Source organism: Citrus sinensis, chromosome 1, assembly GCF_022201045.2.
Source record: "Citrus sinensis cultivar Valencia sweet orange chromosome 1, DVS_A1.0, whole genome shotgun sequence".
Taxonomy (NCBI): Eukaryota; Viridiplantae; Streptophyta; class Magnoliopsida; order Sapindales; family Rutaceae; genus Citrus; species Citrus sinensis.
The window spans coordinates 20,504,213-20,626,297 of record NC_068556.1 but is presented as its reverse complement, the minus strand read 5'-3'; the positions used below and the strand labels follow the sequence as shown (position 1 = coordinate 20,626,297).

General features: G+C 33.9%; 11 protein-coding genes, 2 long non-coding RNA genes and 1 pseudogene across 19 annotated transcripts; 6 read left to right on the top strand and 8 right to left on the bottom strand.

Annotated features, from left to right (window-relative positions):
• Positions 1–2,580: 2,580 nt before the first annotated feature.
• LOC102629802 (uncharacterized) lies at positions 2,581–6,498 on the top strand. Of its 2 annotated transcripts, none has more exons than XM_025102546.2 (6): positions 2,581–2,952; positions 3,088–3,147; positions 3,230–3,440; positions 3,535–3,825; positions 3,954–4,163; positions 4,316–6,498. In XM_025102546.2, exons 2-6 carry the CDS (start codon positions 3,112–3,114, stop codon positions 6,214–6,216), a joined length of 2,649 nt encoding a protein of 882 aa, XP_024958314.2. In that variant the 5' UTR covers positions 2,581–2,952; positions 3,088–3,111; the 3' UTR covers positions 6,217–6,498. The 2 variants fall into 2 exon arrangements, with proteins under 2 accessions (XP_024958314.2, XP_006489477.2); XM_006489414.4 differs by having other exon boundaries at positions 2,582–2,952; positions 3,243–3,440.
• A 2,138-nt stretch (positions 6,499–8,636) lies between these two features.
• On the bottom strand, positions 8,637–10,111 carry LOC102630096 (calmodulin-like protein 8). The gene is made up of 4 exons (XM_006489415.4): positions 9,855–10,111; positions 9,623–9,780; positions 9,431–9,511; positions 8,637–8,934 (listed from the first exon to the last, which is right to left on the bottom strand). Exons 1-4 carry the CDS (start codon positions 9,928–9,930, stop codon positions 8,797–8,799), a joined length of 453 nt encoding a protein of 150 aa, XP_006489478.1. The 5' UTR covers positions 9,931–10,111; the 3' UTR covers positions 8,637–8,796.
• Positions 10,112–21,846: 11,735 nt separating this feature from the next.
• On the bottom strand, positions 21,847–24,595 carry LOC102630396 (2-methyl-6-phytyl-1,4-hydroquinone methyltransferase, chloroplastic-like). The gene is made up of 3 exons (XM_006489416.4): positions 23,704–24,595; positions 22,997–23,303; positions 21,847–22,262 (listed from the first exon to the last, which is right to left on the bottom strand). The coding sequence occupies exons 1-3, from the start codon at positions 24,261–24,263 to the stop codon at positions 22,107–22,109; spliced, it is 1,023 nt and encodes a 340-aa protein (XP_006489479.2). The 5' UTR covers positions 24,264–24,595; the 3' UTR covers positions 21,847–22,106.
• A 409-nt stretch (positions 24,596–25,004) lies between these two features.
• Positions 25,005–28,369, bottom strand: LOC102630703 (uncharacterized). 3 transcript variants are annotated; one of them, XM_015533663.3, is made up of 4 exons: positions 27,689–28,369; positions 26,616–27,280; positions 26,128–26,318; positions 25,005–25,677 (listed from the first exon to the last, which is right to left on the bottom strand). In XM_015533663.3, exons 1-4 carry the CDS (start codon positions 28,266–28,268, stop codon positions 25,254–25,256), a joined length of 1,860 nt encoding a protein of 619 aa, XP_015389149.2. In that variant the 5' UTR covers positions 28,269–28,369; the 3' UTR covers positions 25,005–25,253. The 3 variants fall into 3 exon arrangements, with proteins under 3 accessions (XP_015389149.2, XP_015389150.2, XP_006489480.2); XM_015533664.3 differs by having other exon boundaries at positions 26,616–27,244; XM_006489417.4 differs by having other exon boundaries at positions 26,616–27,289; positions 27,689–28,367.
• A 6,866-nt stretch (positions 28,370–35,235) lies between these two features.
• Positions 35,236–35,670, bottom strand: LOC107178418 (proline-rich receptor-like protein kinase PERK2). The gene has a single exon (XM_015533609.2). The coding sequence runs from the start codon at positions 35,668–35,670 to the stop codon at positions 35,236–35,238; it is 435 nt and encodes a 144-aa protein (XP_015389095.2).
• Positions 35,671–45,810: 10,140 nt separating this feature from the next.
• Positions 45,811–49,706, top strand: LOC102631001 (guanine nucleotide-binding protein subunit gamma 1). The gene is made up of 4 exons (XM_006489418.4): positions 45,811–46,365; positions 49,073–49,125; positions 49,204–49,248; positions 49,335–49,706. Exons 1-4 carry the CDS (start codon positions 46,228–46,230, stop codon positions 49,417–49,419), a joined length of 321 nt encoding a protein of 106 aa, XP_006489481.1. The 5' UTR covers positions 45,811–46,227; the 3' UTR covers positions 49,420–49,706.
• Positions 49,707–49,743: 37 nt separating this feature from the next.
• Positions 49,744–52,253, bottom strand: LOC102631305 (uncharacterized). 2 transcript variants are annotated; one of them, XM_015533645.3, is made up of 3 exons: positions 51,990–52,253; positions 51,658–51,877; positions 49,744–50,298 (listed from the first exon to the last, which is right to left on the bottom strand). In XM_015533645.3, the coding sequence occupies exons 2-3, from the start codon at positions 51,847–51,849 to the stop codon at positions 49,939–49,941; spliced, it is 552 nt and encodes a 183-aa protein (XP_015389131.1). In that variant the 5' UTR covers positions 51,850–51,877; positions 51,990–52,253; the 3' UTR covers positions 49,744–49,938. The 2 variants fall into 2 exon arrangements, with proteins under 2 accessions (XP_015389131.1, XP_006489482.1); XM_006489419.4 differs by having other exon boundaries at positions 51,658–51,869.
• A 1,949-nt stretch (positions 52,254–54,202) lies between these two features.
• Positions 54,203–59,545, top strand: LOC102606913 (pyruvate kinase isozyme A, chloroplastic). Its single transcript, XM_006489421.3, has 6 exons — positions 54,203–54,958; positions 55,588–55,678; positions 55,815–56,008; positions 57,556–57,677; positions 58,229–58,707; positions 58,859–59,545. Exons 1-6 carry the CDS (start codon positions 54,392–54,394, stop codon positions 59,158–59,160), a joined length of 1,755 nt encoding a protein of 584 aa, XP_006489484.2. The 5' UTR covers positions 54,203–54,391; the 3' UTR covers positions 59,161–59,545.
• A 19,067-nt stretch (positions 59,546–78,612) lies between these two features.
• On the top strand, positions 78,613–80,651 carry LOC102607201 (uncharacterized). The gene is made up of 3 exons (XM_006489422.4): positions 78,613–79,603; positions 79,723–79,915; positions 80,014–80,651. The coding sequence occupies exons 1-3, from the start codon at positions 79,187–79,189 to the stop codon at positions 80,544–80,546; spliced, it is 1,143 nt and encodes a 380-aa protein (XP_006489485.2). The 5' UTR covers positions 78,613–79,186; the 3' UTR covers positions 80,547–80,651.
• A 4,621-nt stretch (positions 80,652–85,272) lies between these two features.
• Positions 85,273–86,315, bottom strand: LOC112499526 (uncharacterized). The gene is made up of 2 exons (XR_003067081.2): positions 86,187–86,315; positions 85,273–85,692 (listed from the first exon to the last, which is right to left on the bottom strand). It is a non-coding gene; the product is annotated as an uncharacterized LOC112499526 (long non-coding RNA).
• An 88-nt stretch (positions 86,316–86,403) lies between these two features.
• Positions 86,404–88,998, bottom strand: LOC107178444 (uncharacterized). 2 transcript variants are annotated; one of them, XR_003067080.2, is made up of 3 exons: positions 88,809–88,959; positions 87,318–87,992; positions 86,404–86,533 (listed from the first exon to the last, which is right to left on the bottom strand). It is a non-coding gene; the product is annotated as an uncharacterized LOC107178444 (long non-coding RNA). The 2 variants fall into 2 exon arrangements; XR_003067079.2 differs by lacking the exon at positions 86,404–86,533 and having other exon boundaries at positions 87,194–87,992; positions 88,809–88,998.
• Positions 88,999–89,576: 578 nt separating this feature from the next.
• LOC102616149 (3-ketoacyl-CoA synthase 20-like) lies at positions 89,577–94,455 on the bottom strand (annotated as a pseudogene).
• Positions 94,456–97,199: 2,744 nt separating this feature from the next.
• Positions 97,200–100,254, top strand: LOC102608380 (armadillo repeat-containing protein LFR). The gene is made up of 8 exons (XM_006489424.4): positions 97,200–97,439; positions 97,533–97,702; positions 97,852–97,997; positions 98,092–98,348; positions 99,027–99,132; positions 99,226–99,364; positions 99,452–99,579; positions 99,684–100,254. Exons 1-8 carry the CDS (start codon positions 97,256–97,258, stop codon positions 99,940–99,942), a joined length of 1,389 nt encoding a protein of 462 aa, XP_006489487.1. The 5' UTR covers positions 97,200–97,255; the 3' UTR covers positions 99,943–100,254.
• A 6,697-nt stretch (positions 100,255–106,951) lies between these two features.
• LOC102608675 (3-ketoacyl-CoA synthase 20-like) lies at positions 106,952–109,549 on the top strand. 2 transcript variants are annotated; one of them, XM_025092392.2, is made up of 3 exons: positions 106,956–107,126; positions 107,459–108,036; positions 108,604–109,549. In XM_025092392.2, exons 2-3 carry the CDS (start codon positions 107,557–107,559, stop codon positions 109,384–109,386), a joined length of 1,263 nt encoding a protein of 420 aa, XP_024948160.2. In that variant the 5' UTR covers positions 106,956–107,126; positions 107,459–107,556; the 3' UTR covers positions 109,387–109,549. The 2 variants fall into 2 exon arrangements, with proteins under 2 accessions (XP_052293291.1, XP_024948160.2); XM_052437331.1 differs by having other exon boundaries at positions 106,952–108,036.
• Positions 109,550–122,085: the final 12,536 nt, after the last annotated feature.

The following is a 122,085-nucleotide window of genomic DNA, read 5'->3' as shown; positions in this document are numbered from 1 at the left end:
TAGTTTCACGAAGTGGAATGTGAATTTCCCCAGCAAAGTCAAAGTCAGTGAGCCGTTTGGAGTTGTTATATTGAATAAACAAAACTTAATTTCATTCTCCAAGTTCATAGATGGAATGTAAGATTAAGAAAATGTTGCCAAATACAATTAACCAAATATCTCTTTCGGACGTAATTACTTGCAATACATTTATTTATTGCGTTATGGTGAGCGGTTGTTAATCGACTTTTTCATGCAGTTCGGGGAAAATGGTTTTGGCATCGGATCCTGGATTAATATGTCCACACACACATATACTTTTTGAAAAGCATTTGAATCAGATTCTGTGCTTTTTAATTCGGAAGAATAAAGCGCTCAAAGATTTTTAGTTAGGGGGAAAAAAAATAAAATGTAAAATAATCCGGAAATGCATAAGCAAAATCCTATAGATTCTTTGCTACGATGAGAAATTTACTTAAGAATGCATGTTTCTGAGAAAGAAACTTTGGGAATATTTTAGCTTGTGATAATAAAAATTCCTTGACTTGCGTTGCCTTAACTGATATGGAATGAGGTTACTCAGGGCAAGGGGCAAATGACTTTTGATTCCAGATTCTAAATCATCTTTGACACGGTCTGCAGGAATATTTTTTTTTTTTTACCCCATCTTGTGACAATTTCATGTCCAATTCATCATCTCTATCCACTATGAAGACCTCACGCTTGTAAACGTCCTAATTTGTGGGAAGTTTCATTTAACAGTAATATGTATTATTATCCATATAGAGGGTTGTGATATCAATTTTATATTCATAATCTAACTGATGTGATATATGTTTAAGTAATTACTGACGTTACCATATAATTTTTCTGTCACTCAAACGATATGCAAGATGGTCACGTATACCTTTTTTTTTCAAAAAAAAAAAACCACGTGTGCGTTAGTTAAAAAATAGTCGGCTAATTGTTTGGACTACTGAGGTATGAGTCTGCCACGTCATTTTTACGAATATTTAATATTAAAAATGCTTTAACAGACATTCATTATTTTATTAGATGATCTTATCTGTCTTGAAAGTTGTCGACGTTTAAATTATATACACACGCAATGAGAAGAGCACACATTTCCTGAGGAGAGAGAAAAGCCAGCAAATGGGCGTGTGTGTGTATGGGAGATTGGGAGTTGGCTAAAGCTGGATCTGTGAGTTACAGAATCCGTTAATTTAGCCAGCTCCATTATTAACCACGCGTCCATTGAGTGTTTTCATGAACAAGTACTATTTAAAATGTCGGCCCAATGATTACAATTCCTTGGTTGAGGCCTAGTTATTTGAGTCAGGCGGGTTATTTCACAACAAATACAAAAGAGTGGAGCTATTAGCACCCCTACATTATTTTTATAAAACCTCACTTTAAATAAAATTATAATTAAAAATTAAACATGTATAAATTTTTTTCCAGTAAATTACTAAATTCATAATCAATTCTTTTAAAAAAAATTTTATATGTTACTTACTATCTAATTAAAATAAATTGTACAAAATTAGAATAATCTATTGTTCTTTTTTGATTTCTTATTGATTAAATATAATTTCAAAGTAATTTTAAATATAAAAATATTTAAAATTACTTTGAAATTATAATTTGAAATATATGTTATTTCAACTAATGATTAACACTAAAAAACTTATCACCCATATAACTTTTTAATTTGTGTGCAGGGTAATAATAAAATTGAAAATAATTAAAAAAATAGCACAATAATACTTTAAGTTTTAACAATAAAACAAATCAAATGAAAACTGAGAACTAAGAAAAGTGTATCTAAAAAATAAATATTTTCGAAAATAAAATGAATATAACTAAAAGGCAGATTTTATGAGGAGATCAAAAGGGTGCTAATAGTCTAACTCATTAAAAAAAAAGTGAAAGGGCCGAGGATTAGGAATTGAAACTCAAGCCCAATTAGTAAACTTTGGTCCCCCATTGTAAAGATAAGCTCAAGTGACCTGGAAGATCAGTGTCTGGATGGAAATGGAATCTTTGCCAGATCCAATGCTTGACAAAACACCCTTAATTTCAGTTCACAAACTTTATTAACTACTAATTAGATTGATTAGAAGAACAGCAAAGACACTTCTCCCATATGGCTGCAGTATGCTCTAATCATTTCATCAACTAATTCTCTCGTTTAAATAAAGTGATTAATGTGGATTTCCACCAACTCTCTTCTCTCTAATCTATCAACTTTTTATTAGAAAAAACAAGTGTGAGTGTAGGGGTCCAAACATATCACTTTTGAGCACGGCCAGAGCTACAGAGTTTCGAGGAAATGCACAGTTATCATGATCTTAGCCCTTAAAAAATTTTGCTGCCCTTAGCTGCCCCCACATTCAGCGCAAGCTTTAAGTCCAAGAAATGTAGAAGTACAGACCCACCTGCTAAAGAAGTTCTTATCACAACCATTATTCCATGCCCATTAGAGAAGAAAGCATCTGTAGACTTGTACGTGTCATGTACTGAACCATTGGATGTCATGTTGTATTAATCAAATAACTTAGTAACGGTTGTCACAAATATATATCTGCAGCACATACTGAAATGACTGGCTAGAGATTGGAATAATAATAGTACCCAAAATTTCAGCTGAACATAATCATATAGCCAGGCCACTGATAGGCTATGCAATTGTGACATTTGAATAGCCGACACTGAGCTTTAATTAGTTAACAATGTGCTATGGAATTTTTATAAAAACTATGATCATCATGGAATGTCGATGTCTCACGAAAAGGAGAAAAGAATGAGAAGGGAAAAATGTGGAATTCCACTATAAATCAGTTTGGCTGACAGATGAACCCCAGTAAGGCTTCTGCTTTAAGCGACAGCAGTGAAGTGATCGGTTGCAGATAACAAGCTGTCATCAGATGTTTACAGCTATTTTCATGTGAAAATATCATCATCATGATCATGGTATGTGCCTAGATTTTTTGCATAAGTTTCGAATGCGAACTTAACTTTTGATTCATATTTTGCTATTGGGAAGACCCCAGCCAACTAAAGTAAACTGCTACGTGTTTTGATCTTTACAAATCATTTATATTTCAGGATTTTGTTGATTGAACATGGGAAATGAGATGGGAAACAGTAACACATCGGGGCTACAAGGTATCAAAATAATATGCTTGTTAATATTTTGATGAGCTTTGTACTTGCTTAATGTGATGAATGTTTATGATTACAAAGTTAGCATTCTAACGCAGAAGAAGAGATTAGTACCACTCAAGTACAGGAAAGCTCGGTGAAAGAAGCTGGTCAAGCAGATGGCAAAGAAGTAGAAAATCATAATGCTTCTCTCGCTGAAGTTAAAGACCATAGTGAAAAAGAGAACGGAGCGGCTACAAATGTTCCAAATGGAGAAGCAGATCCTCATGTCGCAAATCAGACATCACATGAAAGAGGTCAGTTAGTGAATTTATTAAATTCAGAACGTTGCTTACAAATGGATTATATATCTGTGTGTAATGATATTTAACTCAACTTGAGACTTTGTAGAGGAAAAAGAGATTGAGGATCAACCTCCTGCCGAATCTCCAAAAGTTGAAGTGAAATCAAATGCTACTGAAGAAAGTCGTGAAAGCAGTGAAATGCAACCAAATTCTGTATCCAATGATTCAAAAGAGCATGAGAAACTACTTTGTAATACAGATGGCGAAGGAGGGAATAATATTGTTCCTGTATCTGAAGATAAAGACTACCAAGAAAAAGAGATAGATAGTTTCCCTTCTGGTGTTCCCAAGGAAGCAGAGGATCCTCATATTGTAAATCAGATATCAGATGAAAGAGGTTAGTGGATTCTTTTTCGTTTATCTGCATTTGGTGAATGAGGTTAGTGGATTTTTAACGTAGCATAGGTATAAGTTTAACTGTTGGCTGGTGTTTCTTCACTGAACATGAGCCTTTGTTTCTTGTAGAACAAGAAACTGAAGTTGTTCCTCCTGCTGAATCTCCAAAATTTGAAGTTAAAACAAATACTGAAGAGGGAAGTGAAGTATGTGACACGCAGCCAACTTCTCCCTCCAAACATTCAGAACATCAGGAGATACAACAAGAGTCAAATCTAAAAGAGAATCAGCTGCAAATTAGTGATCATCATCTTGAGAAGCAAACTTCCATCAAGAAAGGTTAGCATGTTCTTTTGATTTTTCTTAAAAGTTCTAAAATGTCTCTTTTCTTGTTCTATTTCCACTAGTAGAAATATCATTGCTTTTGTAAATATAATCGCGTATGAATACAACCAGTCCACCTTAATTTAATACCTTCATGTGGATAACAGAGGAAGAGGGAACAGAAACTTCAACTTCTGAAACAGTACAATTGTCACATGATCCAGATCTTCAAGAATTTGGAGATTCAAAGTTTGATCAACCTGAATTGGCAAGTATTCATGTTGATCCGCCTACGCAAGATAGCAACAATTCACTGCATATTCATGAGGATTTCCTAGGATCAAATTTGAATTGCACTAGTGAAAAGAATGGTGACGCCATTGGTACTAATATATCGAAAGATATGAATGAAACTGTTGTTTCTGGTTCCAATCTGGAGGTAGACATTGGAAAGGATGACTTTACTTTGAAGGAAAGGACAGCAGAAGAGGTGTCCTGTGAAGATAGATTGGAAATTGACGATAGGGATGAGACTGGAAATGCTAAAGGCGAAAAATCAGTGATAAAATCAGACTTCCTCAATGGTGTGGGAACCAAATGCAATGGAGAGATACCAACCAAGAAAAATCCAATCAGCACTATTTCCCCAAAAGAAGAATCAGAAGTCACTTGCATGGATGAGTCTCAAAATCCCCAAACAGGAGTTTCTGAACCTACAGATGACTGCATAGTCCTTGCTGCGGAAACAGCATTGGCAGAAAAGGAATCAGAACCAGTTGAGAATAAGCCCAGTGATTGCCTAACTCATTCTTGTGATGAGTCAGTTAAAGAATCGAAGATCGATAGTGAAAAACTGTCTCCGTCTGAATCGTTGATGATTGCGACTGAAGGAGAGAACAACCAAGAGGGAGTTGAAGATTTTATTTGTTGCGGGGGCAATAAGGACTGTACTGAGGAGGCGAAGGTTGCTAAGAATGGTGGCCTGGTTGATGAGCATAGTAATGACCAGAATGCGGCTTCCGTGGAGCACAGCGAAGACTCACAAAAAGAAGTTGAGATGGTTCCTGACTCAGGAACTGTTTCAACAGAATCTGCTCTTGTAGACTGCAAAAGCGAAGAGGCATCAGAGGAGGGGCAAGTCTTTGAAGAAGCAGAGGACAAAACAAAAACTTCATATGGGAATGAAAATAGTAAAGATGCAAGAGAAAATGGAGAACAATGTACGCCTCCAGTGGAACAAGAAGTATCTCTTACGAAGGCTCCACTTTCTCTTTTCCAGCCTCAAGATAATCAACAGAACAATGAAATGCAGTCGGAAAACATCCAGAACGGCAATGACTCCATCCCAGAGTTGAAGCCAGAAATCAATGGTGAATTCCTTGTTACTGACGGTTCCCCTTTTGATTCTAAAAAATCGATGGCAGAAACATTAACCCCTGTAGCTGAATCAGCGATTGAGAAACCTGACCAGGATATTTCACAACATACAGCAGAGACTATGATGGCGCCGGCAGAAGCTAACACTCAGGTAAACAATGTCAGTGAACAGAATGCTGATGCACAAGAAAGTCTGGGGAGGCTAAGTACTGAATCGAATTCTAACAACTCAAACACTCAAGCACAAATACAAAAGTCTCCAAGTTTTGATCTTGATCTCAGAATTGAAGCAAGGACTGAAGAATCAGACAGAACTCCATTACTGTATCACGACGAGACTGCCACCGAAGACTTTTCAGGCGAGCAAGATGTTAGTCTTGGAAGTCCAATAGCACGTGCTCAAGATAAGCTTCAGTGTCATGCAATGCCAGTGGAAGAAAAAGTTGTTAGGATGGAAAGAAGCAATTCTGACAAGTTGAAAACTCCATTCCTAGGCTTCTTGAAAGAAGAGGGAGAGGCCCCTATCATCGTCACACCACAGGTACATGGTAACAATGCTGCTGCAAAGAGGGAAGACAAGGAATCCTCGAACTTGCACGCTAAGGAAGTTACAGCAACTAGTAAAGAGAAGCGAAAGCCGAGATCTTCCCTCTTCACCACCTGCATGTGTTGCACAACTGTGCTCAATTAAGCACATTAAAAACTTTACCAGGTTCTTCTTTTTTATTATTCGATTTGTTTTTGTTGAGTTTTCTAATTCATACCAACAAAACAAATATATTGTAACTTTGACAAATTGTTTTCCTTTTTTTTTTTGGGCACTGGTTCCGGACTTTGCATTGCCTTGTGATGAATTTTATTATTTCGAGTTATTTTATTTGTTTGGTTTTTGCAAGAATTTCTAAGGGAATTGCAGAGGAATTTGTTACTGTGACAGGTTTGCTGCCTGTGATTGTAATATCTGTTCATTCTATTTATTATTTTATACAATGAATTAATCTTGGAGGTTTATGATCCTAAATCTAATCTTCTTTTGAGCAAATTTTATTAATGTGCTTATTGATTAAAAATTAAAAAAATGTAGTTTAATTCTAATCATACTATAGTACTAAAATACAGATGACATAAGATTTATAAAAAATGAGAAGTGCTCAGAACAGGAGAGAAACTTATTTCAAATGAATGCTCTATCAAGAGTTATTACAAAACAATCACCATTACAAGAAAATTTTATAGCAAATGCATGCCTTCAAACTTCACTCCGAGGACCAAATATTGTTCAGCCTTGTAATTTAGTAGCATCATCATGAAAATTCCAAAGTCAAACCTATTAATAAAGAATTTCATTCAGTAAGAAACAGAATTCACAAGGCAAATTCGTTCACTGAGCTTTGAAGACTTCAAAGTCAATACATTTATATGCCTATAATTGGGAATATAACCAACCTTATTAACTCATAGGCATGCACAAGTCCTTTTTCAGTGCTAGATAAAAATGCATTAAGAAGAAGATAACACCGATCTCAGACCCAATTGTTATTCCCACTTAAATAATGCGTATAGTTATTTTGACTCTTGAATCTTAGACTGGACTTCAATTTTAATACATAATATAAAGCATTGACGAGCACCATCAATTTAACACACCCTAATGTGAATGAGACAGTTTGAATCGTAAATCGAACTCAATCCGCTACAGTCTTTAATTTACACAGAAAAGAGAGTTTGTCGAACAAGAAGAAATCTCAAAAAGTGAATGAAATACACGGGATCGCGTACAAATTGATGGTGTTTTTGAAATTCAGGGAAAAGACAAATGGTGAGGAAAAAATGAAAATACCTCTTTTTCAACGTTTCTTTTCCGGGAATTAACATGGCAAATGAAATCTGAAAAAGCTAATGTGAATGTGACGCAATTTTCTTTGTGGACCAACCAAAAGAAGAGGAGACATGCATCAAGTAGTCAAATACAACAAAGTTATTTCTTGAATAAAAATTCTTGGAAATAATATCTTCAATACCGACCAATTTTGATTCTCAGTCAAAGTCATATGTTGGAACCAAAAGCTGGAGAAATTTCACATCAATACAACTTCTTTGTGTTGGACTATGGGGAAAAAGAATCAATAAATAAATGAATAAATTATAAATAGGAAATTCATTCATTATTTTCAAACCAACTTATTTTTACTAACCAATTGAAATGAGACATACAACGCGGTTTGAATTTTGGATCAACTCCCCCACTCTCTATTGAGAATTTTCAGTTTTTCTGTTGCTAATGCTCCAAAAATTAGGATCAAAATTTGGAAGACCAGCATGAAAAATTTTGAAGTGATTCAATGAAAATTTAACATGGGGGATTTAGATGAAGAGCATTTTAATACATCTGTGATTATGTTCCTTTCAAAAAGGAAGGAAGAATTAATACTATTCAGGTCAATACATCAAAATCACATGCATGCAATGCAAATGCCAAATTATATCACTCCTTATCTATAATTCAATTTGAAATAATCTTTCAACACTTTTTTCCCCTTGTTTGGAGAGGAAATCTTGATTCCTTATTCAATGGGATTCTTATAAACTTTCTCCTTGTTAAGAAAGAAATCTACAAACCCCATGTTGATTAAGATTTGAATAAAGTTTAATTAAAAATGTTAATTTGCTCATATGCATAAATAACCTCTCATTATTGTCTTACAATGTATGCTAAGAAAATTGAGTTTAGAACTAGCCTGACATTTTCTCTTTTTTCCTGTATAAATAATTGGATGACATTATTTTCTTTCATTTTATAGAATGTATAATTGAATTTTATACATATGATGAAACATTCATAGCATTGTACTGACTCCTTTTTTTTCCCCCTTAAGAGAATCATATTAATTTTAAATTGACTGAAAAATTACATTTGTTGGAAAGTGAAAAGTGAAAACTATGACATTACACAAAATGCATGGAATTAAAATTCTGGTAGGGCTATTTATAATTAAAAAAATTTTACTTAAAATTGACATACAGTTTGAGCCACTCATCTTACACAACATGTATAATAATTGATTATTTTGAAGTAGAAACGAAATAATACAATTTAAAATTAAACAATGGTAAAATAATTAATCAACATACATGTTATTCTAATTTTAGGTCATCAGTTGACATTTCGACACATCGATCTTCGGTTACAACAACAATCAATTGAATACAACAAATAATTAAATTAAGAACACTTATTAATCAAATCACACGGCCGTGAAAGTAAAATTAATTATCCGATGGTCATCATCATCTTGACAAACTCATCATAGTTAACTTGGCCATCACCGTCCAAATCAGCCTCATTGATCATCTGCTCTACTTCATCATCCGTTAATTTTTCACCAAGATTGATCATCACGTGTCTCAACTAAAAAACAAAGATAATAAAAATAAATAAATAAACTTGTAATAATTATAATTAAAAAGATAGATTCACATCTCATCGATCAAATAAAATTATGATAATATAGAAATAATGTGCTGTGAACATGGCTAATGTTCATGCATAATGAGTTAAGGTACAGCTACAAGCGTACTCATCATATACGGACACCCATTTATATTTTTTTACCTAAACTGCATGAACTATAGACTATAGTGAATATTTTTCTTTAAAATAAATTATTCTATTAACATTTAAAATATATCCCTTGTTGGGAATCATATGAGTAAATCGATGAGTTAATCTTTAGTTTAATCAAACTGCGTGCTGTAGAGCACCGTTATTATTATAACCATTTTTTTTTCTCTTACATATTTCTAAGATTCAGTAACATGGTTCTCTAAAAATGTAATTTAACCCAACAAAGAAAAAAGGAAAAAAAAAATTTATGCATGCAAAATGCTTGGAAAAATTTAATTACCTCAGTAGCTGAGATATATCCATTTTGATCCTTATCAAACACTTTGAAAGCTTCTTTAAGCTCTTCCTCAGCGTCAGTTTCCTGATACATTACAAACAAAAAATAAATAAAGACATATTTTGATCCCTATTATTGCCCTGCATAGATATTATATAATGACAATTTGAAATTCTTGAAAGTAATTTATGTTACCTTCATTTTCTTGGCCATTAAGTTCAAGAACTCCCCAAACTCGATGGTCCCATTTCTGTCAGAATCCACTTCGTTGATCATGTCCTGCAACTCTTCTTCTGTGGGATTTTGATCCAAAGATCGTATCACAGTTGCCAATTCCTCAACGGTAATGCAACCTGCATATTTGTACGAATTAATGTAAACTAATTAATCAAAAAGATCGTACAACATTTGGTTTGATGCAACTCACCGTCGCCGTCTTTGTCGAAAAGACAGAAGGCTTCTTTGAACTCAACAATTTGCTCATTTGTGAGAACTTCAGACATGGTGGCGATGGTGGATAATTTGACGATATTTGAAACAAAAAGCTATGGCTTGCTCGCAAAATATTGAGAGAAAAAGGGGAAAAAAAAAATTAAAGAAAGAGAGAGAGATGTTTTTGGAGTATGCACTAGTTGTTGTTTGTTGAGTATTGCTCAAGCTTAGCTGGGCTTTATGTAGAATTCCAATGCGAGTAATTTGTAGAGAAAATTCTTCCGTTTATAATATATAATAAATAATATCAGAGTCAAATCAAAGGTCGATTATTCATTATTATGACTTAGAGTTTGGGTGTTATAGTGTTGGCCCTATTAGAAGAAAAAGAATCAATGAGAGACCCCCAAACTCAATGAGGTGTAATTTTTTGGAAGAGAAATTAAATTAGTAGAATTATTTAAATTTTTTTTATTAATTAAAGGGTACATGTAGAAATTAAATAATGGGAATAGAAACCAAAAAATAAAAAAGGGACAGCTGTAAGGGTAAGAGGAAAAGGAGACGGAGCATTCAAAATGAAAGACCAAATGGGCATTGAAGTATTGGGAGGTGTGTAGCTTGTTTCTACATTTTCAACCCCATAGAGCACGCTGCGTTGCTTGCACGAGTCTCTTCACAAGAACTTCCACTGCCCACTTCTATGTTTTTTAATATTTATTTAGACAGTAGCTAAGTTAGATTAGTTTTGCAATGAAGTATTGATAACGACCGTCAAATTATAATGATAAATATAAATTTAATATTTATTTTTATGATCACGATTAACTTAGATTTATTATTCTTCTTCTTACAACTATACGTTATATTAGGGGCGGATTCCCCTTAGGACCAGTGGGGACTTAAGCCCCCACTGGAAAAAAAAAATTTTAATAATTAATTTAGTTTTCATAAAATTCTCAATAATTTTTTCTAAAGCCCCCACTAATTTATAGTCAAGCCTACAATACATAATTATACTTAAATTCTCACATTCTAATTTTTTAAATTCAAATAAAAAAAGATGGACTTTGCAAACTAAAATCAAACCCATAAATATTAATATTAATTTAATTTTTAAACGGCCCACAAACTCATTAATAATTTTTTTTATTAATCTTACTTTTCCAATTCCACTACTAATCCAACGCCCATAAAAAATTCCTAAACATTTACTTATTTTGGTTGTTTACATAGAAAAAATTTTATTTAATAACATTGATAATGAAGTTATAATACAATGTATCAATATATAGTACAATGTATCAATCTTTTAAATTTATATTTTTATTACTTTTAAAAAAAATTTATGTTACTGTTGAATAAGCCCTCAGTGAATCATTATGTTGTCTCCGCCCCTGCGTTATAATTATTACTTTGTTTGAATCAATTAATTAGGGTTAGGGTATAATGGATGGGATTGAAAGTGAGGCAACGTTACATCCTAAATATCATAAGTGATAAAGTGATAATCACCCATAGGAATAGGATCTTCCCGTAATTAGAACTGTTCAACAAGTAAATTTTTTTTTTTGTGAATCATTGTTTCACTTATGTTTTGAAAGGGTGTGAACATAATCAACGTTATGTTTCGGTGAAACCTAGAATCTCGGCGGATAGATAATAAATAAATGACATGGATTGTGTGAAATCTAGGGATATTAGAAATATTAATTTAACATTGCCATGTGTAAAGTAAACGATAAACAGTAAAGTTAATGCGGGATGAGCCAATAGGAGAGTCACGATCAGAAAAGCAAATCATGATCCAAGAAGAAATAAAGAGGAAAATCTTTTTTTTTTTTAAGTCCTAAAATGAAGAAAGGAAAAACGAAAAGCAAGCAACGGCAAAATTAATGTGCTCGGCTGTCCAACGCGGTTTTCAATCTTTATTGTATTGCCTCTCGCCTCTGCCCTGCTGCTGCCGCCAATGCCATGGCCCTATATGCGTGTGCTTATCCGGTCTTTAATTAATTACAATCCTCTCACCTCATTTTTGCATATTCATGACTCATTCATTTATTAATTGCTTTATTTATTTAATTAACTCATCACGAATCCATTGCATTAGAATAGTCCGATGCCTTCTGACCGACGAATTGGAAACGCAAAAGGCTAGAAAATTTTCTGAAAATATTTTGATTGGTTGAAAGATTGAATGACATATTAGGGGCTGAAAAATCCTAAAACAAGACTGCATCAACATTCAAAAGATCGTGGCAGATTCCAGAAGGTTGAGAGTAGAAGGAATTTAGAATTTGACTGAAAATTTTGATTTTTAAGGATTTAAAACTCTTCAAAAACGAGTTATGGGAGGTGGGCATTTCTCATTTCTCTACACTCCAGTCACGCGGCTTGGACTTGTTGACGTTCCCACCATTATTATTATTATTATTATTATTATTTTGTTTTTTCAATCTTCAAACAAAGCTTTAATATTAAAGAAACTACAGTGACGATGGTGAGTCGAGTAAGATTCGTCAGATTCTTAATTTTTAAGAGTTAAGAGAGACCAAGCTGAGAGAAAAAGTCATAATGATCTAACTTTGAATTGGGGTTTGGTCTGCCATAACTTGTTCCGAAGCTGAGGCCAAGCCCAAGATCTAAACATTGTTGTTACTAGGCTCAATCCAGTAACAGACAAATATATCTACGCCCACGATTCATCATCAGTAACGTTCTCTTGAAAAGTCCGTTGACCTTAACGGCCACCCACCCATTCCTTCCATTTGGCCGTTACTTCAAACTGCTACTGCCGTCACCTCTGTTTAGGAAACCCAGTTGCATTATTTTCTTTCTTGAGATTCTCTTTGGAAGGAATTTAGATCTATCACAAATAGATGTGGTAATTAAAAATAAAAAATTAATTACTTAATTAATTTTTTGGAAGTACTGTTTATTGTTACTGTTCATAGTCACTATTCACGATTATTGTTCATCCGCATAAAAAATATTAATTTTTCAAAAATACAATAAAATGCAGAAAATAAATGACGTGGAGATTTTTACGTGTTTCAGATTAATCAATCCTACGTCTACGAGGGCACGCCCAGATGAAAAGTAATTCACTAAGTTGAGATGTTACAACCTATGAATTTACCAAACTTAAGACTCTCACTTATAGTTTATCACCATACAGTTTCTCAACTTTACACTGAATCTGCTTATCTTGAATAATTGCTACCCCTCTTGATCCACGATCCTCAAGGCACTTCGCAAAGCAATCAATAGCAATTCTTTAATTCTCCAATGTCTAGTGATCCAAGATCCACATAAACTCTCCGCAAAGATGAAAAGAATATAAGAAAACAAATCAACACAACATTATGCACCAAATCCAAATTCTCTAGGAAGGAGACCGAATTTTGCTTCTCTGCTTTATGCTTTGTGTTGTGTGATCAACCTTCAACTGTGAAATACCTCTCTTTATATAGGCACTAGAGTTTCATCAAAATAGCAAGTCTTAAAAGACTTAAGTTCTTTCCAATTAAGAGTTTCTTTCCTCTTATAATTCTTATGAATTTGAATAAGAATAAATCTGATCTTTTTGTCTTGCTTGTCTCCCAAGAAATATCTAGAACATTTAATAACTTCCTGTTTGAACCAACTTCTTGCTCTAAATAGATCTCATGCTTCAATTATAGAATCACACCATTAATTGACTTGCTAAATTAGATATCTAATTAAATTAGGAAATAAATATTCCTAATAAATTGGAATCTCATTAAATTAGGCAATTAATAAATTAATTCATATTACAAGATATGCAATAAATAACCTTGTAATTTAACTAGACTTGCCATAAGATACTAACTCTATAAATAATGGACTTAACACTTTTTGGATTTTATTTCTGATCAGCCAAAAGGTATGTGCCAAAACTTCTTGATAATTAATCTTCCTCTTTAAAATGAAGTTGGCTTTTATTTATTACCTCCTGATTAAACTTTTAGTTGGCTTTAGTTTAGTTTTTTTGTCACTCAGTTAATTCTAGAAATCTTGCTCGTTACATTTCCTTCATTCTGTGATCAGATAGGGTTTAATTCTTATATCGTTTGAATGTAATGTCCTTGCTTGGTTCCTGAGAATAATTAAGAAAATGACAATCAAAATCTGGTGCTTCAGGTTTCTTGGTGATTTTTTTTCAAGAAGATTTAACCCTTTGGCCTAATCAAGAGAAAAAGTCCATGAGAGTAAATGATTTTCACAAAAAAGGGGAAAAAACTTTTTTTTCTTTTTATCTTCTTTTAGCTGCAATAGGAGCATTGTGGTTAAGGGTTTCGAGTGTTTAATGTCAATTTTATAGTACATTGTGTTGTATGGACTTGTTAAAAATCAGAAGATTAAGTTATGCAAGAACTTTCCTTCAACTTGAGTTAGAATATGTATTACGAAACTGTTTCTTCCAAGTATCTTATGATCATGTTCATGTCCATGTTGTATAAGGACTAATTACTGAACAAGCAATCCCTTAAAATTATTTCACTATTTTTTTCTACTAAAAAAGACTCAAAAGTATATTAGTTCTACATTTTCTGAGAAGGGCATCGGAGCTACTACATGGAAACCTTTGTACTACAAGGGGTCAACTTCTAATACTATCTATAAATGCTACTTTGCTCAAGTAATTTCTTTTATATCAAACAGCTGAAAACATATTATGTAATAACATGCAAAATAATTTTGTTTGATTTGTCCATTATTTCTCTTAAAGTAGTTGCAGTAAGCTTTTTTCGTAACTAATATTTTCCTTTTCCCATAAGGTGGTGATTTTTCGCTGGAAAATGCTATGCTCTGAGTATTATTTTTTGTCCCTTTTGTTTGTTTCCATTTTCAGTCTCTATCTGCTTTTCATTACTAGTCAAAAACCAAATGTAATACCTTTGAGGCTATGGTGGAAAGAGAGCATATATGGATAAACGTGAAGGTAGGTAACATGAACTTGCCTAATGCACCCTCATTTCTCATCTCTGTGTATGTATTTTCCTGCAAATAGTGATGAGTGTGCCTGTCATTCATGTGTGAACATTTTGATAGTTTTTTTTATTCATAATACCTTGTTGAACTCAACCTTGAGAAATACAGATGAAAATTTTGATATAAAGCATTATCGTGGAGGCCTTCTCTTAATGGTAAATGATGGTAAGAAAAGATGCAAATGGTTCACAGTTCTTTCTCACCTTCAAGGTGCTACCTCATAATTATGGGTACAAGTTGTTACTCCTATTGAACACGTGGCTGCCAGTGTGTCTTGTAAATATGTTTCCAGCATGTGGTCCAACATTTCATTAAGCAAAAGTTTGCCACATTCTGCCAGCTGACAACTGCTTTGATTACTTCCCACCTCTTCATCTTTGATGGAAAGATGAGATAAATAAAAATGGTGAGAGCGGTGTTTGGTTCCTGGGGCCTGTGATCTCAACCTTATGCTACACCATCGCTAGTGATTATAGAGGACTCAGAAGCATCAAGTATCCGCAAAATATATCAATGGCTAGAGGTTCGATTTTAAATTTTTCGGTTTTGATCTTACGTGCATGTTGTGCTATATTTATATAAGTAGATTGTTTTTAAAGTTTGCTTACATTTGGTATCAGAGCATGTTATGCCTCTGCCTTGATGTGTTCTGTACTTTGTTAATCATGCAAAAATACACAAAATTTTTTAAGAAACTTAAAGTCATATTTGCTTGTTATGGATTTAGAATAGTTCTGTGATTTGAAACATTAAGTTTGGTGCTGTGAAATGTTAAATATAGTCGAGTTTGTTAAACGGGTCATTTGGGTTGGAAAACAAATTAAATGGACGCGGCTGAAGGTTGAAGATGATGTTGAACGACATGTCATTTTTTAAACATTAAAAAAACGACATGTCATATAATTCTTAATTTCAAAACGATCAGTTGGTTACTTAAGAATGACATGTCATATCTATCTGTAATATAGACTACGTGTCGTTTTGTTTTATAATATATAGACGACTTGTCGTCTTATTGTTATAAGTGATGACATGTCATCCGTTTGTTTATATAAATGATTTGTCATTCCTTTTTTTTTTACGACATGTCGTCTATATGTATAAATGCTTAAACGACTTTGTTGTTTTATCACTGAATTTTTTGAATTTAAGTTATCAAATCTTAAATATATGGTGTTTTTATTATATTTGACTTTTGGCAATACTATCTGTCCACATTTAAATATCACTGTGATAATGTCATATTAAAATTTGTATTTGTTATTTTGATATAATTGTTGATGCATGCAATTTGTATGGTTAATTATGATGTGTTAAAAGAAAAAATGTCGAGTGAATTACTATGATTTTAATTAATTAAGGAGTAGCCACAACATCCTTAATTATGTAAAATTATATATTAAGTGTTTCCGGATCACGTATAATAAAATGACAATAATTGTGATTATATGTATTTATTATAATGTCTGTTGTCCCACAAAAATTTATATTATGCTTGTATATTTAATTAGGATAACATATCAGACTATTTTCTTAATGTACCCACAGAAATTAAGAAGTGAAATATAGTTTGATATTTTTATCATAAAAATATATGTGAATCTATTTGAATTAGAACTTTACCTACAAGCGAGTTTTATGTCACTTGATTTACATTGGTAAAACATGATATCTCTATATTAGCCTAAATTTATAATATAATGATGTGTTTTTAATTTTATACGGTTGTACAACCTGCGAGTTTTTCTAAAATCAAAATGTGATATTCTTGAGTTGAAAGCTGATAACATAAAGTATGGAGGAGAGAATTCTTCTTCACTTATGGTGGATGGACATTGAATATGCTATTTGGAAAGACGAACTATTTATTGGTGATAACAACACTGAAGTTGATATTGCTCTTTACGACAAGTGGGAGCGATCTAATCACTTCGATGTGATGTTCATAAAAGACCAAAATCTCTGCTGTTATTCGTGGTTCAATCGATCAGCATAATGATGTTCAAGCATTACTGAAGGTTATTGATAAGCAATTTATAACTTTAGATAAGACACTAGCCAGTACCCTAATAATGAATTTTTCATCTATGAAGCTTACTAGTGTAAGAGGTGTGCGTGAGCATATCATGTAGATGAGGGATATTGTGGCTCAATTGAAACTTCTTGAGGTTAATATATTTAAAACTTTCTTTGTACATTACATACTGAATACTCTTCCATTACAGTATGGACTCTTCAAAATCTCTTATAACATATATATAAGGATAAATGGTCAATTAATGAACTAATGACCATATGCGTTCAAGAGGAAGAGAAGCTGTTAATGGAAGTTAAAGAATGTGCATATGCCAAAAGAAAGAGAAAGGTAAAATACCTTGCCAAGAAGAAATAAAAAAGGAATACAAGTACTTTTTCTACAAGAAGAAAGAACATATGAGTAGGATTATGCTAAATTTTAGAAATAGCTTTAGAAGAAAGGTAATTCAATCTTTTTTATTTGTTATGAATATAATATTGTTGATGTTAATCATGATACATAGTGGATTGACTCTGTTTCTATAATCCATTTAACGAATAACTTACATGGTTTGCAAAACATAAGAAAGCCAATGAGAAATGAGTAATGCATCTTTTATGGAAACAAGATGTGTTCACATGTAGAAGCAATCAGAACATGCAGTCTTATTTTGAACAATGGTTTTGCTTTAGTTTTAGAAAAGACGTTTTATATTCCATGGTTTCAGTTTCCAAACTTATATCGTTTGGTCTTTCCTTTTTTATTTCTTCTCCGGGAGGTATTTTACCTTTTTCTTTCTTCTTGGCTGGAGGTTTGTTCTTTCTTTGTGCTACCGTCTATGTATCTTCACCAACTTCCATTAACAGCCTCCCTTTCTGTTGAACACACATGGTCATTAGTTTATTAATTAATTATTTATCCTTATGTGTGTTAAAAGAGATTTTGAAGGGTCTATACTGCTATGAAAGAGTATTCAGTATGTAGTGCACAAGGAAAGTTTCAGACATATCAATCTTAAGAAGTTTTAATTGATTTGTAATGTCTCTAATCTGCATAATGTGCTCACACACACCTCTGACACTTGTGAGGTTCATAGATGAAAACTTCATCATTAAGGTACTGGCTAGTGTCTTATTTGAAGTTACAAATTGCTTATAAATAGCCTTCAGTAATGTCTGAAAGTCATTATACTGATCGATTGAACCACGAAAAACAGCAGAGATTTTAGTCTTTATGAACATTACATCGAGGCGATTATATCGCTCCCACTTGTCATAAAAAGCAATATTAACTTCAGTATTGTTATCACCAATAGGTGGTTCATCTTTCGGAATAGCATAATCAATGTCCATAACTTTAACATTTCAGATAAGTTTTGTAATGTATATTGTAAATTTGATCTTTTGAGAATTGTACATTGTTTGATGGTTTTTTCGCCTTAATTACAAAACAATATCTCTTATCCTTCAATGTATGTCCATGTTGAATTAAACAAAGTATTGTGAATGAAAGTTCCTCTATTTTGTGGCATTGAAGACTTGGTCATATCTATATAAAAAGAATTAAAAGATTAGTAAATGATAGAGTACCCAGGATTTTGGATTTTACCAATTTTAATACTTGTGTGGACTACATAAAAGAAAAGTAGACTAACAAGATAAAGAAATGTGCCAAGAGGAGTTCAGAAATATTACAAATCATATATTCATATATTTATAATCCTGACATGGACTCACATGGTCAGAACTACTTCATCTCTTTTATATATGATTGTTCACAATACATGTATCTATATTTACTTAATAATAAAAATGAAGCATTAGATGCGTTTAAGGTATTTAAAGTAGAAGTAGAGAAACAATGTGGAAAGTAAATTAAGATCGTGAGAACATATTAAGGCGGGGAATATTATGGTAGATACAATAAGGATGGACAAGCATATGTCCCATTTACAAAGTTTTTTCAACAACATGGGATAGTTGCCTAATGTTATGCTTGGTTCTCCAGACCAGAATGGTTTAATAGAAAGAAGAAATCGATATTTGTTCGACATGGTGCATAGTATGCTTAACAACTGTAAGTTTCTTAAATCCTTGTGGACTAAACCTCTCAAGACAGCTATGTATATATTAAATCAAGTTCCAATCAAGACAGTTCCTAAAACACCATTTGAATTATGTAAGAGTTCGAAACTACGCTTGCGACATATATATGTTTTTGATATGTCCGTTTGAAGTAAGAGTCTATAATCCACAAGAAAAAAGCTCGACATAAGGACCATTAATCGGTATTTCGTTGGATACGCTGAAAGGTTTAAATGGTACATATTTTACTATTCATCTCATAACACTAGGATTGTGGAATTGAGAAATACAAAATTTCTTGAAAATGACTTTATCAGTAGAAGTGATCAATCTCAAAATATTATTTCTAAGGAAGATTATTTGTATACTCAACCTTCCACCTCAAGTAATAGATTAATTGTCATTCACACTCTTCAAGTTCAAACAGGTATTGCGCAACCAATTCTTAAAATTCCACAAGTTGTTGATAATAATCCAGTAAATTAAGTTGTTTAGGAATTACTGGAAACCCTTAAGCAACCAGTTGAATAATATTCTACTCAGGAGAATGTTAGTTCAACATCAAGAAGATCTAGTAGAGTAAAAAGTTAGTAATTTCTAGTGATTATATATTGTATTTGTAAGAATTTGACTATAATATTAGAGTTGAAAATCATCCTGAATTTGTTATGTAAACCATGAATTCCAAATAATCATATTTATGGCACAATACGATGAAGGAAGAGATGAATTATATGTCATCCAATAGAGTTTATAATCTTGTTGAGTTGTCTAATGGTGTAAAAGTCATATGATGTAAATGAGTCTTTAAGGCAAAGAAAGACTCATTGTGTAACATTGAAATATATAAAGCAAGACTCGTTGCTAAATGATTTACTCAAAAAGAAGGAATCAATTACAAAAAGACTTTTTCTCCTTTTCGAAGAAAGATTCTTTTTGTTTTATTATGGCATTAGTTACTAATTTTGATTTGAAATTGCATCAAATATATGTGAAAATAACTTTCCTTAATGGAAATCTAGAGGAGAAGGTTTATATGTAACAACTAAAAGAATTATCTTCTAGTGATGGTGAGCATTTGGTATCCAAGTTTAAGAAATCCATATATGGATTGAAACAATCTTCCCGACAGTAATACTTAAAATTCATGTTATCTCTTCATTTGAATTTGCGAAAAGCTTAATAGATTAATGTATATACCAAAAGGTCAGTGAGAGTAAGATTTGTTTTCTCATTCTATATATAGATGATATCCTGCTTGTAACCAATAATAAGGGGTTGCTTCATGAGGTGAAACAATTTCTCTCTTTAGAATTTTGACATGAAGGATATGGGTGATGCATCTTAGGTCATAGGCATTGAGATCCATAAAGAGAGATTTCAAGGAACTTTGGGTTTGTTTTAAGGAACTTATATCAATAAAGTCTTAAAGAGATTTCAAATGAAAAATTGTTCACCAAATATAGCTCTCATTGTGAAGTGGAAGTCAAAGTAAACATATTGACATTAAATACTTGGCTATTAGGGAATGTGTTAAAGCAAAGACAGTTGTCATTGAATATGTCAACACTGAATTGATGATTGCTGATCCTTTTAACCAAAGGAATGTCACCACAGAAGTTTAAGGATCATGTAGACCGAATGGGAGGCCATTCTTCATATGATTTATATTTCTTCTGATAATAGCTAGTTTGAATGTTTTTTGATTTATCAATCCTTCTTCTTCCATCATTAGATCCAGGCACACCCTTGCATTCAAGAAAGAGAAAAGAAAAAGGAGACAGCTGGCACCACAGAGCTGCATTGTGTGCTCTTTATATACTGATTTTGTTTCTATGTATTTGAACTGCCCACTTGAGTAACTTATCTGAGTAATCGGTGAACAGGAGTTCCCTCCCTCCCAGAAATTCAAAAAGTTTCTGTAAGAGCAATAGAACAAAGCACAAAGGAAGGAACCTTGGTATTTGGTTATTTCTGTGATTGAATTATAGAATGGCACGGGGTTGAGGTGATTCTGATTCTAATAGGCATCATTCTGATGATTGAATTTACTCCAAGAAATCACCTGGAAGTTGTTACAGAAGCAACTTAAGAGACAGAAATCTTCCAATCTCTTCTCTCTCTGATCGTGCTTGCATGTCAGAAATTTTTTTCATCCTCGTAAGATACACTGGCTCTCTTGAATTCTTGTTTTAATCTCTCTGTAGCAGGGGTACTAGTAGGAGCACTTCACGAAGCTCATTTTCTTTGTCTGTCTCTATAATGATGGCAAACAGAGGTCCAGATGTAAACCAAATGATTGATCTAACCTCAGTAAGGCATTGCAAAAACAACTTGGTCCTTGTTTAGATGATGATACATAGCGTGTTGAGGAAGAAGGACGATCTTAGACTTGTTTCTTCAAAAGCAACTGCCATTCTGAAGAAAAGAAAATAAAAAAGCAGCGCAATCTAATTGGTTAAACTGCTTTAGAATCATAAAATCAGGGCTATTGATGGAACAAGTAGTTTTCAGATGCTTATTGATTATAAAGGCCAGTCGTGTGATTAGAAACCAATGTGCTTACCATTGCTTATGCAGATTTTTGAGCAAAATAAAGCGAATCACTGTTTCCTCCATCCCGGCCATGAGCCTAGTTTGCAGGCTAGAGATAATGCACTTAAATCTGCTATATAATAAAGCTACTCTCTCTTAGTGTTCAACTAATCATTTATTGTCTTTGGGATTATTGTTTTATACAATCTGCAAGTCCTCAGGAAACTGTGATTTCTACCTTTACTTACGGTCCAAATAATGAGAAATGCATTTGCATATTCTTATCAAATGAATGTGGCACAAAAGCGGTAAATATTTCACCCACTGCACCAGAATAAAGAAATTTGGATCATTGTTTGCACAGAGCCAGTTAAATATAAGTTGTTAAAATTTACAGACGCAATGGTGTTGTACTTAAGAGTCACAGATCAAGGCACTTAAAATTAGAAATATTCCACCACAGAAGCCGTCCAGCTGAACGGGTGAGATGTGTCATCTGACTTGCTCCAAAAAGAAGGATGTTGAGCAACAAAAACGGAAAGGCACATGAATCAGCTTTATTATCTGCAGCAGCCACTCAAAATATTTCTATATTTCATATAGGCTGACCCTTTGGAACAATTTGATCTTTGAGCCACATGTAGATGGGAACCAGCACAAAGTAAGTTGCTGCAATGGCACCAAGTATAAACCGCAAGGCAAACACAAAAGGATTCACGGGCTTCTGTACATCCTCTGCCTTTGGACCAAGCTGCATCAAGAAACATCATAAATTTCATAAGAGAAATCAAACCATGCAAAGTAAACCACAACGATATTTGTTTTGTTCTTGCAGGAAAAACTGAACTAGTCCAAATAATACATAGTGGCAACAACTAAAGCTTGATAACTACAAGGTCCTAGCTTATACATACTTCAAGCAAAGAAGAGTTGTTCAACCAGCTCCACAAAGAAGCCAGCTGTCACATTGATCTCTAAGATGGACCTTAAAGATTGAATTTCTTGGGATACAAATTCCAGGAAATAGAGACGTCAACTTTATCAAAAAGAAAACCCATCCATTTTGATAGTCAACGCCAAAAAAAGTGACTCAACTTCTCTAAAATTCAGCAAGATTCTGAGACAAAGATGCAGCAATAAGAGCTAAAATGTCTCGCCACATCCTAAACTCTACTCTATAAAATTAACACAAGAGACACAGAAGATTGGCACTGCTAAAGCAAGGACAAGAAGCTCTGAAATAATCTTATATTGAGAACAGCAAAAGGAGGGTGGTGAAGAGATAGAGAATAATAAATTGTATCCCCCTTCCCAATTGTATAATATTCTTCCTTGTGCTATTCATAAAACTCAAAAAACTATCAAGTTCTTGATTGCCAGGATTCTATAAGTATTTATTAGTCATGCAAAAGATATCAACAGCTACAGCAACTACTCAAACAAAATCATGTTTTCTACATGTGAAGCTCAAAGGAAACTTGTTACCTGCAGGGGAGAGTCTCCGGATAAAGGCTTTACACCCGTCACAGAGCAACCCATGATCAAGCCATGCCGACGGACTCCTCGGTACCATTTTGGGCCAATCCTTTTCAGTTTAACATCTTTAAAACCAGCTTTCTGAAACCATTCAATATACTCTTCCTCCTTTGGAAAAAGCATCCACACATCCGCAAAAAATCGAGATAGCCAGAAGGTTGGGTACACAGGGCCTATAACACAAGCTTTCCCTCCAATTTTCAGCACCCTGTATGCTTCTTTGATGCCACGCTGTGGGTCCGGCCAGTACTCAATACTGAAGAACCGTATCAAAGTATCATGCAAGAGAGACAGAAAATACACCATAACCTCAAAATTGACAATAACCATTTTATGGAGAAAAAGGGTTCTACCATTTAAATTACATGGGAAAACAAAAAAAATACACCATGCTTTAGAGTTAAAAGCCTCTACAATTTGAGTCACCCCATATGGCCATACACTTCTTCATTCAAAATGACCTCTTTTTGAATTCTCTTAATCTAAAGTCATATTCCAACATCCAAGTTTATTCCAATCATTTGGCTAAAAAGCCATGTAATTTCCTCTAAACTGCAATTGCAATATCATCTTATTCATAAATGAATCAGAATCCTTAAAAAGTAAAAGTAGAAGTTAAAAAAAAAGAAGGAAAAAAAAAAGAAAAGAAGTGGTACCTCCCAGCAGACACATATCGATCTGCATAATCAGTAGGGAAGGGAAGATCCTCGGCGTCGCCTTCAATTATGGTGCATTCCTTCAAGGGCTCCTTCTGCTTAGCCTTGGCGAGCTGGTGAGGTGACTGATCAAGAATTGTAACATTCTTAGCATCCACATGCTTAACAATACCAAGAGTTGTAAACCCAGTCCCACCGCCAACATCAACCACTCTCATATTCCTATCAAAAAGATCAGCAGGCTCTAACGCCTCATCCCTCATATCCTCAGTCCAGTGACCAGGGTTTATAACATGATCATACACTATTGATAAAAACCTGTAGAACCAAAATGCTTCTTTTTTGTGCTGTATAAACCTAGGCTGTGAAGCAGGCCTTGAAGATGATAAACTACATCTGGGTGTGAAAAATTTAGCATTTTGGTCGCTGGTGAAAGACACTAAGCCTTTCTTTGTAAAAGACTTGAGATGGAGATTTGAACCCACAAAGCCTAACCCAGTTGGGGATATTCCACTCATTAGACGAAGGCTATCAACTCCACTCAGCATTGAAGAAGCCATGATTGGAGAAGAGAAAGATTAAGTGGTGACTTTTAAGTGAAATCTACCGGTTGTATATGAGCAGCGAATATATCTTCAATGCGACTTACATGTAGTTGTAGATGACAAAGATTGAATTTTTCCTCCACAAATTGCTAGATATGTTAGTGAATCATACGGGCATTTTTGACATTGGAGAATAGAGATGAAGAAATGGAAGAGATTACGCCATGAGAGGGACAGAAGCAATGTACGAAGTGAAGAATTTGCTGTTCTCGGAGCCTTGGGCGTTAGAAGATTTAGGCACCGCAATCCACACGTGGCGCCGATTGACGATTGCTTGATGACACCGACTACACCCAACTATGTTACTGTTTAGACCCCCCCAGCTTACTGGCTTGATCGGATAACATTTGTAGAATACCCCAGTAATATTTTTTATGTTATCAATCAAATATAGATGTTATAATCTAATATTTAAATTATTAGTTAAATAAAAAAATAACTAAATATCAAAATTATTAATTTAAATTAATAATAACAAAATTGTAATATGTTTTATAATTTTCCTAAAATTTATTTAAAATTGTTTTGGACTCAATATGTCTCCAAGATTCCCATGGCATAAAAGAGTGTGGTTAAGTTACATTAATTACATCTAACCCAAGAGTTGCACCTAACAACTTAAGGCATGTACTCAATCAAACAACACTTCACTTATTAGATGTAACTCATGGGTTGCTGTAAGTTAGATACATGAGATTCAAACTCATAACTTTGCACCAAACATAGATTTAAACTGTATTAACACATATAGGTACATCGTAGGAATAAAGAATTCTGAAATGCTATTGCATTTTATATATTGACAAAGACAATGTCGAGGAAAAGGAACAACTAGAACCGCATAATCTATCACTAGTTTCTTCGTATGGAACTATTACTATGCGCTATATCTTCCTTTTACCAGCAAAGGAACGTACAAAAGGCAGAACAACAGAAGTGTGAATATTACGGTTCTTGGAGCTCAGATCTTTTGTCCTGGATTTCAAATGGTTCTTCTTGGAACTCAGATGGCTTTCGAACTTCACGGAGCTGAACTGAGTTGTCAAAGCAGTGATAAAATCCAAAATGTGGGAATCTCTCATACCAAGTCTCTTGCTGCTCATGAGTATCCCAGAGCTCCCCACTGCTACTCTTCCCATACTTGTGAACCCATCCAGATCCGTTGTGACGCTCACCCCAAGTGCGATTCCAGCGCTCTCCATACTTGCCTGCCCACCAGGTCTCCCCCTGTTTTACTCCGTGACTATTTGGATCAAAATTTTCATCCCATTTATCACCCCACTTTGACCAACCATCACCTTCACAACGCTCAGCCCATTTGTCAGTGTACTTCATGCTGCCACCATGTCCATCGTATTTTTCACCCCACCTGTCATATGTATAATGAAGCATGAAGAAACATATTAGATATATAAAACAAAATAGCACCCTTTGACAAGGCCATTATATCCGGAAATTACAGTCAGTCAGAAATATCAGAATGAAGCAGTCAATTAAAGATTTAACAGTATTTTAAATTGGGCAAATTTATAACTCATTACTGGAAGAACCAGCCAGTAGTGAAGATAACATGAGAAATGACTAATGCCCATTGGAAATGTAAACTGCAGCAACAGCCACCTTTACATGTAATACTTGAAAAATCAAACTCTAAAAGACACTACCATAGCCAGACACTTTGAAAACTATCTAATGTAAACAGCTGACTCGTGTAATCTATCTAATGTAAGAAAAAGATAATGTACAAAAGATGCCAAAGCAGGATTGTTATTATAACCAATTAAGTATACAGAATTTGAGTAGAAATGAGCTTTGGTACCTTTCATGCCAAACATGGGCATGGCCAGCATCAAGCTGTGTGTTTGGATCAATGCTGCACCACTTGTGTGCCCACTTCTCTGCTTTTCCTGATGCATCATAATGTTCCCACCACTTCTCTTGCCATTCATCACCATTTCCGTTTTTCCCCCACTTGTCAGCAGTTTTCTCAAGATGCACAAGCCCTTGATTCTGCATCAACCAAAAGAAAACTTGCACTTTAGTTTCTTCAAATATATTTGCTAGATTCGTATAAGAATTTATGAGCATTTAATCATCTTGTACTTTTTCAGCACCCTTGTTTTTGCATTAGGTCATTAGGAAAAAAAAAAAAAATTCTGGGTCTAAAAATTTTCAAATATTTTAGAAATTCTCAAATTGCATGCAAAAAGAGCCATTTATGTTAAGTTCAGTGTTTCTTTATCCTCGGACTGTAAACTTCAGTTAAGCCAGATGTTTCTTGCAGTTTAACCTATAAAACCTTCTTACCTGCCACATTGATTCTGTCCAGAACTCACGCCAAACATTTCCAGTTGCATCGCGTCCTGATTTCTCTGAGCCAAGTTCCTTGTGACCAAGCTCATCAGCAGCCTCCCAAAACTTCTCTTGCCACTCAAGAGCTTCGTCCGCACTAACACCTCTGGTCATTGTCCACCTGCATACAACACCATCAGGTCTCTGCTCAATTCCTGTCTCCTTCCACCACCTTGAACCGTCAGGATTAATTCCCCGAGTTGCTAATTCATCAACTTTGTCAAGAGCATGAGCTGCTTCTGCTGCATGTGCCGAGAACAAAGCACCAAGGTCACGTTCCTCTTCCAAGGAAGGAGTCGCCAGATTGGTCTCAGAAGCTTCTTCTTTTTCAACCCCAAGCAGTGACTGAAAAGGGGGAAGAAGAGGGTCGGGTTTGGGTTCTGAAAGTTTACTCTCAAATGGAATTGGAAGAATGTCCACGGATCGTGCTTTCTCCACAACTGGGTTAACTGGAGTTGGATACACAGAAGATTTTTCAGCCATCTGCAAGTCTCTAACATCACGCATATCTCTGTCATCGTCTTCAGGAGGTGACCAGGACCAAAAATCCGGACCTGGTGCTGGTGTTCTATTTCCAGGAGTTCCTGAACGAGGCACAAAGATTCCTGCACTTAGTGCTCCTGATGAATCTGAAGATCATTAAAAAGAATTCTGTGAAGGAATAGGAAACATGCTGTAAACTACTTTACCTAGATCTTAACCAAAAGCAACAAATTGGTATCCAATATTCCAACCATAGGCAAGAGCCACTTTGATAAATCATTGATTATATGTATGTACCCCAGATCTTGCAGTAATATTAATCATTTTTTTCTTTAAAAAGAAAAAAAAATCTTTTCACCTTTTTTTTCTGCCAACCAAGAACTCAAACCTATAACATCGACAATATCAACAGTAAACACTTGTTTTTTGATGAAACAGAACATATCACTTGATAATCCAAAGAACATCAATATCTACACATCTAAATAATTCGTTTTAACAAATTTAAAATTCAAATTCACAAAGACAAAAGTTTTGAACTTTACCTCTTTCTGGAACCTCAGCTGTTCCATTACTCTCACTGTTCTTCACAAATGGTGAGATCTCAGCTGCTCCACTGCTCTCACTATTCTTCTTCACGAACCGTGAGACCTCGGCTGTTCCACTACTCTCACCATTCTTAACAACAGAACCATTCTTCTCTTCAAGAATTGCACGCGCCGCCGCTATCGCCGCTGCGGCACGGTCAATCACCTGCAATCGCTGAATGCGGTCACGCTCCTCCTTGGAAACATCTAGAATCTTGCTGAACTCCTCGCTCTTCTTCTCCAATTGTTCCGTAAGATCACGGCCGCCGCCACCCTCATTACCGTCAACGTCGCCGGATTGGGCCAAGCTGCCGGCGATCTTTTGGAACTCGATTTCCTTTCTATCGCGATCAACCGCCTTCTGCCACATGTCCAAGTACGACCCGCCTCCTTCGCTATTCGAAACCCCAACTTTAGCTCCGGTTCTTCTGCTCCAAAAATTGATTTGCTGGGGTGTCGTCCTTCTTGTGGTGAAAATGAGCGGTAGATTGGCTCGATGCCCGGTGGCGCGTGGGTAATGGCTAAGTTGAGAAGCCATTTTGAGAGGGACGAGAGTGGAATGAGTGAGTGAATAAGCAATAGAAGAATGGGCGGTGTATTTGTGGTTTTCAAAAACTTGTCTCGAAGTAAGCGCGTGAGGAGTGAAGTATACTCTTGATTTGACGAAATTTTCCTTTTATTTATTTATTTTTGTTTTTTGTTTCTTTTCTTTTCTTTTCTTTTCTTTTCTTTTTCGTTTCCGAAAATGGAATTTGATTTTGATATTTTGATTTGACCAGTGCCGTGAATGTAAAGGAAAGCCGATGATGCCCTGAAATCGCCCCACGTGTTGTTAACTGTTTTACCTGCTTTTTAAAGTTTGATTTTTTGTTGATTGGGATCTGCGTACATCATAGAGAGAAAAAGGTATGCAAATGGGTTTGTTGACACGTGGCGACTTCGAGGAGTAAAGTACGCTGAGCATCTGAAGGGTACGGTTTCTAAACGAATGAAGGGGAAAGGTATAACTTCAATGGTTAAAAAAGGAAATAAAGTCAATATTTATTTTCGCTTAATTGAAAAATAAACACTTAACAAAATTTAGTATGGTAAAAAAGAGAGCACATATGACATACTCTCTTTTTCCATTTTTTTTTTTTTTCCATCACAATTACACAGCAACCATGCTAATTTGAGTATTTGACCTTACACTGCGAAAAATAAAATTATATATAATTATTGAATAAAAATATCAATTTAAATAAATCTTAACCATATAAATATCGTTGCAAGAATCTGTGATTTTACTGCAGTGGAGTGTGGAGAGACACATACAACCCAAGTACTGAAATGTTGTCCAAGCTAAAATAAAGGTAACCACAATTAAATGTTCAATTTTTCTTTTTAAATTATATTACACTCTACTAATTATCATGAATAGATGTTAACTTCCACGATACACACCCACATAGATCTTCAAATAATCTTCTTACTTTTTCTTATTTTAATTTACGAACTAGAATCTTTCTTAATTTTTTCTTCTCACCAAATGTCTAAAATCTAGTAAAAAAATTGAGTTAATTACAAATAAAATGAAATAAATTGACTTACTTGTCAATATTAAAATTTAAGAGTTAAGACTTTATTCTGACCATTCATCTTAGTAAGAGAAACTAAGAGGGAAAAAAAAAATAAAAAAGTTATTTACTCCGAATTCTGGCCCGAAAGTCAAAACGCACTGTTTGGTTTGGTTTCATTTGCTTTCCATTTTCCCTTACCAAATTAAACGGTGCGTTTTGACTTCGTAACGTAAATTCGGGTCCAGAGTTCGGGGTAAATAGCAGCACACACACAAAAAAAAAAAAGCAAGAAAAAGAAAGAAAGAGAAGAACCAATTTTCAGCCGTACAACCAAAATTTTGGAGGTGTCCGCTAACGTCCTTGTCCTTATTTCTATTTATTTCTATTCCGTTCATTGTTCCATCAGGATCTATTATTGATGGTCTCTGTCTATCTGGTAAATAGAAATAGACCATTATTAATTCCAGATGTCCGCAGAATCAGAAGCATCTGGTAAGCCAAGGACCAATTAACCAAAGCCCCAGCTTCGGCAATAGTAAAATCACCTAAAACAAGTTTACAATATTACGCTACAATGATGTATTTCTATTGCTGACACTTAATTACCTTGTTGTTTTATTTCTAATTAATAGTTGTAGTTGTAGTTGTAATTGGAATTATTATTGTAATTATTATTAAAATTGGGTAATCCATGTATTGGATGGTAAATAAGTAGTTTTATAAATTGTAATGATTGTTATTCAATGCAACTGTTAAGAAATAAACAGTCGCTTATTCTGACTATAATAATTTGGAAGCTAACATGATGGACGACGAGTCATTTTACAATAAATTAGGATGACCTGACATCATCCACAAGGATAAGACATGAATGACAGATCGTTTCTATTCAAAATATAAATGACGATACATAAATAATATGCGTCGGTGTATTCTATTTACACATGTCGGTTGTAGTAATGCCTCAGATGACAGATCGTTCCTCCTCTATTTAGGTAGACTACACTTCGGTTTAATACAAAATGATAAATGACTAATCATCTAAAACCTTTGTGCCGATTTAAGTACTTTTAATATTTATTATTATTATTTTTTCTTTGTTACTACTATAATAGATAATAAAATAATAATATTAAGAAAAATAATTAACTAAGTACATTTTAACAATTTCTAGTAGTCAATTTCGATTTTTAGACAAAGTAAGCGTACCAACGAAAATACAGCATTATAGTCATCTAATAATTTAATTTTAACTAAGTTAGAGTTTAATAAATGAACCGCATAACTAATGTTTGGCCCAAAACGCCCATTATTGAAATGTAAAGTGAAAGATTGATCCATTTGGTGCAGTAGAGGCCCAACTCTGCCCAAAAAAAACAATTATATGAGCATGAAAATGCTTGCAAAAGCGTGGGAATTGGCGTGGAATAAAATTCTTCTCTTATATTTTATTATAAACTTTCAATAACCATAGAAATATATACAATATAAAATTTTATATAGCAGATATATGTTAACATTTTAATAGTAAGTTTTTTAGCTTCCCACTCCAGTGACAGCCACAATACTATTATTTATTAGAAACAGTTACATATTTTAAAAATTTATCTTCAAAAACCATCCAAAATGAATATTGTGATCGTGTTGCAAGTGATTTTTTTAGTGGTACACCGATTAGTTTAAGAGTACGTTTGGAATTGAGGTTAGGCAGCTGTAACTTAAAAGTTACAATACTAAAGTGTTTGGTAAATTCTACCGGTTGTAACTTATAAGGTATGTTGATATTATTTTTTACTTGTATAATGAAAAATTTATTATATTTTTAATAATTTTATCAAAATTATTATTTAAAATTTATATTTACTACATATTATTAACTTGTATTTAATAGTTATAGTTGTAGTTTAAAAGATACAACACCTCAATCCCAAACGGGATCTAAATCAATTTTTCATCCTGTAAGAATCTAACAAACACACTCCACTTCTATGGGATTTGAGATACTAAGGGTGGATTCGATATTGCTTTCAAATTCCATTTTCTATTTTCTGAATTCAAAAAATACTAAATATGTTTTCAGTAGATCGTTTTTTAAAATATTTTTGAAAATGTAAAATTCATTCTATACTTTTAATAAAAGAAATAAGAAAACAACATTTTCTTATTTTCCTTGTTTTCTAATACAATATTAAATTTCAAAATGAACAATTTTCTTCCATCACCTTACAAAATAATAATAATATCAAAAACATCATCATCATCATTATTATTTCCAAAAAATCAATTTCCCCCACAATAATCTTTTCTTTTTATATACATTATAATATTTATGTTTCTGTATATTAATTAAATCCAATATGTAGAGTTTATCATTTTTCTTTAAACAAAAAAATTAACGAGATCACCCAATTTATTCTTAAAATTAAAATAATCAAACTGATTAAATAATAAAAATAGTTATTCATTACTTAATTTTAAGTTTATGGAAATTATTCCAACAATAATTCTTTAAAATATTCCTACCGAATGTATTTTACTTTTTTTTTTCATTTTCAAGATTATTTTTGAAAATGATACCGAACACATTTTTAAATTTAAAAAATAAATTTGAAAACAACATTTTCATTCTCATTTTTGTTTCACGAAAACAGCATTTGGAAAACAACATCGAACATGTTATAAGAATCTCACTTCTAAAGGTGGCCAACAGCTGTGCCGTGCCCATTTAGTTTGATATAATTTGGCTCACGTGCTATTGATGGGTCACATGCCGTGTGGTAACCCACCATGTGCCTTGTTGAAATGCACTTGTGCCGTGCCACGTGCTACCCGGCCCGTTGGCCACCTTTACTCACTTCCAACCAGCCCAAAACCAAACCAAATTTTGCGGCATTATGATAAGAAGGGTTAGTATAAAGAGTTGTTAGCATGTAGCTTTGAGAATCAAACACTTTGATTTCTCAAGCTGCTCCAATAGCACTCTTTGTTAATGGAATGTGATTTGCTCTCTCGAATTACCTGAGAAAATCAACATTTTCAAGTGGAGAGCGGTAAAGAATTCGCTTTCAACAGTAAAATACTTATGGAAAAGAAAAGTTTCACAAAATCCAATATGCCCGAGGTGTAAAATGAAGGCTAAAAGCATTACCCCTGCTGTAATGGATTGTAATTCAACTAAACAAATGTGGATGTTGACTCCATTTATGGACGAAGTGCGGTTACTTGTTAATCAAGATTTGCTAAGTACGAATGTATGATACAAGAGATGGCAGGAAGAAGAAGTATAGAGGAGCTGAGATTGATGATTGGGTTATGATGGAGAGCATGGTATGCTAAGAAATATTTTTGTTTTTGCGAATAAAATACAAGATCCCAGAGCTCAGCAGCTAAAGTTGAAGCTTTGGTAGAGGCATGTGCTAGAGTTGAAATGTCCAAAGTAAAATCAACAGTAAGAGCAATACCAAAGAGAAGATCAAGCTAGTTTTCTTTTTTTTCAAGGCTCTTTCAAAATGGATGTAGATGCAGTAGTTAATATTGATAAACATCAAAACGGGCTCGAGGTGGCGATTAGAGATGGTGATGGAAGTGTAATAGTTACAGCAGTTCAGCAAATGGTTTTTTATGGAGTAGTACAATAGAAGCAACAGCAGTTAACTTGGCTTTTTAAGTTGCAAAAGAAGTAGAATTGGTTCCTCTAATTATAGAAACTAATTGTAACGACGTTGTTCATTTTGTTTTTTACAAGAAGAGCAGTAGAACTGAAATCTTTTGGGCCATTATTGATATTCAATATAAGGTGGAAAGAAAAGATAATATGTTCAAAATTCAACATATTTCAAGAGATTGTAATACAATTGACCATGCTCTAGCTAAAATAATTCTAGCTAATGAATGTTTGGAAGGGTTTATTTCCCCATCTAACAATGGCAATGAGTACTACTCACAATAGGTTTGTCGTTACTAAACTCACACTCGCAAAAAATTAATTACCAAACTCATTGACAACCAGCTGTGTGTTTTTAGCTTTTTCAAAAAAAAAAAAAAACACTCACTGTGAATTTTAACAATTACGAATCGAAACCACCTGTAATTCATAGTGGGTTTTGTCGATAATCTGCAATAGTTACAGTAGCAACGATTTATTTCAAATAATTGGATTTGCCTGTAACTCGCAATGGTGGTAGAGCAAGAAATTTATGTTAAATCATAACAACACATCCAGAATTATAATATCACATCCAAAAAACTATATCTATTCAAACATTTCTATAAAGGGTAAAAACTCATTTGGTTCTTATATTTTGAGGTTAGTGCCCATTTAATCCCTATATTTTTAAAAATACCTTAAAATATCATGTCATTAAATTATTGACACCACTACAATTACTTTTGTTATTTTTGGCTTACTTTTACAAAATTACCCTCTTACAACAATGTTTCTTTTTTTTTAACATTAATAAACAAATTAAATCCAATTTAACCCTAAAATAAAATAAAAACAAAAGGAATCTATACTATTTTTTATGGAAGCTCATAATGTCCAAAAAAATATTATTGTAAAAAAAGATAATTACCAATTTTTTTTTGGATATTAATAAAAAATTAATATATTAATTCCTGGCAAAGTGTTTCACAAAAATTAGTAAATATTCTTTTTATTTCTATTTTATTTTTTGGATTAAATTAGTAATTTAATTTTAGATAAAAATTTATTTAGTCCCTCTATTTTGATATCAATGTCTGTTTAGTACCTATATTTTTAAAAGTATCTCAAAATATCCTTGTCATTAAAAATACAAAGACTAAATAGACACTAACCTCAAAATATGGGAACTAAATGACCTTTTACCTATCTCGAAAAATATACTTTTAATATTGCATACAAATATGCAATTATCCCTGCACTAAAATTATGCTTATGCTTGAACTTTTAATTAGATTAATAGCCAAATTTAGGTAGATTTTAACCAAAACCAACAAATCCAAATCACCAATTTCAACTAATATACCTATCTTTTCATTAATAAATACACAAATGTCTTTAATAATATATGCCTATATAGTTTGAAGAGAATAACATAAATCAAACTAACGATATTAATTATGTAATTTTATAATTAAATATATTTATAATTAAGAAGATTAAATTAGGTCTTGGACAACAAATGACCTTCAATAACTTAATTTATATATTTTCATAATTAAATATTTTTAATGTAATTTTAATAATTATAAATTAAAATAAATTACGGATGAATAAATACCCGCATGTTAATACCAAACCCACTATAATTCGCAGCAGATTTAAATTTATAATATCAATCGCAAGCTCCAAGATTACTCGCAGTGGGTGGTTTTTAACACGGAGATGTAGGTAAATGTGTGGGTTTATTGATACCATTACCATCTATATCCCCATCATAATATTATATCTACGGACCACCGCAGGACCTCGTCGAAATGTTGCCAGACCACCGGCGAGGTCACCGATCACCGCCAAACCTCGCTAGAATGTCACCGGATCACCGCCGGACTTCGCTGGTAAATCGCCGGACCTCCGCCGGACTTCCATTGCCGGCTACCAGACCGCCATTATATATATATATATAACTAATATAAATAGGTTAATATTTAAGGTAAAAGATAAATTTGTCTAAAGAAAAAAATTATAATTAATTTCCTTATCAAATTTTATATCAAACCAAACAACAAAATTTAATTTCACTACTTTTCTCCATTTCTTTCTTCTCCGTTCCTCTCCATTCCACTCTTTTCCTCTCCTCCCTTTTCTTCAAACCAAACATGACCTTAGTTGATTTAATGAAAGTAACTCATTCTATTAAAAAAAAAAAGAGTACTACATATTCCGAGAAATTTCAAGATCCTAACGTTAATGTAATTAGAAACTGCAAAAGGAAAAAAAATGCGTTATTAGCTAATAGCCTACTACAATACTGCCGAGTCCAGTGAAACAACAGGACCAAAAGGAGGGCCACCAGGTCGCTGAATATCCGGTGGCACAATCGGTGACGGCTCAATATTTGGAGGGGTAGAAGGCGGCGGCAAGATATCCGGAGACGGGTCAGGTGGCTGTGTATCAGGCTGTGGCGGCGAAGGATTGTTAGGCGGAAGCGGGATATCGATTTGTGGATCAGGGATAACAGTGATTTCGGGAGGAATAGTGGGGTCTATTTCTATCTCAGGAATCTTTGGAATTTCTGTTGGAATAGGATCAGGTTCATAGTTTGGAGTCTCAGACGGAAATTCCTGTGGAGTTTCGCCTGGAAACTCTGCCGGGCCAGCCGTTTCTTCCTTGGCAAGAAACTTGTATCCTGAAAGATGTGTTTGTTTTTTCCCGTTTTCCAGGCTCATCAGGTTCATTTTTTTATGTGGGGATGTGGCAGCTGAGGAAAAGGAAAGAATGATTAATGGAGGTCTGGTTAGGGTTTTCTATATCGGACGCAATGGAATTGCTTTTCCGATCATGATATTTGATGAAATCGTGGACATTTTGGTCAGGAAATACTCCTTTAACGTATTTGGATTACATATATAATGGTGAAACTGACGCAGGGGTTTGAACTTGATCATGGGATTGTGACACGTGGGTACACTTGGCAGATGGGCGTGACACCTGCATGCCCCGAACAGTCATGATGTTTATATATTCCGCCATCAATTATCCAAAGTTTTACATTCATGGTACATTTTGAGGGGTATCTTTTTGTTTATAGAGACTGCGGGTTCGAGTAATTTGGAGCTCTATTAAACTGCTGTATTAATCAATACAATTCATTAAATAATTAGCGAGAGAACCCCTTTAGGAACCGCGCCAATGGTAGCAATTAGTAAGAATCGTTATTCAAATATTATGGACGATGTCTCTCTATGTATAAGTGATATTGAGATTTATATAATATGACAAAAAATGACATAATCGCCAATTCATTCATTCAAGTACGGATACAATCTTGTTCCAGCAAAAATAACATTAAACGAAGATTATGATTTAGTAAAGACAGCATCTTAATTGATCAATATATTTTTTTATTAAATTAAAAAAAACACGCACACTATAACTCAAACTAAACTCAAGACCTAAGTTATGATAATGCTGCTCACGAACCAGTAATAAAATTAGGCCTAGATCTTTAATTAAATAAAATATATATATAGTAGGTGTTAATAAAGAAAGTAATGCATTAAACTAGCAAAACTGCAAAAGCATTCTAACGACGCCAAAAGAGCCGGGTGTCAATGATCACTAGGTTTCTGACTAATTAAACATTTGGTGGCACTGGGCCGGGGGACGCCGTCCAGGCGAATAGTCTGGCGGCAGCACCTTATGCGGAGGAGTCTGAGGAGGCACCTCATCCGGGTTCTTTGGCGACGGTTTATGTGGAGGCTTCAATGGAATGTCAGGAATTGGTGGTGGGGGCAATGGCGGCCCTGGAAAATCAGGACCACGGCCAAGGTCAGGTCCTAGTGGTGGAGGATTAGGAATAGTAGTAGTAATACTCGTCGTCGTCGTAGCCAATTGATCAAGCGGCGTAAGATCCTTTTCCAGCGTAGGCTTATGAATCTCAAGCTTCCCTAGTGATTCACAAAGTTGATACTCTGGTTGCAGGACACATCGGCGGTGAGCCTCAGTCCACCGAAAACAGAACTCATTGTTGTGCGCGGAATGCGGAATCAAGCGCACCAAATAATTACAGAAAAATAAAGGACACAATAATTTATGTGGTTCGGTAATTAAACCTACATCCACGGAGGCAAGAAAGAATAATTGTTTTTTTAACAATTAATAGAGTACAATATTTGAGTAACGAATCTCACTTCTCAGAAACCCAAATATACCCAGTACTCTCACACTCTACAGGAAAGATAAATTCCCCAGACACACTTCTCTCAAAAGCTTAGAAACTTATAAGCTTAACAATTTTGGGATGATTTCAAATAAATGAAATCCTTAGCTATTTATAGGAGAAATGAATTGCTATGCAAAAAATAAAATAATTAAAATTTTTTTTAATTATTATTATTTTCCAAATCCATCCCCTTTGTCCATTCTTTTTTTTTCAGCTTGAAAAATCTCTACAATTGTTGGTGTACCAAATCGTGCTACCAACCTTGAAATTGGCAAGCTCTTCTTTGACTTTTCAACAATTCTCCACCTTGGCGAAGATTTGTTCAAATCTGAGCCGACTACCAACGAACCATCATCCCCAAAGTGGCTGCATCTCAATGACTGCCTACGTACCCAAAATTTGAGATCAAGCCAACCGTAGTTCAAAATTCCCGAAGGACATATCTTAACACAATCGAAGGATTTGAATTAATTTCAAGCAATGTTGAAACTTAACTCCAGAAACTAACTTCGTCAACATATCTGATAGATTATCTTTGGTATCGATCTTTCTCAACAACACAATACCGCTCTCGATAATCTCTCTCACATAATGATATTTCACATCTATGTGCTTCGTCCGAGCGTGATATATTTGATTCTTCGCAAGGAATATCGCACTTTGATTATCACAGAAGACCGCAATGTTCTCCTGGATTACTCCCAAATCACCTAACAAGCCTTTCAACCAGATAGCTTTTTTTACAGCTTCAGTTTCTGCCATATACTCTGCTTCCGTAGTGGACAGAGCAATTGTCGATTGTAGAATCGACCTCCAGCTAACCGGACCTCCACCCAATGTGAATACGTAGTCCGTTGTTGATCTTCGCTTGTCAAGGTCTCCAGCAAAATCAGAATCACAATACCCAACACATTGTTGACCACAATCCCCAACACATTGTTGACCACAATCATTCTTGAACAATAACCCAACATCAACTGTCCCATACAGATATCGGAGAATCCACTTTACCGCAAGCCATTGATTTTTACCCGGATTGTGCATGTATCTACTAACCATGCTCATTGCTTAAGATATATTGGGTCTTGTGCATACCATAGCATATATAAGACTACCCACAACACTAGCATATGGAACACGAGCCATGTAATCGCGCTCCTCTTGAGATCTAGGACATGAAGAAGAGCTTAATTTGAAATGAGGAGTTAGAGGTGTATATACCGGTTTAGTTTTGTCATTCATACCGAATCTTTCTAGCACTTTTTTCAAATAAGACTTTTGAGTCAACCATACGCTCTCATTCTTCTTGTCTCTACGAATCTCCATTCCAAGTATTCTCTGTGCATCACTTAAGTCTTTCATCTCGAACTCAGAAGCCAGCTACTTCTTTAATCTTTCGATCTCATCTCTATTCTTCGAAGCTATAAGTATATCATCGACATAGAGTAACAAATATATGAAAACTCCATCTGGTAGTCTTCTAAAGTAAACACAATGATCGTGTTCACTTCTGGTGAATTTCTGACCTTGTATAAATTGATCAAATCTTTTGTACCACTGCCTTGGCGATTGCTTCAGTCCGTACAAAGATTTAATCAACCTACACACATGATTCTCCTTTCCAGCAACTCTGAAACCATAAGGCTGAATCATATAGATTTCCTCCTCCAAATCTCTATGTAAGAACGCCGTCTTAACATCCAATTGAGCCAACTCTAACTCATATTATGTAATTAAGGCAAGTATGATACGAATGGAAGTATGTTTTACAATTGGAGAGAAAACTTCACTATAGTCAATACCTTCCTTTTGAGCAAAACATTTTGCCACGAGCCTTGCCTTGTATCGAGGAGTTGTTTGATTTGGAGATCCTTGCTTTTTAGTGTAGATCCATTTATTACCAATAGCCCTTTTTCCCTTTGGTAACTTTACAAGTTCCAAAGTCTGGTTTTGATGGAGAGATTTTATCTCTTCCTCCATGGCTAACTTCCACTGATCACTTTCACTGCTGCGTAATGCTTCATCGAAAGTGTTGGGGATGTCATCATCAATAACTGGAAGTGCATAGGCTATCACCATATCTTTAGTAAGCCATCTGAGTTTCTTTGTCTCTCTTATTGGCCTCCTTGTTGCTATAAAATCATCATTATCTACATCATCAATTGTTTCTTTATTTTGTGGGACATCAGAAAAAACAACATCTTCTTCAACTCTAGGTGTCACCTCCATAGTTGAACTCTTCTTTGATGTAGAACTAACTGGTACATATGGAGTTGCATCAAACTCCACCCGCTGCAATACCTCTTTGGTCTTGTTCTCCACCTGCTGAGAACTTGAAGCTTTCATCATTGAAGCTTCATCAAATGTGACATCTTTGCTACACACAAACTTTTTGTCTTCGAGATCCCAAAGCTTGAAGCCCTTTACTCCACCTTTGAATCCCACAAAGATAGCTTTTCTAGCACGAGGATCCAGTTTACCATCTTTGATATGATAATAAGCTGGACACCTGAATACACGAAGGGAATCATAGTCTTGTGCATACTTTTCAGACCACATTTCCATAGGAGTTTTACCTCCAATTGCAGCAGAAGGCAACCGGTTTACTAAGTGACTTGCGTAGCTCACAGCTTCAGCCTAAAACTTTTTATCTAAACCAGCATTAGATAACATACACCGTACCTTCTCCAGTAAAGTACGATTCACACGCTCAGCCATACTGTTCTGTTGCGGAGTATGTCTCACCGTGAAATGTCTTTTAATACCCTCATTCTGGCATACTTGCAAGAATGGATCAGAAGTATATTCACCCCCATTATCAGATCGTAATACTTTGATCTTTCTACCAGTTTGAGTCTTCACTAATTTCTTCTATTTCATGAAAATCTCTAGAACCTCATCCTTTGCTCGCATGGTGTACACCCACACACGTCTAGAGAAATCATCAATAAATGTAACAAAATAATGGCTTCCACCAATTGATGCAGTCTTGGTTGGTCCCCATACATCACTATGAACATATTCAAGGATCTCACGAGTATAGTGATTAGCTGTACCAAACTTGACCCTTGTTTTCTTGCCTACTACACAATGCTCACAGAAATTTAATTTACAGGTTTTAGTACCTTTTAAGAGTCCATGTCTTATCAGAGTTTGCAAAGACTTCTCTCCAGCATGTCCCAGTCATACATGCCATAGCTTGGTGGTGTCACTGTGCGCCTCAACAACATTTGCTTTATCAGTTGTACCTCCCTTCAAATAGTATAGATAGTGACGCCGAACTCCTTGCAGAATCACGATAGCCCCATGTGTAAATTTCATTGTGCCATCTTCAATGGTAATCTTGTAGCCTTTAGCTTCCAAAGCACCCACAAAAATTAGATTTTCTTTAAAGCTGGAACAAATCTAACCTCTTTGAGCTCTCTAACCATTCCATCAAACATTTTGAGCCGAATTGTTCATATCCCCATTGTGCGACAAGGTTGATTATTCCCCATCACAACTGCACCGGATTCCAGATTACGAAAATTTGTAAACCATTCCTTAATAGGACACAAATGATAGGTTGCTCCAGTATCAAGTATCCACTCCCTCAAACTAGCCACGTATGCTGCATGAGTAATACTTAGTGAATAATCAGAGCCCTCATCTTTCCGTCTCATGTTTGCTGTTGCTGGTTTCTTCCCATCTCTCTTTTGAGCCTTTGGACAATCTTTCCTCCAATGGCCATTTTCATGACAAAAGACACACTCATCTCGAGCTATATTTCTGCTTCTCGATTTGGATCGAGAATTCTTTCCACCACGCTTCTTTTGTTTCTCCATCGCCCAATCTTTGCTAATCAAAGCTTTAGACGATGCTCGTTCAGAATTTTTATCATTATGCCGAATCTCTAAGCTAGTCAATGATGTGCAAACATCTTTAAAGACGATCACACTTTTCCCATATATCAAAGTAGTCACAAAATAGCTCCTCTGGTAGTGAGTATAACAGAATCATAGCCTTGACTTCATCTTTAATATCTTCATCAAGATTCTTCAAATCAGCAAATAACTTTTCAAATCTTGAAACATGATCGTGCATTGACACCCCATGCTTCATTTGAAAACCATATACTTGGCTCATTGCATGAAAGCGATTTTCAGGACTTTTCACCAGGTACTTCTCTTCCAATGTACGCCACAAAGTCACCGCACACTCCTCATCTTTCACCAAGTATTTCACCTCCTTGGTCAAACAAGATTTGATCTGACCATAAGCTTTTTCATTCATACGATCCCAAATCTCTTCATCATACAAGTGTCTTTTATTTTTCAGAACAACATCGAGATCGATTTGAATAAGGGCATCCATAACTTCGCGCCTCCACATGCCGAAGTTGATTTTCCCATTAAACTTTTTAACATCGATCTTCTGGCCTCCTATAACAGGTGCTGAATAGCGATTGGACAAATCTCGCCTCCCACCTGAAGTGTCTCCTGAAATAGTCTCGGTAGATCTCTCCCTAATTCTGAAAGTTTCACCTTCTACCATTTTCTCAATGAACTATTTCCACTTGAAAAACAGTCTTTATGATGTTAATTTCGCGTGAATAAATGCACCAAGAAAGTTCCCAGAAAACTGGACGGGAACTCAGTCCCAATTAAAAACCAGAATCCTTAGACTCATATCGCCTTTGTTGACAGAACTTTCCTAGACATGCAAAAATACACACTACTTACAATAGATTGTCTCCAAAGTACAAATGATCATCTCCCAAGTATTCGTGAACAGTACCGTATACAGGAATAGTACCGTATACGTGAACAATACAGTATCCCCCTAAGTACGAACCTTTGGCTCTGATACCACTTGTTGTGCGTGGAATGCAGAATCAAGCGCACCAAATAATTACAGAAAAATAAAGGACACAAGAATTTACGTGGTTCGGTAATTAAACCTACATCCACGGAAGCAAGAAAGAATAATTGTTTATTTAACAATTAATAGAGTACAATATTTGAGTAACGAATCTCACTTCCCAGAAACCCAAATATACCCAGTACTCTCACACTCTGCAGGAAAGATAAATTCTCCAGACACATTTCTCTCACTTCTCTCAAAAACTTAGAAACTTATAAGCTTAACAATTTTGGAATGATTTCAAATAAATGAAATCCTTAGCTATTTATAGGAGAAATGAATTACTATGCAAAGAATAAAATAATTAAAAATATAATTTTTTAATTATTATTATTTTCCAAATCCATCCCCTTTGTCCATTCTTTCTTTTCGGCTTGAAGAATCTCTACAATTGTTGGTGTACCAAATCGTGCTACCAACCTTGAAATTGGCAAGCTCTTCTTTGACTTTTCAACACCCATCAGGTTATCCAAGGACATTTTTATTTGCTTTGAAAATTCTGAGGCATGTGAAGATAATAGTAATAATAACGCGGATTTTGTGGTGGCATTTGAGTTGAATGTAAAAAATGGAATTACTTTCTTCATCACGAGTGAGTTGGATGAGATTGCAGAAGCTCAACAGTGGCCGTTTCTTGATTTTGGTTTTGTCCGTTCGTGGGAAATGATGCAACGAGCAGGCGAAATCATGAGTTATTACGAGCAAATCGAAGCACGTACCTAATATATGAGGTGCATGGTGTGTGTGCATGAGGGTGCCACGTGTGTCGAAGTGGCAGTAACGTAGGCTTCTTAACCGAATCCATGAAGCCCTTCGGGATATTGGGATTTGAGAGTTATGAATGAATGCTTATGGTTTCACTTTATTTCAGAAATCATACCAGCTAAAGCAAGATTCAGATTACTTTTTTAAGGCCGAGTATAAAGAGGAAATTAATTCCTTCAATTTTAGTAAAGAGTAAGGCAATTATGAAGTCTTATAAGTTATGGCATTTGTGAGTTGCAAACATTCTCAAATCGAAAGGGCACCACTTCTCTTTTCTAGAGTTGAGACATACCATAAATTAGGGATCGATGTGCGGAGGGATTTATGTCCAATTCTGAGATATATATTAGTGCATATGGCATTCATTTTAACCTAATTTTTGGATTTAAATTTAGATATCAATATATCACCGATCAATTATCTCAATTTAAGAGATTAAAAGTTAAAACACTATTAAATAGATGACTCAAAAACCAAAAGGCTGCAATCACATGCTATCAAATCTACCAGATGCATGGAATCTATCATATTCGGTGACTCGTATCTATCTTTATAGGTAGGATCGCAATTAGACCATCAATTTCTTTGAAGAAGCATGAAACTCTCATATTACCACCTAGTATTTTTAAATAAACTTAAATCAAAATTCAGTTGTTACTGCCAACAAGTGAGTTGCAATTAAATCCAGCATCATCAATCAATTAACATAGGAATTAGACCAGAGCCTTCAGCCTTGGAAGGTTTGTTGATTCTAGAGGCCGCAATTGAGCGGGAGGAAATTAAAGCAGCGGAATAGAAGAAGAGATGGACGTCAAAGATGAACCAAATAGAAGAACAACTGTTAGGTTGATTTCATATTGGTGGGTGCGCGCGCGTGTGTAGGCTTTTCAGGAATATGTTGTTCACAAAATCAATGGTCTTGATTTTTTCAGGAAGAGTATGGTTTCCGTGTTTGGATTGAGTTGAATAAATTAATGATTAGATATCAATGTGTGGATTTAAACTAGAATTTTAAGTGGAAATATCCCATTTTCAATTCGTATATGTATGATTGCTGGGATTGAAATCACCCAGCTGATTTGATATCCAGAGAGCACACGTGAGCTGGAAGAGACACACAATCCATTGCCTATTCAAATAAAAATGCCACCAGGTGCATGCATCGAAGCTGCCAGAGCCTGGCCACTTGGAAAAATGCAAAGAATCTCTTTGAGATATACATTACCCTTACACTCATGAGATCGAACACAGCAAGCACTTCAATTAAGCTGCCAGCACAGTTGATGTGCCGACACTTACAATTTTGCTTTAAATTATGAAAACAATTTTACAAATAAATCAAAATACAATTCACAAATAGGATACACAGCTAATGCCATCCTTTTCTTTTTTCTTTTTTGAATTTTCAAAAACCAAAAGTCATTCGGATGATACAATCAATTTCTATACAAAATGTCGCGGCAAGGAAAACATATTCAAGTGCAATCTTATTTCAGTTGTCATTCTAAGACTTTCACATGAAACAAATTGTCCACATTCTTTGATTGGCATGCCAATCACCAATAGCAACAATTTCGAGAAATGATTAAAGGGCTAAGCTTTACGCCTTTACCAAACCGAAAAGGGACAAAAACAGGATTAAGAAAAGAATAATAAAAGAGACTATTGGTGGGATTTACTGAAAGAACCAACGAGTGGGTACAGGAGAGGTGTCCACGCTGTCAGATAGGGGAGGGGGCCAAAGCGGGGAAAGCCAATTTGGCGTGAATAAGGTTTGACGAACAGAGAACTGGGAGAGGGAGCTAGCTAAGTTACAGATTCTGTAACATACAGATCCAACTTAGCCAGCTCCTGATTGGTTAGCCAGCTACCAAACAAAAACAATTGCATGCTTTTTCTCCATATGCAGGACAGGTGTGGTGCATGCATTGGGTGCGTATGTTACAGAATCTAAGCCAATTTGGCGTGAATAAGGTTTGACGAACAGAGAACTGGGAGAGGGAGTAGGATTAGGAAAAGAGGCGCGGAACGCAGCCAAAAAGGGAGGTAGAAAAAAGAGCTGCACGCGCTCACGAATTTCAACGCACCCGCGTGTTCGCACCCCCCAATCAAACACAAGACAACGACGTCCCACCTCTACAGTGGACTTCCACGCGTCGAACACCGCTGCCGTGGTCACGCTCTTACCCTTCGGCTGATCTACACGCTCTGCTTTTTAAATGCAGAAAGTATAAAATGGGAACTCACATCTCAGTCCCCTTGTTTTATAAAGTTACACGAATAAATATATACGTTGTAATAATAACTTTACAAATACAACTTTTTCTTCTTCTGCTGCTTCTCTCTTTTTTTTTTTTCTCTTTTTTCTTTTTTCTTAATGATTTGATCTCAGTTGATTCGTAGTGGCTATGATGGAGATGCTCTACTGTAAAATATTGATAATGATCGTTAGATTATATTAATAAATATATATTTAATATTTATATCTATGATCGTACGGTTATCAACAGTATTTTATCATGAAACAATTCTAACATAGTCAAACCCTAGTTGATTACGACAAACACCTAAAAGAAAGAATTTCGGTTGATAAAAGAATGTCATCATTGTTCCCAAATGAAATGAAAAGTTATAAAAAATAATACAAACACATGTCACGTATATCTATGAATAGTATATGGATCCATATACTATTCATGTGAGAAAAATGTATCTTACATGCATGTAAGATAGAAGGACCCTTATCTTTATTTGTGATTTTCAATAAATCTCAAAGACCCAGATGATATTATCCGTCTGGTAATGGTGGATCCGCACGCGCGCTGTTTGGGTGCGAGTACAGAGTAAAAAGCTTTGAAAGAAAGAACAGAACCATAGCGAGTGAGTGAACGAACGAACCATAAAGAGACAAAAAAAGGACACAGAAAATGAGAGGGAAAAAAAAAGGGTGCTGGCTTTGATACATCACCCAAACCCAACATTACAAAACAAAACAGAACATAACATAACAAGAGACATATCAAAGAAAGAATAAACGCCTTACAAAAAGTCTGTCTTTTTAGCCTTTCACTCCTACACACTTTTATATTTTTTCAACAGCAGAAAGAAAAACCTCTCATTCTTTTCATTTCATTTTTTCCATCTCTATGTTGATGTGTGCTTTAAGACAGTAACACAGATCCGTCTTCTTGCTTTGAAACGACAGGGTTGTTGTTTTTGTTATTAGTTTCATGGGGTCCATCGAGATTTCATCTGGGTCATCCTTGGTTTCCTCTCTAATGGCTTCTTTTTGGTGATACATATGTACACACAAGTTTTGTTTTGTACTAGGCTGTTTTATTGCTCCTAATAAAGCTTGGGTTTTTACTGTTCTTTTTGTTGTATTCAATTTGCGAATTGAGAGATGCAATCGGATAGGTCTGATTCCAGGGGTTTGAATACTCAAAGAACTCAATCTTTGACTGGTAGTGGCGATACTCGAGGCAAGCACAGAATACAAGCTGAACTTAAAAGGCTCGAGCAAGAAACTAGATTCTTAGAGGTTAGTTCCTTTTTTCGGTTTTTATTATTTTTATGGTTATTTTGGTTATTTATTTTCTGTTTTGTGTGTGTTTATGATTATTGATTGGAAAGGGTAATCTCAAAAGGATAATGGTGTGGTATCAATCTTCTGCATTGTTAATGTAGGGAGGTGAAAAATGAGTTTACTTTTTTTTGAGGGAATTTTAATTTTGAAGTTAAAATGGTGGGGCCTTGCATATCAATTTGCTTGATGACAGAAATTGCTATCACGTTTCAATTGTTTATCAGAGATGACTACTCTGGTGAATTGTTTCAAGAATATGGAGAGTTTTCAGCTGTTTATAAGAGTTTATTGGTCCCTGGAGCCATGCAAATTAAATCCTGTTGAATCGATTGTTAGATTTTACTCTTGTTTGATAGATCACTTGGTTCAGTATTTTGATATAATGTGTTTTTGTAAGAAAATGTGGAATCTTGAGGGGGTCGCTTTATTATGGTTAGGGCTCAGAATTTTGTTGCGAGCCAGTGGCTTTTGGTGGATTACTCTCAAAAGTTAAGGGGGTTTGTAGGTTCTCAAATATCAGTCTACAATAGATATTGCCCTGAAGTAAATTTTAAACCTTGTTTTCCTTTTCCCTGTATCGACTTTTTTGAAATTTCTCTGAGTCGCGTCAGTTATAGTTTGCTTCTATTTTTGTAATACATGGCTCTATAAGGAAAGCGTAAGCCTACGGTTAGTTATTCAGTCACAGTCGTTTCTTTTTAATGTGAGGAAGCACAGGGCGTGGCATCTTGTAGGCAGAGCAACTTGTGCTGGCTGTTATTGGAATTAATAATATTGTTGTTTTTTCTTGGACTTGCGAGTTTAAGCTGATTGGGTATCTTCTTGTTGTTGTAAAAGAGGTCTTGGAATCAAGTCCTGGTCTAACCAAGTTTGGTATCTTGATGAGATTGAGGTGGGGTAAAGGAATATTAGAATAATTATCTTTTTGGGTTGATTAAATGTCGTTTACAATTGAACCCAACTGGAGAATTTTCCTTCATCTAAATCCTTCTGCATAGGCTGAAACAGGTAGGTAGTTTTCCTCAGAAGAGACCTACAGTCGCAATTCTACTGATTAATGGCTATAGCTGGGCAAGAATAGAGGGGACTTAGTCTCAGGCCTGTGATAGGAGGCTGAAGACACCCAATCGAACCAGACGCTATGGAAGAACAGCAGTTTTCATCTGGATATATTGCTTAGTTTCAGGCCTGTGTATTTCTGATTAATGTTTACAAATGTTTCTGCACACAGTCAACAACCTGAAATGTATACTGATCCACTTTTACCTGTCAAGTTATCTAAGAAATGATTCAGAGAAGGAGGTTTACATTTTTATGAGCTTGGTAATTCGCAGATAGTGCTTATTACAATTCTATACTTTTAGAAGAATGGACGCCTCCCCTCGTCTTTGTAATCTCATTCATTTCCTCTTTTGCATGGATTTTTACGGTAATTGGTTGGACAATAGCCAAACAGTAATTGGTTGAACAATAGCCAAATTCATACTCTTAAAGGTAGCTGTAGTGTATTTCATGAATGATCTCGTTTCAACTAGTATTCAGCCATAGATGGTCTCTGGTCAAATTCATTTACGGATTGAGGATTACCTCTTTAATATTGCAATACTAATTTTGTAAAAATTCAGACTGAGCCTTAGGTTCATTTATCACTTTGGATGGCACTTCAGGCTTGTAACCCAAATCCTTGATCCTGGTGATTTTTTTTTTTTCAAAAGAACAGGTTTGATGCATTTATTATTGACAATCAATCGGCTGTCCAGTGCTTCTGAGGCTTTTGAGAATTTACTGGGACTGTCTCCTCAGCAACAAAATCAATTTCCTAAGAGTTAATTAATGTCTAGATTCTTTCCAATCACTGGAAAATCTCACGAACATGCTATTATTTTCCTCATTAGGTTATTAGGTTACATCTGTCCTTCAACTTCCTAGATCAGGTTCTATTTTGGTCGTAGATCTCGGGTGGGGCATCCAAGATCACTGAATTTGACTGGTGATAATAATTTTGGTAAATATAACTGCATGGAATATGTAGCCCGAAAGTTGTAAAGTATGAAACTCTCCATTGATTTGGAATATTGGCATGCGATGGTTTCTTGGTGCTGTAAAATTTATGGATTCCTGTCAGTTATTTATTTGTTTGTCCTTTAATGTTATTATCAATTCTATCAGCTGAGATCCTACTTCTCTGATTCACCTACTTAAATCTCTATGGGTGCATTTGGCGCACCGTATTGAATTATTTAATATAAGAGTATTGTATTATGTTGTATTGCATTAACATTATATTATAATAATATTGTACACTGTTTGATGTTTACTGTATTAGTTTCATATTAATAATAAATTGATATTATTTAAACTCATTACTATTTTGTTATTAATTGTATTAAATTAAATATAAATAATTATTTTTATAGTAATTACTAACATATGAATGTTATATTATATTAATATCATATAATAATATAGTATAATATAATATAGGATTATTAAATAAAATAATTATAATAAAAATTAAAATATATTTAATGAAGCAAAAGTTGGTGCATTGTAGCTTCTGAAATTGCCAAACATAGGTAGGTCATCAATAAATTATTGTGGACAGTATTATAATAATATGTAATGTGGACAGTATTATAATAAATTAATGTGTATTACGCAGGAGGAGTTGGAACAACTTGACAAGACAGAGAAGGCCTCAGCTGCATGCAACGAGTAAGATTATGCGATTAATCGTTCGTCTAAAACTTACAGACGACATTTCAGAATCTAATTTTTGTTTTGATGTGCCAGAACACTGAGAAATGTTGAAGCTATACCGGATCCTCTACTGCCAATGTAAATGTCCCTCCTTGGGTTCTTATATTAGTTTCCTGGAGCTAATTTGGCTATTTCTGAAATTTCTTTTAATTCTGCCTTGACAGAACAAATGGTCCTTTGAATCCATTATGGGATCGGTGGTTTGAAAGACCTAAAGAGTCACGAGGCTGCAGATGCTGGATTCTGTGATGGTTACAGTTTGCAAGCGATTTCTTCCATCATTATTCATACACAGACACTTCAAATTACATGTTACAGTTTTATATGTCGCTATTTATATTACCCTCCAATTTTCTAGAAGCTCCTTAATTTTCTAGAAGCTCCTTCTTTATTGGTTGCTCAATATAATGCTTCGTTCTGTAGAAAATGACACTTTGTCGAAGCTCGTTCTCTGAAAGTGATGATTTTTTCAAGTATATCATATTGGGGAATGTACAAATTTGAACAATAAGAAGTCTTACAAGAAGTTTACAGAAGATACTTCTCTTTGCACATCCTTAAAGACCGAGAATGTGTGAGTAATGAAATGTTTCATTGTGTAAAACGATAAGAAGTTTTGGGACAAATCAAAACGTGAAAACAATCCGCAGATTTATCAAGAATGGCTCTGATAGAGTTACATGGTACAGAAAACAAACTTCTTACTTGATCCTCAGATCCCTGTATGTGGATGATGAACCATCTAATCGAATTTATTTTTCAGCTTCTTCAACTTGGAGCTTTCCCTGTAACTCGCTGGCTAATCCACTCTAGACCATCAACCAGCCCATCTCCAGTAAGTGCACTGCAGGCTTGAATGTGCCAATCATGATTCTTGATGCTGTGAAGAGAAAGGGCATCGGTGATTTCAGCTGGGGTCATAGCATCTTTGAGATCCTGTTTATTTGCGAATATAAGTACAACAGAGTGTTGTAGGTCCTCATGCCCAAGAAGCCTGAATAGTTCGTCCTTCATAATGGAAATCCTGGCTCTATCAGTACTGTCTATAACCACAATAACAGCATGGGTTCCACGATAATAAGTTGCCCATGATGTCCGCAGCCTTTCTTGTCCACCAACATCCCAGGCCTGATACAAACAACAAAGTCAAATGAACAAGTTTTCACACCAATATTAGACCACAAGGTATACTAAAGTAACTGGATGCAGCATTGCCAAGTCAAGTCCAAGTGCTACTATATTCTAGTGCAATAAAATAAAAGAAAAGGGCAAACTTTGTTTGGTTGGTAAAAAGAAGAACTTCCAGGAGAAAGGAAAAGAAAGAAGAATTAGTCACACAATAGATAAAGAAGAGTTCACAGGAGGGAAAAATTCCCCCATAGCTATAGGTAAAGCCCAATAGTACCACCTTTAGAAGATCAACTTGTGGCCTTCTGAATACATTTGACATATGAATTGGTCCACAGCAGCACAGCTAGTACCAATTCCAAGATTAAGCACATAATCACAAATCTAAAAGGCTCAAATCATCAGAAGCACTAGACTGTAGCTAGTCTACCGCCAAGGTTCTTGTAGAACCAATGGCCCACAAATAATTATCTGTTTGAAGATATTATCGTATAAAACCAAAGAAATGAATTGAATCTAGACAAACATATTTTCATGACGTACTCCTTCTGCCATTTCAACACGCAAGGAAGACCATTGGTATATGCTACTCTGTTGCGAATATTAAACCTATAATTTAGTTTCTGAAGCTAAAGATCAACATGCATTGATACTCGTGGTAAATCTTTAGTTTATATAATGGTGAATTCATACAGGACGCAAACAGGTTAAGGAAACATAAAAGCTCATACTACACGTCACAATCACAGAGTCAAACTGCTACTTGTGTATAAAGCTAAATCCGCACTAGCTTCCCCTACAACCTGCTGCTGTCTTTAAGAACAACTTCCTGGAAAAAAAGAAATTCATGTATTTATGCTCACAATTATATTGTTGAACCACCATCCTATTTTCCAATTAACCCACTATTCACAGGCATCAAAGGCTAAATTATCCCAAAAGCCTGCAAATTATGTCTTCCTTATCCCGACGCTCAAATCCCAAAAAAATTCAATAACCCGACAAAGAAACACCCAGTGCCCATAAATCACATTTAAAAACAAGTAAACCTGGTGTCAAGCACCTCTAATATCTGTTAAGTTATCACACTTAACTTTGAGGAATCATTTCGAAGGCCAAGAAAATTTCAGCCTAAATTCTCAAACACTCGCCCAAAATGAAAAAGGAAAATCCGCTTTATTTGCATTAATACACCACACTATTGTGAAATTCCTCTACAAAAATCAATCCTTAACCATCAAAACAAGTTATAAACGCAACATGCCTCAGCACAGCAAAACTAACAGTTATTAAACACATAGTAAACTAACAGAAATCATTAAAAACGGAAATGGATGAATATTTTTAATGATATCGCACCTCGAATCGAATGTTTTTGTAAACAAGCTCTTCAACGTTGCTGCCAACAGTAGGGTGAGTAGTGACCACCTCTCCCAAGTGCAACTTGTAAAGCGTCGTCGTTTTGCCAGCATTATCCAACCCCACGATTATAATTTTATAATCCTTTCCAGGAAACAACATGAACCAAAACTTCGATACCAATGCTCCCATACCTTTCCCTCTTTAAATCCCTAAAAAACTAAAAAAGGACGATTTATCAATTAAATATATTTAAAAAACATTAACTTCCAAATCTGTATCAGGTTATATAAATTACGGCCTGAAATCAAAATATTCGACAAAAAACAAACCGATTCCGTGAAGGATCGACGTGAGAGTGAATTGAGATCGAATCTGGATGGAGAGACTGGGAGATGATGAAATGGGCGGGGTGGATGGATGGGAGCTGATGATGAAGGGAGTGATTTGCGATGCAGGGGATTGAAACCTCTGGATTTTGCGAATTGCGATGGAGAGATCTGTTTTATGTGAAAGTGATCGCGATTGAGATTTGAGACAATTCTCTAATTATTTATTTGTGTGTCTGGGTTTCATTGAAAAAAATTGGGAAGGGAGTAAAAGCATTGTCCTCCCGTGTTGGAACGGAAGATGACGTATCAATACAATGCATCGTGGCGTGTGCCATGCTGGCAGCCTACGTGGACCTGGGGCCACCTCGGACTTTTGATCAAACGATTTTCGTTATTTTTGTTTTTTTAGCAAATAACTAATACTACTTTTTTTTGTAATTATTTTACTCAATTAATAAATAGGTGTCGCAACAACTTGTATAACACAACGTAATGTTTGAAATTAATTTTAAAAAATATGAATATCAAACAAACGTGAAATTTGACCCAGAATTATAAACTTTATTATTTGACAAAGAATTATGGATTTTATTACTTTTTTAGTTTTATGAAAAAAAATAAAAATAATGCCAAGCGTGAGATTAAAGAAGCTTAATTTAAATTCAAAAATTATTTAATTCATCATAGTTGTGCAACGCTAAGTATCTTAGAACATCGAACTCCTTCAATGAAAAAGGAAATAGCAATCGATTAATTTATCTAATTTTCAAAAAAAAAATTGCTTGCGAATTTATCTCTAGTTTCCAGATGCTATTTCCTAAAGTATATTCCCACACATCTCGTACAAGCACCAACAAAAAGCAGAATTACCATTTCCTTGCAGGCAGCAATAAGAAGCTGCCACGTATCAAACTAACTAGACTCGGATACATCGAATCATGCGTATTTACTTTGCGATTATAATTTAGGGTTAATTGCGCCCTGCCCTCAGATGTTTCAATATTTTCTATCAAGCCCAAATTGTTTCAATAATTTTCACTCCGCACCAAACTTCGTTAATTTGACCGTTTATTCTAACGGTCAAAGGGTAAATTTAGAAGTTCATGCCCTAAATATTATTTGATAATGATAAATTAAATTTATTTGATAAGTTAATTAATGTAATTACTGTGAAATTACTAAGGATGACAGAAATTCTTATGGGGGACAGGGGTCCTTGGGGATTTTTTTAATTTTAAGAGAGTATGGGAACGATTTTATACTCAATTTCTTATTCGGAAAAGAGACGAAAATGATTTTTCACCCAATTATTTATTCGAGGAAGGGACGGGGATAAGGTGGAATCCCTATCCCCTCCCCATTTCCCTATTTTAATTTTTTATTTTATTTTTATTTTTCTAGAATTATTAGTCAATAAATAATAAATTGTAAATTGTAAAATATTAAATATTGGTGTAAATAACAAATATCAAATATTTATACAAAAAATATAAATATTAGTTAATATAAAATGTTTAATATAATTTAGACTTAACTACAACTAAAAGCACACAATTCACACAAGCTCATAACTCACAAATCAAATTCTAAATCACTTTCTCACAATCTTACTCGTCCTTTCCAAATTATTCGTGCAGTAGTAAGCACCCAACTCGTCTTCATCTCATCATAGCCTAGTAACACGTTGCGTTCTCAGTGGCCGAGTAGTCTAACTTATCGCAACGTCAACTAGCAACCACACATGTGACTTTGTTGTGCCATAATCGGTGATCGGCAGGTGTCATTACTCATGGACAACAATCACGTCAATATTGTATAAAAATCACATTATTTAAATTTTGTTTTGAAAATCATTATTTGAATATTATATATACCAAAAGTTTGAAGGGGATGAGTACGAGGACGTTGGTCTCCTCCCCATTACCATATCTAGAAATTACTTTTAATTAAGAATTTTTAATATAAATATCAATTATTGAATTAGCATTTTATATCATTTAACTCTTCTCTAATTCAAGATAAGGGGTATTTATGATATTTACTTAAATTTTAAACAATTTTGTTAAAATTAACGGTCAAATTAACGGAATGGTTGTGGGATGAAAATTGTTGAAACATTTACGGGCGTGGTGGAAAATGTCAAAACAATTGAGGGCAGGGTGGAAATAACCCTATAATTTATAAGCCGTTTAGCGGCTGCAAAGTGTGTGCGTGTCTTTTCTCTGCTCACTAAGCGAGTGGCGACATTGTCGAAGCTGAACAAATACTTCGCCTCCTTCGCAACCTCCGCCCATCTTTCTGTTTAAAAACTCCTATAAATTATAAAAGCCTTCAATTCTTGATTTCATTTCTCTCATTTGACAATCTTGACGCTTAGGAGTTACTGGAAAACGCCGGTCATCATGTCGCAATCTCTTCACTTCTTCACTCCTTCATCTAACATTTCTCTCCCCAAACACCACTCCTCTCTATTCACTCCCTCCCTCACAACCTCCAATCGCCCGTTCGCCGTCACAACTAAACAACGCTTTTTTACAATAAAATCGAACGCCTCGTCGTCGTCTTCAGATCCGAAAGTCCTAACCACCGATAACGGAACGGCCGAGATTCTATCTCGCGTGTCGCAGACGCCGGCAAGCTCTACGGATTCGTCATCGATCGAGGTGGATTCCGTGACGGAAGCGGAGTTGAAGGAGAATGGATTCAGGAGCACAAGAAGGACGAAGCTCGTGTGCACGATCGGCCCTGCCACGTGCGGGTTCGAGCAGCTGGAGGCGTTGGCTGTTGGGGGAATGAATGTGGCTAGAATTAATATGTGTCACGGCACGCGCGAGTGGCATAGACGAGTGATCGAGCGAGTCAGGAGGTTGAATGAGGAGAAGGGATTTGCCGTTGCCATTATGATGGATACTGAAGGAAGTGAGATTCACATGGGCGATCTCAGCGGCCCTCCGTCCGCCAGAGCTGAGGTAAAATCTTAATTTCCAGTTTATATTCATAGTGGCTAATTTTCAAAGTGATGGTAATTTCTTTGGATTTAAAAACTAATGTTATGCTTGCTATGAGATTCTGGTTTTCTAGGTATATTATGTGGATTATGTTATGAGTTATAATGCCTAATAAGAAGGGAGATTTATAGTTTGTGTAAATTTGAAAAGTTTTTCGGGGGTGAATTATTTTGCAATGACAAGGGTGGAAATGAGTTGAGCCCATGCTGAGCTAAGCTTTGAAGTTTAAGCTAGTCTAAGCTTGAAAAAGATTTGAGAAAGCCTCAAGTTTGATAAGATTGACTTGATGAGATATAGTGCATTTGAACTTGAAGTTGAGTATAAATATAAAATAGTAGAGATCCTTTAAGCTGTTGGTGGGAACTGCACACTATCTAGGTTATGATCAGAGGAGTATCTATCATAAAAAGTGCTCAATGGATAAAATATACCAAGTGGGAGCTTCGTCGATTAATGAGCAAATGGAGCCAAGCTCAGAGTGGTTGATAAAAAGTTTAGTTTGGTGAAAGCTCAAACCTTGTTTTACTTGGGGGGGCGGGCCAGTTCATGATAGAAAGGGCTTATGCTGATCAGTTTATTTTAATGTGCAGGATGGTGAAATCTGGACTTTTACTGTTAGAGCTTTTGACGCACCTCGCCCGGAACGCACCATCACTGTAAACTATGATGGATTTGCTGAAGGTAATTACATTTGCTGGAAAATGTTTTCTTTCAGTTCTATGAGAGATAATCTCTGTATTTCGTTTCTTCTTATGCTAATGTGGGTGGTTATGTTGAATAATCAATTTAGTTTTAACTGAAATTTATTGTGATACAGATGTGAAAGTTGGGGATGAACTTCTTGTGGATGGTGGAATGGTGAGGTTTGAGGTGATTGAGAAGATTGGACCTGATGTCAAATGCCGTTGCACTGATCCTGGACTGTTGCTACCACGAGCTAATTTAACTTTCTGGAGGGATGGGAGTCTTGTACGAGAGCGTAATGCTATGCTCCCAACAATTTCTCCTAAGGTTGGATTTCCTTTTCCTGCCAGAGTCTTGTGCTAAAAAGTAGTAATTGTTGTTTTTTCCTTTAAATTTCTGATGTCATGAGATAGGGTAGAGAAATAATAGAAAGGGCTGAGAGTGCTGACCGTGAAAATATTTTCTTGAGAGCCTGACACTTTGTACTGACTAGCAAGTCCCAAAAGACCGAACTGGTTCCTAGATCTTGAAGCTTTGTGCTACCTCAAGGAATATTATAGGTAAAAGCATGAAGTTACAACCACTTTTTACACGATGTCTAATTACCTAACCTTGGAGCATTAAGCTTTTCTTACTACCAAGTAAACTTATCCAGTTTCTTGAATTGTTTCACCATGTAAGCAATTTACATGGCAGTTGCATGTCTTTGAGACGAAAATAGTTTGTTGGTAACAGCTGTTAGCTTATAAGTATCATTACTTAAGAAGTTTTGTCTTTTTTGAATTCTTAAGACATATTGGATTTTTTATTTGTCTGTCTTTGTGAATTGTTAAGAGATTTTTGAAATATTGGTTTGTCTAATTATGGTGGTAATAAGATTTTAGAAAATTAATTGATTTTAGACTGCAGAAAATGTTAGAGGCTGTTTAAGAAAGTTTTAGGTCGTACCTATTTGTTAATTTGCTTTGTATGTACTCTTCTGTCCAGCTTGTCTAAGGAAGTAATCTTTCCCCAAACTATATGTATATGGAACAGTCTGAACGGATCAGCGGCCCCCTAAAAGTACTCTTATTTTTACATATCTGAATATACCCGGGATCAAGGTTAAATCAATGGTTAAGATTTATTGAAATTAAATTTCTCTCTTCATGTGGACCTTAGTTCTCTCTCTTTCTCTCTCTCACATAATCACTGACTTTTTGTTTTACATTTTTCTCAGCAACCCATAAAAATAGCAAAGTATAAGAGTGCATTTGGTATTGTTTTCAAATCCTACTTTTGGCTTTGCGAATTCAAGAAACACTAAATATATGTTTGGTGGATCATTTGTGAAATCATTTTTAGAAACATAAAATTCATTCTATACTTCTAACAAAGGAAACAGGAATAATAATAATATTAGCTCCATCTCTGATCAAGTTTTATCAAGTTTTTGTTTTGTTGTTTGTTTGGGTTGAATAGTGAAAGAGAAAGAGAAAGGGAGCAACATCATGTGCTTGGACTTCTTTAATCTATAGGATTGGTTGGACATTGATATTTTGCCAAACCTGTTAGCTTTTTAGAATCATTGTTTCTTGTCTTTGTGAATTCTTAAGCCATTATTTCATCTTGGGTTTGTCTGCCTTTGTGAATTCTTATGAGATTATTGAAATTTAGGTCTGTCTCATAATTATGGGCTAACAAGGTTTAGAAAAATTGATTTATTTTTAACTACAGTATTTGTTAAAGGTCTATTTAAGAAAGTTTTTGATCTGGGCTTATATGCAATTTTTCTGTGCATGTTTGCTGATGTTTAGCTTGTCTAGTGAGGTAATGTTCCCTGAAATCAAACATTTTTTTGTTTGGTCTCATGCTTGGACTTTTTTAATCTACAGGATTGGCTGGACATCGATTTTGGAATTACTGAAGGTGTTGATTTTATAGCCATTTCATTTGTCAAGTCTGCTGAAGTAATTAATCACCTGAAGAGCTATATTGCTGCACGATCTCGTGATAGGTAATAATTCCTTAATATATGTATGTTATTTCTTCTACACAATTGCCATTGCAATGTCATTTCTAAACGTGTGTTATATTTTTTACACAATTGCCGTGTTGTCGTCTGTTACTGCATTCTCTAGTATTAATTTTTTTTTTTTTTAAAAAAAGAAATTGTTGTAATCATTTGTCGCAGCTTAAGTTGACCAGCTCAAATTGATTTAGCTTCTTTTAATTGTATCTATAACTGTAGCTTCCATGATGTTGAAAATTTTCCAAAGTGGTTTGTAGCATATTACATGATATTATTATTATTATATTTCATCTAGGGGTGGGAAATGGTTTGGTTCGGTTCCAAATCGAATTGAACCGTCGTTTTTTTTTAGAAATAATAATCTAAACTGAATTGGTTCGGTTTTTTCGGTTTTAAACCATAATTTCCTTTGTAGTTTATAATTTTTTGGGGTTTTTCTCATTTAAACCAATCAGTTTTTTTGGGGCAATGCTTCCCCCCTCCTCCACCCCTATTACTCCTTTGGCTTACAAAGGATTTCCTACCGTATATTGCAGTGATATTGCTGTCATTGCAAAGATTGAGAGTATCGACTCTTTAAAGAACTTGGAAGAGATCATTCTAGCATCAGATGGAGCTATGGTTGCCAGAGGAGATTTGGGTGCCCAGATACCATTGGAGCAGGTGCCGTCAGCCCAGCAAAAGATTGTTCAGCTTTGCAGGCAGCTGAATAAGCCAGTCATTGTTGCCTCCCAGTTGCTTGAATCTATGATTGAGTACCCTACACCAACCAGAGCTGAAGTAGCTGATGTTTCTGAAGCAGTTAGACAGAGAGCAGATGCTTTAATGCTATCTGGTGAGTCAGCTATGGGCCAGTTCCCAGATAAGGCATTGACTGTGCTCAGGAGTGTCAGTCTCAGAATTGAGAAATGGTGGAGGGAAGAGAAGCGCCATGAAGCTATGGAACTCCCAGATGTAGGATCTTCTTTTGCAGAGAGTATTTCGGAAGAGATTTGTAATTCTGCTGCCAAGATGGGTAAGTATATGCTGCCTTTATATTCTATTGCTGGATTAAGGAAATTTGAAGTCTCTCTTTTCTGGCTTATGTTACTATCTGAAGCTCCTTTTGTTGTTGATACATTAGTTTTATCCCAGCTGTTGACATGGATTATATTATGATTTTGCAGCAAATAATCTAGAGGTGGATGCACTTTTTGTATATACAAAGACTGGCCACATGGCGTCTCTCTTGTCTAGATGCCGACCTGACTGCCCAATCTTTGCCTTCACTAGTACAACATCTGTGCGAAGACGTCTGAATCTACGGTGGGGTCTGATACCATTCCGCTTGAGCTTCTCTGATGATATGGAAAGCAACCTTAATAGAACATTCTCATTGCTCAAGGCCAGGGGAATGATCAAATCAGGTGATCTTGTCATTGCCGTTTCAGACGTGTTGCAGTCAATCCAAGTCATGAACGTTCCTTGAAATCTTAGTGAGATCAAGATTGTTGTTTCAGCACTTCCCCAATAGCTTGTGCAATAGTGTTCCTTATACTAGAAAGAGATTGTTTCTTCGAAGCAAACAGCAGGTAGTCATGAATTCGATCTTGTTTTGAATGTTTACTGCAGAATGTTTGAGACTGCAACTGATTTTGCTTTGACAATGAGCGAGCAGTCAGGGGCAGCTCATTTCATTTGAGCCTCTCTGGTTTAAACTGCTGGTGATCAGATTGTATTTTGTTTAGCTTAGCACGCAGAATTTACTTTATAGGCAGAGCTGTAATTTTCCTTCTTCACTCTATAATCTGTGAACGGTATTCGCGTACTGTGTTGTATTTTGCTTAATCAATCAGCTTCAGTTTTCTGTTCTATTTTTATAAGTGTGAAGACAACAATGTTTTTTTTAAAATTATCTTGGAACAGGTTTTAAAGGCTTTGTAAAATGTAAGCCCAATTGATATTCCAATTAGCCTTACAAGTTTTATGATTATGAACCGTGGGCCGCTTCAGAACGTTTTGGGAAATGGTTTTAGCGTGGAGCTTTTATTAGGGTTTTGACATTTAATGTTTGACAAATTATCCATCTTTTTATTTTTTGGTTGAGGATGTCACATTTTAAATAAAAATCCAATAATTTTTCAATGGCATATCTCAAACAAATATTTTTTTGTTCAATTTTAAGTTAATAATTTTATAAGTAAAGTAATACTAATAAGCCATTTTCGTTACTTGTTAATTTCTAATGTTCTTGAGACAATTCTTATTGTCACGAGATATTATAATACAGTAATGCTAGAGATATCAGCTATTGTATAAGTATTTGAATGTTAAGTGATATTGTAATTTATCTGTGATGGAAATTCTTAAAAGGAAGTCAATAGGTTTTATCTTTTTCGAATTATGCAGTGAAATAAACAGGCATTGGATCTCGTCACTGGTCGGAAAGAAATCACAAGTGAAAATCATCCTTAAGTCACAATATATATGCCTTTTATGGATTGTTCAAAGACCTTATTTTAATCTTGATGAAGAAGAGAATAAGATGAATTTTCTTTGTATTTTGTTCACCCACACACATTGCTTTTTCGTATGAATGGAAAAACCTGTACATTTATAGTAACGGTTTTGGTGGCATATATAAGTAGCGGTTGGGAAGTTGAACACAAATCAACTTCCCTCTCCCAAACACATATGGTAACCAACAAGTGGTTACCGTGTGTGGGTCGGGTCGGCCCATCATGGGCGCCCACCCGTCCAACATCTCCCACTCGCACATGATGGGACGACATTGAAATAGCAGAGTAGTGAACAAAGAAACAATAAACAACCACATATCTCCAATCATACATGTAAATATACCGTGTGACCATGAACATATCCAAAAACTCATTTGGGGAGCCAAAAACATATCTCAATTGCTAACCCTGCCAAGAGATGTCTCAATTGCAATCATATGCAAAAGAACTCAACATATGTTCATTGTATCACATATTTAATTTACTTTAATACTCAAGCATACTAAATCCCCTCGGTATGCCAAAATTGTGCAATTTCTTTATGTATTCACAACTGTATTATTACAAAGATATTAAACAATTAGTGGACCAATGAATCACATAAAAGGAAAAAATAAATAAATCTTCCCATCACACTCATGTCTATCAATCCAGAATAATCGCTTTCCTAGTTATGTTTCATAGACTGAATCATGTCAAGGTCATAGATAACATGCTAAAGTAGCAGACACCAGTATGAAATCTCATAAACATAGTTAATAGTCATAGGGATACCAGAATTGACTTATAGAAAGTCATATGGAGCTTACACAATGAGGAAGAAGGGAGATTCACTCATTTTTCATTTTGGTTACCAAGCATGCACGGTATGATACACGCATTACAATGAATCTTCCATTTCAGGGCGTACTCATTAATCTAATTTACTGTACAGATCATAGTCTAGTCGCTCTTCTACAGCGCCTGACCTGAGTTCTTAAAGTGAACGATCTTTTTTAGCGTCAAAATAAGATCTCACATCTGGCTTCAATCAGGTCTCTATAATGGTGGGGTACATCATAGTCGGTCAACGAGAAAATATCGTATACGACCTCATATTAACTCTAGTCAAGGCGACAAAATTTATAGAATATTTCTTTGTTTTTTTACTCTTAGACAAAACACATTGTCTCATTATTCTACTTGTCCCATCTCAACTTGCTCCTAGAGCAATTGAGGTGACCGCTCGTGTAAGAAAGTCTGTCATTGACTTGATGACATACTCTCATATGTGTGTAATTATGTCTTTCTCAAACTAAATTGAAAAAAAAAGAACTTAAAACATCATTGTGTTTCAAAATAATTTATGTAATAAAAATGTTTACAAAATAAAAATATATTTACAATGCAAGATTACAATCTACGTAGCCCCAACGATATAGCATGAGAGGTGAATACATCACTCGTTACAGTTTTTGTAAGTGGATCAGTTATCATGCTATGCATAGATATATATTGTATGACTACTTCCTTTTTTTGCCAAAATGTCTCTTATAAAATTGTATTTAGTTTCAATGTGTTTCGACTTGCTGTGATATTTGGCGTCCTTAGAGAAAGAGATAACAGCCTGATTGTCACAATAGACAGTTACTAGACTAGTAGCGCTAATATTAATCTCTAAGTCCTCTACAAATCTCTTAAGTCACACAACTTGTTGCACTATTGCAGAACATGTAATATATTCGGCTTCCATCGTCGATAAAGCTATGCATGTTTGTTTTTTACTACTCCATGTAATTGCTCATCTGTTTAGCAAAAATGCATATCTTGAGGTCGATTTGCGCTCATCCAGATCGCCACCTCAGCCGACATCTGAATATCCAACAATTCATAAACCACCTCCTTGATAGCATAAAGAATAATCTGCAGTGTCTTTTATATGTGCCAAAATCCTCTTGATCGCACTCTAATGCTTCTGTCCAGTATTCGACTGGTATCTACTCACCAGTCCTACAACATAACTGATATCAGACCTTGTACACATCATGGCATACATAAGACTTCCAATGTCATTTGTATAAAGAACTCTAGCTATTCTTTCCTTTTCTTGAGGAGTCTTGGGACATGTATCGAAATTAAAAGATTGTCCTTTATCTATTGGGGTATCCATTGGCTTACAATCAACTATATTGAATATTTCAAGGATTTTTTTAATGTAAGGTTCTTGTGACAGTGCCAGAAGTTTCTTTGAACGATCTTTGAAAATTTTGACTCCTAAGATATAAGCTGCTTCGCCCATATCTTTCATGTCAAATTTTGAGTATAACCAATCTTTAACAGTTTTGACAAACTCTTTACTGTTCGCAACAAACAGTATATCGTCCACATACAAAGATAATATCGTAAAATCGTCTTTAGACCTCTTAACATATACACAATGGTCTTCCTCAACCATCCTAAAGCCATAAGAAATTACGGCTTGATGGAATTTAAGGTTCCATTGTTTAGAGGATTGTTTAAGGCCATAGATAGATCTTTTGAGCTTGCATACTTTGCGCTCTTGGCCTTTAACAACAAAACCTTGTGGTTGTTCCATATAAATTTCTTCTTCTAGTTCTTCATTGAGAAATGTAGTTTTTACATCCATTTGATGTAACTTAAGGTTTAGATGTGCAACGATAGCCAAAATTAATCGTATAGAAGCAAACTTACCACAGGAGAAAAAGTCTTTTCATAGTCTACAACCTCATGTTGGGTATAGCCTTTAGCGACTAATCTTGCTTTATACCTCTCGATTGTCCTATCCGCCTTACGCTTTATCTGGAGAACTCATTTGTTTCCGATAGCTTTACGGCTAGGTGGAAGATCAACTAAGTCTCAGACCTGATTGACTTTTATAGACTCCATCTCTTCCTCTATTGCTTTCATCCATAAATCCTTAGCAGATGATGTGAGAGCCTCGTTATAAGTATTTGGCTCATCACCATCGTGTGAAGCAATCATAAAAGTGTTAGCTTATATAGCTATAGATATTGATTTTGATGATAACAAACCACATGTATTGATTAAACAATGATTTATGAATTGTGTTTTTATAATAAGAAAATGATGTTATAGAATCAAAGTGTTTTGGACTAAAATGAATGTATTTTAGAACTTTTGATATTGTTTTAAATTTCGGATTTGGACCTATTTGAAACTATTTAAATATTTTGGGTCATTCTATAATTTCACATAGTTTGGGTGAAATCATAATTTCAAAAAGTTTTGGGATTGACAAAGTAATATTTAGAAATTCTGAAATTGGACCTATTTGCAAAGTTTCATAACGTTTTGGGTCATAATATAGTTTTATAAAGTTTTGGGATCAAACTATAAAATTAGAAAATATTTCACTGTAGCAAGCGGCTAACCGGATCCTGACAAACGAAAATTCGGTTGTTGGGCAGTAAGCTTCTGAGCATAAGCGGCAATCCGGATTTGACAAAGCGGCATACCGGATGTTCAGAAATTTAAAATTGTGGCTGTAACGGTAACATTAAGCGGCTAACTGGATGTCCATAACCGGCAATCCAGTTACGACCAAAATGTGCATAACGACTAGTTTTTGAGCTCAAATTATAAGAACTCAAATCCAACTCATTTTCAATCTCCCCAACAAGCAAAAACAAAAAGCACACGAGATATCTTGAGCCTTCAACTTGTAAAACACAAAACATTGAATCATTTCTTGTTCTTCATTTTTGAATATCTACTCATTGAGTGAGTTTCATTGTAACTTTCATTTCTTCATCTCAATTGTAAGAGTTTGAGTGTGTGAGACACTTGACTGAAGAGATTGGGAGATAATCTCTTTGTTGTAAAGGTTCATTGACACTTTGAAGTTAATTGTAAACGGTTGAAGCCTTGAAAAGGCTTGGATAGTGGAATCCTCAAGCTTGGATCGCTTGGAGGCGTGGACATAGGCGAGGTTTGCCGAACCACATAAAAATTCGTGTGTTTGTTTCTCTTCTCCCTTACTTATTAGTTATTGTGCTTTTATTGAACTTATTGCTTTCATTTTTTGATTAAGACATTAGATTACTTGTTGTGTGCATTTGCTAAGAAATTTTTAAAAATCCAATTCACCCCCTCTCGGGTTGCACACTTATATTTCAAAAAGCTTCTCCCTCAATCTCAAAGCAACGACGAGGAATTGGTCTACGATTACTCTTTCGAGTTGATTCCCCAACTGGAATCGAAGTGTTTGGTGTTTCACTCATACTCAGAGTGGCAATCCCTAAAGGATCCGTACTAACACCAACACCATCGTTAGAAGTGATAATCTCATTTGGATCTTCTAAGTTATAGAATTGAAAATCCTTGTCAACTTCTCCAATGCTAGGAAATTCATTTTCTAGAAAACTGACATCTTGTGATTCCAGTTCAGACACAGTTCCACTTGCTTGTTCACCAATGAACACATATCCTTTAAAGTGTTCTGAGTATCTAATAAAGATACACTTTTTACCTCTAGCTCCCAATTTTCCAAACTTATAAGTAAGGTTGTGAATATAAGCTGCAGACCCCCATGGTCGCAGATGAGATAAGTTAGGTTTTCTACCTGTCCATAACTCATATGGGGTGGAACTAATTGATTTTGAAGGAGCTCGGTTAAGTATATAAGCAACAGTTAACAAAGCATTTTCCCAATAAGATATTGGAAGATTTGCTTGCGTCATCATTGACCTAACCATTTCCAATAAAGTGCTATTCCTTCTTTCTGTTTCACCATTTTGTTGCGGAGTTCTAGGAATAATCAACCGTCTTTTTATCCATTTCTCATCACAGAGTTCCTTGAACTGTTCCGAAAGGTGTTCAAGTCATCGGTCAGTTCTTAGAGCTTTAACATTGTTGTCTAGTTGATTCTCTACCATGTTCAAATATAATCTAAAGCAATCCAATGCTTCTGATTTATGAGAAATCAAGTAGACATGACCGAAACGTGAATAATCATAAATAAATGTAATAAAATATGAGGCTTCATGTTTAGCCCTTACATTCATTCGACCACAGATGTCAGAGTGGATTAACTGCAATAGTTTTTCAGCTCTAATTCCTTTGTTAAATGGTTTTTTAATTATTTTTCCAATTAGACAATTTTCACATATGGGCAAATCAATCTTGGTGAGTGGACCCAACATGCCCTTTCTCGTAAGTCTATACATTCTTTCTTGCCCTATATGACCTAGTGTAGTATGCCAAGTGATGGCATCTATTTCATTATTGCTAGAAGAAGTAATATAAGGAAAACAATTATTATCATTACTTGAACCATCAAGTATTGTATCTAATACAATAAAACCATTAATTAAATGCCCAGTTCCAATAATGACTAAATTTAAGAAGATCTCTAAACAAACACCATGAAAAGTTAAGTGACATCCTAATTCAAGAAGAACATAGATAGAAATCAAGTTTCGTCGAATCTCCGGTGCACACAGGACATCATGTAACAAAAGAATACGTCCACCACGCAAAGTCAATTTACAGGTGCCTATTCCTTTTGCCTCAACTCTAGAGTTGTTGCCCATGCATATCCATCTCGATCACGAGCTATATGGTTTGTTGCTCCTGAGTCTACAGTCCACACAGAACTCGTAACTAAATCATAATTTAATAAAGTATAGATGGGTCTCACATTTTTCGGCTCCCTGCACTCACGAACGAAGTGACCCAGCTTGCTACAGTTGTAGCATCTCACCTTAGATTTGTCCATTTTCTTGCCTGCACGCTTACCCCTTAGGTGCTTTTTAGCATTTGACTTCTTCTGATCATGATCATATCCTTTACCATTCTAGTTATATTTATGGCCCCTCTTGCGCTTGAAGCCCGAAGCTTTGCGCGAGCTTGACTCGGCCATAAAAACACTATCAGAAAACTTAGCGGCCTCAACGCGCTTTACTTCCAACTCTAGGTGATGCTCAATATCTTTAAAAGTTCTGATATTCTCATTATGAGTCATATTCACCTTCATGTGTTCCCAAGTATCGAGTAGAGATCTTATCACTGCCTAAACTTGTTGTTCATCAGTCAGAACATGTCCAGTAGACTTCAGCTCACGAACCATGTTCGACATTTCCCTCAGATGCTGCCTCATAGTATGGTTCGGGCACTTTCGATAAGAGTCGAATTTGATTGTAAGCCTCTTGAGTTTAGTGGTCGAGGTACCACCAAACTTGTCTTTCAAAGCGAGCCACATCTCTTGAGCAGTCTCATACTTCTCATACTCGCACATGAGGTCATCTTGCATGCTGCTTAACAATGTTATGCGAGCATTGCTATTCTTCTTTTTCCAGGCCTGATAGGCCTCAAGATCCCTCATGTGTTGAGCAGTACTGCCTTGCTCAGGCTCAGCTAAGGTGTTGTTAAGAGCTTCTAGAGTCTCTTGCTCTTCAAGGATGTACAGAATTTTACGGTGCCAAATATTGTAATTGTCATCGTTCAGTTTCTCACCCTTGTTCAGCTCAACCACAATATTTTTAGATGCAGAGACCATCTCAACTATAATTCAACACGGAGACAATTCAAAATACAATCACTAAAGGCATAATTAATAATTACACATAAACAATTAATTTTGCCACAAACGTAAACCAAAAAACATGACGAACTAATATCGGGAATGGAATAAAAAGGTTGTCAAGGCTTCCAATCATCATCCAATTCCCTTTATTATATTCATCATTAATTCGATTTTAATGTGCAAAATTATCAGTTCTAATTATGAATTTATCAAATTCAATTTAATTAGAACTCCCACTCAACGGAACCATTCATGAGATATGACAAAAAAGTATGTAAAGTCGAGCAACAATTAATGTAGAATATCATTAATGAAGTCATAGCAGCATATAGTTCAACCAACAAAATAAAACCAATTTTAAAAAGAACAATCATAATCAACAAACAAATGAAATAACCTAACATGGTCAAACTAATACATAGAATCTTCTACATGTTCTTAAAATATTCTTTGTTGCTCGTGACTCTTTCATCTAACTTATACTTAAGTCTATCTCCAAATAAAAATAATTGTTCCCTCTTGATGATTCTGTTTATGGTTTTCTCAGACCATAACTTCTGCCCTCTACCAAGGCGACTAGCTTGTCTCCCATTTCGAAGGTTCGTGTGAATGCTAAGCACTGAGGTTCGCCTCATCTTTGAAACAAGACGGCGCTCCTCCATCAACTCAATTTCACACCTCAGCATATAATATCTGTGTGAGGGTTTCTCAATCTCATTTAACATGTGAACCTTAAAGACAAGCGTATTGTCATCATCAGGTAATGATTGAATGAGGAGCCATTGATAATAACCCCAGTTCGTATACACAGTAGGCTTATTTGCGAACATTAAGCGGTTAAAAGCCCCATATAAATCTTCTATGTCCATGCATATAGGACAATCAGGGTCTATCTTATAATTCTCCATTTTCTCCATAAGATAGACTATTATTAATCTCAATTAGATCATTAGGTGAAACCCAAGCTATAATTGTCATTAAACCTTTTTCCTAAGTCCATAACTTACTAATGGGAGGCTCTACGAAAAAAATTATAAAAAATCAAATTAGTAATTGTTAACAAATGAATAAATACGAGATTAGATTTTAGCCAATTCCTATAAAAAAATATTTGAAGCTCCCACTAGAGCGAAATATTTATTAACATATAATGCTCATCCGTGAGACTATATATGTTCGATCTAAAATTTTATTTCAAAAGTTAAGAAATGATTAAAAATAATTATTTTATATTAAAACTAAATAGAAAACTAAATTTCAGATCAAACGACGAAAACGGTGCCCAAATTGGAGTCCCGAATAGCGAAATATGTAAAAATTTACAAATCTGGAAATATACCCCACGCGCGCTACAGTGCGCTACAGTGAACTCACAGCATCGCTACATTAAAAAACTGTACAGTGTGCATTCAACACACACAACTGACGCGTGGGACCCACGCGCGGCCTTGCGCCGCTCCAGTAACGTTGGGTCCGGCACCATCCGACTTCATTTTTCATTATGAATTCAATGGTGTGTTCGGATTTTCAAACGGAGGTTGGAATAGGCCGGAATCGTCAAAAACTAACTCCGGCACTGTTCATCATCTTCTCTAAATTAGGGTTTTTAACACTTTTCAAACCCTAATCTGACCAGAATCGTATTTTGGCTATAATTTTCTCGTCTTAAGTTCGTTTTTAACAAATCACATACCGTTGGAAAGCTCTCAAAAAGATCTTTCCAATGATATATAAAAAATATTGTTAGGTGTCCTAGATCAAAAGATATGATCCATTTCGAGTTTCATATATATTTAGGGTTCATGCAATCTAAACCCTAGGCCGGTTTTAATAATATCAATTCCAGAATTTATCCACTCATATTAAACATTCCAGAACACTTAAAACAACAGCCATCACAAAAATTTTAAAAAAAATCATGTTGTTCATGAATTAAATCCAACTAATGCACGAATCCAACACAATTCAAGCTCTGATACCATTGATGAAAATTCTTAAAAGGAAGTCAATAGGCTTTACCTTTTTTCGAATTATGCAGTGGAATAAACAGGTGTTAGAACACGTCACTGGTCGGAAAGAAATCACAAGCGAAAATCTTCCTCAAGTCACAGTATATATGCCTTATACAGATTGTTCAAAGACCTTGTTTTAATCTTGATGAAGAAGAGAATAAGATGAATCCTCTCTGTATTTTTTTCACCCACACACACACTGCTTTTTCGTATGAATGGAAAAATCCGTACATTCACAGCAACAGTTTTGGTGGCATATATGAGCAGCGGTTGGGAGCGGTTGGGAAGTTGAACACAAATCAACTTCCCTCTCCCAAACGTATACAACCAACAAGTGGTTACCATGTGTGGGTCGGGTCGAGTCCGCCCATCTTGGGCGCCCACTCGTCCAACAATCTGTAATGGTTTCATCTAACCATTTATTAATGTTATTGTGGAGGCACGAAATTATAATATATAAAAAATTAATGACATTAATAATTAACATGATATGATAATCCTAGGTAAGTTACTACATCAGTTATGGCTCAAATAATACAATGATAGTTAGAATCATAAAAATAATTGGTAATTAAATCGTAATCATTCTTAGATATACGTTTGCAAGTGGCATTGAGATAAACACTAGATGTAAATTCATTTTAAGAGATCTAAACTGTATTTTTTGTGGAGGTCTATCATAATGATTTTTGTTCGACTCTTTAATGGAATGTAGCGATGACCATCAATTGATCTAAATGTCTATTATCAATGGGTTGAAATGAAATTTTATTTCTTTGTCGATTAAAAGCGGGAAAGATTAGAAATGAGAATTAATCACAACATTTGAGTCCTTTTGACACATAGAGAGGGGGAAAAAATAGTTATTTGGACAAATGTTGAGGCAAATTGTTTGTCATTTTTCCTAAAGAGGTGGATTGGCCGAAAGTATGAGCACACACTGACCTTCATAGTTGATAATTCATCAGTTTCATAATTCATTTAACCAACAGCCCCACACCCACTTGTAATAGCCAATTGCCAATGAGTACAACTTTGAAGAAAATAGTTTGGAGGTGACTCGAAATGAAAGTTTGATGGTACAACACAAATAACGTTTCATATAATATTACTTATAGTCTAATTGTAACATCAGTGTCAAAAAAAAAAATGTTAAGAGTTTATATTAATAATTGTATTATTGGGATATAGCAATATTAATCCAACTCATATATTTATTCATTTATTTATTATGTTACGAGTAAATCCGCTAACTTAATCAAATTTGAAGAGACTCGAGGATATATTTATACATACCGAACGTGCAATAAATTTCATATTGGTTTGGGGTTGGGTGATGGGAGTCAATCAAGGATCAGGTGAAATCATGTCTTTATCAAGAAGACCACTGGATTGTTGACACGCCTTTTTTTTTTTTTTTAATATTGGATTGAGTTTGCTGCAAATTTCTTAATAGTTTTATCAGTTTGATATTGATCAAAATGGGCCCCATTATTTGAGCCCACAATTAGCCCAATATTTTATCAAGATGGACTCGTTCAAACCCATATATTAAAAACACCAAAATCAAGCAGCAATTATATATCCAAATCCAACCAATTGACCTAAACCTCATTGATAAAGAATTAAAAATAATTAAAACAATGTAAAAACTGTTGAACTAAGGCCATGTTTGGCTTTCCTATTAAAAACGAGAATAGAACCCACAGCAAGAATCCAAGCAGAATAGTCGTGGAATTGGTGTTGTAGCGACAAAGACATAGCCATCATTTCAAATATAATTTTCTTCCTTTATCAAACAACTTTAATACTTTATGTCCTCATCAACCATCATCTCCATTCATAATAAAAATATTTATTATAAGACACCAACTTTGTTGTAATCGATAAAAACAAACATGTATTATCTTTGTTTAGCAAGAAATTCCATTATGCAACGGCACCTAATCAAGGATATGATAACTCTTAAGGTTCTTTTTCATGTTACTTGTAGTTTGAAATGTTCAAACCAACATATATTTGTGCATTTTGATGTGTATAGTTTTTATATATAATCGATAACATGACATACTTTTATAATCGATCTAATGAACATCAAGATAAATTTATTTTAATTTTGATTAATGTAGGATAAATACGAATTCGGACAACATTGCATAGTTCAACTAGCTAGAAATTAACACACTTTTATCCATATTTTAGAATCTTTGTGGAGTATTAATCTCTTGGGCTTAGGTTATTTTAATTTAATCTATTTTTTTTCTTAAAATTTTAACACAAATTTAATTCATTGATCATAAATTTTTTGTTTGAGTAGAACTATTGGCACCCCTCTATAATCTTTATAAAACCCCTCTCCTATTGCAATTACATTAAAGGACAAAATAAATCTAGTTATACTATTATATTTCTCCTTTCAACTCTTTACACCGTACAACTACATCAAAGTCTTTCACAATTTTTATTTCCTCACAAACAACTTTTTCTTGAAAAATTTACAAAACTTATTTTTAATTTAAAAAATAATAATAATTTTAAAAAATAATAGATATTTGAGTCCACTTTAATTTACAAAACTTTCTAAACTTTCTAATAATAAGTTTTGTAAACTTATTTTTAATTTACAAAACTTTCTAAACTCATTTTTAATTTTAAAAGTAAATAATAGTTACTTGAGTCCACTTTAATTCTACTTAATTCGTACATGGATTTGATTTTTTTGAGTAAAATATGTATGATTTAATAATTCAAAAATTTATAAAAATAATATTTGTAATTAGAGTTATTTGGAAGAAACTGAATTGTTTTTTTTTTGAATAAAAAATTGAAAAAATAAAAAATGATATTTTGAAATTAAAGTAGGTTTTGGTAGAAAGGGGTTTGAAAAGAAAGTTACAGGTGTTAATAGTCCCACTCTTTTTTTTTAACCTCCTAGGCTTGGCTCAAAAAATAGAAGGATTTGAATATGCGTTTATTATTATTATTATTATTATTGAGTCAATGTGCTGTCAAAATTTAAAATAACGTGTAATGGGATAACCCAATAAACTATCATAAAATTTTTGGTGCATAGTAAAATTAACCTTGCTTAAGTCGCTATTAATTTATAATCACAAAGCACAATTAAAACTTATTTATGATTTAAATAATGAAATATATTATCTTTTGAGCCTTCATTGAGGTGCCCAAAGAATATTGGCATTGACAAGGCAAAGCAAAGCATATATCATCTACACACAAAATAAACAATTTTTATTCTTCAAGTGGGTCCAAAAAGCATGAAATTTTTACGACAAAACACACTATAGTGATAATTATTATGGTAATAAAATTATTGAGTTAGCAAGATAGAGATAGATATGATTATTGATTCAATTTATGAATAGATTTAGAGGGTTTGGTAGGCCAACAAAGATTTATATGTATATAGATAGGGCAGAGTGACATTACTTGTGACGTTTGCCTTTATTTTAGTTTAAGTGGTTACATAGTAGATGACCTTATTTTAAGTTTAGGGTCGCTTATTTAGGGTAACTAAATTAGTTTTAGTTTTGCTCTTTTAATATCTCTGTTACCATAAGATGTTCAATCAAGGATAAGAAATGGGTTAGGTTAGCTCTTTGTAGGGATGCACCACCCAAGATTATAATAGCAATATTAGAGATACTATGCTAGTCAACAATAAAGGGTGAAAATTAAGTAAATTACAAATTTAAATATAATATCCTCAATTTATGGTTCTGATTAAAATATTCACAATGTAGTGTATTCTGTTTCATAGTATGGGTACCATTAGATTATTAATTTTGTTGATTTTTATTAATTTTTTAATCATCAAGCAGTGCGTATACTTATGATTATGACTAATAAATTTTTTTATATAAAAAAAATCCAAGGTTCTTTAATAACAAAAAAAAATTAAACAAATTTATTTCGAGTGCATATTAAAATGAAAAAATTATAAATTTGAAAAATTCTGTGAATTATTGGAGGATCATGTAGATTTTTGGGATTCGGGCCGTCAAGTTGCTTCCTTGATTTTTTTTTAATTTTTTTTAAATACCGAAATGGTGTCACTTCATTAAGAAAAATAAACTATGGAACAACAAACAATATGTATTATTGAAAATGATGTTTATTTTTTATAAATCTGTATCAAGCAAATCTATTAGTATCAAGCAAATCTATTAGAGTAATAATTAATAAATCAAATTTATGACAGGAAAATAATGATAGTCAATGCTTTGTGCTCCAATGGAGAAGGTTTTTGGTCTTCTTATCAATTCACTGTTTACCAAATGTAATGAGTGAAATGAACATAAGCATTGCTCCAAGAACATCTAAGAATTTTTTTTTTTTTTTGAGTTAGGGATGGTAAAATTACTTACAAATCCCTAAATTAGCCGATAAAAATTTATCTATTGTAGGTAATTTTACAGGTTGCAGGCGGATTTGCTATTTAAAATTTAAACCCACTGCAAGTTGCAGGTGAGTTTGTTATTAAGAAAAAAGTCCGTTAAATACCCGCGTGAATATCCATCAACCTGCATTTTTTATTTTAATTATTTATGTTTTTAATTTTAGTTTTAAAAATTATAACTTAATTTTATATATATATATATATAAGTTAAAGTTCCTAATTTCTAAACTTAACCTATTTCAGTGCAGCATATGCGTGTGTGTGTAAAAATAAATACAATAAGCTTTTAATAAGTATAGATTTTTATAATTTTTAAGTTCAATATTACTGATATTTTATTTTAATTTGATTGGTTTTGTTTGTTTTGTTTTAATAACTTGAATCAAATGATCGCTTACTAAAGTTGAGTTTTTATTTGTTTAATTTATTGTTAATGGTAGTTGTACAAAATCTACTTGTGAATGTTATTGACTATACTTTTATACTTGTTAGAAGATGAAGCAATATATTGATACTAGTGGTGATGATTGCTTACAACAGTAATATTTTGTGTTAGACTAATATATTTTGTGTTTTGTTTTAATATTAAAATTTTAATTTTTTATTTACATTGATAATATTTAGAATTGAGTATTGTATGTGGATTTTTTAAACTATTATCAGAAATTTATAATTTGAATTATATAATTTAAGTTTTTATATATTATTAAAAAATAAATGAGAAAATTTACAAAGTATCCGCTGTGGGTTGTGGGTGAGTTTGTTAATTGTTAAAACTCACAACGGACAAATTTTTTTAAAAAATAATTCTGCAAATTACAAGCAGAATTAATAATTTAATTTTTTTTTACGGATACGAATTTGATAATAGTATACTCGCAGCTAATGGTACCCATTGCCGTCCTCCCTTTCAGTTATCTCTCTCATACATTTATTAGTAAATCTGTTTACATTAAACCTTGATTGTCATTTTATGTTGACTTATTACATTGAATGAGCCATTTTTCTCACTCTACCGTCCAGTCCAAAACTTAATTTATGATTTATTAGATATAGTTTTTTTTCTTTTTAAGAGCTATAGATAGAAGTAATTTGTCAGTTTTATACAATAAAATTATTATTTTTTTAATCTTTTTTTTTTTAATTCTCAGTAAAAGCCAAAAGCCCATATTCAATTCTCACTCCATATTTCTTTTCTTTTTAATTAATCACCCGATCACCATGGGAGAGGAAAATAAATTACATTATTCAGTCAACCCCATTTTAAAGCTTATTTCTAATATTTCAAATGGTCTCTCAAAATTCTAAAATCAAAATACATTTATTTAACTGATTTACTATTGTGCTACTGATAGTCACATTATCATTAACTTAGATAAATTTTTTTTGGTGGTATTTCCTATGTTTTTCATTACACATTTTAAATTTTAAGAGACAAATATATATATATATATATATATACATGTTTCAATCCAGAATTTTAAAGTGCGGGAATGTTTAAAAAAAAACATAAGCCGTGCAGTTTAAGCGCTTTAAATTTTAAATTTTTAAAATCTCGCAGTTTTAAAATTTTTCTGAATATTTCCCGCACTTTATGATGTTAGACTAAAAAACTATTTTATATATATGTATGTATGTACGTGTGTGTATAACACAATACTTGGAAAATTCACTGAAAAACTTAGAACAGTGCAACATATTAGAAGAGAACTCATGCACTTAATATTGCACCCACAGATGAATTATACTCCACACATTCAATATCTCAATCATGTACCTACTAACTCAATAATTCCAACAAATGTCATGGCTCCCATTATAATTACGCGGTTTATTGCGGTCGCATTTGGCCATAAATATATATCTTATCGTCTTCACCAGAACTTTCATTATTTATTAACGCGTACCTTCAAACATAACACGTTGCTTTTAATAAGAATTAGACACTGGACAATGGATGTTTGATGTTTCTTCTCTCCAGAAACTGCAGTGCCAAAAATGGTGAAAAAACAGTCTCTCTGTGATTGTGATCGTGATTGTGATTGTGTTTATGTGTATGCGAGTTGCGTCATTATTAGGGGGGGGGGGGGTGGTGCCCAAAAAATAGACTGGACTCTTGAACTCTTCGATCTCCTCAACAGCTATGCTAAATTGCTAATGCTATCAATTCTAAAGAGAAAAATTAAAAAATAAAAGTGAGGGTGGCCCTTGATCAACGTTAATTAATTAAGGACTCTGATGGGAAATGACAATCCAAGGTAACAAATTTTGACGCTAATTACTTAGTGTCATTAATTTGGTTGTTTAGTGATGCAGTGAATCAAGAATTGCTTTCCTCTTTTGCTTTGTAGGTTAAAAATTTGAAAGAATAAAATTAAACTTGGAAGTGCATTACAGGATCATGTAAGTTGTACAACATTTTCATAATAATAATAATGCATTAGAAAAATTAGTAGTGACATTAAATAAAATTATATTTTTCGTTTATCGTTTATTGATTTTATTACCTCTCGTAGTGGTAGAGATAAAAGATTTTTTTTTCAAAATTAATTTCTCTATTGTAGCACTTAGAGTGCTTTTAACAAAAACTTCAATATTTGTTATAAACATATTTTGAGGAATATCAGGTTGGCATTAAAAGTCAAGAAAATTTTGTCGAAAAGGAGGGAATGGACCATATGGCTAAATTTTATGTGGAATAAACTTGAGTAAGCACAGAAAAAAGGAAAAAAAATTGAGATTAGGGTCTCATTCAAGCTACTAAAATTGATGAACAGATTGAAATTATGAGTGTAGGGGTCTCCCAATGCAATTCTTTGTGTCTTCTTTTACCAAACTTACATTTAGTAAAGTTGGCATCTTTTCCTAATTTCACAAAAAGTAATTTGTGCAAAATTAAAGCACTCGATGACTCTCCAAAAGCTAATAACAAGCCCATGTTCCAAAAAAAGTTTAAAAGAAAAAATCATGAGTTTTGAAGGAGATAACAATGATTTCAATAGACATTATCAAAAGAAGTTCACTAAAGTGGCATCAATTGTCTTGCTATATTAAAGTTGCAACATATAAAGGAAATAAACCCAATGGATCACTGACAAATCTCCATTAGATTAAACATGATTTAGTGAACTTTAATCTCTATTACATATGTTTTTACTTTAATCATTTAAAGCATAAAGGGAGAAAAAATGAAATTAATGAAAAATGATAAAAAAAAAAATTAAGTTTGGTTTGGCCTTGTTTATCCTTTAAAAAAGTAGATTCGAGACTAATTGTTTAAAATATAGCTACTTTCATTTTACTAAAGGTCATTAAAGACGATAAATTCTTTGTTAATTTATGGTTCATTTGTAAGTACAAATAAATTATTTACTAAATTATTTGTGATTTTCATAATAAATTAAAAAAGTATCATTTCTTATCATATTCAACGCCAAATAAAAATAAATTAAAAATCGGTAATATTGTGAAAACGTACACGACACTAATTAAATATTTATTTTATATGATCTCTTGAGATATAGAGATCAAGACGGATAATCTCTATCATTAATTCGTAAATATAAATTGCATTAATTATTAATAAAATACAACACTTTTTTAGATGAAATCTCAAAAATAAAGCTTACGAATTTGATTCAATATCAAAGGAGAATTTCAAGCTTAAAAAAGAGAGAGAGAGAGAGAGAGAGAGAATGCATTCGAATTAGTAAAAATGTAGTAGCACCGATTGATTCATCGACTTGCTTGACCTGAAATTGATTACTTTCTTTTCTAAAAAAAAAAAAAACTCACACCACACAAGAAATGACCACTAGTAGACACACAAAATAATGTCTAAATGTACACAAATATAATATCTTATTTGTCCTTGTTTATAGCTATTGAAGACAATGACCAGACATGCGTACACATGAAGACTCATGCTCACTGTAAAATTTTGATTTCACGCTAATAATAATAATAATAATAAAGCTAAGAAAAAAATTAAATAAAAAGAAAAGGAAAAGATTAAAAAAAAAAAGTTTAACGGTCCAATTGTTTTAACTGTTGACTGATGATGGTTTCAAACATAAGGAGTAATCCAGGTGACTAAATTAATATTAGAATATCATTTGAATAGAGTTAAGCAAAAGACGGGGAGGGGGTTAATTAGTGTAATCAAATTTTATCAAAGTAATCACTGTGGTTTCAGCTTTAATTTATTCTTGGTTTTGTTTTATTAGTGTGAAATGAAGAAAAGGGTTTGTTTCAATTGTGTGAAATGAAGCAAGAATCACAGTTAAAAAATCATATTCTGTTCCTCATGATGAAGGCTTAAATCATTATATATGTATCAAATGACCCTAATAAGTGTGTTAATCATATTACACAGTGATTATTATTATTATTATTATTATTATTAATAATAGTAATTTCAGCTGGATTTTGTTCTAGTTATACACTGGCAAAGTGATTAGAACTAAGCAGTCATTGTCATGATTCATGTGCGAACATTTCCAGCAACTTCATTACACCTCACCTAAATCATGTTGTTCTCATAGTGATGAAGTGGCTGTGTTTAATTTATGATTGTTAATTTTCATCATAAATAGATATAATCTTCAATCACTATCAAAAATCAATAATTGGGTTATGTGAACAGACATATCAAGTAGCAAGAACCTTCAAAGAAATTATGCAGTCGAATTTTCACCCAAAAATTATTGAATAACTCTCTCTTCTACTTTGGTTTTAGCCACAAAAAAAAGAAAAAAAGAAAAAAAAAGGAATTCTTCTTATAATTTTTAGTGTCTTATAAACGAAGTTGCTCTTACAAATTTATAAACACAAACAACTCATGATAAAATTTTACATTTGTATGTAATAATTTTTATGGGTTATGGCCAGTATTCATCACGAGAAAGTTTGAATTCCCACTTAAGATTTGTTGGACTGCATCGATATATCAAAGTTGAAGTCTTGGTTCCCAAAGCGTATTAATTGTAATTTATGAAATTTTATGTTAAGATTTTTAGTTGTGAGAACCCTTGGCTCGTTCTATTTTTACATGTAACATTTTGAAAGAATTCTTTCCAAAGGTTAAAAATTGAAAATTGAAATTGAAAGAGCGCAGGAGATCACGATCAAACGGTCTACAACGGTCCTGATAATCAAACTTCCCACTATAACAGTACGTGTCACACGATGCTACGCGCACATTCTCAACCACGTCCAGCCGGGCCACACTATAAATAATCTCACCCTTCAATCACCTCAACTTTCGTCAAATTCTCAAATTTACCCCCTAATCATGACAGAGTCCGAGACTGCTTTCAACAGAAGCACCGGGAACAAATCGGTATTTTCACACGCAACCGGTGCCACATCGTCACAATTATTTTCAGGATAATACGTTCCATTTGATATGCCACGTTGGATCATAAATCCTAGTCAGCAACATTGCTTCCCCTATAAAAATCCCAAACCCGTTCCACGCCAACACAACCAAAAACCAGAAAATACATTCAAACCCCCTGACCCCCAAAAAGAACAAAGAAAAGTCTTCTACTTTCCTCTGAAAACAATTGCCGGCGACGAGGACAGAACATCGCCGGAGAAATGAATATTCCGGCCAACTTATTATTCACTTCTCTATCTACACGCAATGTCCCTATCTCCGATCATCGCCGCCACGTATTCCATGAATAGCCATAAACAAAAGCGATCGCTTTCTTCTTGGTAGTCTTGTATTTGTTCCTTTCTTTTTCATTTTTCTTTTTCTTTTCCTCTGTGACTTCCTCAGAAAAGTATCAGCTTTCGAGCTATTTCAGTTCTGGGTAGTTTTGGTATTTTCAGTTTTGTAGCTTAGATTGAGTTAAACGATCGAGTGAGACGCGAAAGCTCACTTAAGAAATGTTGCATTTTTGACAAAATTTTGTGTGTAAATATAGTCAAACCGTAATACTTGAAGCTTTAGTTGGTGAGGATTAAACGGGAACCTTCTGATTTTTCAACCTTCGTTCCTTGTGCCATTTCCGATGAAGATCCAACCAATTGACGTCGACTCAGAATCACAAGCACTAAAAGACCCGATAATCAGGCCGGAGTCAACTAAACCGGTACTCAAATCCCGGCTCAAGAGACTCTTCGACCGCCAGTTCCCTAGCGTCTTGCGCATTTCATCGGCCGAGAGGCAGCCCGCAGTTGAGTACACTACTAAAGATGCAGGGACGGGACCGGAGTTCGAGCCCAGCTCGGTCTGTTTGGACAAAATGGTCCAGAACTTCATCGAAGAGTTCAACGAGAAGCAATCGAATGCTAAATGCAGCCGTAATCGCTGCAATTGCTTTAACGGTAACGGTAACGACAGCTCCGATGATGAATTTGATTTGATCAACGGCTTCGGCGACTCCGTGAACGGCGGTTCGTTCAGCGATTTCTCGGATATAGTCAAGGTAAATTAAAATTAAACCAAAAAAGAAATAAAATAAAAAGAAGCACTGATTATTTTATTTCTCAAATTTATTATTTTAAATTTGAGAAATTAATTTTATTGTGGTTTTTGTTGGAGCAGAGTTTGATACCTTGCGCAAGTGTGACGGAGAGAAATTTATTGGCCGACGTGGCTGTGATTGTCGATAAGAACAGCAAGAATCACAAACGCAAAGACGATTTGAGAAAAATCGTAACCGACGGTTTATCATCTCTCGGCTATGATTGCTCCATCTGCAAATCAAAATGGGACAAGTGTCCTTCTTTCCCTGCCGGTGCGGTGCCGTCCAGATTCTTCTACTAATTTTTAAAATAAAATAAAACGAATTAAATCGAATTAAAAAATTGAATTAAATTTGTTGATTTTGATCAGGTGAATACGAGTATATCGATGTGATTGTGAAGGGGGAGACGTTGTTGGTGGATATCGATTTCAGATCGGAGTTTGAGATTGCGAGGTCGACTGGGGCCTACAAGGCGATCCTGCAATCGCTGCCGTACATTTTCGTCGGCAAACCGGAGAGGATCGGACAGATTGTGTCGATCGTGTCGGAGGCGGCAAAGCTGAGCTTGAAGAAGAAAGGCATGCATTTTCCGCCGTGGAGGAAGGCGGAGTACATGCGAGCCAAGTGGCTGTCTCCCTACACCAGAGCTTCCGAAACCGATGCCTTTTTGCAGACCAATATTGAATCTGAGAACCGGGCAGCAGCGGAGAGCGATGATTGTGGAGAATTGGAGTTGATTTTTGGAGAGGAAACGACGCCGTCGGAGTCGTCGTCGTTGCCGGTTAAAGAACCTGTTGAGGTGGCGATGACGTGGAAGCCGCCGGCGGTCAAACCAAAGACCGTAGAAAAAAGAACCAAAATGGTCACCGGATTAGCGTCTCTGTTAAAAGAGAAGCCCTGAACAAAATCGAATTTTGTTTTTCTTCTTTTTATAATATATTTTTGAGGTAAAAAAAAAATGAATATATATTAAAAAATATATAACATCGGATAATGCTTTACTTTTTGTTTTTTTTTTTTCCGCTTTTTCTTCCTCTTCATTTTTATTTGTAGGAAGAGGCAGTAACTCGACGAGCCGTGTAATTTAAATAATAATAAAAACAAAAAAATGTTATTAATAGTAAAAAGTTTTAGATGCATGCCCATTATCGGCTAAAATAAGTTGAGGATGAAATAAATTTTGTTGAGTGCTTGTTTCATGAGAGGGAACAGTGTAGCATGTAAACATTTCTTTTTAATTTTCTCATCTTTTTAGATAATTAATTAATTTAAAATCTAGTTAATATTATTTATTGAGTTTGTTGATGACGGCAGATTGAAGAGGCTCGTGGAGTCTCGATCGCCGAGTGTACGAGCCATAAAAAAAAAAAAAAAAAAAAGTCACTGGATTGGCGTGATATTCTCTTTTTAATTTTTGAGCTTTTTGGTTGAATAAAAGTAAAAGGAGAGAAATAAAATTATAAAAATAAATAAAATAACTCCGCCTCTTTTGTTTCAACCCAGCTCGTGCGGTTTTCATGTTCTTCACGTCCACCAGCGATCTTGCATTTATGTTTTTCGTGCGTGAAATTGCAGTTTTGACTAAATAGAAATCATCAAAACGATGGCTCCCTGACACGTGTAAAAAAATGCAGTCGTTGAAACTTTTAAAAGATAAGGAGCTTTGACAATTTGACTGTCTTCTTGGTGACCTATTATCTTTATTTATTTATTATTAGTTTTTGATAGTTGAGACTTGAGAGTGTAACCAAAACAAGAAACGCATTATTGTTATAGAGGTGAAAATTATGTGTTTTGGCCCTTAAAAGGCAAGTCCGAATCCCAAATTTCAGCCATTTCCGCAACATAGCGAAAACAAATAAAATGGGTATTTCTTATAAAATGGCCAACTTGCTGGCATTATTTGGCACAAAAACCTTTCCCATTTGTTTTTCTGGTTGATTTTACAATTTATTTTTTTGGGGGGGAAAAAAAAAATTCTCACAATCATTGTTGTGGGTCATCTGTATTCCATTATCCACTTTAAGTATAAATTTCCATAATACATCCCTATTATTTCTGTAGCCTAATCCTAGTTTACTCTTCCAATCCAAGTGGGTAGGGTCCGTTACAAAACGTCCTAAAAACAATAAAGGCTTGTAGGGTCCTTCCCTTTTTTCCTTTTTCGCATTTCTTATTTCTTATATAGCATCATAGGTAGCCTGTTGTCAAAAATTTCAAACTTCCGTCACACATCTCAATTTATTTATATATATATATATATATAAAAAAGAGGAATGTAATGTAACATGATATTTAGATATGCAACCAAAAAATTTAACAAGTACAAATGTTGCATCTGTTTGTAACAATGAACATCCTTTTTGAAACGACTTACGGACCACAATATAAATATCAATTTTTAATTAAAAAATTCAATTAACAAAAAATATCATTTGTATTATGAATACGAGCGATAAGATTGATAGTGGGGTCAATTTACAAAGCAAGATAATAAAAGCAAAGTTTGAAAATAATAATAAGCTTTACGAAAGCAACACCCCACCTACTATTCTCTCTCTCTCTCTTTGATTGCCTTGCTTGTGGGGTGCGGTGTGGTGGTGTTGTGAGGCGTAATTTGATTTTACCGAGTTTGCCTACACCACACGAAACCAGAAAATCAGAATCCTACAACACCCACAGGCCACGCTATTCATGATTTTATTGGATCTTTAGGATTTATTGGGAGCAGCAGGCCTCACGGTAGGAGATGGTGGGCCTCCACATGTCAGCTAAAGATTCTTTCGATCTATGATTTTTGTGCCTTTTTCCCATTTTTCGAAAGGCTCGACTACTCATGAAAGTACCAATCACCAATCAGATTAATCATGGAAACTGTGAGGGAGCTCAGCAAAAGTTACCCTGTTATCCAATCACATCTTGACATCTCTGTTAGTTTTTTTTTTTTGGCCTTTTCTTCCTTCTATCGTCATCTTGTGACACGCACCAAATTAAAAGATAACAAAAATTTAAGCCGTGAACTAATCAGGCGATGACTTAAGTTTAAGAGAATTGCCTTTTGGATATGAAGTAACATAACTTTAAAAAAAAAAAAAAAAATTGTGCCCTAGTTTTTAGAAATTATTTTGGGGTCACTGATCAATCCTCCTTATAGCTTTCGTTTCTCGAAGAGCTTTTGTCATTTAGGCATCAAATGTGTTGCAGGGCAGCCATAAAATTCAACTGAACAAATGAACGTGGAAATACAAAAATACAATATAATGCCAATGGCGAGACCGAGTCCTGAGACCTGAGTAAATAACACTTAAATGTAACTATGAAGAAAATGGCTAAAATCCCTATTAATGCATCGATACAATGACAGCTTGCGAATCTTTTCTTGGAATGTATTCACTCAAAACATCACAAAGTTTCAGAACATTATTAACTTAAAACCATCATTCAGCTGCCCACTGACTCGGATTAATATAAGATGCCCTCCATTACTGCTCCATTCTTGGATTTCTGCTACTCGCGTAGCTTCAGAAATGCCAGAGACGATCATGGATCATACTGCCACCATTAAATGAATCTTTCTGATAACTCTGAACTTACGTTAAATGAAAATGACGATGCAGCAAAGTAAAAATTTCACATCATCTAATTACATATTTTTTGATGGTATTATAGCGGGGAGAATATCTTGTGCCTGAACAGAATATGCCGAAGGAAAAAGCTTTTGTTGTTTTATGCAGATTGGACTTCCACATCAGCAACCATTATGATTCTTGAACAAGTCTCCTTGCAAAAAGTTGCAGAAAAGATGCGTATTGAATTGAACATACACGTGTAATTCGCTTAGCAAGGTTGAATTGTTTATCTAATCCTCCAAATAGTCATAGAAGATTTGATATGTAATTGTTAATTGTTTGTTCTTGATCCATATCAGTCCCACAGGATCAATGTGTTGCAGGTATTCGATTATTTGGAAAAGAACATCGAGACCCCTAAAGTTTGCTCTAATGTACAAACCTCTTAACATTTTAAAAATGAACACAAAACGTTCGTTCTACTAGTGACTTTTGTTTTTCTTCTTTTTTTTCTTTCTATTTGAGGACATCAATTAAATATTTACAGAGAAGCCATTCGCACGTCAAGCTAGAAGAGAGTCTATGTGTCCAACTTTGAAACGTCGAGGATCCACTTTTATACTGAGGCTAATTTTCCCTAGATAAGCATTATATTGATCATAATATTAGGTTTCTATAATTAGAAGAAAACTTGCAGTTTACTTTGATCTTGAACCTAAATTTTATCATGAATATATTTCGACGCTATAGGATCTTGCACAGAGAATTAATTTTTTTTTAAAAAATTAGAAGTATTATATTCCTCATGGAATCAAAAGAAGATTGGTTTTAAGCCTGCAAAAATAATTTTATGTTTAATGCAACGAATGCTTGAATGCTGACCATTGGCCACCCACCAAGAAAGGAAAAGAAGAAGTGGTTGTTGGCAAATTATTTTTCTTCCTCAAGGTCTGGTTCTATTGGATTTTAAGGAATCAAAATCAGATAGACTTGTTAAAATGAATATCAATTTTAAGCTATAAGAATCTTTTCAATTAACACTTCCTACCAAACTAATAATTATATTAAGAAGCAGAATTAAAGAAAATGAGCGGAAGCAATTTCTTGGTATCATTGAACTGAATGATTAGCTAATGATTACATCCTCGCAGCTTAATATACTATACAATTGATATATTAAGGTGGTTAAGACTGCAACCTAAATATGAATTAATTTCTTAGAAAATGCTGGGTAGAAAAAGAAGCAGCAGCTAAATGGTTGTCTTCAATAAAAATTTTGATTTGAAAATATAAAGGGGTGTAAGAACTTTTCAATGACATTTTCCTGTGAGACAAACAGCTTCAGAACTGTTGTTAGATAAGAGTGCTTTAACTTATCAAAGGTCATGGCCATGTGGGTTGTCAGTCCTTTAGAAAGCAGATGTGCCAATCATTTGAAGCATGCTTCTCTGTGGGGGCAAAGGTCCCGGATCCTGATCAAGGTGAATGTGAAGTTACATGCAATGCTCCAAAATGAAGCTCTAGCCTTACCATTTTCGGAACTAATCTTTAGACGATGCCTTCGTTCCCTCACTAGCCATTGCATATATTTTGCTCCGCTCTATCCCAAGCTTTGAAAAGCTATAACAAAAAATGTAGATTTAAGCCTTTAAAGCTCTCACAAATGGACCCGCACATTAAGCTCCCTCACTGGCCATTGCATATATTTTGCTCCGCTCTATCGCAAGCTTTGAAAAGCTATAACAAAAAATGTAGATTTAAGCCTTTAAAGCTCTCACAAATGGACCCGCACATTAAGCCCTCACAATGGAGTTATCCATTTCAATGGGCATGTCAAGGTAGCAATATTTGGACCACAGGCAAAAGAACAATTAAAATGCCCTTGTGGACCACATTAAAGAAAAATTAAAAGTGCTTCTCCCACCTCAACATTTCAACTTTTTTGCACCCCTCAAACCAGATTAGCAAACAAGGAATCAGAAAACTGTTTATCAGGATTCATACATACTGACTAAGATGCTTCCTCATCTATGAATTGTGGGAAAAGTTACAGGAAAAAACAAGAACCATAGAATGTGTTCATATTAGCAGAGCCAATAGTAACATAAATAATGTATCATCAAGGAACTAGCCTTATCTCTAAAGAAGACAGAAAACAGTAACAGATTCATCGAATTATTCTGCATATGATGAATATGTATAGCAGTATATTTAAAATAGAAGCTAGTTTCCAGTCCAATCAATAGATGTCAATTTAATAGAAAATATTGTGGCACTTGGATATAACTAACAAACTAAATGAGACCTTTGGTTTCAATAGATTCATTCTTTGTCATCCTCTGCACAAGGAGAGCCCAGCTGGACAGGTGCCTGTGTAGCAACCACATTTGAGGATCCATAAATGGACAAATCAATGCCTTGAGCCTTCTCTTTCTCTACCTGTTCTTTGATCCAAAAGTATGTGATCCTGAGCTCATCCTGTTCCAAAAAGATATGCATGAAATTAGTGAGTCAGATAATCATGAATAAATTTACAAGAATAGAAGCTTCTCATTGTGCCTTCTGTTTCATAGTAGGGGCCCAACCGAGCTCCTCATTTATTAGAGTGTCATCTGAATTTCGACCCCGCACGCCTTCTGGGCCAGGAATGGGATGGATAGGGAGTTTCTCATTCTCAAAGCTGAGAATAATCTCCGCCATCTCGTTTATGCTAACCATCTCATCACTTCCAATATTCAGAGGCTCTCGGAAGTCCGATTTTATCAATCTAAAACAATATTTATACTTAAGTAAATCGTAATTCAAATTTGTAGGAGCACCAGGCAACAATTCACCTCATATTTTCACGCATCACTTCACTTATTAAAAATCATACATTTGTAGTCCACAACTCAAATCTTCATATGCTTGTAGTCCAAAACATTTTGATATTATAATTTAGCAAAACGAATGGCTAGTGATGAACACTGTACCTCAGAACACCCTCTACACATTCATCAATGAATGTGAGAGACCGAGTTTGTTTTCCATCTCCCCACATCTCAAATTTATCAGTGGAAGTAACGGCCTTCCTACTGAATGCAGCAGGAGCTTTCTCTCCCACCTATAAGTGCACAAAATGCAAAATATAAGTCCAAAATTGGAAAAATTTATACTGCTCAATACCAACAAATAATGAACAGATTCTTGCCTTTCCATGTTCCGAAGGGTCCATAAATGTTACGGAAACGACCAATCGACACTCAATTTCAAAGTCCTTGGTATAATGCTTGCATAACCCTTCTGTAGCTAGCTTCTCTAAACCATAAGCATCTTGAGGCTAAAAGGCAAGCCAAAGTGATCTTATAAACATGTGAAAAAAACAAACATAAAAAGTTTTGCATATAGAGTGATTTCTACTAGTCCAGAGTGGAAGCCTCCGCAGGCCAGGCTTCAGACTCCTTCACATCAGTATCCAATTGTTTAAATTCAGGGTAAATGCAAGCACTTGAGACAAAGAAAAATGTTAGACTGATGAAAACTTCTGCTAGGCACAAATATAAAGGGGCAGGGGCAGTTTAATAATTTTACTTATTCACTAATTAGTGCTCATGTATAAATAAGAGATTAAGGAGTTATTTAGGATTTATGCTTAAGTTTCATCTAGTATTAGGAGTAATTAAGAGTTTTAGGAGAGATTGATCTATCTCTCAAATTGTAGGTCAGGATTGTTCTTTCTTTTAGTTCAATCAATAAAAAAATCAGCTTTAATTCAGCCCTAAACCCTATAAAACAACCTGAAATTGACTGCGAAAATGTTAATTAATATTTAAATATGGCTCCTGTATACAATACTAAATGTACGTAACATCAGTAATAAAGGGAATGCAAAGAAGATAGATCATTCAGGAAGAGTTTTATGTGCCAGTAATCTAACAGAGTAAACAATTTGTTCTAATATTATAGTGTCCTGTTTTGTACTGCGAATCTGCGATGCAAATTGATGAATAATACTCAACGGTAAATTCAAGCCATAAGACAGCCACAACTGTGATTAGCATATCATAGTTTTCAATTTAGTCTACAAACATTTATAAATGCACAGTATATTCATGATAATGAACCTCATGACTCCATTCATCCTTGCAGCCTCAAGCATGTCGAAACTAATCGTAGTGTTTTTATACATAATAACTGAGTGATTGGATTGAATGAAGCCCATGCCTCCCATATCCGCAGCAAGATTGGACATATTATCAACTCCACTTGTCATCCTCAAACAGTTATCCATCACCCTGAGATCAACAAGATGGAATTCATGACAGAACATATCCTCCATCATATGCTCATTCTTGTTCCAGTCAGAGGCAATAATATAGAGTGCGTTTGGGATTGAAGTGCTGTAACTTTTAAGTTACAGTTGCTGTGAAAAAAAAGTTATAACTATGAAATAAAAGTTAGTAATATGTAGTGAATATAAATTTTAAATAATAATTTTAATAAAATTATTAAAGATATAATAGATTTTCCATGATACAAATGATAAATCATATCAACATAACTTCTAAAGTACAGCAACTAGTGTTTACCAAACACTTTAATGCTGTAGCTTAAAATTTACGGTTGTCTAACTTCAATCCCAAACACACCTATAATGTCCCTCACTCTTCAATCGCCTGGCAATGTTTGAGGGAATAAATCCCCCAACCCCAATACTTGAAATCCTGAGTTTCCCGGAAGGCCAGTGGGATTCTCTTTCAAGTTTATCATAGGTGCATTCTCCATATGATGTTCCCATTCTGCGGCATGCAAATTCATTAAGTATAATTAATCGTAACAAAGTAGTCAGCAGGAGTAATTGAATATCTAACAGCACATTTTCAACAATGCGTAGTACAAATAATTTCACCCATTGAAGCCACAAATTCCTACTCTTAGTACACTCTAAAGAACCAAAACCGTGGGGAAATGTTTACCATAATGAAGGCTTGATATTCTTTTCCTTCTCCCAATTTCAGAAACAGAAAAGCAAGCCTTTAATTTTATACGAAATTTGTGGTGAAGTATGCAATGAACTCGCTTCTAAGGGCTTTTGCTGAACAAATTCCTAACTGAATTCGATGTACAAGAACAAAGTAACCCTTAATAATTAACACTCTAAAAGGCCAATTGAACAACTAAAGTCTAGACTCTAAAACTAGCAAAATTGATTACTGATTTACTTCAAAGCCAATGAAAGCATCGTGCACTTATCAGAAAACTCAAGTGAACTCCACGAAACAAGACACTATCAGATTCTCAGAAATCAAATATATAGTTAAATAAATAAGCGTTCGAGGACTCATTCTCAACGACTAAAAGGATTTCTTATCAATTCAAAAGAGAAAACTTTAAATTTTATTAATCTATAAAAACAGAGGAGCAACCAATATGAACAAACAGAGCATACATAAAGGGTATCTAAAAACACCGTAAACTAATAAAATGAACACAACCCACCAAAGTTTCTAACGCAAATCACGAATTCTAGGTAATGAAATGCGTCAATTTTATAAGACACAGTTAATTGAATGCAAAAAGAGCAGTTCTTTTGAAGTTGAATCTGCAAAACGGACCTTGAAAGTTTGGCAAGTGTTTGATAAGATGATGTCAACGCTAACTAATAACAACAGATCTGAGTTCGGGTTCTTGTGAGCTTATAGCCACATCTATAAGTAGTTAGAGAGACCAATATGTTATTGTTATTTTCCTGAGCCTTTATATCTTTTTTATGATAATTTACTTAATTCTTATAATTCTATTAAACACTCAAATATTTGATCTGACGGGACGAATTAATACCTATTGATAATCGAACACTCAAATGTACTCAAGGTTTTGAGATATTGATAGTCCGTGTACTCACATTTTGAGGTATTTTCTAGATTCATATGCTTTAACAAAAATCGAAATCCTATTTTCTTTAAGCATTTTTTTAAACCACATTTTCGGTAAGGATCCTATCACTAAACTAGATTGTAATGAAAAATTTAAGACCTTTGGTATGTGAGGGTAATGCATGAAGGACGTTTGTTTTATCATGCAACCCAACTTTACAACAGTATAAAAAAGAAAATGTTACAAAATGAATAATGTGCTTGAATCTTGAGTTGTTGGACCATTTCTATAAATTCCTGGGCTTGTTCTCATTTACAATATAAACCTTAACTTGAAAAGTTTGTGCCATTAAAAACAGAAGCCCATATTATTTTGAAAATATATTTTGTTGTGACCACTTTCTCAGAATTAGTTATGTATACAGGGCTCCCACTGTTCCACATCTTTCCATGCTAATTTAACATCAAAAAGACTAGTAACAGACTGTCCCTTATGAAAGGGGACAATTAGAAATTAATTGGTGCAATATTTGGCACATGAACAGGAAAATCGTCAATTTCATCCGTCCAACGATTCTTCTCCTGTTCAGGTTTAATAGTGCTCAATGCACGCCACACAGCACTGTTTCACTTGAATCCTGAACCAAATCCAACCTGCCAAATCCTGTCACCTTTCCGAATTCTTCCTTTGGCCTCAGAGTAAGCCAGTTCATACCACGAAGAACTGCTTGAAGTATTCCCAAATCTGTAAAGAGTCATTGAAGGCACCATGTGCCATTCACTGAGTTGAACCTTCTTCTCCATCTCGTCTAACACTGCTTTCCCTCCCACATGGACACAAAAATGTTCAAAAGCCAATTTGAAATCGGGAACATACGGGTTGATCTTCATTTTAAAGATAGTTCTTGCTACTGAATTTTCCAGAAACAAGAGCTGCTTAGACGCTGGAAGAACTAAAGGTTCGAATGCGGTGATATGTGTCTTAAGCACCTGCCCAGCGACAACTATGAGGTCTTTGGTGAATTTGATTCCGACTTTTTAAAACTCGTCCTCTTGTCGAGAGACACAATTGTAACTTTTGTCGTCGGCACATGGTGCGAAGGGTGTGTGTTAACTCATACTTTGAGCGGCCGCGATCAGACGATCGGTTGGAGAGGAGTATTGCAGCATCACCCTCGCGAAATAAGCCGTTTGCGAGAACCATCGATCTGTCATTGCCAGTATAAAAGCTTACAGCCATGATCTCCGCACTCACAACTAGAGCGTGGGAATTAGGTTGCACCTGTTACAATCACATTACAATATTGATTAGTGACTCCGTTTAAATAGGATAAATGTGCCTTTACTCCCTAGAGTTTGAGTCAGTTATCCAGTTAGTACTTGTTAAAATAACATTACAATATTATATTAATCAGTGACTCTGTTTAAATAGGATAAATGCACTTTTAGTCTTTAGAGTTTGAATCAATTATCTAGTTTGTGCTTGTATTTTAATTTTTTTTGTCCATGTTGTATACTTGTCTATATTAAAATTTATTGAATTTGTTAAGTCCATTATTTATAGAGTTGACATTTTATGGAAAATCTAGTTAAATTGGAAGTTTATTTATTGCATATCTTGTAATAGGGATTAATTTATTAATTCTCTCATTTAGTGAGATTCCAATTTATTAGGAATATTTATTTCCTAATTTAATTAGATGTCTATTTTAGCAATTCAATTAATGGTGGGATTCTATAATTAGCGCATGAGATCTATTTAGAGCAAGAAGTTGGTTCAAACAGGAAGTCATTAAATGTTCTAGATATTTCTTGGGAGACAAGCAAGGCAAGAAGATCATATTTATTCATATTCAGATTCATAGGAATTATAAGAGGAAAGAAACTCTTATTTGGAAAGAATTCAAGTCTTTTAAAACTTGCTATTTTGGTGAAATCCCAGTGCCTATATAAAGAGAGATATTTCACAATTGAAGACCTGAAACAAATTACTCCCCCTCTTTTGCCAAAAGATTACAAAAGAGAAGTAGTCTTGCATGCAATTTGGCCAAACGAGTAGAAAGATTAGCAATATCTTGCCCTTGTTTCAAAATGGTGGCCTCAAGATGGGCAAGATTAGGAGCACAAGAGGCAGATGGAGGAGAAGAACGAACAGAGGCTGCAACAAAAGTAGGAAGATCACGAAGAATACTAGGAGGAGCTCCACTGGTGAGGGCGCGTGTGACAGCGACTCCATGGAAAGTGATCCTAGTGAAGATAGTTTTCACTCTAGCCCTTCTCCTTTGACCCTAAGATCACCACCAATGCCGCCATTGTTCATGCTGCCATTACCGACCACCAGCTGCCGTCACACGTGCCCTCACGCGCCGTCACCAGTGGAGCTCCTCCTAGTACTCTTCATGATCTTCCTACTTTTGTTGCAGCTTCTGTTCGCTCTTCTCCTCCATCTGCCTTTTTTGCTCCTAATCTTGCCCATCCTGAGGCCACCATTTTGAAATAAGGGCAAGATATTGCTAATCTTTCTACTCGTTTGGCAAATTGCATGCAAAACTACTTCCCTTTTGTAATCTTTTGGGAAAAGAGGGGGAGTAATTTGTTTCAAGTCTTCAATTGCTCAATGCAATGAGTTAGGGGGAGTAGTATTTTCCATTATAGGGAGAGATTTTATTCAAGAATTTTTAATTTTTGGATTCTAGTTCTTAGGGGGAGTTTATATTTTTATTGCTCTTAATTTTCTGCTTAATGTTGTCTTTCCATTTATTGATCAATAAAATTAACATTTTATTTTAATTCTTACCTTGGTTTATTTACATGAACTAACATGCTAATTATCAATTATTTTGGTTAGTTCCTTGTTGTTCTTTATACTTGTCCATGTTCATATCGTAGCGCCAAAGTTCATGGAAGACTTGTGTTGGATTGCTTTTGCCACAAGAATGCCAAAGGGGGAGATTGTTAAGTCCATTATTTATAGAGTTTGCATTTTATGGCAAGTCTAGTTAAATTGGAAGTTTATTTATTGCATATCTTGTAATAGAGATTAATTTATTAATTCCCTAATTTAGTGAGATTCCAATTTATTAGAAATATTTGTTTTCTAATTTAATTAGATGTCTATTTTAGCAATTCAATTAATGGTGGATTCTATAATTGGCGCATGAGATCTATTTAGAGCAAGAAGTTGGTTCAAACAGTAAGTCATTAAATGTTCTAGATATTTCTTGGGAGACAAGCAAGGCAAGAAGATCATATTTATTCATATTCAGATTCATAGGAATTATAAGAGGAAAGAAACTCTTATTTAAAAAGAATTCAAGTCTTTTAAGACTTGCTATTTTGGTGAAATCACAGTGCCTATATAAAGAGAGGTATTTCACAATTGAAGGGTGAACGTACAACACAGAGCATAAAGCAGAGAAGCAAAATTCGGCCTCCTCCTTAAGAGAATCCGGATTTGGCGCATAATACTGCGTTGATTTGTTATCTTCTTTTCATCTCTGTGGAGAGTCTATGTGGATCTTGGATCACTAGCCATTGAAGAATTGAAGAATTGCTATTAATCACTTTGTGAAGTGCCTTGAGGATCGTGGATCAAGATGGGTAGCAATTATTCAAGAGAAGCATATTCATTCTAAGGTTGAGTAAACCATATGGTGATAAACTGTAAGTGAGAGTCTTAAGTTTGGTAAATCCATAAGTTGTAACATCTCAACTTAGTGAATTGCTTTTCATCTGGGTGTGGCCTCGTGGATATAAAATTTATTAATTCGAACCACGTAAAAATCTCTATGTCATTTATTTTCTGCATTTTATTGTGTTTTTAGAAAATTAATATTTTTTATAAGGATGAACAGTAACCATAAACAGTAAAACGAAAACAGTAACTATGAACAGTTGTTATAAATAGTAATGGTGAACAGTAACAGTGAACAATACTTCCAAAAAATTAATTAATTTTTATTGCCTACATCTATTTGCGATATATCTAAATTCCTTTCAGAATTATTCATGTCAATATTGGCTGCATCTAGAAGCTTTGAATTTGAATAAACAAGATTGGTGGCACACGGCTTTGAAGATTGAAAATGGGCCGAAATGCTTGAAGAGGAAAATGGAAAAAGAAATGTTTGAAGAAGAAAATGAAGAACACGGTTTTGACTTTCTTGGCCATCATTTTGCTATAAATAGAAGTGCAAATGAAGAGCTTAAGTATTCCATTCTGAGAGCAATTTAGCAGTTGAGAGAGAGTTTAGAGAGCTTGAATTTATAAGCTCTTGTTATAGTGATTTAGAGAGTTTGGGTGTATTGTGGTTTTAGGAAGTGAGCTAAAATACTAAAATACTTGTAACTCCTTTTCACTAGTAAAATATTTCCTCCTGTTTTCGCCCGTAGATGTAGGCTAAAAATCGAACCACGTAATTTCTTGTGTCCTCTAGTGTGCTTGTATTTTATTTTCTTCCAATTTTATTTTAGTTGCGTGTCTGCTTCACCCCCCAATTACCTAACAATTCACTGTTGCACGTCAAATCTAATCAAAATTTTGAGTTTTAAATAAATTTTTAAAATATAAATCCCAAGTACTAAAATCGGCACTGAATCTAAATTCAAAGAGTAAGGTCAGGGAATAATAGCATAAGACAAGTGGCGATAAACCTGTAAAAGCCTTTTGGCGAGGTCTATAGAAATAGGTCCAGTGCTGCAACCCATACAACCAAGATTAAAGCTCAAAATGCTGCTTCTAAGGTTGCAGCTATTGACAAATGACAATCATGGCTGACAAAGATGGTATTGGATTGAACCCACTGCCATTGACTACAAGAACCCCAATATCTCTAGGCTTCAACCCTGTTTTGGCCAACAGCTCCTCGATTAATCTAACTAATGCGCCCTCTATCTCCTTCCTAGCTTCCCCTATAGATACCTTTTCCTTAAAGTTGTCCAACATGACTTTCGGGACACATGACTTTCCCCCAATCCCTGATCTCTCCAGTATTCTCTTTAGAAAGGTTAAAGTTTCTTTTGCACATAACGCGGATTGTTCAGTCAATTGCAGTTAACGTTCAGCACTGCACATTTGAGACGGGTCGGGCTTCTAACATGCAAAGTCCACCAAGTAAACTCTTCTTGGCCGACTCATTCGGTAAATGGTTGATACAAGAACAATGGAAACGGAAGATAAAGCAAGTGTCACAAAATTGATTCGGATAATAAGGTCACTCCACAGCTGATAGAAACCATCAGCTGTTAAAGTTGAAAGATGAGTTACGGCAATGCAAAGGAATCGAACTAGCAAGAGATAAAGGGAGTTAGAGATAAAATAGTGGAGACCGAGTTTAATGTGTTTGAGTTTCACGGATCGGACGAAATTGGGAAGATGATTTTTCATTCTTCCGGGGAAATAATGAAAGAAAGTGGGTTCTTTTTGCAAGTTTCTTGTGCTTTCATTGGCCGCTGCCGTTGCTTTTAGCTGGTTGCAAATGCAAGAAGAGGGAATGAGGCCTGTAAATTACATGCGGCGCTGAAGGGAATTTAAAGGCAGGCTGAATCCGCAAAGTTGGAGGCTTTAGGCGAGAAATTATTGAATCCGTAGAAATATATAGTAGTCTAGGGGGGAAAAGAAAAAGAAAAAGGAAAAGAAAAAAAAGCCTTTTATAATAATATAAACCCAAAACAAAAAAGGAAAAACAAAAATGTCTTCATTCTACACTAGCTTAGTAACAGATTGTGCGCTTCCTTGTGGACGTGATAAGTCACATTAAGATAATTTTCTGGTAGGATATGCCTGGATTTCATTTCCCGCCCAAGGCCCAACTGCCTGAACATTTTGTTAATAATCCTTTGAATCAGTGGCGGACTTACTTCCCGAAAAATTTCACCAGAGCTCTTAAACTTTTATGATTCTTTTATATAATTAATTCTCTCAGTATGTCTGTAAATCAATCTCTGCTAAAATAACTGATGACCTTTTTTTTTTTTTAGTCATGTTATTCTTGAAAATGCGTTGAGACTTAAAACCTAGTAGTAAAAGAATAATTATCATTTTAATTGGAGTGAGAGACTTATTTTACTATATATATATATATATATATATATATATATTAACGAGGTTATGTTGCCTTATTTGACTTACATATTTTTTTAACTCTTTTACATGTGCCGACATCTAGATAAAAGTATTCAATAAATTTATAATTTAGTTCGGGAGAATCCAAGATCTTGGGTTTGCCCCTACTTTGCATAAATTCTTACTTAGGAATGGCAATTGGTGACCCGATTACTGAAGTTGAAGTCCCGACCCGATTCAAGTCAAGGGCGGGTCGGCTTTTTTTAAGCCCGCACAGTATTTTCTCTCACACCTTAAATATTTTGCTTTGTTTTGTCCAATTTTACTTTGCTTTGTCCAATGTTGCTTTGTTCTAGAACTATTATATATTTATATGTCCATAATTTTTCATATAAAAGAAAAAAAAAAAACTAATGTCTTGTACAAATAAAAATACACAATTCCACAACTCAACATTAAAAAAAAAAATCTATAATTTTTCTCATATGCATTGCACCCAAAATTACTCTTTTATATATACATACAAGTATATATATATTCTATAAAACTAAAAAGTCATAATTTTTCATAATTTTTTCAAATTTTAGGTCGAGTACTGATACAAATTTGATTGGGCCTTAATTTTTTAGCCCGAGCCCAACTTAAAAACCGAAAATTCAGGCCAAAACCCAAACAATTCAGGTTGGGTCAATTGGCCCAAAATTCAGGATGGGTTAAATTACCATCCCAACTTACTTACTATAAAATCTCTATGAAATAATATTGTTGGGACTAAGAAAAATATTATTTCAATGAGGTTATTTGCTTATCTATAAATAAATGGTTTATTAATTTATCGGTAAATGAATATTTATTAATTTAGGAAGAGTTTTATATTTTAATTACATATGCAATCTTGGTACGTTAACTACTCCTTTGACCAAAATCAAGTGTGAATTTCAAAAGTTATTATGTATATGAAAAAAACTAATAAATGTTATAAAGATGTAGGTGGCTTTTTTTTTTTTTTGTCTGAAATCTGAATGAGTCTGAATTTTTCTAAAGTTTGAATGAATTTGAATACAAATATCTAAATAATATGTTTGTTTTTCATTTTTTTAATATTTAAATATAAATGGTTTCTTGTTTGCTTTTATAAATAAAAAAAATCTTAAACATAGTTACTTACATTTGTGTTTTTATAAATCAAAGCAAAAAAAGAGATTAGGTTTTATAGTTTAGAAAATAAGTATATTTAATAAAAATATTTTTAGGACATAATATTTACTTCCTATTAGACATTTTCTCATTTAGATAAAAATCACAAAAGTTGTTTTTTCTATTTAGATATAAATATTTGAAATGTTACATAAATTACAAAAAAATAAAAATAAAATTTTAAAAGTCTTAAATTTAATAAAATTTTAGATTTGAGACATTTAACCTTTTATATAGAAGTCCAAAAATAAATGTAATACATTGTACATAAACATAAATTGATGGGCGCACTATTCAAATTTAATATCCTAATAGATTAAGTGTTTCAAATGTTGACATGCATAGAACATAAACTCGATGAATATATCAAATCATTAGTTTTATTTTCAATCTCAAATCATTAAATGCGTATCTCAAAAAGAGTTTAATTGAAAAAAGTGAAGTTGTTTTAAAAAAAAAAAGCTCAATATTATGAATTTATATGTTATTTATTATTAGCCTTTTTTTGTATCAGACTAATTATGAATTTATGTTTCTATTGGGCCTTAAAAAAGAATTTTAAAAAAATCATTATTTTATGCATTTAACTAGACTATTAATTTAATAAATTAGCTTAAGTCGAGATTAAAATTTTTTATTATTAAATCAAAGTTATTAATTTATCGGAGGTTTCACTATAATTATTACTCGGCTTCTCTAACTCATAATGCATTTTATTTATTTTTCGGGGCAACGAAGCCCTGACCCAGTACAACTTGGATCCAAAACCCGTCCTCAAATTCGTTTTCTTTGGGCCAACTGGCTTATAAGCCCAGTCCAAGTACAAACTGTGCGTTTGCTGATCCGAGTGATGAATCTCCTGCTCCGATTTAGACCCGCAATTAACAAAATCTCGTACAACCAAAACAATCGACGAGACGCCAAAATGCAAAAGCGGGAACAGGGCAAGTCTGGTGGCGCGGCTGGCGGAGCCGCCACTCCGGCGGCTAAGAGAGGCCGTCCGTTCGGCAGCACGAGCGGTAGCTCAGGAGGCTCCGGCTCCGCCGCCGATTCCGCAGCTCCAACCACTCTCCTTGGTCCATCTCTTCAAGTCCACAGTTCCTTCGCTGGTCAGCTGCTCAAACTCTAGCCCTAAAATTAAAAAAATATATAATTTTTATAATATAAGAAATTGTAATATTAAATCCTGCTTTTAATTTCAGATCAAAATCATAAAAGAATAGTTCTTGCGCTTCAAAGTGGACTTAAGAGCGAATTAACATGGGCATTGAATACTCTCACACTGCTTTCTTTCAAAGAGAAGGACGACATGCGCAAAGACGCAACGCCTCTTGCCAAGATACCCGGTTTGCTTGATGCTCTGCTTCAAGTTGTATGTGTCTCTAAATTTGCTCCTTATTGCTATTGAGTCAAATCTTTGGAGAGGTTAATGAAATTTACCGAATAATTTTAGAGTTTGTTTTTAATTCTTGAATTTTGAACTTGATGTTCTTTTTGTATCATTGGGTTACTTTAAAACAGATTGATGATTGGCGTGACATTGCGCTTCCTAAAGAGCTTTCTAAGGGACCTAGGGCTAGAACATTGGGTGTGAATTCTTTAGTAACGGGTTTCGGGAGTGAGTTTGAGGCATTGGGCTCGATTAATAATGCTTTCCCTCGTTCAGGGTAAGTTACATAAGGTGCATTTTTGTGTTGAACAAAGTGTATTTGGTTTAAGGATTTTGATAATGACTTTGGGATAATGTGTTTTGTGTGGTAGAGTGGGGTCTGGTTCTTCTGCTGCTGACTCATTAGTACAGAAGAATGCGGCTAGAGTTCGTTCTTCAGAGTGGTGGTTTGATGAAGATGGTTTGTTTAATCTAGATGATGAGGGGCGAGCAGAGAAGCAACAGTGTGCTGTTGGTGCCTCAAATATCATTCGGAACTTCTCATTCATGCCAGATAACGAAGTCATTATGGCCCAACATCGGCATTGTTTGGAAACGGTGTTCCAATGCATTGAAGATCATGTCACAGGTCAGAAGTAGTACTGTTGCCAAAATTGTTCTTTGTGGTTGCGTGTGGATAACAAATATGAAATTGTGAATATAGGATGTTTTCACCCAGTTTCTTGACAATCATGGACTGTGGCTGGCATGATTGATACAATTTGGGTGAAGTCAAGAATCAATGGAAAATCATGATAACAAAGATACAGTAGCTCATGTTTGGGAAGTTTATGGTTATCAGAAGCGTCCTTAACCTGTTGAAATTTTTTTCCTGAAGCTAGAAGAAATTGGTAAACTAGAATAGTAGCTTTTCGGTTAACTAGAGTTTCAGGAACATGAATTATTTTTCTTAACTTATAAATAGTCTCACTTTTACCCAAATGTAATGCTTTTTATAAATCATCTCAAGTTTTGACCCACTAAATCACTTTCTAGAAATTTAAATATGCTTTCAGAGAGAACAAAAAGGTAAGATCTAAAAAAGTGACATGAGTTGGATGTGGAAAGGATACTGCAATTTGGAAGTTAAGTTTCTGTGTACTAGAGAAAGGAAAATAAGTATTTGAAGTCTAGATCTTTTTAAGTATGCTTCTTGATGGTTTTGTGATATTACATCTTTTCTTTTAAATTGCAGTTCCTAGAGAAAATACGTTTGTCTATCTATGTAATACTTTTGAATGTCTCTAAATTTTTGTATTGTTGGCGGAGGATGAGGAACTTGTAACAAATGCCCTCGAGACAATTGTCAATTTGGCTCCTTTGCTTGATCTTCGAATTTTTAGCTCATCAAAGCAGTCTTACATCAAAATAACGTATGAGATTTATCTTCATCTTTACTTTTTCACATGGCACTCCAATTTGTATAACTTATGTTGTTTAGTTCTTTAATACGTTCTACCAAGCAGAGAAAAACGAGCAGTTGAAGCTATCATGGGGATTCTGGGATCACCTTTCAAAGCCTGGCATTGTGCGGCTGCTGAATTACTTGGGCGTTTGATAATAAATCCTGATAATGAGCCTTTTCTTCTTCCATTTGTTCCGCAGGTTAATATCATTGTTCTTTGTTGTTTAAAATTATGTCTTATATATATGAGTTAAATTGATAATAATGAGTGCCTATGAACATTTTAGATACATAAGCGCTTGGTTGATCTTATGAGCTTACCAGCATTTGATGCACAAGCTGCTGCTGTTGGTGCACTATATAACCTTGCAGAAGTTAATGTGGACTGCCGATTGAAGCTTGCTAGTGAGAGATGGTGATTTTCTACGTTATAGCAATGCAAAAGGAAATATTAGTTAGAATTTTGCTCTTTTATATTTTGTCTCTAAAATGATTTTACTCTCCACCTTCAAACCTCAGGGCAATTGATCGTCTTCTGAGAGTGATCAAGACACCGCATCCAGTGCCAGAAGTTTGCAGAAAGGCAGCAATGATACTTGAGAGTCTTGTCTCCGAGCCTCAGAATAGGGTCTTACTGCTTGCATACGAGAATGCATTTGCAGAGATTCTCTTCTCTGATGGCAGATATTCTGATACATTTGCTAGGATATTATACGAACTTACATCTAGACCAAACAACAAAGTGGCATCTGCACGTGGCATTTGGGGGTGTGGCTGAATCTCTGCATCATTCATACATTTTGCTCGGCTTGCAAGAGTATATTGATTGGCTTCGTCTATACTTCTGTTAACATTTTTTTCGTACATCCTAGCTGAAGTTAAGCTGTCAAGTCTCAAAAATCACTTTGTGTTCTATCGATTACGAGAAACTTGAAGCTGTAACGACTGTTAAAATTGTTTCTGCATGTTGTCTAATTAATTATAAGGAAGCTTTATATTTTTCAACTAATTGCTCGACCGAGATGTCTATTTTTGGACGTGTATGGATTCTTTTTTTACCTTAATGATTATTAATATTATTTTTATTTAAGCTATTTGTATTCCCACTTTAAATCCTTGTGCACTTCTTGATGATTACCACTTGTTTAGATTTGAATTTGGATCCAGTAGGACTGTCTTGTCATTGTCAACCACATAACGAGTCATTTATGATTTGGGAACGCCTAAGTTACAATCAATGTACCTTACGTTCTTTGTCTTTTTCTTTTTGGCAAATATCATATGAGCCCTCCTAATTCTTTTTATTTTCAATTTTTACAGCTGTGGATGTATTTGTCTTCTTCCATCCCTCCTATCGATTTTTTTATTTTCTCTAAAGTTTTATTTATTTCTTTAAACATTATTAAATGATTATCAAATTCATACAAATCTATAAATTCAGAATAAACTTCTGGTCCTAAATTTATTAATCCTAGTCTTGAATTGTAGGTTTATTGCATGTAATTTAATTATATAATTAAATTAAAGAGAAATTATATAAAAAATATACATGACAGACTTCAAAATTAACATGCAATAGCTTTCAGAATTACCGTTAAAATCATTCCTAAGAATTAATTCTGATTATTCTTCCATCCCTCCTATCGATTTTTTTATTTTCTCTAAAGTTTTATTTATTTCTTTAAACATTATTAAATGATTATCAAATTCATACAAATCTATAAATTCAGAATAAACTTCTGGTCCTAAATTTATTAATCCTAGTCTTGAATTGTAGGTTTATTGCATGTAATTTAATTATATAATTAAATTAAAGAGAAATTATATAAAAAATATAAAAAATATACATGACAGACTTCAAAATTAACATGCAATAGCTTTCAGAATTACCGTTAAAATCATTCCTAAGAATTAATTCTGATTAAAGGGCATTATCAACATATACTCTGATTAATTCTGATTAATAGATACCATTTGATATTTTAATTTACCATTTTAATTCAATTAATGTAGTTTCCATAAAATTCAAGGGTGTCAATAGATATTTCACTTCTTGAATGTATGTTGCGTTACACGTAACCTAGGTTTGGCCATTTGATAATCGTATGTTATTATTTAAAAAAATAAAAAGAACATTGGAAAGAATGAAAAATAGATGTATAATTGATAAAAGAAGGCAAATACATCCATAAACATAAAAAATACAAGGACTCGTGTGAAATTTGCCAGAAGAAAAAAGACAAAAAACGTAAGTTACGCTTAACGTAACTTAGAGGCACCCGATTGATTTATCTTATCATATGTGTTTTATTTTCACCAATATTTTTAAATTAATATTTAATAAATTAATAATTAAAAAATACTGATTAGATAATATTTTTTAAAAAAAATTCTAATTTTTCTATAAGACCCATGTAATGGTTTAAAACGTAAAATACAAACGATATGTTTAAAATTTACATAATGTTTTATATATTTCATCAGTCATTGTTGCATAATTCTTTAATACACTGCCTTGAAAAGGTTTTCTTTAATAAATTATTAAGTGACCATGCAATTTAGTAAAACGATTATTTCTTAATTCTTTCAATCAAGATTATATTAGAAGGAGCTTGCTAACTTACAGATTCTGTAAGTTACAGCTCACTCACAAACTTGGTTGTGGGTTCCACTCGGGTCCACAGCCAAACACTATTTAATACTATTCATGTGAGGGCTGTTACTTACAGAATCTGTAAGTTAGCCCTCTCCATATTTAGAATTATATCATTTAGTTTACCCAAATCACTTTATTTTTAATTATATTTTCATATTTCATAAAAAATTTTATTACAAACATGGTATTATCTTGGGTCCAGCTAAATTACCTCAGTAGTATGGTACCACTCTTTTTTGTCTTTTTGTAACCTGACCGTTAGATCCAACGAAAGAATTGCAAAAGTAAAAGTAACGGCAGGATGTATTTACATAGGTAATTAACATTGCAGTCCCTCTAGTTTTCCAAAATGTCAGAACTAATATTATTATTATTTTTCCCTCCCACCCCCATCAATAGTTATCATCATCTCTACTTATGCAACCCGTGATTCATATTTAGACTTTCATGTTTTTTTCTTTTTATCTTAGTTGTTTTATTTTATTTCTTTTAGTAAATATTTTTATTTTTTGGCTAAGTTATTAAATAATACGAATAAGGAAGATATAGAGAATTTTGAGAGTATTTTTTATTATTGATATTGGGTAACTATAATGTATGATTTAGTTGCGCATCCATAAGAGCCACAACCTCTTAAATACAACAAAGCCTATGAACTTTAGAAAGACAAATTCCTTAATTTATTCCACAAGTACATCAATATTTTATAATTATCTAATTATTACTATTATTTCCATGTCTACTTCTATAATTAATTATCCATAATATTGAGAAAGTATATAACATTAAAATTGAGTACAAAAATTATTAGGAGATGTACTCTCCACTCCCATTTACTTAAAATACCAATTGGATTATAATAATATTATCTTGTTTTTAGTGTAATACAAGATTGGACAAGGTTTTATAAAAATTTTGACAATATTAAAATGAAAAATAAATAACTTTAAATAAATGCTTGGATAGTCGTTTAAATTTCATTATGGAGTTTATAAATAATATTTTCAAAATAATAAATTTCTATATGTAAACTTGAAATTATATAAAATTATTTATACCTTATTACACGTATAAAGCTTATCGATTATTTATTTAATGTGAAAACAAATGCATTGTATAATATTTATTCTATTACTTAAATTTAAAATTGCAAAGAATGAATAATAACTTAAATTAATAGATTATGGGAGAATACATTTCAAAAACAATTAAAATTATCTAACTTTTTAGGCTTCTAATGTAACATTTTTATTTTCTTTTGTTAACATAAGACAGAAATTTAGTCTAAAAAACTCATTCTAGGGTCTCCTTAGGGTAAAAAAAAAATCATTATCACATGATAATTTGGTAGCCTAAGCTTTATTATTTTTAGTTTACTTATTCATGCCAAACACCTTATTGAGATTAAATTTTAGTAAAGTAAACCCGTCCCACCATCTTTAATCGCATTTAGCAAACCCTAATTGATTAGATCTTGTTATAGAAAAAAAAATATAAACGCAATATATTTCTTTTGAGAAAATGCAAGTATTATGTTTTTGAGGTTTTGTGTTTAAGGAATTAATCTAATTTATGTAGTTAGAAAACTCTTATTTTTTTAGTTTTAGAAGAATTATATGTTTGATAATAAATAAATTAAGATTTAAAGTAGGACAAACTGATTTGAGAAGGAAATAGAAAGAATAAATGTTTTAGAATTTGAAAATTATTATATTTTAATTGGGGCTTATTACATAAAATTATTAAAACATATGATTTTTATTATTTACAAAAAAACAATGGGGATTGCTAAAGAAAACGTCCAATAAATTTTTAAAAATTTAAAAATTATTATATTTTAATTGGGCTTATTGCATAAAATTTTTGAAAATTGTAAATTTTGTTATTCAGAGAAAACAATAGGGACTGTTAAAGAAATTACCAAATTTAAGAGTTTAGTACAACGGTTGTAAAGTAGTTTTGTCCTATTATCTTTAGGATCAGGCTACGGTGCAACAGTGGCACCGTGCCACAGTTGCACCTAGCCGTTGGATTCAGTTGAATTGGTGGGATCCACTGACATCCAACTGCATCCAACGACTAGGTGCAACAGTGGCACCGTGCCACTGTTGCACCTAAGGGAAATCCTTATCTTTAAGAGATTTTTCAAAAACATTAAATTTCTACCAAAATACACAGTATCAGAGATAATTAAAGATATGCAAAAGCATTAAATTTCCTCGAACAGCCATAATGACCACAATAAATGCGTCCTTTTACAAAATTATAAAATAATAAATGTGTGTTAAAAAGTATATATTATGGTGTGACACGTCATTGTCATATGAGGTATTTATAACCGTCCACTTGTTTGTTTTGTTTTTTTAAAAAATATATAAATATTTTTTTTAAGTTTATTTTTTATTGCATTCATCTACTTTCGTTTAATTTCCGTTAGCGAATTTAACGGAATGACCTTTTTACCCCTCAAAATTATAATTTAACCCAAAATAAATAGAAATTAGAGATAAATTGAATGAATTTAATTTTTTTCAAAGGTAGATGCTAGAAATTGGAGGAAAATAATGTTTGTTACTAAATTTAGAAAATTTGTATTTATTTTTTTGGAGGAAAATAGTTGCTTGCTAGATTTAAAAAATTTATATTTATTTTTTCTCTTTCAAAAAAATAAATAAAAATTTTCTAAATTTAGCAAGCAACAAACACTATTTTCCTCCAATTTCTAGCATCCACCTTTGAAAATAATTAAAACCATCCAATTTATCTCCAATTTCTATTTATTTTAGGTTAAATTATAATTTTAAAAATTAAAAAGGTCATTTAGTTAACATTCTGTTAAACCCACTAACAGAAATTAGATGAAAGTGGACGAATGCAACTAAAAGCAAACTTCAGGTGGCACGCTGAAAAAAAAAGTATTTGTGTATTTAAAAAAAAAACAAAATAAACAAGTGGACGATTGTAAATTTCCCTAGTCATATTGTTTCAAGAGCACACATATCTTGAGGGGAGAGAAAAGCCGGCAAATGGGTGTGTATGGGAGTTGGCTAAAGCTGGATCTGTAAGTTACAGAATCCGTAACTTAGCTAGCTCCTACATTTTAATATATCTTCATTGTCACCATTAATTGACCCGTAAAAGACCAATCTTTCTCTTTAATGGATAAGAAAATAAATTACATGGTCAAACTTTTATTTTTTTTTTATAATTTTAAATTTGGGTTTAAAATTAATTGTAATGGATCAAACCGATGAATTTGCTCCAACTATACCCAATCCAATTAAATTTAAATAAATTGAGTGTTTCAATTTTCACAATTAGTTAAGTGAGTCAATTTTTTCGAACTAATATTAATAATTAGATTGGGTTGAATGACTAATGTGAATTTATGTAAAAAATATTATTTTACTATCTACAAAATGGTAATAGAAACGACATTTTTATAATATAAAAATTGTCGTTATTTTGTTTATTATAGTAATATCATAATGAGAATAGTATTTTATTTTCTATCTAAGTAATGTTTTGATAATATTCAAATATCAGAACTCAATCTATATATATATATATATATAAATTAATCTAAGGGCAATAAAAATTCTAAAGAAAATCTAGCGTGTGAATTGCCAAGTGTTAAGAATCAACCCTATTTATTTTTAACCATTTAATCCTTTTCTAAAAGAAAGGTCTTTTCAACTTGCCTTTAAAATATCGACTCTACTACTCTACGCTTTTTATTCAAAATTTAAAGTTTTTAACCACTCCAGAATCTCACTTGGTGGAGGCATTTTTTTTTTAATTATGAAAAATAATTTAATGAAAGCATAATTTTATTTTTCGAAATATGAGTGAAGTAATTATTATTTCGGTAAGAATTTAAACAGTAATATACAATATTTAATGTTTGTAATTTGAGTAATAATCTCATATAATGTAAAAGAAAAAATTGTATAGAATCTCAAAAAAAATTATTTCTCTCTCTTCTTCTTTTTAAAATTTTTTTTCAACTTATAAAATCTGTTTGTTTTGACTGGTTTGAGTTAGATTTTTTTTTTTTTGCCCAACTTGATCAATAATAACATATTCTCTCGTCTTGCAATGGTTCACTAAAAAAATATGTATATTAAAATAAAAAATAGAAAACGTGTGAGAAATTTTTGAAAATTAAGGAGAGTTATGTTATGTCGGTTGCATATAGAGAAATTATTAAGAGACACGGTTCTTACAATGTGATTTATACTAATAAATTAAATAATCTCACCATATTATGGAGATTCATTAAATATATGGCCACCACTTTGAGAGGAACTTTTCACAAAGTGAATTAAAGTGAATGATATAATAGATGTTATTTAATTTCATCGGCGTACGTAAAGTTCTACTAATACAAGACGACTTTCATGTAATCGGCTATGAATAAATACTTGCACATGCAGTAACTCTAGGTTTGGAAAAAAAAAGAGTTATGTTCTTAATTTTTGCATTTGGAAAAATTCTTAAGTGACACGATTCTTCATGTGAATTCTTCATCTAATTACGTACACAATGCCTTTAAAAAAAAAAGGGGGGAAAAAAAATACAAAACAACAAGCTTGTATTTTAGTGACGATCAAGAGCACTCGAATGAACCGAACCGATAAAGCTTCTGCTCACAGCGTTTTCTTTGCAGAAAATATATACTACCCAATAATGGTAGAGAAACATGAATTCTTGCCGCTGCAGACTCGGACCCATTTTTTTTTAATTCAAATTTTGGGATAACTTTATTATTAATTTAACTCTTATTTACTTTTGTGTGGAGTTGAAATGGGATTAGAGTGAGCTCTCTATCATTATTCCTAATTAATAACTATTAGATTAAATTAAAGTCGATGACACATTAAGTACAGCGAAACCCATACATATGCATTTAGAAAAATACTATTTAAACAACAAGAAGACAGCAGGAAGATAGAAATGACAACATTGTAGCATGAACAATATTATCATTTCGTATGCTACCGTGTTATTATAGCATGAACAGTACTTAATAATTTCTATAGTTCTATTATCTTGCCGCTGTTCAAATAGTAGTTCTCATATATTTAACGTAATAATGTTTGTCATACATGTCATTAAAGAATTTGGCAGAGGTAGTTGCTTTCTCTCTCCGCCCTATAAATTCTATTCACATCTGAATGCTGCAAGCCATTGCTTTTGCTTACACTTCCCCTTTCATTTGTTGGCTTCCATTCATATACACTAGCTTCCGCTTTTAAATTTTCTTCAGCTCCTGCAACTTCTATTACTACTTAAAACCCTAGCTGGTTAGCATTTACCCTTCATCTTTTATTTCTTATATATTCATTTATTAGACATATTTTACGCACTGTCAAAGTTAGATATCCTCTTTAAGCTAATTTCCGAACTTTTATCCACACACACATCTAGGTGATTTTCTTAGTGGCTTTTTGGTTTGTTTTTGGCTATCAAATAATGGCCACTGATCAAGAAAAGAAGAACAATCTTCCCAATTTCTTCCTATCCATCAAGCTCAAATATGTGAAGCTTGGTTATCACTATCTGATCTCCAATGCTTTATATCTCTTGCTTCTTCCACTCCTTTTCATTGTTTTGACTCATCTCTCAACTTTAACAGTTGATGATTTCTCCAAGCTATGGAACGAGCTCAGGTTCAACTTTGGGACACTGCTTTTATGCTTGGTTTCTCTTGTATTTACATCGACCGTTTACCTAATGAGTCGCCCGAGAAAAGTTTACTTGGTGAACTTTGCTTGTTACAAGCCTGGCAATCCATCTCAAATGTGCAGCCGAAAACTTTTCATGCAAATAGCGAGCAAAATTGGGATATTTTCAGAGGAAACTTTATCCTTTCACAAGAAAATTCTAGAGAGATCCGGGATGGGGAATATGTCATACGTCCCGAAAGCCATGTTGGACAACCCGGCGGGTGAGAAAAATATGGCGGAGGCAAGGAAGGAGACTGAGGGTGTAATAATCGGAGCAATCGATGAGCTCTTGGACAAAACTGGGGTGAAGCCTAGAGATATTGGAATTCTTGTGGTGAACAGCAGCTTGTTTAATCCAACGCCATCTTTGTCAGCGATGGTTGTGAATCACTACAAGCTTAGAGGCAACATTTTGAGCTATAATCTTGGTGGTATGGGTTGCAGTGCTGGTCTTATTTCTATCGACCTCGCCAAACAGCTTTTGCAGGTTTGCCTTCATTGTTATTTCTGTTATTTACACTTCTCTAGTCTCTCAGAGTTCATGATAGTTAATTAATGTAATGAAAAAATTGAGGAGTGTGACAAAATATTGGTGATCTATAGTATGCATTAATTGATCTCCTCTCAGAGCTATTTAGAATTAATCAAATCATGTGGGTCATCGGCACAACTGGTTGATAAACCACCCCCCCCCCCCCCCCCCCCGGGGGCCCGCCCCGCGGCGATGAGTACGAATATTGATTGATTTAAAACAAATGTCTCAGTATATGAATGTATAGTTCATCCAGGCTTTTTCACATTACAGTTTAATGCTACGCTGGTACTTCGCATAGCAAAATGTAAGTCTCCCTCCTATATGTGTAAAGGACAAGAAATTTTCATTGATTAATTTTTAGATATTTTTAGTGTGAATTACTTTCCTATGAGAAAAGTTTTAAAAAAAATATATATATATAATTTTGGATAACCGGATTTAATGTCAATTATTTTTTTGGGAAAATTTTTATTAATTTTGAAACCACGAGGATATACTAATTTTCATTGTGAGTAACAGCTGCAACCCAATTCGTATGCTCTAGTGGTGAGCACAGAGAACCTCACTATGAATTGGTACGCTGGCAATGACAGATCCATGCTTCTCACAAACTGCTTATTTCGATTGGGTGGAGCTGCCATCCTTCTCTCCAATCGATCATCTGATCGCCGCCGTTCAAAGTACGAGCTAGTTCACACCCTCCGCACGCACAAGGGCGGCGACGACAGAAGCTATAATTGTGTCTCACAACAAGAAGATGAGTCCAAAAGAATTGGAGTCAAAATCTCAAAAGACCTGATGGCTGTTGCTGGAGAAGCCCTTAAAACTAATATTACCACACTCGGACCGTTAGTTCTACCAATGTCTGAGCAGCTCTTGTTTACCGCAACTTTAGTTGCAAGAAAGATCTTTAAAATGAAAATCAAGCCCTATATTCCCGATTTCAAGTTGGCTTTTGAGCATTTCTGCATCCATGCTGGAGGGAGAGCTGTGCTGGATGAGGTAGAGAAGCATCTCAAACTCAATGAATGGGTTATGGAGCCTTCAAGAATGACTCTCTACAGATTTGGGAACACTTCAAGCAGTTGTTTGTGGTATGAATTGGCTTACTTTGAGGCCAAGGGAAGAATTCGGAAAGGTGACAAGACTTGGCAGATAGCATTTGGATCAGGATTCAAGTGCAACAGTGCTGTGTGGCGTGCATTGAAGACTATCAATCCTGCTCATGAGAAGAATCCTTGGATGGATGAAATTGATAACTTTCCAGTTCATGTGCCAAAAGTTATGCCAATTGATTTTTAATGGTTGGACGTTGGGGACGTTTATGCCCGTTTAGTAACTATTTATATAAAATATTGCTGCAATAATTAATGCTGCAGGCTTAGAGAAGTGGTATATCTCTTTTAAGGTTAATTAGTAGAATGCATGTAGAATTTTAAATTTCAATAAGATACCTCTTCCTTAATTAAGTGGTCGAGTATCATGTTGACGGGTTGATCAAATTGTGATTGACACTGGGAAATTCTAAAACAATATTTATAAGAAAATGTCAACTCCACTCTCATTGTTATTCAAAGCGGCTCGAAGACTAATTTTGAAAAGAAAATAACTTAAAAGGAACATATCAATCACCAAGATCTTGATTGCGGAACTTCAATATCAGAGATCTTTAGGATCCTAACATGATCTTTAATTGATCCTTAATTATACATGATCCCCTTGCCGATATTGGTTGAGAGTCCTTAAACCTGTGGAAGTTAATTACTATATACATCGATGATGGGGTTTTGGTGGCAGTACATAAAAGAGTAAAATCCTTTTTTTTTTTATAAATATATTCTCTTAAAAAAAATTCGAAAACCATCAACTCCACTTCTGCCACCATAGAGGAAAATAATATTAAAAATTAAAAAATAGATTGGGAATCTAGATAAATCCTTAAAATTGAAGTTTTTTTCCTAAATCAAAGGAATGACTTTATAAGTGCTTGTTTGATATGACTTTTTTAATGTGATAAGTGTTTATCCCATAAGCTCTTATCATAATTTTTGTTGTTGTTTGGTTATTTTTCTAATAGAGATTTTGAAGATTAAATAAGTTATTTTACTTCTACTAGTAAAATCTCAAATTTTGAGCTTTTGGGAGTAGAGGTTGAAAAGTTTTTTTTTTAGATATCAAAATATTTAAAATATCCTCTACTTATTTATTGTTTTCATAATATAACTTTAAAAAACTTGCCTATTAAAGTAGTTTCATAAATTTTTAATAAAATCTCTTATTGACAACTAAACAACTAATTTTTTTTTTTAGCAAAAACTTTTTTTTATAAAAGCTTTACTTAAATAAGTTTTACTTGAAATGGAGCCAAAATAAAAGAATTCCTCCACAAGTTCAAAGTCAAGATAGAATACTTCAATTTGAATATTTCGATTGATAAATATTAAAAGAATGACTTTCTAAATGAAAGAATTCCTTAATTGCTCGATTCCCAAATCAAATACGTACACCAACGCCGCTACTCCTAAACAATGGACGACAGCCCTGATTCGCCGCCATTCAAGTTGAAGATGTTAGAGATTTTTGCCACTTTTACCTAAGGACTGCGTCTTCGATTCAACTCTCTGCTCATGTCCCGAACCCCCCCCCCCCACAATCTTTTACTACCCCGATCCGCTAGTGTATGAGGAGTTAGAGCTTGTGCTAAATGGAAATTTACCTGAGGGATTTGACGTCACGAAAGGCGATCAAATCATGGACAATTGCCCTCCAGATGAGCTTGGGCCAAAGCCATAACCAGAACCAAATGAACATGATAACTGCTCTAAATATATGAGGACTGCAACTTCCCAGAAGGCCACCAAAATCACGCACACCCCAATCCATACATCTACCGACTTGCCGCAGGTCTTTTGCTGGGTCCACTATCAGCCAAAAGGCCCACACCCACCGCCATTCCTCGAATCGCCACCACCATCCCCCGATGCGTCTCTTCTTATAGATTCATTTTTCTAGCATGCACCAACAGAATGGGTGAGTATATGAAAAGGCAGGAAGATTTGGAGGATATGAAAACTGCATTCATCGGATATGATGCTTCATTCAGAGAACAAACTCCCCCTGACATACAACTCAAACCTCTCGATGACGAGACTCCCATGCCTGCACACAAAGGCGTACTCGCTACAAGATCAAAAATCTTGGGCATGCCAAATTTAGATGGATCATATGGATGTGGTGGGATAGTCAAACTTCCTGAGAGCCGTGAAGAGCTTGAGCCTCTTCTAGAGTTTCTTTACGTTGGGAGCTTGCCTGAGGAGAAGATGCAGAAACATATTGTAAGAGAGATTGTAATATTTTTAATCTTTGGTTTGATATTCTGGACAAAAACGGTTTGCTGTTTATGGAGAAAACGGCTAACCGTTTAACTCCAGAGAGCATGTTTTATGGTCTAGAGAAAACGGCTCACCGATTATTGAGAAAACGGTTAACCGTTTATGTACAGAGAGCAACGTATTTGACATTCTGGAATAAAACGGCTCACCGTTTATTGAGAAAACGGCTAACCGTTTATTTCCAGAAAGGCGTCAACTAGAAACGATTGACAAGCTTGAAAATTTCAAGTGTTAATCGTTGCAAATTCAAACCAAAAGAGTTTTTTGAAGAAGTACCATTTCGAATGGTTGCATTCTTTTGAATTAACATCTTCTTCATAAAAGATATATACATATTTTGGAAATGATTATAAGATTTTGCAGGTTTCATATATGTTCTGGAAATACAATCTTATTTGCTAGAGATTTGTATTCAGGATTTGATATATCTTGGGGGTAATTTGCCATTAATACTCTATAGCAAACCAAGATTGGAGAGAGCAAATAAAACCTTAAAGGAAAGTGTGCAAACACGTCTCAAATCTTAAGAAATTATTCTTTGTTCTTTGCCTCCATATTCTTATTTTTTATTAACAATCTTTAAGGTTTTATCTGTACAAATGGAGGCTGAGAAGAGTTTGACATGATTTCTGAATCCTAGTGTCCATCTCGATCGTTTTGATGGAACTAATTTCACTCGTTGGAAGAGAAAATTGTTCTTTCTCCTTACTGTTCTTAAAGTGGCATATGTTCTTGATCCGAAATTGGAACCATTTCCAGAACCAAGAGAAGATGATACCGAAGTTGTTAAGGCTGCAAGGAAATGTCGTGAAGATGATGAATTGATGTGCCGGGGTCACATACTCAATACGCTTTCTGACAGGTTATATGATCTCTACAATTCTATGACTTCTCCGGTGGAAATTTGGAATGGTCTTGAGTACAAATACAAAACGGAGAAAAAAGGTACCGACAAATTCCTTGTATCTAAATATTTTGATTTTATTATGGTAGATACAAAATCCATTCTTGATCAAATACATGAGTTACAAATTATTGTTGCTAAGCTTCGAGAGTTAAAAGTTGAAATTTCTGAATCATTTGAAGTTGGGGCTATTATTGCTAAATTGCCTCAAAGTTGGAATGATTATAGAAAGAAACTCCTTCATAGTAAAGAGAACATAACTTTAGAAGAATTGCAAAAACACTTGGTAATTGAAGAAGAGACTAGGTCTCGCGAATCCAAGGATAAGCATGATTCTACTAAGTTAATGTTGTTGAAGCTAGTAAATTCTCAAAGAATTTTAAAGTCAAGAATGACAAGAAATTCAAAAAGTCCAGCACACAAAATTTTTCTGGAAATTGTTTCTTTTGTGGTAAGAAAGGTCGTCGCCAAAGTGATTGCAGATTTAAGAAGAAAAAGGAAGAAGTGAATTCCCATAAAGCTAATGTGATTGAAAACAAATCTGAAGAGATTTGTGCTATGGTTTCTGAAATGCAAATTGGCATGATTACCGAAACAAATATGGCTGAAACTAAATCCTATGATTGGTGGCTCGATTCGGGTGCAACAATTCATGTTTGTAATGATAAGAAATTTTTCTTATCATACAAAGAAGAAACAGAAGGACAAATGGTTCTCATGGGGAACAATAATGCAGCCATAGTAGCAGGGAAATGAGTAGTTGAGATCAACTTCACTTCTGGAAAGAAAGTCACATTGTATAATGTCTTTCATGTACCTTCCGTTAGGAAGAATCTTATTTCTGCTAGTTGTATGTGCAAGCATGGGCTTAAGATTGTGCTTGAGGGTAATACTTGTATTGTGTCAAAGAATGGATTATTTGTTGGGAAAGGGTATTCTTGTGATGGAATGTACAAACTCAGCATTAATAATAATAATATCAACTTAGCTTATATTGTTGAGTCTTGTGATGTTTGGCATGCTAGATTAGCACATTTGAACTTTAGATCTTTGAAATACATGTCTAAGCATGGTTTGATTAATTGCAATGATGTTAAAGGTCATAAGTGTGAAATCTGCATCCAAGCTAAATTAAATAAGAAACTTTTTCCTAAAGCTGAACGAAATACTCAAATATTGGATTTAATACATACCGATATTTGTGAGTATAATGACATGTTAACAAGAGGAGGTAAGGGGTACTTTATCACTTTTATTGATGATTGTTCTAGATACACTTATGTGTATTTACTTAGAACAAAAAATGAAGCTTTTGATAAATTTAAAATTTTCAAAGCTGAAGTTGAGAACCAAAAAGATAAGAAAATCAAAATGGTTCGTAGTGATAGAGGTGGTGAATATTTCTCAATTGAATTTAATAATTATTGTGATGAAGTTGGAATTATTCACCAAAGATCAGCTCCATTTACTCCTCAACAAAATGGTTTGGCTGAAAGGAAGAATAAGATCTTCACGGATATGATAAATTCCATGATCCTTAATGCAAAACTACCAAAGAATTTGTGGGGGGAAGCATTACTCACTGCATGTCATATTCATAACAGAATTACATCTTTGAAAACACATATATCTCCTTATGAAATTTGGAAAGGAAGAAAACCAAACTTGATGTATTTAAGGGTCTGGGGTTGTTTAGCTTTTTATAAAATACATGACCCTAAGTCATCAAAGTTGAGTGCTAGAGGTATAAAAAGTGTTTTCGTAGGATATGCTGAAAATTCCAAGGCTTAAAGGTTGTTAGATTTATATTCTAATGTGATTGTGGAATCTAGAGATGTTGAATTTATAGAGAATAAATTTCAACATGATTATAATATTGAATTAGAATCAAGTATTGATCAACCATGTGTTAATACTCCTAGTACCTCCACTAATAATAATAAAAGGAAAGAGTCTATAACATCTTTCGAAACAAGGAGGAGTCAACGTGAAAAGAAAGAAAAAAGTTTAGCTCCGGATTTTATTTCATCACAAGCACTACTCTTCTTGGTTGAAGGGGATAGAAAGAATGTACTTAACAAAGTACCATTGTTGTTAAATATTGAAAAAGATCCAAAGACATTTAGCGAGGCTATGTCTTCTAGAGACGCTTCTTTTTGGAGAGAGGCGGTAAATGATGAAATGGATTCAATTATGTCGAATCAAACATGGGTCTTGGTTGATCTTCCTCCAGGATCTAAACCAATTAGCAGCAAATGGGTATTTAGAAGAAAGTACAATAGTGATGGTTCTTTGCAAACTTTTAAAGCTAGATTAGTAGCCAAAGGGTTTAAGCAAAGAAATGGTATTGATTATTTCGATACATATGCTCCGGTAGCTAGGTTAACTTCTATAAGAGTGCTATTTGCAATTGCTTCATTGAACAATTTGTATGTGCATTAAATGGATGTTAAAACAGCTTTTCTTAATAGTGATCTTGATGAAGAAATCTATATGGAACAACCTGAGGGATTTATTTTGCCTGGAAATGAGAAAAAGGTATGCAAGTTAGTCAAATCTCTTTATGGCTTAAAGCAAGCACCAAAACAATGGCATGAGAAGTTTGATTTGGTAATTTTATCACATGGTTTTAAGCATAATAATGCTGATAAATGTGTATATTTTAAATTTACTAATGATATTGGTGTGATTATATGCTTGTATGTTGATGACTTGCTTATCTTTGGAACTAATATGCAAGGAGTAGATGATACAAAGAAGTATTTAACTTCACAATTTAAGATGAAAGATCTTGGTGAAGTAGATACTATCTTAGGTATCAAAGTGAATAAACATAGTGGGGGTTACTCGTTGTGTCAATCTCATTATATAGAGAAAGTGCTTCTTAAATTCAATTATTTGAAATTTAAAGAAGCTAATACCCCATATGATTCTAGTATTAAATTACTAGAGAATTCAGGCCGAGTAGTAGCACAACTAGAATATGCTAGTGCTATTGGTAGCTTGATGTATGCTATGCATTGTACGAGGCCTGATATAGCATTTGCAGTTTGCAAAATGTCAAGATTCACGAGTAACCCTAGCGTTGAACACTGGAAAACAATTGGTAGGATACTTGGTTATCTTAAAAAGACCATTAATTTAGGTTTGTTTTATAATGATTATCCTGAAGTACTGGAAGGATATTCAGATGCTAGTTGGGTAACCAATACAAGAGATAATAAATCCACTTCTGATTGGATTTTTACAATTGCTGGAGGAGCAGTTTCTTGGGCTTCAAAGAAACAAACGTGCATAACTCATTCAACAATGGAAAGTGAGTTTATAGCACTTGCGGCTGCAGGCAAAGAAGTAGAATGGCTGAGAAATTTATTGTTTGATATAATGTTGTGGCCACAGCCGATGCCATCTATTTCTTTGTACTGCGACAGTGAAGCTACATTGTCTAGAGCTTATAATAAAGTATATAATGGAAAGTCTAGACATATTAGCTTGAGACATGAATATGTGAAACAATTAATAGCAGATGGTGTTATTAATATTGTTTATGTTAGGACTAATAAGAACCTAACAGATCCTTTAACAAAAGGTCTTTCAAGAGACTTAGTTAATGATACATCTTTTGGAATGGGATTGAAACCTTTACATAATAAAGTCACCAACAACGGTAACCCAACTATGTAGTAGTTATACCACTACTCCATAGTTAAATGAGTAATAACAAGTTGTTGTTATGTGACTGGTTTGGCACCGAGTAATAAATAATCTCATTCGAGAGTTTCGGTGTAAATAGCTACGAGGTTGAGGTTGAGTATTTACTCTTAATGAAGTTCAAGTCTTATAGTAGCTAAAGACATGATTTGAAACTTCACCTAAGTGAACATAAGAAATGGTGACGTTTCTAACAAGGTCATGGTTTAATCTTGTAAATGTGCATGAATCCAAGATAGAGCACAAGGCCGGAATAGTGCTAACTATTGGAACACAACTTTGAAATCTGGGATAACTTATATGTGATGTATCTCCGGTATTTACTTAAGAGACAAAGTTTAATGCTTAGCACACTATTGTCTTGTAAATGCTTTGAAATACACTCACTAATTAAAGGTTAAAATCGAAAGACACCTTTTTGTATGTATAAGTTGATCATTAATAAATCTGAAAAATATTACAATCTAGTGGGGATTGTAAGAGAGATTGTAACATTTTTAATCTTTGGTTTGATATTCTGGACAAAAACGGTTTGCCGTTTATGGAGAAAACGGCTAACCGTTTAACTCCAGAGAGCATGTTTTATGGTCTAGAGAAAACGGCTCACCGTTTATGGAGAAAACGGCTAACCGTTTAACTCCAGAGAGCATGTTTTATGGTCTAGAGAAAACGGCTCACCGGTTATTGAGAAAACGGTTAACCGTTTATGTACAGAGAGCAACGTATTTGACATTCTAGAATAAAACGGCTCACCGTTTATTGAGAAAACGGCTAACCGTTTATTTCCAGAAAGGCGTCAACTAGAAACGGTTGACAAGCTTGAAAATTTCAAGTGTTAATCGTTGCAAATTCAAACCAAAAGAGTTTTTTGAAGAAGTACCATTTCGAATGGTTGCATTCTTTTGAATTAACATCTTCTTCATAAAAGATATATACATATTTTGGAAATGATTATAAGATTTTGCAGGTTTCATATATGTTCTGGAAATACAATCTTATTTGCTAGAGATTTGTATTCAGGATTTGATATATCTTGGGGGTAATTTGCCATTAATACTCTATAGCAAACCAAGATTGGAGAGGGCAAATAAAACCTTAAAGGAAAGTGTGCAAACACGTCTCAAATCCTAAGAAATTATTCTTTGTTCTTTGCCTCAATATTCTTATTTTTTATTAACACATATTAATTATGACATTATTTAAGGCATCTTACAAGTATGAAATCTGGTACTTGTGGGAGTTGTGCGCGCGCCATAGCCTTTCGTCTATAACCTCATCAAATGATCTTGAGGTTTTATATTTAGCATATTGTTGTAGACACAAAGCATTGTTGGAGGCTGCATTGAAGTTGATTGTTGAAGAGGCGTAGGAGCGGATACGCTGTGAGGAATTTGTAGACTTTGCAAACAAGTATCCGCTTATGCTTAAGATGGTTAGAATGGCATTGGTTGTGTGTCACAAAACCTGAAGAGTTTCTGGAGTCTGATTAATTGTGAGAGAGTGTACGGTTTTGTGTTAAGTTATTGCTTGATCGATGAAGTAATCTTTTATTTTTGTTTTGGTCGTATTAACAAATGCTTCTATTTCAGACTCTGTTATGTTATGTTTCCATCTATCTCTTGAATCAGGATGGTTGTTTTTCCTTCTTTAGGCGTGGGGATAGTTGTTCCCTTGAAATCTTAATTTGTGATGGTTGTGCTATGTTTTTGTGTTTCTTTTTGGTGAACAAGCATCCTCGTGTTAACAAATACTTTTGTTTTAGACTGTTATGTTATGTTTCCATTCGAAAAAAAATGAAATAATTCCTTGATAATATCAAAAAACTAACTTTATGATTTGTTATGGTTAAAAGAATATGTACACGAAAGATTAGATAATTCAAATGAATGACTCCTTAATTTATTGCATGACACTATAAAGAGACGAGAATCAAAGATTTTTAATGTATTAGTATAAAGATTGATTTTTCAGTAACATAAAAAATTGTTGAATAAATATCTAATGATCAATCCAATTGTATCATTTTTTTTTTTTTGTAGTTTCAATCAAGGGTGGAGGCCATATAAGATTAGAGGGTGCCATGGCCCTTGCAGAATTTTAAAAAATTTTAGGGTTAATTTATAAATAAAATATGAAAAGTTTGTGTAAAACGTTCATATTGGCCCATGTACAATTAATGTATAAAGTTTATATATTAAATAATATTGTATTTTTACTGTTAAGCCCACCAATGATAGCATCAAAATAGTAAGAAACAAATCAGTCAAACCCACTAAAGCCCACTAAATCACTAATATATAATAACATAAAAATTGAAAGTTTAAATTTGGCCCCCGTAGAACTTTCTCCTAAGTTCCGCCCCTGATTTCAATCTTTTTGTATAAATTGAACCTTTATACTTATGAATTAATAATTATCACCGTATATTATTCATTAAAATTTTTTAAATACATATGCTTATTTATGCAAGAATAGTTTTGCATTACTCGTCATATTCCGATATTCATGTCCTCACTCACAAAGTTTTAGATGTGCCGACATCATCGCTCGACCTGATAAGACTTTCTCTCTCAGTCAATAGCAGTCAAATTGAGAATTAATTTTTGTTGTTCAATTTCAACATGATGAACTATCTTTATTGAAACAAAAATTAAGAATACGAATATGTTAGCAGCTAATCACTAATATGTATTATTTACAAAAATAATAATGCTATGTTTACTTAATTTAGATATTTAATTGAGATATTTACTGATGTGTCATAGATCATTTAATACTGTATTAAGTTATTTTATTATTAATTATTAATCTATTATTTTTGCAAATAGCTCAATAGATGACGCATAAAGTAGCACATGGTGTGTATCTTGAATGAGGATCCAAAATGAGTAAACATAACATTACTTTTTACAAAGATTAATTTCTTGAGACTGCCAATGATTTTTTGAATCATCATATGCATTTTAATTTTTAATTTCTTCTTCTAGGAATTTATTTTATTTTGTTATTTACATTTACTAAGGGCAAGGCTTACTATTACATTATTAAATGTAGTACAATACCAAAGTCCTCTTACTTACTTTCTTTCTTTTTAATGAAAGATACTGAATTTTATTAAGGTGGGGAAAAAAAGAGAAGAAAGAATACAAAAATAATAATTTGAAATGATATTTGGGAAGTCCACAAGCATCCTCATGCAAACTCTTACAAATTGAAACAGAAAGATCATCTCACCAATTATAAGCATTAAGATTTAACCTCGGATTAGAAAGGCTATCAGCCACTGAATTCATCTCTCTATAAATATGTGAATTAACAAAGTATATTCTACAAATAAATCTCAAATCATTCAACCATCTGATGAGCAGAAGCTATGGTGGCTTGGATTTGGTATTCATAAGATAAGCTAAAGTCGAAGACGAGTCATCTCCAACCAAATAAAATTCCATAATCTTGATTGACAAACTTCAATATTAGAGATCTTTAGGATCCTAACATGATCCTTATGTATAATCCCCTTGCGGATATTGGTTGAGAGTCCTTAAACCTGTGGAGATTAATTAGTATATATATCAATGATGGGGTTTTGGTGGCAGTACATAAAAGAGTAAAATCCTTTTTTTGTTAATATGTTCTCTTAAAAAAAAACATTCAACAACCACCAACCTCCACTTCTGCCGCCATATAAGAAAATGATATTAAAAATAAAAAAGATCGAGAATGAAGATAAATGCTTGAAATTGAAGGTTTTTTTTTAATCAAAGAAACGATTTTCTAAATGAAAGAATTCCTTGATAATATTAAAAAAATTAACTTATGATTTATCATGGTTGAAAAAATATGTGCATAAAAGATTATATAGTTCAAATGAATGACTTCCTAATTTATTGCATGACCTTATAAAGAGACGAGAATCAAAGATTTTCAATGTCTTATTAGAAAGATTGATTGTCAGTAACATAAAAATTTGTTCATTCTATTTTTACTTATCAATCCAACTCCTTATTCATAGTTGTGTCATTCTTTTTTCATCGTATTTTCAATCATTTTGTATAAATTGAACCTTTATACTTATAAAATAATGATTATCTTTGTATATTATTCTTTAAATTTTTTCAAGTGCACATGCTTATTTATGCAGTAATACTCTTGCATTAATCATCATATTCATGACCTCACTCACAAAGTTTTAGGCTCGCCGACATCACCCCTCAACCTAATAAGGCTTTCTTTCTCAATCAATAGCAATCAAATTGAGAATTAATTTCAGTATTTCAGTTTCAACATGATGAACTATCTTTATTGAAACAAAAATTAAGAATACAAAGATGTTAACAACTAATCACTAATATGTATTTACTTACAAAATAATAATGCTAATTGTCACGGGCTACTCAAATCTCCCGTCTCTGATTAATTCCGCGCACACGGGTTCGTTTAGCAAAAGTCCGCCACGAAGTGGAGTGCACTTAGAAGTGGGATACGCTTAGCACACAAAGCGGGATGAATTTAGAAGAGAGATGCGCTTAGTAATGCGCCGCCAACACAACAAGCCAGCCATGGTGCGCTTAGCGACCATCCAAGCCCGGCCCGAGTTCTAGAGTTCTCGACAATTTGTAAATACCTAGAGTTTTCTAGAATTGAACATTTGGGTCCTAGGAGATATTTGTGCAAGTTGCATGGAAACTTCAAGAACCTTGCACCCAAGTCTATAAATAGAGATGAACCCCATCATTTGCCCACCAACCACACTACACACAAACACTCAAGCACACACACAAGCTTTCTAACTCTCTTGTAAAGCTCTCTTATAATATATTCTTTAGTGTGTAATAAAATATATTTTTGCCACAATGCTCTACTTCTCTCTAGCATTTTTTGTAAGCATTCTTGCTTCGCTAGTTTGAGAAGTGTTCTATGCTTACTTAGCGACTTGAGTGCTAAAAGTCGCTTAAGTACCGCATGGGTTGCTGCACAACGAAACTCATCCCGTGACATAACGCTTACTTAATTTTAGATATTTAATTGAGATATTTATTGTCACAAATCATTTTATACCATATTATGGTATTAATTTATATATTATTAATTATTAATCTATTATTTTTACAATTAACTCAATAGATGACAAATAAAATGGCACATCAATGAGTTTCCTGATTGAGTATCCAAAGGGAGCAAACATAACATTACTTTCTACAAAAATTTGTTTCTTGAGATGCCAATGATTTTTTTGTGATTTTTTGAATCTTCATATGCATTTTAATTCTTAATTTCTTCTTTTAGGAATTTATTTTGTTTACTTATTTACATTTACTGAGGGTAAGGCTCATTATTACATTATTAAATGTAATACAATTCCAAAGTCCTCCAACTTTATTATTCTTATTATTATTATTAAAAGATATTGAATTTTATTAAGGGGAAAAAAGAGAAGAAAGAATACAAAAATAATCATTCGAAACGATACTTGGGAAGTCCACAAGCATCCTCATGCAAACTTTTACGAATTGAAACAAGAGGGTCATTTTGCCAATCATAAGCATTAAGGTTTAACCTCAAATTAGCAAGGTTATCAACAACTGAATTCTTCTCTCTATAAATGTGTGAACTAACAAAGTGTAGTCTACGAATAGATCTCAAACAATTAAACTATCTAATATGCAGACACCATGGTGGCTTGGATTTGGGACTTATAAGATAAACTAAAGTCGAATACGAGTCACCCTCAAACCAAATAAAGTTCCATCCTTTCGAAGTTGCGAGCTCAAATGTGTAGGAACACACCATCGACGGTTCTTTGTCGGCCACTGAATTTCGCGCTTGTAAGGCTCACCATTAGATCTTTTTACTAGAGTATTCAATCATTTTTAATTTTAATAAAGATGTATCCCGCGAAGTTTGTGCACTAAGAAAAAAAAATTGGGTATTTTTTAAGCACCTCTCCTGAGGTTCACCATATTGACAGTTTGAGAGAAAATATGAGCGTATTAT

Excerpts from the sequence above, each read along its gene's own strand:
- LOC102630096 (XM_006489415.4), bottom strand. The coding sequence starts at position 9,930 with ATGTCTGAAGTTCTCACAAATGAGCAAATTGTTGAGTTCAAAGAAGCC. Across the intron at positions 9,781-9,854 it reads TTTCGACAAAGACGGCGACG|GTTGCATTACCGTTGAGGAA; the intron begins GTGAGTTGCATC and ends ACAAATATGCAG. Across the intron at positions 8,935-9,430 it reads GATATATCTCAGCTACTGAG|TTGAGACACGTGATGATCAA; the intron begins GTAATTAAATTT and ends TTTGTTTTTTAG.
- LOC102608380 (XM_006489424.4), top strand. The coding sequence starts at position 97,256 with ATGCAAAAGCGGGAACAGGGCAAGTCTGGTGGCGCGGCTGGCGGAGCC. Across the intron at positions 97,703-97,851 it reads TTGATGCTCTGCTTCAAGTT|ATTGATGATTGGCGTGACAT; the intron begins GTATGTGTCTCT and ends ACTTTAAAACAG. Across the intron at positions 99,580-99,683 it reads AAGCTTGCTAGTGAGAGATG|GGCAATTGATCGTCTTCTGA; the intron begins GTGATTTTCTAC and ends TTCAAACCTCAG.
- LOC107178418 (XM_015533609.2), bottom strand. The coding sequence starts at position 35,670 with ATGAACCTGATGAGCCTGGAAAACGGGAAAAAACAAACACATCTTTCA.
- LOC102629802 (XM_025102546.2), top strand. The coding sequence starts at position 3,112 with ATGAGATGGGAAACAGTAACACATCGGGGCTACAAG. Across the intron at positions 3,148-3,229 it reads TAACACATCGGGGCTACAAG|CATTCTAACGCAGAAGAAGA; the intron begins GTATCAAAATAA and ends TTACAAAGTTAG. Across the intron at positions 3,826-3,953 it reads TCAGATATCAGATGAAAGAG|AACAAGAAACTGAAGTTGTT; the intron begins GTTAGTGGATTC and ends TGTTTCTTGTAG.
- LOC102607201 (XM_006489422.4), top strand. The coding sequence starts at position 79,187 with ATGAAGATCCAACCAATTGACGTCGACTCAGAATCACAAGCACTAAAA. Across the intron at positions 79,604-79,722 it reads ATTTCTCGGATATAGTCAAG|AGTTTGATACCTTGCGCAAG; the intron begins GTAAATTAAAAT and ends TTGTTGGAGCAG. Across the intron at positions 79,916-80,013 it reads GTGTCCTTCTTTCCCTGCCG|GTGAATACGAGTATATCGAT; the intron begins GTGCGGTGCCGT and ends GATTTTGATCAG.
- LOC102630703 (XM_006489417.4), bottom strand. The coding sequence starts at position 28,268 with ATGGCTTCTCAACTTAGCCATTACCCACGCGCCACCGGGCATCGAGCC. Across the intron at positions 27,290-27,688 it reads AGCTGAGGTTCCAGAAAGAG|ATTCATCAGGAGCACTAAGT; the intron begins GTAAAGTTCAAA and ends AATGATCTTCAG. Across the intron at positions 26,319-26,615 it reads GGACAGAATCAATGTGGCAG|AATCAAGGGCTTGTGCATCT; the intron begins GTAAGAAGGTTT and ends TGGTTGATGCAG.
- LOC102631305 (XM_015533645.3), bottom strand. The coding sequence starts at position 51,849 with ATGGGAGCATTGGTATCGAAGTTTTGGTTCATGTTGTTTCCTGGAAAG. Across the intron at positions 50,299-51,657 it reads ACAAAAACATTCGATTCGAG|GCCTGGGATGTTGGTGGACA; the intron begins GTGCGATATCAT and ends TGTTTGTATCAG.
- LOC102630396 (XM_006489416.4), bottom strand. The coding sequence starts at position 24,263 with ATGGCTTCTTCAATGCTGAGTGGAGTTGATAGCCTTCGTCTAATGAGT. Across the intron at positions 23,304-23,703 it reads CGATATGTGTCTGCTGGGAG|TATTGAGTACTGGCCGGACC; the intron begins GTACCACTTCTT and ends ACGGTTCTTCAG. Across the intron at positions 22,263-22,996 it reads CCGGAGACTCTCCCCTGCAG|CTTGGTCCAAAGGCAGAGGA; the intron begins GTAACAAGTTTC and ends TTCTTGATGCAG.
- LOC102608675 (XM_052437331.1), top strand. The coding sequence starts at position 107,296 with ATGGCCACTGATCAAGAAAAGAAGAACAATCTTCCCAATTTCTTCCTA. Across the intron at positions 108,037-108,603 it reads TCGCCAAACAGCTTTTGCAG|CTGCAACCCAATTCGTATGC; the intron begins GTTTGCCTTCAT and ends TGTGAGTAACAG.
- LOC102606913 (XM_006489421.3), top strand. The coding sequence starts at position 54,392 with ATGTCGCAATCTCTTCACTTCTTCACTCCTTCATCTAACATTTCTCTC. Across the intron at positions 55,679-55,814 it reads CTATGATGGATTTGCTGAAG|ATGTGAAAGTTGGGGATGAA; the intron begins GTAATTACATTT and ends ATTGTGATACAG. Across the intron at positions 58,708-58,858 it reads TAATTCTGCTGCCAAGATGG|CAAATAATCTAGAGGTGGAT; the intron begins GTAAGTATATGC and ends ATGATTTTGCAG.
- LOC102631001 (XM_006489418.4), top strand. The coding sequence starts at position 46,228 with ATGCAATCGGATAGGTCTGATTCCAGGGGTTTGAATACTCAAAGAACT. Across the intron at positions 49,126-49,203 it reads GCCTCAGCTGCATGCAACGA|AACACTGAGAAATGTTGAAG; the intron begins GTAAGATTATGC and ends TTGATGTGCCAG. Across the intron at positions 49,249-49,334 it reads CCGGATCCTCTACTGCCAAT|AACAAATGGTCCTTTGAATC; the intron begins GTAAATGTCCCT and ends CTGCCTTGACAG.